The sequence below is a fragment of the Opisthocomus hoazin genome, chromosome 3 (assembly GCF_030867145.1).
Source record: "Opisthocomus hoazin isolate bOpiHoa1 chromosome 3, bOpiHoa1.hap1, whole genome shotgun sequence".
Taxonomy (NCBI): domain Eukaryota; kingdom Metazoa; phylum Chordata; class Aves; order Opisthocomiformes; family Opisthocomidae; genus Opisthocomus; species Opisthocomus hoazin.
This window is the reverse complement of record NC_134416.1, coordinates 80,577,955-80,722,133: the sequence shown is the minus strand read 5'-3', so window position 1 is coordinate 80,722,133 and position 144,179 is coordinate 80,577,955. Positions and strand designations below refer to the sequence as shown.

The 144,179-nt window shown below is 41.8% G+C and overlaps 1 protein-coding gene across 3 annotated transcripts; it reads left to right on the top strand.

Moving 5' to 3' along the window:
- Positions 1-77,293: 77,293 nt before the first annotated feature.
- On the top strand, positions 77,294-140,214 carry VWC2 (von Willebrand factor C domain containing 2). Of its 3 annotated transcripts, none has more exons than XM_075415295.1 (4): positions 77,294-77,379; positions 78,472-79,255; positions 85,952-86,081; positions 139,787-140,214. In XM_075415295.1, the coding sequence occupies exons 2-4, from the start codon at positions 78,542-78,544 to the stop codon at positions 139,936-139,938; spliced, it is 996 nt and encodes a 331-aa protein (XP_075271410.1). In that variant the 5' UTR covers positions 77,294-77,379; positions 78,472-78,541; the 3' UTR covers positions 139,939-140,214. The 3 variants fall into 3 exon arrangements, with proteins under 3 accessions (XP_075271410.1, XP_075271411.1, XP_075271412.1); XM_075415296.1 differs by lacking the exon at positions 77,294-77,379 and adding an exon at positions 77,651-77,699; XM_075415297.1 differs by lacking the exon at positions 77,294-77,379 and adding an exon at positions 78,227-78,267.
- Positions 140,215-144,179: the final 3,965 nt, after the last annotated feature.

Below are 144,179 nucleotides of genomic sequence, written 5' to 3'. Positions count from 1 at the left end.
CTGACACATCTTTGATGCTCTTGTTGTTCTCTGAGCAGTTCCTTGCCGACAGATATCCTTGTCATAACTGACATGCTGGACAGTATGTTTAACAGAGAGACAAAGGATTACAACAGCAGCACAGAGGCTGAACTTCTGCCCCTTTCTCTTCTATCCAACATATTCTGCAAGCACCAATTTCCACTTAAAGACCAAAATAAAGTGAAGTGGTCTTTCCAAGCCAATCCTTCCATTGTGGAAAGGACCCATTGATCAGGGCAGTAGAGAGCCCTGTGAGAGCAGTAGCCCACAGGGCTCCCTGGTGCTTACAGCATCAGCACTCTGCTGCCCCACGTCGCAAAGTCAGCCTCTCTTCTGCTGAGCACCAACACTGCGAGGGATTCATTGAACACAGTAGAAATAAAGGAAGAAGTCAGGGAAACTGAAAATAAGGAGGGAGGACAAGAGAAATGTCAGTATTCTCGGCACCATTCCCTAACAAAAGACTAAGAAGAATAACAATTAGCCATGAAAGTTAACCCACTCTGGAAGGAAATTAAAGATGTTGTGAACTACTGTTGCAAAATATCATATCTCTGATATAAAAATTATAAGTGTTATGAAGAAAAATGCTTTTAAAAAGACATGTTTCTGTAAACAGAAGAGCTTAAAAATCCCCCTCATGGGAAATGAAGATGATACAGTGATACTTGCATGTATTTATTAACTTTCTTTGCTAAATTGATCCTTTTTGTGTGTATTTTCTGTACAGATTTTTTATCTAAATTATAAATGCTTTCATTTATAGTATTGTAAGCCCTGGAAAATATTTTATGTGTTTCACCTAAAATATTCACAGTATGCTTACTTTGAAAAATTTGGTTTCCTGTGCCCATGTGTTCAATCACAAGATCCACATTTAAAAATGTTCTCAAGGGTATGAAAAATGTTGCTGGGTTGAAAGAAATGTTCTTCACAGAGTGTACAGAATTTGTTCAAACAAGCATTTGACAGAAAGCAAGACTATCTCTCAAGAGTTCTGTGATTTAGAAAACCAATAGAAAAAAATCAGGTAAAAGACATGCAGAATTGCAAAGTGATAAGCAACAGATTGAAAATATGAGTGAGATCTCAGAAAAAAACTAAACCTTAAGTAATCTGAACAAATATAGAACTACAGATGATGCAGAAATCTTAACCACACAGAGTAAATCTCTGGATTAATATTTTGTAAGAAATGTGTGTTATTAGAATTTTAAACCATCTCAAGGATGAAGTGCAGTTACAAGCTAAGAGTACTAGAAAAAAGTAGCCTGAGAGAGAATTTAAGTACTGAGAAAAAGTGAAATGTGAGTCATTACATCAGCAGAAAGCAAACTAAAACATTTCTTGAATTCATGCTGCGTTTACATGGGAAAGTATTTGAACTCAGTTACTTTATTTTCTAGGTTTTCTGAAAGACAGAATGAACAGTATGAGAGAGATACTATAAGGCATATAAGTGTGTAGATTGTTATAAATAGAAAACAGACATTGTTTGTAATAGTAAGCAGCCTTAGTTTTTTGCAGACAGTGGTCTAGAAGTTTAAGAGTCAGCAAGGTATCACTCACTGTGCAGGCTGAGAAGCAACACAGTTGTTCCTCTGTTAAAATTTTACATTAACCTGAGAAGCTGTAGTTCTGAGACAGAGGACTTACAAATACCTTTGGAGAAGACAAGCTACCATGGCCTCTGCAGTCATTGCAGATAGTGCTCATCATCAGTGCCCAAAGGCTGGATGGAGGAGGCTAATTACTGAAGCTGTCAAGATGATATGGGAGACACAGAAGTCACTAGAGCTGACCTGGAGAAGACCCTGAGCGCACAGTGGAACATAAAAACATCTGTCACCCCAACATCTCCAGGAAAGGAGTCATATCTAGAGTCCTCCACTCTCAGCTGAGGAAGGCCAAGCAAGCTTATATTGCTGAACACCAGGCAAAATATTTTTAATTTTAAAGTCTCCATTAGCTGGTCTTCCAGTCTAAGAAAAATTTTGAAAATCATCTCTCAGCTGTAGTGTTGAATATCTCCTAATGTGATAATGGCCTCTTCATGAAGCAACTTTTCACCAGTGCTGCATACTGTAAACTCTCTCTTAAATTGACACAATCCCCTATCAGTATCAGGGCACAGAAGTAAATTTTACTTTATTCGCGTGCAGAGGTGTATGCATGGAAGCTAGACCAAAATCCTAGAGAATGTATAATTATCTCCATTCAAGGAATGGGGCTGTACTATCTTACACTCTCTCACAATCATATTGATTATAGAAAACATTTGAAATGAAACTTGGCCATATGCTTTAGACCAACCACCTTTCTATCAGTCCATTGTATATTAATAATTTTGGCATCTTTAACATTTGATGAATTGTAATAACAAGGAGAAAATGCACTGATTTCTATTACTGCCTTTGTTACACATTTCATGCATGTTATGTCTATGAGTTATTTATACCTTCGTTTTCCACTAATTATTATGCATGTTGTGATCCTCTAAATATGATAATTTGTTTCTGCTCCTATTAGGGAGACAGAAATGTCTTAAACAAGAGCACAACAAATATTGAATGACAAATACCAGACAATGAAACACCCTTCTTCAACACCAGTTTTAATAGATGAACAATTATTTGCTCTATTATTCTTGAAACATGCTGGATTTAGCAAGGCAAATTCACTGCCTGTTGTTTGCAACATCTTCTAGAAGAGTTTTTTTAAAAACATTGAAAAGCTCTAATTTCAAATATAATGTCTTCTGTTGTAGAAGTTATATAAATCAATGTTGCTAACTGAGGGTATCAAAATGAGTGGAAGAACTTACGTGACTATTCAGATCTGGTAACCTCAAGGGTCATTTCATTTTAACCACATTTCATTCTTTAAAATTATTCAATTTTTTCACATCAAAGCATAAGCTGAATGAACTGCTTAACATGTCTATCCCTGTTCTTTAGTATAGGCATTGTAATTGCTTGGTCTCTATCTATAATTATATCATTTAATTGGTATTATAAGAAGTGGGTGTTTTGGTCTGTGTGTTGTCCCATTTGACTCTGGTTCCCCCAATGAGGAGAGAAGTGACAGGGATGCGACATGGATTTTAGTTTCTGCATATGCATAGGGCAGATCCTTGAATAGGGAAGCTCAGAAAGATCCAGTGGGAGGAAGCAGTAGGAGATGCACACGACTGCGGTATATCCCTACTGACATGTACTCCTAGAAGGACCCATTCTCTCGAGTTCAGAGAATCACAGATGAGGAAATTTGTTTCTTCTGTTCATGTCACGAATGTCAAAGAGTAAAAGGTTGGAAGGAATGCGCTTCGATAGAGCAATGCCTCTCCTAGACTCTCCTTTGACACTTGGTCACAACATAGTTTGGCAAATTCACTTGATTGGAAGGAGATTCTATTCATCACTTAAACTTCTGTAGACAAATAACACAGATTATATAACATAACCTTATGATATAAGGGAAAAAGAAGAGATTCATGGAGCTAAGATACTGAAAAAACAACACTCTCATCAGATGAAAATGATGGGACAGTTGCTCTCATGAGGGAACTTGCCTCAATAGTCTTAGCCAATATGTTAGTTTGTCCCTATGATAGCTGAACTTGCTGTATTGCCAGCTTCTTAACCTCTCAGAGTTGTCTGAATCTCAATGCTGATTGATACAGTTTGTAGAATGCTATGAGATCATTTGAGTTGAAGCATACTATATAAATATGATTTTTTAAAATAAATGTACTGTAAATTATGGGACAGCTTTGATTTACAACTATTTGAGGGGTTTTAAATGTTCCACTTCATACAGTCACTTTGACCATTTGGATGCTACAAGACTTAGCAGTCCCAGAGCAATACGAAGCCAGAGGAAGAGAAAATTAAAGGCCTATGATTTTTCTTTCTTTCTGTTTGAGGATAGGGTTCACAAAAACCCACACTTAAAACAAAATTAGTTTTTTATTGGTCAGTCATTTGAGGAAATAAAAGCAATTAAATGGCACATTGATTTTAAATTTCCTTCTTCCACACTTCATGTGTATGTCCTCTGGGAACTAACAATGAAATATTTTTATTTTACATCCACCTCTAGCTATGGCATAATACTTCACAAACCATGCTTGCACAGCTTTCTGCAAGACGGAGCCCTGCAAATTAATCTGACCTCATATTCTCCTTAAGCAAATAAAATAGTGAGGGGTGAGATATCATTTTAGGAACAACTATGTTTGGGTTATACTAGGGACAGGCAGTTCAGGTAGCTTACTTGTTGCATTGAAAAATTCACTGGAACAGATCTTCTAGGTGATGCTGAGCACTGGACTTCAGCTTTTCTCTCCTGTAGCAAGGGAAGTATCTATATGGACCCTGCCTGGATTAACCATAAGGCCAGAAAAACAGCTATATCCAGTCCAGTCAAAGATCGTTGTCGCCCAGCAGCCTGCCTCTGACAGCACTTAAGATCAGACACTTAGGCAAGAGTATAAGATTAGGTAAACTACACAGTAATATTCTGCCAGTCTCCAGCAGTTTGTAGCTCATATTTGAGCCAAAGGCATTACCTTTATATTTAATAGTCCTCAGTGGATTTTTTTCATTAATTTGACCATTCACTTTGAAACCACATAAATATTACCATCCACAGTATCCCGCAATAAGCAGATTAGGTAGCTATCTCATGCACTAAACCTTTGGGAAAAAAAAGCACTTTTAATGTGAATTATTACTTCATGCAAATAAAATTAAAGATCTTATAAAGAAGGTCAAGGATCATTAATAGGCAGAAAAGGTTCTTCAAAATATGATCCCTTTGACTGTGTTTTCTCAAATCAGTTTGGACCATAGGAAGAAGGTGGTAAACTGTGTATACATCACAAAGCAGCAATGTAATAGATTGTTCAGTGCTAATTAACAAATATCCCTTCGTTGTGAATCAAAGATATTATTCTCTTTTTGTTGTTTTATTGGGGGGATTGGGTTACAGTCAAAGAATACAAATGTTGAATTTTAGATGGACAATAACTATTAAAAAGTTATCAAATTCACATTTAATTATGTTGATGGCTTTAACTGTGAAACTCATTTTCCTTTAATGTGTTGTTTGGGGGGGGTTAAACAAATCGATCTAAAAATATTCTGTGTCTTTTGTTCTTTTTGTGATGAACAAAATCTTTCTTTAAATATAAGGGAACTATGATCTCCAGGTTATAGAAAACAGGTTCCAACTCTTTTGCTTCTTATGGGTGCACCCCTGAACTCAGTCTCTCTGCATTTTCAACTGTGAAGGCTGCTCTGTTATCAGGTATGATACCAGCTGCACTCTTGACTGCCTACTTTGGGGTATTCACTTCCACTGTAGGTAAACAACTCAGATGATTAAAGCAAAGCTACTCTGTGTGAGCTATCAGTAATAAAACTCTTCATATGCCCTTGGTAAATAAAAATGGATTGTTAATTTCAAAGGTAGATACGAGGAAATGAAAAAGGAGCAAAGAAATCCCCCGTCTTCACAGTCACAAATTCAAGTCTGGAATCGTGATTTTTTGTTTCCTCTCCCATAAGAGAGAGGGAAAACATTGTTATCATCAATAAACACAATAGTAAGTCCAAGGAATTATACAGCACTCTTCATCTCAAGCCCCTCAGCAGTTTATAATCACTAATTAATTAAGCCTTGCAGCATTTCTGGAAGGGATATGCAACTTGAATAATGTATTTCTCAGGGGACCCAAATTGTAGGCTCTTTTTATGACCCACAGGTTAACTGGAAAGTTCTGGATCCAACATATCTCAAGACCTAAGATGTTAATGTATTTTTAAACTCATTCAACTCCAGTGAAATAGTCCTGCTCTGAAGCCTGCCCCACAGAGGTGGAGGAAACAGAGCACAGACAGATGTGACGGTGAAGGAAAGTGGTGGGAATTTAGAGCTGATTGCACTTTACTCCACATGCTCAGAACTTCACTTAAGGTTTGCTTGTCAGGTGTGTTCTTCCAGAGAATTTCTTACCATGTAAAGCTGGCCTGTAAAAACATGTACAATGATTATACTCGTCCCACCTACATTAATGCCTTCCATAGATTTAAGGTATAACACAGCCACTTTATGCCTAAAGGGCACAAGAACTTTTACAGACAGCATTTGTTGTATCGAAACCCCAGTCTGCTGTAGAGTAATCTTGAATAACTTTGGTAAAGTTGTTAAGTGGGTTCAGATCAGCACTTACGAGGCCTAGTCTGAATGTAAACTGACAATATGAAATAATAATAGTCTCTAAGAGAGAGAGAGAGGCAAAAAAATTGTGACTATTGTGAGTGAAGGATTTCAGTAAAGCACTTTCTGATGCCCACGCAACAACTGGATTTTTTCCTTTCAGATACATCCAAAGCACAAACATGCCTCTAAGGTTCCTCCAGTCTTTCAATAAACCTAAATTCTGCAGCTGATTTCTAAAATACTTTCTTATAATTCAGAGTACTTAAAGGAATATAGAGCCAAAAGTGTACAGAGAGATTCTCTGAGCTGCTGTCACAGTAAAAGCTGACATCTCTTTTACTTAAAATACTAATTATCTCATCTATCATCAGAATATGAATTAAAGTGTTAAATGATATACTGATGATCAGTTTGCAATATTGATTTATAAAAACTTGAACCACCCTCTTAAAGGCTGACAGAAGGGAAGATTTATGTTAAAGTACTGCTGTTCCAGTAGAATGTGTACTAACCAGAAAGAAGAAGACAATACACATTTTAACAATAGTGCATTGATTAACACAGTACAGAAAACAAAAGGGAGAAAACAAGCAAACTGGTAAACTAAAGGAGTGATCTGGATTCTTCTCAATTTAGAAACATGACACTTGAATGGGATTTTTTCCAGGTTAGGAGAAGCAAACTATCCTGTGTTTTAGTATTTGGTCCCCACCAAAACTGATTAACCTAAAGAAAGCTCTCATATTCTGAAGAAGTGGTCAAAAGTTCCCAGGTAATTAAAAGTGAAAACCAACAAAAAAGCCAAAAACAGACAATTAAGGATGTTGACTCATTATTAGTTTATTATTTACAGTCCACCAGTACATAAGTAGGTGAGACAGATAATCAGTTTTGTTTGTTCTGTTCAATCTATCTCCATTTTGCATGAGTTCTACTATAATCTGCAGATCTCTTGGATTCATCCTGTGATAAACCTAATATTTGACTTTTTTTTTAATGCATGTGCTCGCTACATGCATGGCTACATGACTATGCTTTGTAGAAACATTTATTTGAACCTGTCCTAATGCTAGCATACTTTCATATTGAGTCATTGGTAAAGAATTACTGCATGCAGTCTAGTCAGTCTATCTGATAATCTAAACATCATTCTAATTTTATTATTCTCAAATCTGGATACCCTTTCTGCATACCCAGAATGACACCAGTCTCTTGGAAAGCGTTCAGTATCCTCCTGTCCCCCTCTCTTAGTTTTAAACTAAGATCGGAGAAAGAGAACCACACACATGTACTTCGAAAAGGTCAAGTTCTGCTCTCAGCGACAGCACAATACCTGAATATAGACTTCAGCCCTAATGGCTGCTTTCTGTCAGACTATCTGATGAATAAAAATGACAATAATTTCTCCCTTTCAGTAGTTACTGAGTTCTAAAAAATAACATCAGCACAAGAAAAGCGCTGCTGATGAGTGAAGTTTTGATTATAAGCACATAAATATGTTCTCATTGATCTAAATATGAAAGTAGTAGAAAAATAATCATAGTGAGTATATCAAAACAGATGATGGCTTCTGGCTTGTATAACATATCTTCTGCATGTGTATCCTATAGCACTATAGCATAAATAGAAACAAAACCATGTCATTGTAGCTCCAATTTAGTCTGAAGCAGACCACTTAAAGGCCACCACATCACATATGGCTGTGATTCACTGAAACCACCACCACCACAAACCGTTGTACACAATATTTAATCACTTGCTTTATGCAAATCTATTAATTGACTTGGTTACATAAGCTTTTTTGTTCTTGTTATTGTTGGTGATTTGCAAATTTCAATATGATTTATTCATTTACCTCTCCTTAGCTGGTTGTCATCTTGCAATATTGAGACAGATTTAGGTTTTCTTTATGTCTGTGTTCTGTAGAAGTTTCTGTTCTAAATCAGTACATTTCCATAGGCCTCAGAGCACCACTAAAATAAGACAGCCACACCCTCTGCTAAAAGGAAAGCATACAATTTGTCAGTGCTTTTTCAACTGAAGTCAAAATAAGTAAAAAACAAAACTTTGTGAATACTTTTTTATTTTCACTGGGTCTGGCAATTATGCATACAAACCTTACAAAGTGTCAGATAGAGAAAAACTGTTGTGAATACTCAAAAAAATCAACGTCTGTTTTCTTTTAATGTCAACTAAAATAATACGTGAAATGCATCTTCTGGAAGTGATTCACAACAGGTGAAAAATGAACTTTAAAATCAGTGAAAGGATTAGACAGGTAATCTGAAATTAAGGGGCTGCAAGATGAAGCCAAGTGGAAAGAGGGGATGCAAAGGTCAGATTCTTGGTGGGGCTAAATTAATGAAGTGCCTTAGCAGTACACCTATACCAAGGGAGAGCAATAAGGAATGTAATGACATGATGATATATAGGGTTTGCTATACAAGTTCTTTCTATGCAAGATTTTTCTATGGAATTTCTCTATCGCTATATATTCTTCTGTATTCTTGAAAAAAAAATATTTAAAAATATGATTATGGTACTATTTTATATTTATTATTTATATATTGTTTTATGTCATTATTTGTATTATGTATTACCAGAAAGATCCAGCTGAGTTGGGACATCATCGGTTTCAGGCACTCCAGGTTTCATAAATCTGAACTGACTCTTTTCATTTGCAAGAGTTGATAAGACAAGAACTGTGCTGGGTTTTGGGAAAGATATTTGAGGCATGAACAGAGTGAAAAATATGGTGTTCTGCAAGTCTAACTCAAATGTCATTGTACTTCATAGTTTTTTACTTTCAGCTGAGACCAGAGGGAAAAGGTCAATAACGAGTAAGTGGCTTCAGCTGAGGACAAGATCCCTTGAAGGAGAATATTGGAACAAGACTGTTGACAAAACAAAAACTATCCAGAGTAAAAACTGTGTCTTGGCAATAGAAAATGGATACTTCTCTGCTCATGCACACCTTTCCATTGCTACACAGTCTCTAGTCACTTGTCTCTAATATTCTGACTGGCAGCTTCTAGAAGTCTGTTCTGGGCATGCGATCACAGTATTTTTGAGGCAGGCTTTCTGGAAAAGCAGACTGCACAGTTTGAAAGGGGTTTCTTGGGTTTTATTTCTCATTCACAGAGAACAGTACCTGATATAGAAGTTGTAAATGAGGGTTTGTTTGGGATTAATGTTTTGTATTTACCTTCTGTTGATGCATCCATAGGTTTCCAAGTGCATTGCAGCCAGGATGCAGAAGTAGCTCAATCTGCTGGTAGCAGGAGCGAGCAGACCCAGTACAGCTGCCTGGGTGCTCCTGTGCCGCTGTGCGTCTACTCAGGATGCACACACGTGAGTGCATGGTACTTGCCTGTGTACTGTGGCAAGACCTAGAGAATTTGCTCCATAATGGGGATCATAAAATGCTTTCAAAAGGCTTTTCAAGGGCCTGAAAAAAGTAAAGAAAAGTCTCCCACTCATGAAGTCTTTATTTCCCGATTTTGACAGGATGTTGGTACAGAAAGCTCAGAGAAAGAGGATGAATCCTAATGCCTGAAAATGTACATGATTTGGGTATTACACTGTCAAGGAACAAAGGCAGTTGCAGCCTTAAGAGCTTGAGTGTGCATCCTGGCATGATCTTAGGTATTTCCAGTAAATCCACTGCTCTGTTCAGATTTTTCTATGTATTCACCAACAAGAATATTCTTTCGCTTCTTTTGTCATCAAACCTAGGTGAGATTCTATAAACATGTCCACAGACTCTGACTGACCACAGGGCTTCCTATGTTTCAAACTTTGGACTTTCTGCCTGATGGCTCCACCATATATTGGTGCTGGAAAATTAAGATTCATGTAGCCCAAATATTTAAATGGCTTGGTGTTGTGCACAGACTGGCTGCAAGTCAGGCAGGAATTGAAACACAGCCAGTATTTTAAAATTGAGGATTTATCCAGAAAAAAAGACTAATATTCCTGAAATTGCCAGAACTGCATTTTCTCACTCCTATTTTATCTCCAGGAGTTTTTGATTAAACTTTGCTGGGGTTGAAAACAACAGATAAAGACCAAAATTTAAAAATTAAATTTAAGCATGTATACTGTGATAAAGTTGCAAGCAAGTGAAAGAAGGGTAATAATGGAAAGTGTTTGCCTCTTAACATACCTGTTGCTATCAGCTTCAGACATACTCTAAAAAAGCCCTAGATAAAGCCTAGGTAAAGCCGCCCAGACAGCTTTGGTCTCCATCTGGGCTTCCTCCAAGTTCGCTGAGCTCTAATTGAGACAATGAAGAATTCTGTTAGTTTCTAACATGTCACTTATCTGAAGTCACAGAAACATTATCTTTACTCAGCAAAATGCACTTTGCTTTTGAAATTAAGTTCATTGAACCAGGTGACCTGCTGCTGGCAAAACTAGATGGAAAAGGATTTGATGTTCACAGTATCTAGTTCTTCAAAAATACACATAAGCTCGCTTATTTCTATTGCTTAAACAGATCCAAATATTTCCTATTCACAATAACATTTGAAATGTAGAACGTAAAACATAAAACATAAAGCTTCAGCTTTTGCCGGTTTTCATCATTTGATGTAAAACCCTGTATTGCTTTCCTCACTAAAAACAGAAAATAGTGAAATTATGTGCATTACAGCATCATGGATTTGTCAACAAGCCATAAAATCTTTCATTGACTTAAACAAAGGCAGATTATTTGGTATAAGTATTCTTTAGGCACAGTACTATTTGCTTAAAATTGCATAGAGCCTGAACAGCATTTCCACAGAAACATAAAGAAGGAAAGAATTTATAATTATAACTATGAAGCCATGCCTCAGAAGATGATCAGTCCTCAAAGTGAGTTGCACATTGGAAAAAGCAAATATGTGGAAGGTATGTTTGTTGATTATTTATTTATTTTAGATTGTATATCAAGTCTTACACAAAACTGTTCCATAAAGTGTATCTGACAGTAGGAGGTCAGAATTTTTGTGGGTTTTTACAAACTGTATTTGTGATAAAGGCTTCCCACAGCTGATAAGAAGGAACATTTATGGGACCTTAGCACCTAGACATAAATTCAGCCATGTTGTATGAAGTAGCATATTTCATGTGGGAGAAATAGTAATCTATTTTTAGTTCATCTGTGCTCCTAAGAAATGTACCGTTCCTCCCACAGTAAGAACTTACTGTACTTTCACACCTCAGTGGACAGTTAGTAAAACATTTCAAGCACAAAATCCACTGAGATTCAGTCAAGTGTGTTAAAGACTTGAAAGTCACTCACTGAGAATTGCAAATGCTCATTATGAGTTAGTTAAGTCCAGTTCCTCCCTGATTAGTACAAATACTTCAGCTCTTCCTTCTCATTCTTTGGTCAAATACCTCATGCACTATAAATCCATTTTCAGTTTGTTTGCTTGTGCTTTCTGTTATGATATTAAAAAAACCATTCATTCATTCCTTCAAATTCTGCTTATTTAGCAAGTTAAGTTTCCAGCAGCATTCTGTAGAAAATATAGAGCTCAGGCTAAGCTTTCAAAAGTCATAATATATTTGATGAGCTTTATACAGAAGTTTTTCCACTGTTAGGAATAATATTCTGTCCACAGAGTAAATTAGGCAGCTAGTCCTACCATTGAAAAAAAGCAGTAACATCAAATACTTTTCATCATATAACCTCTTTCTGAATTGCTTAAAATGCGCATAGTAACTATTTTAACTGAAAATTTGTCATAAAGGGTTTTTTTTTGGTTTTTTCTTTATTTTTTTTCAATTATTTTATCAAAAGTAGTTTGTCCATTGTGAAGTATACAACAACACAGTTCTGTCCAAATTTAACATTTCCTTAGCTGTTTCTTTGAAAAAGAGAAGTGATTCCATGCTTTGGAAGATGTGCTTTTGAAGATGGCACAAGCATAATCCTAGAGAGAGTGGTAAGATAATCAAACAAGATTTGGTCAGGCTGCACTTCAAGGAAAAACATTCATTTGCACAAGTTCAGCACTTGGCAGCATGTCCTTGCTACAGTTTTCTTCAGATTTACCCAAAGTTGGACAATCTGAATGATCTCACCGATACTAAAAATTGTAACATTATCAGACTGCATCTGAGAACCAGCATGCAATCAGCTGCGTCCTCTGATAAGACACACGCTCCCAAGCAATTCCTAGGAATGTGTCAGAGTTTAGTATAGGTCATGAGTGAGTCCCAGATGTGTAGAAAAGTTGATGCTACTCTGGCATACTTCCCTGGCCTAATTCCTCAGCTAAATCTGTTCACATGCATGTGCAATCCCAATCCACCCGCAGGAGTAGTGGAGATCCCCTCATTATTTTCCACGGACAAGCAGACAGGGAAGAGGTATGTTCAAAGGAGACCCTCTCTTCATCCTGGGGGCCCTCCACTGGGCTTGATCCAGGAAGTCACTGCCTGGCATGCACTGACTGGGGAGCCCAAACTGGAGGTGGCCCTCCCAGAAAGGTCATGCATGGGCCAAAGAGACAGGAGGAATCAACTCCTTTGAGTTGCTGGCTACACTCCAGAGTCACCCACTGTGTGAGCATCCTTCATTATCACAGAGGTGTGCTGTTAGCTTGTGGTCAGCTGCTTCATCACCAGGACCCAAACGTGTTTTTCTGCAAAGCTGATCCCCACCCAGTCTGCCCCCAGCCCACACTGCTGCATGGAGTTTCTCCATTCCAGGTGCAGGACCCCACTCGTGCCTTTGTTAAATTTTATGAGGTTTCTGTTAGCCCGGTTCTCCAGTTTGTAGAGGTTCTTTTGAATGGCATCTCTGCTCTCCGAAGTATTCACCTATGCTCATTTTGGTGTCACCCACAAGTTTTCTCAGGGTTGTTAGCGACAACACTATCCAGTACTGGTCCTAGTGTTGTCCCATGATGGCACCACTAGTAGCTACCTGTCAGTTTTGTACTGCTAATCACAGCTCTTGGTGCCTCGTGACCCAGCCAGCAATCAAGCCACTTGTAGTCTATTTCCTAAGTCCATGTCTCACCCATTTCTCTTGCTAAAGTCAAAGTAAACAACACTGTTTACTTTGCTTACCTTACCTTTTCTCTTGCCCACCAAGACAGTCTCTCAAGTGCCAAGCAGAGGGAGAAGAATCTCTTCCCTCAACCTGCTGACTGTCCTCTTCCACATGAAGGAGCACTGCTGATTCCTGCCCAGCTTGCTGTCCACCAGGACCGCCTGGTCTTATTCTGCAAAACTGCTTTCTAGGCAGCCAGCTCCCAGCTTGCATTTTGTTGCTTGGATCTATATCGGGAACCATTGCTCCTGTACAGGTTGGTATACTCTTTCGAGTTACTTAATTCTACTGGATGTCTGGCCGAAGGGACATCATCTAGTCATCCATGACCTGGGTTTTAAATTTAGTGGACCCCCTGACCTATGTCAGAACTGGGCCTCATTTGGCCTAGGACCATGGGAGGAAGTGAGGATGCCTGGGAGGATTGTACTCTTGGCCACCTCTGTTCATTACCATCACTTGATCACCTAGATCAGATAGATAGTGAAGGTTCAGGGTTCAGAGATGACGAGCAGGAGAGGTAAATCTGGATGTGGACTCTTCCATTACCCACCACTTGGATTCCCCTCCACACCCTTGCTTTCTGTGAATCATGGTGTTCGTGGTTATTTTCATGGTTTAACCCAGCAGCTGGTAACTAGGACCTGACAGCTGCTCGCTCACTCTTCCCCTTCCCCCGCAGTGGAACAGGGAGGAGAATAGGCAAAAATTAAAACTCACGGGCTGAGATAAAGACAGTTTAATAAGACAACAAAGGAAATAAAGGAAATACTACTACTAATAATACTGATGATAACAATGATAATAATGAATCTGCAAAACAAACTATATACAATAGAATCTTTCTCACCACTCTACAACTGATTCACAGCCAGACTCCGAGCAGCAATCGCAGAATCTGGAAACCATTAATTTCATGAAATTACAAAAAAAGTTCCAACTCCCAGACAAGAGAGGACTCAAACACAAGGAAATGAGAGAGAAAGAAAGATTCCTGCCCCTCAGCCAACTCCCATTCACAAACTGAGCATGACGTCTATGGTATGGAATATTTCCATTGGCCAGCTTGGGCTAGCTGCCTGCCTCTGCTCCCTCCCAGCTCCTGCACATCTGCTCAGTAGCTGAACACGAGAGACTGGAAAAAGCCCTTGATTTCTTAGCACCTGAAATCATCAGTGTTACCAAAATTCTTCTCCTACTAGATTTAAAACACAGCAGCTAGGGGGAAGAAAATTAACTCTATCCCAGACAAAACCAGGACAGTTATCTATAGAAGAATAGCCCTCTCAAAGACCCCAGTGGACATCTGAGAATAGCAGGAATTCAGAGGTACCCTGAGGTGTGTTGGCAGCAACAGCAAGCAGGTTTCTCAAAGGGTAGCTTCCTAAACCTTACAGGCAGGTTGATGTGCCATGAATGGGACAAACCAGAAAGGAATATATACCCTTGAGGTGTACAGAAAGTATGTGCCAAGGCCAATGACAACTAACAGAGCTGCGACAGGCCAGTTACTCCAGGGAGCAATGAGTTTAACTGCCTGGATTTGAGTTACCAGTTGTGCCATGCCAATTAGCCTCAAGAGCAAAGAATGGGTTTGGACATGTTTTATTTACTAGTGTAAACACAGGAAGGAAGTTCCCATCCTTGGCAACTTTTCATTCTGAAAACTTAGGTTCAGGGCATACAACAGCAAAAAACCACTTTGTTTTACAGTCATACTTGGTTGCAAGCCTTGAGGAAATCTGTTAGTCTCAACTTGTACAGTAACTGTTCTTTACTTTGTGCAATTAATTACTGTTTTCCTAGTGAGCAAGACTTCGTATCGCTAACTTATAAAACAAATAAGAATGTAAATTATATGTTAGAAAGAAGGTTGAAAATTAATAGGAAAGTAAGACAATCAATAGTTTGCGCAGAACTATACCCTCCAGCATAGAAAACCTAGATCTTACATAGCCTCAGTGCCTTTTGGGATGAATGGAGCACAGTTTGGAACTTGACTCTTTTCTCTACAGTAACCTAGTTTATTCCTTCAACAAAGGAAATATACCCGCTTTCCAGTGTTTCTCTGCTCTTTAGCCAGTACACAATTAGGAAAGTGGGGTGTGTCTCCCTCAACTGCTTAGTACTGGTTAAAGGTAATATTACACCTACTATGTGTTTGAAGGTGATCTGTGCTGTATTAGGGGCGTGTACTCCAGTCTGTTGAAAGAATGAATTGCGAAAATAAGGCAAAAGAGACTTCCAAGTTCAGTGAATCCAGCATCCTCCTATTCGTGTCAACCATGGTGAGAATTTGCCTAATTTGTTGTTGATAGCCATTAAATGAGTTGACGTTTTGTTAATTCTTGCTGTATTCTCAGTTTTGTAATTTCCTGTGGCACTAAGTTCCACAGTTTACAGTTAGTGAATGGAAATCTACTTGAATCAGTTTGTAACTGACAGTTTTTTAATGTCCTCATGTTTCTTCGCATTGGCATTATGAGACGAACAGAATTTTCAAATTTCTAATGTTTTTCTCATATAATGTACTTCTATCATGCCTCTTTCTTCTGTTTCTTTAGTGATCTGTCCTAACTGCTCAGTTTCTTTTCATATCCAAGCACTTCCAGTCCACAGGTCATAATTCTCAATATCCTAAGAACTGACCCAAGTTCTGCATCGGTCCACTGGTCATAATTCTCAATACCCTAAGAACTAACCTAAGTTCTGCAATGTCCCATTTAGGTCAGGTGATCAGCACTGTGCACTCCAAATGAGGTTCCATCATGAATTAAAAAAAGGCATTATATGCCAATGTTAATTACCCTATTAGTCTTCATGTAACCTACTTCTTGTTAGACTCCCAGCTACAGCTGCATATCAAGTAATCTATAGCAATTTCCAGGTCTGCTGTAGCAGTTGCTTCCATAAATTTAGAGCCCTCTGAGGTGTAGAAGTGTGAACTTCCCTTTTCTATGTGAAATGAAACATTTATTATGTTGATGAGTAAACTACTTGAATTAAGCCTCTCCAAAGTTTCTTTCAACCTCTAACCTTTCCTAACTGAAATGACTGAGTGATATCTGCAAACTTTAGTATGTAGAATCACCACTGTCCTACAGTCCTTTTGAAACTATTAATAGACATTAAACAACAAAAGTTTGAGTGCAGTAAAGTGCTTGCTATGTTTGGTTGGTTGTTTTGTTTTGATTTGGTTTTTACCTGGACATTTAATTGTGCTCTTTGGCCTTTTCTTCACGACAATGTTGCCACTCTTCTCAAGATTATTTTGTTTCATAGAATCATAGAATCTTAGAATATCTCAAGTTGGAGGGGACCCATAAGGATCATTGAGTCCAACACCCTTCTCCTTGCAGGACTACCTAAAACTAAACCATATGACTAAGAGTGTTGTGTGGACACTCCTTGAACCCTGGCAGGCTTGGTACCATGATCACTTCCCTGGGGAGCCTGTTCCAGTGACTGACCACCATGTCAGTGAAGAAACTTTTCCTAATGTCCAGTCTGAACTTCCCCTAATGTAGCTTCATTCCATTTCCTTACATCCTGTTGCCAGTCACCAGAGAGAGGAGACAAGTGCCTCTCCCTTTGCTGTCCTTCTTGAGGAAGGTGTACACTGCGATGAGGCCATCCCTCAGGCTTTTCTTGTCCAAGTTGAACAAGCCAAGCGACCTCAGCCACCCCTCGTAAGTCTTGCCCTTGAGGCCTTTCACAAGGTTCTCGCCCTCCTCTGGACACGCTCGACTAGTTTGAGGTCCTTCTTACACTGAGGCATCCAAAATTGCAAACAGTACTCGAGGTGGAGCCATACCACTGCATTGTCAATTGGGACAATCGCCTCCCTTGACCGTCTAGCTATGGCACCCCAAGACACAGTTGGCCCTTTTGGCTTGTTTTTTCTACAGAATCTTATTCAGGACCTTGTCAAAGGCTCTTCAGTAGTTTTATCAAATGATGTAAACCCATCTATCCCTTTATAGATACATTCAAAGAACTAAAAAAAACTAAAGGAAACTGGGAGGTGTGGTAGACACACTGGAAGGCTGTGCTGCCATTCAGCGTGACCTCGACAGGCTGGAAAGTTGGGCAGAGAGGAACCTGATGAGGTTCAACAAAGGCAAATGCAGGGTCCTCCACCTGGGGAGGAACAACCCCATGCGTCAGTACAGGCTTGGGGTGGACCTGCTGGAGAGCAGCTCTGTGGAGAGGGACCTGGGTGTCCTGGTGGACGACAGGTTAACCATGAGCCAGCAGTGTGCCCTGGCTGCCAAGAAAGCCAATGGGATCCTGGGGTGCATCAAGAAGACTGTGGCCAGCAGGTCGAGGGAGGTTCTCCTTCCCCTCTACACTGCCCTAGTGAGACCTCATCTGGAGTACTGTGTCCAGTTCTGGGCTCCCCAGTTCAAGAAAGATGAAGAGCTACTGGAGAGAGTCCAGCAGAGGGCTACAAGGATGGTGAGGGGACTGGAACATCTCTCCTACGAGGAGAGGCTGAGGGAGCTGGGCTTGTTTAGCCTGAAGAAGAGAAGGCTGAGAGGAGACCGAATATATGCTTACAAATATCTGAAGGGTGGGTGTCAGGAGGATGGGGCCAAAGTCTTTTCAGTAGTGCCCAGTGACAGGACAAGGGGCAACAGGCACAAACTGAAGCATAGGAAGTTCCGTCTGAACATGAGGAAGAACTTCTTCACTCTGAGGGTGACGGAGCACTGGAACAGGCTGCCCAGGGAGGTTGTGGATTCTCCTTCTCTGGAGATGTTCAAGACCCACCTGGACGCGGTCCTGTGCAGCCTGCTGTAGGTGACCCTGCTTCAGCAGGAGGGTTGGACTAGATGACCCACAGAGGTCCCTTCCAACCCCTACCATTCTGTGATTCTGATTCTGTGATTAAACAAGTTTTTCCTTTGCAGAAACTAGGCTGGCTTTATTCTACCTCATGATGTCCTAGACACTTTATTTTTCTCTGCTGGTAAGCATCATTTCAACTAATCTGCTAGGTACAGACTTAGGCCTCAATTCGCTAAATATCTTTAAGAACTTTTTAAAGAGTAGAATTCTTACTATGAACTGGATCAGGTGGTTAATCAAAGAATTCTGCTGAAAATAGCTCTACCACTATAACAAAATTTAGGTATTCCTAAGCGTAATGTTGATATTATGGTATTAATTCACAATAGAACAAGACTAATTAGCCTAGAGGGGGCACTGTGATAGTAAGTTCACTAACTCAGGTCTTATTCTCTCTGGCATTGCTTGGAATAGTCGTACCCTGAGATTTCCACTACTTAAAACACTGTTCTCTTTTTGTTTGAAGAAGAAATCAAGGACAAGCAAATAATTTTCTTGAAAACTGTTGATACTTTTTTCCTAATATAAGGATTGTTCACACCAAATGCCTGTTGAGCTGAACAGGTAAGAGCATGGTCAATAGGAGATATCCAAGATAAGTATAAGAACAGGAGAAGTAAGCAGTGATATTTCTTGAAAATACTCTGCAGCCTTCAGAAATTTGTACTTAGGGATCCCTTCAGCTAGACACCATAACTGTCTTTTAATAACCCTTAATGGAATTTTCTGTGATATTGTTCAATCACTATAAACTTCTATAGACTTTTAGCATCCACATCATCCTTGCTAGCTGGAGATTAGATGCGGAGCAAGATGGTCAACTCTGTACTTTTTAGTTCAACACTTCAGTAAATCTCAACAGAAGTGAATTAAGTTTTATTGTTTTATGGGGGGTGTTCAAACCACTTTGCTGAAGTTAGAAATGATTTAGTAAAAGAATTATAGCTTTTTCTCCAGCACAGAAACCACCATAGGATTTGGAGTGGAAGAAGAGTTATTTCTGCTGCTGTTAATGACTATTTTGCACTTGGCATTGGAGCTGAATCAGTCCATTAGGCAACAAGGCTTCTGCAGAATAAATGATATTATAAGATTCCATGATTTCACCATTAGTAGCAATGTATACACAGAGGTGCTTATACTCTTCTAAGCATCAATTTGCATGTATTCCTCTTGCCTGGTATAGTTCCAGGGGTAATTAGCCTTCAATACAGGCCCTGAGCAGCGATTTTAGCAAAGAAGGCAGAGAGCTCTAACACATTCACAAAACAATGCTTGCACAAATGGAGAAAGAGCGGAAGAGCTCAAAGTTGAACATTATATCGTAATAACCCCCTGTATAATTCCACTGCAAAGAAATTTTCCAGTTGTAGCATTATACTGCCCTCAATTCCTACGTGAAACTTTTGTTGGCACTTTCAGTGGTGTCAAGAATATCACCTTTGATGTATCAAGAAGCATTTTTCAGTGGTGCAATGACAGCTTTGCTTGGCATCAAAGTTTTGTTGACCAGAGCCTCTCCTGTCCTTGCCTCATAAGTAGAAAATCAAATCAACAGTTTTAGACTTTCTGAAACTAACTGAGATCCATGGACTTCTTCTGCCTGTTTGAGGACAAGAACATCAGGATAAAGAGAAGTCATACTTTTTCAAATGTTTCTATGATTTGTCCTGATTTTTGATGGAGGCAGTAACAAACAAAAGGAAACATTTAGTTTAAAATAAAAGATCTTGACATGCTCTAGAGATGTGCTGCCAACACAATGGCAGATCATTTCACTTCTTTTTCCTTCTTGTTTGAAATCTACAAATTGGCAAAGCTGTTGCTTAAGACATCTTTTCATGTAAATCACTTAATTTCAACTTGCTACATGTAAAGATTCACAGAAAGAATAGTAATTACCATTGCAAACAGCTCAAGCTGAAGAGAACCCTGCACTTCACAGCAGCAATTAAAGAAAGCAAACTTGGTCAGATGGATAATGAACAGGATATAAAGCACACAAGTATCGCATTGGAAATCAATGGAACACTCTCTTCAGACTCAGTCCTGAAAAGGATGAAGAAATAGAGAGCGTTCAGAAACAAACAATGAGAATTATTAGGTGCATGACGTACACAAAACTGTTTTGTAAAGATACATCATGAGATCAAGATTGAGTAATTTGGGATGATGATTCATACAAGTATGAAGTAAGTACCCACTTAAACATATGTCACAGAAAACCACAGAATACTTTCTGTTGAAGGGACCTTAGGAAATCGTCAGGCAAGTCCCCTGCTCAAGCAGGGTCAGCTAGAGCAGGTTTCCCAGGGCCATGTCCAGTAAGGTTTTGAGTATCTCCACAGATGGAAACTCCAGAACCTCTCCAGGTAACTTGCTCCAGTGTTCGACCACCCTCATTGTAAAAAAGCCAGGGGGGAAGGTGTATGTATATAGGGAGAGACAGACATAGGTGGACAGATATAATTACAGCTAGATAGATACATACACATGCATTCACTTTCATCCTGCAATCCCATGTGAATGGGAGTGGAATGTGTGTGCAGGTAAGACGAAAAGAAATTTATGTAAGAATTCCTACGCACTGAATCTCTGTTTCGGCAGGAGGGTTGGACTAGATGACCCACAGAGGTCCCTTCCAACCCCTACCATTCTGTGATTCTGTGATTCTGTGATTCTTCCTCCCATTTCATATGTGGTATCAGTCAAAGAGGTTACCAGAGGCTGTGGGTTTGCTAAGAATTTATTTTCAAGTTCCAGTACCTATAAAGAGATATGAATTTTCTGAGGTGTGTACTAACTATATGAAAATACAGTTGCTTGTTTTACTCATTCTCAAAAGATAACTGAGGTCAGAAACTTAGTAGGATATCAAGCAAAGTCGCTGCTGACATTATTCTCACTTTAAATGGGCATTTAAACTGATAAAAGAATATGTCTTTCAAAATCAGACTTAAAGTGTTATTCTTTAAAGTTTGAAGATATTTTGGAGACATACTTCCAAAGACAGAAAAATTTTAACCATAAAGCAGATTTCTCTGTAACTGATTACTGAGGGATTTCAGAATCTTCCTCTAAATATTTTGCTACACTTTAGTACCAGAGATTTGTTATTGGATTGTGAAAATGCTGTCTCTACTCTGTTGTAATCATTCCTGGGTAAACACAAACATAATTGAATTTTTCCAGAAAAATGTTTTGCAATATTTTACCATTTCTCTTTTTTTCTGTCTGTAATTTTAAAAATATAATTGTAAATTTTACACAACGTGAGAAATATCCCACGGCCACCTGCCAGCATATTGTCTCAGTAAATGACATAGAATGGTTTACCAAACAATATAATGAAAGAGTACTTTTTTCAGAATACTCAGAAAGCAAACTATACTAATCCTTTTCCCTTTTTGGTTTAGGTTTCTTATGCATCCAAATTTATCTGGCCCAAATTAACCTCTGCAGTCTCTCCTATTACTCCCACACTCTATTCTGATCCTACATGCGTGAACATTTCCTAAAAAACAAATGCCTTGTTTGCAGTGCAGAAAAATAAGAAAGCATCCTGAGGCATGTCTTGTTCATTAATTATAGCTCTGGTTGGTTTTCAGGAACAACTGTTTTAGAAACCTACATGTGGAAAGCGACACTGATGAAAAAATTTGTATGAAAATACTGCTTATTAAAAAAAAAACACCACAGATTACTTTCAGACAGAAAATAGAATAGTGGATGCAGGGATTTAGACATAAAAATCAGGAAGAAATAAGAAGGAAATAAGCAAGCTAAACACTTGAAATATCATTAGTGACATAGCAGGACATATATAGATACAAAATATGTATATATAGGCACACAGAAACGCACACACATGCATGCACACACACGTATCCTTCCACTTTGATTCTCTGGGTATTGCTTATTATCTTGTCAAACATCCTCTGCAAAGATAGTACAACACATTGCATGCTAACCTATCCTATGGCCCAGAACCGTGCCATGTGGCTTGGTTACATATTAAAATTTTTCCAGAGTAGCCTCCAATTGTTACATCTGTCTCAGACTTTCAGTGTGCTATTTAAGTCTGATTTCAAAAATCCTGAATATTCCTATCCATAGCTGGAGAAAACAAAAGCTGCAGAATCCTAGAGGTAGATGGGAGGTAGACTTCTGTCAGGCATCAAACACAGGCTGAGAAGCAAGGAACTTCTTACCCCACCGTATCATAGTACTTGTGGAGGGTGTGCAAAAAAAGAGTTATCAGTTGGTACCTGGGAGTTATGGATGACGTGGCATAGCTAGACAGGAGAAAGATTTAGCTCCACCACTCTCAAAAATTGCTAGTAAAAGATTGAATCAACTATTCTTCCTTAAGATAAACATCAGGGTTATTTTTTGATACCATATTGTTTATTAAAAGAGTAGTCCCCCTACTTGCAAGGTGATCTGTACAATTTGCAGTTTACAGTATAAAGATATCAGACCCATTTAAATTCTGTCTTAACTGTTGCATGGTCTTGTGCAAAAGCAAATGGCATGATATTGCCATGTCAAGGTCGATCTAAAAACATAGACATTGCCATAGAGTGCAATGCAAAGGGATTATTGACTGTGTGCCTTAGGCTTTTTCTGAAGATCTTGACCATTTTATGCTCCACTCCTGATTGTTCAGGACTGCTTTCTGTGATTCAGAATAACCATTAGCCTTCCTTTTCGGAAAAATTCCAAATTTTTCACAACCACTGTTTTAAGCATTGCTGGTGTAACGCCGTTCTTGTAAGATCTTCACTGAACAATCCATGAAACCTCTGGTGACAGAAGGAGAATGACTACAAGAATGGTAGCTTACCATAGTCAGCTCTGCTGCAGTAACATGACTGTATATTTCATGTTAATGCACCTAGCCTCTAGGTGCTTATTTTCGGTAACTCAGATTACAATGGAAATGCCAAGTTCCCAACAGTTCAGTTGCTTTTTGTCTAAATTGTTAAGAATGACATACTTTTAATCAACTTATACAAGTAAAAACTCATGGCACTCTTTTGCTCTGTTTTCACTTCCACCCTATGAAACAAAGAGTTCGTGTTTGCTTCTTTGAGGGGAGGATGAGAAGGCATTTTATTAATTAGTGTTTGCAAAGTTCTAAGAAAGAGAAGTTCTAAAGTTCAGTCACCGGGATCAAAATAAGAAGAAAAATTCCCTGTTCCAGAACTTCTGTAAATGTTTCCGAGTATACACAGCCCTTGATCAAATAATCAAGACAGTTCTGATGCCTTTACTCATGTGGAGCAGATTATTGCACAACATAAACAGTTCTGTAGAGATCCCACTGAAAGTACTTGTGGCTTGCAGCAGTATTTGGTGCAAACAAGAGTGTCTCCTACCAATTGATAATGAGTAAAGAGAGTCCGCTTCAATTTTAATTAAATCAATAGGAGTGTTTTCATTTGCTTCACTAGATAGGTGCTTTTCCTGTTTAACAAGCTTTCTAATAGTCCATTTTAAAACATGTTTCTCTCTAGTGAGATCAAAATGCATCCTGTAGTATTGTAAGAGAGCACATTTGCACTGCCGTTCTTCGGATCAAAAAGGATTTTCGATGTGGTTGCAGCCATTGTGCTACTGTGCAGTGTAACATTTACAATGCTTGGCGCTTCTTTGGTCATTTGTGTGCCACTGAAATAATGAGACAGACACACAGCATGACAAGCAAATAGTAAATGCTTTCCTAAACTACAGAACAGATAATAATATGCTCAGACCCTCTAAATAAAAAACATCACTGTTTTTAACCATGAAAGGATAGGAAGAAAAAGAAAGGAAGAAAAAAATCTTTGTTACATTGACTAAGTAACGTAAAGGCTGCAGCACCTCCTCTCCCTAGAGAGTTCTTAAAAACCAATAGGCCTTGTAGCTTGCCAAACCTTCAGACTATTTCAGCACATTGTGGTTTTTCTAACAACTGAAAAAGACCTTAGAACAGACTCATTAAAGTGCATGCCAATATTCAGACAGAACCTTCACCTAGTACAGCTTTCTCTTTTAAATGTAAATGGTTTGCTACTTATGAGGTTAGCAGTTTAGGAAAACAAAACCTTGAACATTTTTAATAAAGACCTACATAATAGGAAAATGACTGGGATGGACAGTGCTCAAAAGGAAAGAAATGGATGGCTTATGTGTATGCTAATACTCTTGCTTTTGTAGCTCATATGCATTCCTGCCAGCAACTGTTCACATTGTCTTTTCATATAATTGTGACAATCAAAATTGAAGAGGAATTCTTGTATTGTTTTTTAGGGTCACATTATGAAATAACACCTTGAATTCCACTAGGCCATCCGTGCAACTTCTCATCACTAGACAACCACCTGGCTAACATTTTTAAAAACGGCTGTATTTTCACAGCCAACAGTTTCTCCATTTAAGGTCAATTATTCTGACCCAGAATTTGAGCCTGCAATATATGAAATAGAAGGCTACTAGTAACCTGCTGAGGTTTGCTCACTTCTAATTTAAATAATGGACAGATATACTCTACCACAATTGCTGGAGTGAATCACTCTGCCCCAGTGTTACTGTGGACACACACATGTAAATGAGAAGACAATCTGGCCTGCCGTCTGGGCTTTGCAGTCTAAATCTACGTATGTCGATTTCCATGAATGGAAACCAGTACTGCTTTCCTTTTGTTTAGCAGGCAATGTACTATCATAGTTATTCATTTAACAGCCTCACACTACTGTCTGTAGCAAGCAAGTAGTTTCCATTGTCTTTAGAACAGATTCACACAGCAGCCAGGCTGCAGCTCTCGAGCATAAAACTTGAGGAAAAAACATGCACTTGATGAGTATATTTTCTGTATGATCTCTACAAGTAAGCAAAAATGTTGCAGGAAAGAAGGCTACAGTTGCTTGAAAGTTTCAGGAATTTTTTAGTATACGGCATGAATACCAATTCCAAGTCCTAAACCTGTCTGCCTATATTATTTTGGCAATCTAATTTAAGATTTTTTTTTATATTATATAAGACCGGATTCTACATAGAGACAGCCTTTAAAAATGTGAATGCACTGATTGAGCTCAATTGAATTAGATTACTGAGAACAGTAACTATAAAATCCTGCAGGAAATAAAAAAAAATATCTCCTTGATTTAGTTTGTTATAGATATGCTTTTTCATAACTGCAGCTAAAAGCAAAGTTCTGATTGTATGCTTCCCTTGAGCAGTCTAGCAATCCAGGTCAATATAGGTAATCCTTTAAACTGGACAGTGATAAATCACTTTATCTCAGGATATCACAGGTGATGTTTGCTGGGGCATCAACGTCAGCAATCCAGCGATGGCATGTAGGACTTTAGACCACCTATGAAATCCATTTCAAAAACCTGAGTAGACTCTCAGGTGAGTAATCTACACTCATCTCTGTTTTCTGCAAAAACACAGCTAAACAAGTTTAAAGTTAGTCTAGGTATATTTACATGAGCTGCAGGTGTGTAGTATAGAAATCTGGATCAAAAATATGTAAATATGTGTGCAACATTATTTTAAATTACATGAAGAGATCTGAAATAGATTATTGAAGCTTCTCTGATTAATTTCATGTAACTTGAGCTATGTCTTCTATGAGACAACAGACAAGCAGAATCCAAGATAAACAGATCTGGTAGTTTTTTGTGGTTATAGTATACCAAACTCTTTCCACAACCAGGTATCACAGGGCTTATAAAAAAGGACTCTCTTTCCTTTGACAGATTACCACTGACTCATTCTTTTCCACTTCTCCTTTTAGTTACATTTGCTAGGTCTTTAAACATGGAAGAGTCTGCCAGCTGCACCCCCCACGGAGCTATTACGTATTCCTGCAATTCAGTGGAGCCTGTGATTTTTTTTCTCTCTGTCCACTAATGTTTGGACTTCTGTTGTTGGTGGTGGTTCTTGTCTCCAGCTGCTGATAAGTACTTGTGCCTTGATGTGGCTGCTTGGATGTTTTGGAAAAGTATTAGTTTTTCCCTAGGGTGGTTTGAGGGCTTTGGTACTCTGACGTGTTTGGGGTGAGCTTGATGACGATCTTTTCCGTGAGTGTTCACTTTGCCTCTGTTACCCTGAAGATGGTACTGCAGGTAGCAGGGAATGTCCTCCTGACCTGTATGTGTATAGCTGCTCTTCTTGGAGGGGTGGATATTTGTTCTTTATTTTATTATGTGTATAATTTACCTTAGGTTAAAGCAAACTCCAGGTCAGCTCATGATCCTGCCTGTGGAGGCGGAAGCATTTCACTGCCCACAGGTCTGTGGAAGACCTTCTACAAATTTGAAATTAGGACATAAACTGTATCTGGTCTAAAAAAGTTACTATGCAGCAAACTCTGTAGAATTGTTTACAATTTTATGGATGAATGTTTATGACTGAACTCTGTTGGTGCTGTACAAGATTAAGAATAGGATTAAGTGAGATGTGTTTGGTACAATTCTTTCTTTCCTTTGACTGCACGTCCTTTGTATTTTCTCTTTCAGTTTAGTATAGTTTACCAGTTTGGCTTGGATCTAATTGCTGATTTTCATCTTGATTTGGCAGGTTGTCATTTATTGTCCTCACATAATTATGATAGTGTTTGGTTTTGTTACTTTACAAACGCCCTGCATCATATACAATATCTGCTGTCAGAAGGATGTAGAAAAAGAAAGCCAGCAACATGGGCAGTGTGTTTTGGCCTGGATAAATGCCAGGCACCCACCAAAACTGCTCTATCACTCTCCCTCCTCAGCTGGACAGGGGAGAGGAAATATGATGAAAGGGTCCAGGGTCGAGACAAGGACAGGGAGAGATCACTCACCAGTTACTGTCATGGACAAAACAGACTGAACTTGGGGAGAAAAGGGAGTTTAATTTATCACCAATCAAATCAGAGTAGGATAATGAGAAATAAAACTAAACCTTAAAAAACCTTCCCACCACCCCTCCCTTCTTCCTGGGCTCAGCTTCACTCCCGTTTCTCTCCCTCCTCCCCCAAAGCAGCGCAGGGGGATGGGGAATGGGGGTTGAGGTCAGTTCATCACACGTTGTCTTTGCTGCTCCTGACTCCTCAGGGGGAGGACTCCTCACATTCTTCCCCTACTCCAGCGTGAAGGTCCCTCTCGTGGGAGACAGTTCTCCACAAACTTCTCCAGTGTGAGTCCTCCAGTGAGAGGTGCATGGGCTGCACCTCTTCACAAACTGCCTCAGCGTGGGTCCTTTCCACGGAGTGCAATCCTTCAGGAACAGGCTGCTCCAGTGTGGGTCCCCCACGGGGTCACAAGCCCTGCCAGCAAACCTGCTCTGGCGTGGGCTCCTCTCTCCATGTGTCTACAGGTCCTGGCAGGAGCCTGCTCCAGCCCGGGGCTCCCCATGGGGTCACAGCTTCCTTCAGGCATCCACCTGCTCCGTCATGGGGTCCCTTCCATGGGCTACAGGTGGATATATGCTCCACTGTGGACCTCCATGTACTTTAGGGTGAAAGCCTGCTCACCATGGTCTTCATCACGAGCTGCAAGGGAAGGGTCTCTTCTCTGGTGTCTTGAGCACCTCCTCCTCCCCCTCCACCCCTCCTTCTTCACTGACCTTGGTGTCTGCAGAGTTGTTTCTTTCACATCGTCTCACTCCTCTCTCTGGACTGCCGTTTCACTGCAGTTTTTTTTCCCCTTTCTTAAATATATTATCACAGAGGTGCTACCACCGTCGCTGACTGGCTTGGCCTTGGCCAGTGGCGGGTCTGTCTTAGAGCCAGCTGGCACTGGCTTTATCAGACATGGGGGAAGCTTCTCGCAGCTTCTCACAGAAGTCACCCCTAGAGCCCCCCTGCTACCAAAACCTTGCCACACAAATCCGTAACAGGCAGTAACAGAATATGCATATACCCTGTATTTTTCCAGTGGTAAATGCACAGAAAAAGGCTGCTTTGTAAATCCTCTGGTAGCTGGCTCCATGATCAGGGGTGTTTTTTTCTGAAATTCAATGTAATTTTCCTTCTGAAATTCATAGATATCTTGATTTTCAAAACATATATAAATATGAATTTTAATTGGCAGAGTTCTACTTCCTAACCTATGACAAGCCTAGCTATAGTCTTTTTCCATTGAGGATTACGTATTTACTAAAACATTACAAATAATTAGAAAGTGTCTGAGGAATTTAGTTAAATTCTACGGTCAGTTTAATCTGCCTTATGTTTGTGCTGCTGCTGAAAAGGTCATTTCCACTCTTCTCTTTATGATGGAGCCCCAGCATGAACTGATTAAAATGGTGTAAGGTGACAAATATGGGAAGGAACGCTTTTCAGGATGAGCAGCGGTTCCCTGAAGAAGTTTGCTGTGTGGCTGCAGGAATGTCAGCCCTGGCACGTGGGAACACGGAGAAGGAGCTGCAGGACACGATGGCTGTGGCTGCTTCTTTGGGCACTAGCCTCTGCCAGATTTAAACCCAAAGCACCGAAAGACAGCATTTAACCCTCTGTTTCCACACCCTGTGCTGTGTTACCGCCTATTCCTCTGCCTCAGAAATGTGACTAAGCTTCTTTGTACTGACCCACTTAAGCACAAAAACAGCACCCAGCCAAGAAGCAGTTTCTCTTGCTGAAAAATAAACTGGAAATCTAGATGTAGCACACTATACTCCACAAACCCATAGGCTGATTTTGGTTGTCACCTAGCAGACAGCGCTCTACATAATTTTCATTCATTTAAGTGGTTTCTGACCCTGTCAGTTTTGTTTCCTGGTAAACTCTACATATGATTTAACAGTCACAATAAAGAGAGGGTCTGTAAAAGCACAACTAACATGACTGAACTTTCATGAAATAGTGAAGATCGTGTGTCCTAATCTGTTTGTGACTCTACTTTGAGATAACACTGTCTCTGCCCACTGTGTTTATTCTTCTCAAAATGAGCATAACTGAATTGTAGCTCTAAATCCTTCACAAATTACAGGCACCTTCCTTTGACAAATACTTTGGAGGTTTGTCGGGTTTGTTTGTTTAGTTTTTTTTTTTTACATTTAGGCTGAATTAATGTGTGTTCATTTTCTAAATCATAAGCCCATTTCTCTCTTCAATTTTTGGGTTGTTTTGGTCCCCTGACTTTACAAAAACATAATTTCAAAGACCCTGAAGAAGTAATATAAAAATGTACTGTTCCGTACATTAAGAAGCGCTCCCTTTATCTTCTACCTTGGTGATTTAGAAGAACAAAGAAAAACATCTGTTCGCTACACATGAAAATCTCTGGTGAGTTAAATTTTTCCAGTCGTAGTGCTGGTTTTAAGTGATTTATGGTCTATGATGTATGGGAGTCTATGATGCATGGGTGGAAATGCACATATATATATTTAATAGGCTTGTTCCAAAGCCTGAGCAACATAAGAGAGACTCAATATGGACTGCACGTACTATGTATTGTGGTCAGTATTTAATCTTATGTGTACCAACAGCCATTACCTTATGACAGCAGCTGATGTCAACACAACATGTTCTGATTCGCATAAGTAAATCTGTGGGTTTCTGTGCCCAGTATTCCAACCAGAGGTTTATTTTAAGTCTTGCAGGAAGAACATACTTCTGGCTGTGCTCACAGTGGAGGTGTTGTCAGTATGAACTTGTTTAAGCTGTATTTCGTGTATGGCGAGGAAGGGTGAAATGCACATAGTTTTTCTCTGTGCCAATGTCTCCCAGCTCACTCTTGTTGGCATTACAGCATCTAGTGATGGCTCTAACATAAAAATGCAGTTGTGTTCCAGCATGCTGTGTGTTGCTTTTGTTAGCTGTGAGACAGCCTTGTACTACTGTTTCTGCACAAACCAGTAATATCTTCAGTGTATTTTCACCATTTTTCTTCTTTATTTACAGCACTACAGTTGATCAAATATTTCTGATTGTCTCTACATACATATGTACATATGTACTTCCCTTTCTCATCGTTAGTTGTGACATAGTCCATGAAATTATAGCATGAAACTAATGATAGTAAATGCTTTTTCCACTTATCTTGTAGAACTGATGGCTACGGCTATATCTATGTTTGTAGTGTCAAAAGACATCATGTCATATTGTCTTTATTGCATTGCACATTCTTTCTTCTTGTGAATACAGCCATGCTGGAAAGAGGGACAGGTAGCACAGTAAATGTATACAGAACTGTTGCTACTTGAAAGGTGTGAGGCTGGGTCAAAACAAACAAGGAAATCTTAATTTATCAACCAGTTTTAATCAATGTTTATTCACACAAAAGCTTATATAGTAGCTTGAAAATAACAAACGACACATGGCTGCTGGATATTAGCGGGTTCTCCTAGACTACAGCAAAGTAAGATGTTCTGTGGTGCTGCCAGGCTGAAATCAGCGAGCACTTTTCAGTTCTCAAATTGGAGGTGCCATGCAAAAGCAATGCATGATCTTAGATGTTATACTTTCGATGTACCTTTTGACATCATTGATAATTTTGTGATCATCTCACCAGTGTAACAGTCTGTGTTGTTTGTTTCTACAGTTTGTTTCTAACTATGTCTGCACACAGACACCTTGGGTCCGGTAGAAGCAATCTCCTGAAATGTGGTCCTAGGAAACGCCTTAGAGCATGAATGAAGCTGGAGACACTTCGATCTCTTCTTCTTCTATCGACCATATGAACCGAACCTTTAGAAGTGTAGCTATTACAAGACAGTAATTGGTATTTCATTGATGATGCTATTGAGACAAGAGCTCAGAACAAAATGTACTTCCACGGACATGCTTCTTTTGAAACGCTGCTGGTGGGGAAATAGATTGAAGTGCCTATAGCTGAACCTTGATTTGGTCCGATACTGATTACATGTATCATTTGCTTTCTTTTTTTAAATACGGTTATCAAATTGCTCTGTATAGATGGGAGGGGTACAAGCATGGGAAAGAATTATCCACTTAATTCCAGCCTGTGAACATGATCTATATTAATTTAATGGAAAACCATGCTCTCATGTAAAAGTTCTCAGGGCTAAGGAATTTAATGCAGCCATATGAACATCCAGGATTCTGAATTGGGTTCCTTGCTTCAGGATTATAGCCAGTATACATGATCATAATTAAAATTTGTTTATTTCAACAATAAAAACATCCCTTCCCCCTCAGCATATTTGTGATAGATATTTCATTTTCAGAAAAACAAAGCTTTTTAAATGCATCTAGAGCAGATGCTGCTGTTAACGAAGTATCCCAAGGATACATGCATTATGAAACAATCACCTGGAAAGGATGTAAACTGAGCAAGGGAGTTTCACTGCAGAGTTGTAAATATCTCATTCTGCACAGAGTAACTGCTTGTTACTGCTGTCTATGTAAAACTATGGCTGTGACACAGAAAGAAAAACAAAAGTAAAACAAATTAGCCACAGGCATCTGGTCAATTAGAAGAATTGTTTTCAGGGCTAAAGCAAGTAACACAAAGCTGCAGGCAGGTCAAGAAAACTTCCAACAAGGCAGACCTGACAAGTGTCAGTCCTGAGACCTTGCAAACTCGCTACAAAGTACTGGCAACACTGCATTGCGGGGCTACCCAGTTGCACCTGTAAAGTTGTCATATTAATGGGTGAAATTTAACAGTGAGTCAGGAGAACATGCAAGGACCACTGACTCCTTAATAAATGAAATGAACAGATGAGTGTTTCAATACATAATTTTATTTCTTGTTAATCATATATATGAAGTGTTAAAACGATGCATGTAATTCTGACTCTATAGTTATTATTACAGTTTATTAACTCCTGAATACAAGTCACGATCTTTCGTAAGTCTGTCTGGATATGGTTGAATGATTTTGTGTTTTACATTAGTGCTGCTAAAACGTTTGAGGTGAAACAGAATACAATCCCCTCTGTATTTCAGGGAATATTGAAATAAATACATTGCACTTCTCTGCACTTGACCTTGTTTATAAGTTTATACCCTGCAAAGAGAGACCGGTCTTCCATGGGCTTTACAGAACCAGAGAACACTGACAAAGCAATAAAAAGACCAGTTTTAGTCAACAAAAAGGAAATCAAAAGAGGATCTGAATGGGAATGCTGATTTAATCTCATTAGCCTCTGTAAGCCCACGGGTCCTTCACAAGCTCGTACAACTTTCTCTTATTCTGTAAAAATGAGTGACATTTCTGTGAGGAAGCTCTGCCTCTGTACATTGCCTGCTTGTAAAAGGTAGTAGGGGAACTGACCTGGCATTCTTGTGGCTCACCTTGATGTGCAGTTGCAGGTTCACGCTCTACATGGCTGTCAACAAGAAGTAATACTACATAAAAGCTCTATGATGCCACTTGTTCTTTTACACCTTTCATTTTGCATTTCTTTCCTGTGTGTTCTTCACGGTCCAAGTTCATTAGCTGCTAATAGAAAACTCTCTTATTATAAATTCTGTTAAGACTGCAATGCAGTCAAATAGATGACAAATCGCCTCTTGCATTTTGGGCACATCTTAAGCTGCCAACAAAGTACTCTTGTTTTGGTGCTCTGTGGTCTGCTCAACTCTTCCACATGAATAATTCCAGATTTTACATGAATTTGCTTAATAAACATCTAGATCTTGGCCTCCATCTCTGACAGTCTACTTTCGGGACTTTTATTTAAAAGCTTTGTCCATCCCGTCCATTTGGATGTCAACTCTCTCCAAATACCTGCAACCTACTGCTATAGCAGTGGCTCCAATCCTTGAGCATCCTCTTTGCTAGGACTGTCTGTGAGCTAAAAGTCTAAGTTCAGTGTTTCAGCATTAATCTTGAACTCCAGAGTGCAACATGTTTTGTCTCGGGTTTTAAGCAGGAGACTCATTTTTCCGTCTGTTGTCTTGTGCTCCCCCACCCTGTGGCTTCTTGTGCATCATCTCTGCCCCTTTTGTTCTGGGTCTCCATAAGCTAGATGAAGGTCATCAGCAGATCTGTCAAGAACCAACTAAGTGAGGATGGTTCAAAGACCCTGAAGCAAAGCAGAGAAAGCTGAAAGAATATTTTAAAGGAAGACATACTCCCTAAAAGTAGCTTAACACTGTGAACCCAAGCCTAGATATGATACATAAACTCATATGCTACACAAAATCAGTCTTCGTGCAATAAGACATCCATGCCAAGAGTTGAAGCTCAAGTCTCACAGACTACCTACTCTTCCAATAGTTCAAGCAGCATTGACTTCTCTTCAGTCCTATAAAAAGAACTGTAGTACTTTAACTTCGTGAGAAATGTATAAGTACTTCTGCCATGCTTTGCGAGACTAACTTAATCTCTTTTGTCTGGGGTTAACTCATCTTTACTCCACAAGAAGCTATTGTGTTTGAAATAGGGAACTGCTTGCTGAACTCATGCAAAATAGAAGTACACGGAAGGTGGAAACCGGTGCAGGCTGCCCAGGAGCAATATAAGAAAATTGCCTGAGCATGCAGAGGAGGTGGCATGCACCTATGGGAGGTAGACAATGACATTACAAGGCTGCTGCCTATCACCCTTCAGAAGTCATGGCTTTCAAGGAAGTCCCCAACGAGTGAAAGGAAACAACTGCTATGGCCATCCCCAAGAAGAACAAAAAAGAAGATCCAGGTCAGCCTCACCTCAGTTCCTGGGAAGGCCATGGAAAAAACCCCTTCTCAGAGCCATTTTTAGCTACACAAAGGACAAGATTATCGTGGATGGCTAGCATGGATTCAGTGAGGGCATATCATGCCTGGCTAACCTTACTGCGTTCTGCAAAGAGATGAAGGTGCTCTGTGAATAAGGGAGACAGTAGATCTTGTGTACCTTGACTTCAGCAAGGCCATGGTCTTCCATAGCATCCCTGTAGCCAAAGTGGTGAATTTTTTTCTGGACAAGTGGACAATAATGTGAATGGAAAATTGGCTGAACCATCAGACTCAAAGGGTCTTCATGAGTGTCACAAAATTTAACTGGTGCCCTGTTATGAGTGGCATCCCTCAGGGATAAATACTGAGGCCAATGAAGTTTAATGTCTTTATTAATGACCTGTGTAATTTTGCAAGCCTGCTAATGACTCTAGAATGGGGGGGAGGAAGGGGAGGAGGACACTGTCCAATATGCTGAGGCAGGACTGTAATTTATAGGGTCCTCCAGAAGGACCTGTTTTGCTTAGTCAAAATACTCCAAGGTCTTTAGTTTTTAATTTGCTAAAACATTTTGGCTGGGTCATGATTTTCCAAAAGCAGCTCTTCAAGGAAGGGAAATGTGAGGATTTTATGGAGAACAGCAACATGGGAAAACAGCACAGCAGTTTGGCAAAAGCTGACTGTAAAATAAGCAGCAGAGAAGTTGATCCAGTTGTAATCCCCAAGGAGCTGTACCAGGATCAAAGAAACTATCCTCTTCCTTCTCTTCTTCTCTTGAACACATCTTTTACTATCTTTTCTCTACCTGATGATAAGCGGAAGGACAGAAGAAAGCAATAGTTGTCAAGACTCCTTAATCCTGATTGTCAGGGGAATTGCCTCTCCTTATTTTATCCCATTCCTTATTCTTTATCTTAGTCTCTGTTAAGAAGAATCTCTTTGACTTAAAAATAAAAAAATCTCAATTGAAAAACCCACAGAAAGACATGACCTACTATTAAGGACAAGAATACCCAGTGCTCCTGAGCTAAGTTGGAGGTGAGAAGACAATCTGTTTGGCTACATTTATAGTTTTATGTAGTATACCTGCTTTGTTTAGTTCCAGTTAAATTTAATTTGTTCCATGTGAATTTATTAATAATGCAGAAGAAACTTTAAAAAAAAAATCCTTTAAAATTTAAGCTTTTACCCAGAAGAAAACATACGTGCTTCGATCTGGGGACTGTGTATCCATCAGTGTGTAGAAGTATGCGTGATCCATTACAGGATGCTTATGTAGATATGAAATGGTACCATTTGCAGCACAGTTTTATTACATGAATTATTTTGAGTCAATTATTATTTACTCTTGGAATTTAATGCTCAGCTGAAGGCTCTGAAGGCAGCCTCTGGAGAACTGCTGCCTCTACTAGCTTCGTGCTTGCCTATGTTTTATATAATCGGCTTGTAGCATACACTATGGCAAAAACAGCACTAAAGGATTCATGACATGTAGTTGGGCAAAATTCCAGCTATGCTTAATGTCAGCAAAGTGATGTACTTGGGGATCAGCACAGTCCCTGAGTATAGACGACGAAGTCAGCAAGTGATTAGGAGGATAAGTGTGCAAGGTCTGTGAGGAAAACTTTCTAAGTAAGAAAAGAATACATCTGTGGGGGAAGGAAAGTTACAGAGACTCTCTCTGAACTGATGACAGTCTTTGATTTAGAGATGGAGATTATAATTTAAGAAATATCAACCAAAATCAGGATGTAAGCAAAACCCCAGAGGACAGCATGGGGTGAGTGCATCTCCTGGGCAGCAGATATAATTAGCATCACCCTGCTCACAGCCTGCAAGTAGGCAGATGCCTCTCAGGACTGTTTTGGCAGTGGGTGCAGCAGCACGATGCTTAGAGCAGCCAGATAGAGTGCAATGAACCTCTGGACCCACTTACAGATTTGGTTCTCATGAACCTGTACAAAATGGTACATAGCAAGAAATTATTTAACTCCTGGAGGTAGTAACTCTGGGGCTATGCAGCCGCTTTAATACAGTCTTCAGACTTGTGCCTACGTATTGCAATGAAGCCTTCAGTTCTGTGTGCATATGTACTTGGAGAATGTTAAACACTTTACATTTGCAGCAGCATTTGTCCTGTGTTGTACTTTTTCCTTTACACCAATTTTGCTGTCATGACATGGCAGTGATTGAGCAATTTGACTTGCTCTATCTTCACAACATAAACAGAAATTCAGTTACTCTTGTAAGTCAGGTTCTGTGTGGTGTGGGCACTTAAAGCCCTCATTTAATTCACTAGGAAAAAAAAATGCTCCTTATCTATCAGAATTTGGCCCTCTTATTGATTGCCTACCCTTCTGCATTTGATTTTCTAATATTTTTCTTACTGCATATTTGAACACTAAAGGAAATTTCGTTACCACTCTGAAACATAATTTATGGACTTAAAATTAAGATCCCTGCTTCATTGCACAAAACACACGCAGTGGTGAACCTGAAGTATTTGCTATTTTAGTATTTCTTTTCATTCCAGTGATACTTAGTCCAAATCACTTAGTCCAAATCACTAAAATCCTCCTCTTCGTTATTAGAAGCTTCAGTCCTGATAATTCCTCAAAACTGATAGAATCTATCAACATTCAACTGCATTTGTCTTAATTTAGCGAGTAGAATATTTATTTCCTTATGTGAACATGTTTTGTGGCAGAATATGCTCGTATTTCTGTGGTGACTGAGCTTGACAATTCTTTCAGGTCAGGTATTTTTGCACTTGTACCATCTTTTCTGAGACGTGCTCCATGCACCTTGCTCCTTTTCTAACAACCAGTGCTTACAGTGGCATGAAAAGTGGTGTCAGGGCTGGTGCCAAAGATGCCGTGGCTTGGAAGCTTCTACATCACACCTGCGTGTGGGTGCATGATGCTTCTTCTGCCTCAAAAACCTCCCCGAGAACCAGGAGCTGCTGCCACATCCCCAGCAGCACAGTTAACCCATGGGGAGTTAGTGCTGCAAGCAGCAATCCAGAGCAAGCATTTCCAGTAGAGCCAACTCATTCTGAAGACGATGAGATAATTCATCGTTTCACAGGACGAGATTCCCTCTCCAGTGCTATCTTCAGTTTAAGAAGTAGGAAGCTGACTGTGAAGCTGTAAGTGCCGAGCTGTGCCTGGGAGCACTTGCTACATCTGTGTTCAAAAAGGAATGAACCATTTTTTGGAGCGCTGCGCTGTTGTCCTGCCAAACAAATTGTGAGGAAGAGCAAAGAACCTGGAACAGACCCGATACGAATGAAGCCACAGCAGGCAGGGCACTGCAAAGACAGGTGGAGCAGTACGGACAATGGCAGGTCACTGGCAGTTAAAGAGCAGGGGGAGGAAGAAGAAGGAAAGGATGACCAAAAGCTGGTTAGACAGACAGAAAGTGTAAGTTAGCAGGGAATCTTCCCAGGAAATGCAAGCACCCTTGCATGAGAAACAAGAGAGCAGGGCTGACATGCAAAATGCATTAGTCACCATCCCATTTCCACAGATCTCTATTACGCTATTTTTTAAGGATTTGGCCAAACCTGCAAGGACATTAAGCAAACTGAGAACAGTTCTTAGGATAAACATTGAGCTCAGAGATTAGAAAAATCAGTATTGACAGTAGCTGTGCTTCTCACACTCTCCGATACACCATGTTATCTGTTATCCCTCCCACCCCCCAGGCTTTAAACTTGCTTCAACTCTATCATAAAGGTTTGCATTGTATCAGAACAAGAAATACAGTAAGATTTCAGGTTTTTGGGTTGTGAGGGTTTTTTGTGATCTTTCTTTAATAAGCCTTTCCTCATTGCTTGAAAATGTCATGCTAGCCAAAGATCTTCTATAATTAAAGAGCAAAACTGTTCAACTAATTAGAAGTTTTCTTTTGCCCTGAGCATAGCTCTGGGCATAGAAACGGGGAGTTTAAGGCAAACTGCATAGCAGTAGGAGTAATTAAATTATTTAAAATGAATGTCTACTTTCTAAACCACATTTGGTGGGAAACCGATAAACAGCAAGATCAGGAACAATGGAAAAAAGATAGGAGATTTTCTTTAGGAAAGCAATCAAAGGAAAAATTGCAAAAATCCTCTCTAAATTGCATTGAAACAGTGGGATTTTGTGAAAGCCACTGACTGTCAGGCCCCTAGGGCTTCTGGCCTTGATTATGCAATTGCTGCACAGGCAGGACTGGCTGCCAGCAGTGGCTTTATATAAATTTCCTAAAGAAAATAATACAATCAAATACACGTTTAGGTGCTTTTCATTCATAAGATTTCTTGCCTGCAGTAGAAATCCTTGGGTTCGTTCTCACTTTCCGATGATGGAGGGAGAGGAGAGACTTGTCTAATTAGGTACATCTCATCCAAGATTCCCTCTTGCAAATCTCCTATCCCTGATAATGAGGTGTTCCTGCTCCCTCTGCAGGGGCTAAGCAGGCTGCAGTCATAAAACAGCCAGCTTTTGCATGCCTGAGAACCAGGTGAAGGCATAACCCCGACCGCAATTGTCCTCTCATTAGCGCAGCGTTGAAAAATTTGCTCAGTTGAATGTCTGGGCAAATATTATTTGGTGTCTTTTATAACTGCCTTTCTCACTGTGTTTTGCAGTGTGGTAATGACAAAAACATACGTCGGTTTATGTTGTACTTGTGCTGATCGCATCTTCTGTTTCGCTAGGCTGGTTTTCAGGGTACAGGATGATATGGCATACTCAGGGACCAGCAAATTACCCTCTTTCACTGGTGGAGCAGCAGTGCTATCGAAGTTGCTCGGTAGGAAGGAGACAGTTTAATGTGACATAAGAAAAAAGAAGCTATATGGAAGCATGTCTGTGCTAGCTGCAGCAAAAGTTCCTTTTAGGAAACTTTGAACAAAACTCTGCTTAGTTTGCAGTCAAAGTCCTGGACTGCACCCATGCATTTCAATAGAGTTTCATTCCTTTAATGAAGCTGCACTTGTTTACCTTAAAATACCTATGTGGCTGTCACCCAAGTGTTTGAAACAGAGATAACAACTACTCCCCTTTCTTCTTCCTTGGAGACAGGAAAAATGGCTTGATTAATTTATTATAGGTTTTTGTTTGCTTTATATTTGTATGGATGACTGGGCACAATGTGCTGGAGACTAGGTGGGAATAAATTATCAAAGGAGAGCTGTAGCAGAGCTGAAAAAAGGGAGATCTGTGAATGTTCATTTCACCTGAGGGTGCTTTCCATAACCTGAAGTCCTTCTCCTACCGAGTTCTGTTACTAATAGGATGTATTGTTGCATTTGCTAACAATTTTGAATTTTCAGGCTGTCTGGATTCATGTCTATATTTTGTTTGCTACCATCAATTCTGGCACCCATCACACGTATTTTATTAGTTTATATTCTTCCTCATAGCGATCATCACGAATTTTTGTCCCTTGAATTCTTTGAGCTACCAATCACGTACATACTCTTAGACTTTGCATGAAAAAAGACTTACAATTAAACTCTTATTTTCCATGATGTGAATATAGCATTCTTAGAATAAAGGATAAAAAGTTATTCTTTCTTGTAACTCCTTAGCTGTGACAACCGGAAGAGGAAATTTATTGCTTACTCCCCTCTGTGGGAAGGAAGAGGAGGCTCCCATTAGAGAATGAAAAGATGCCCATCTCCTAAGGGAGCTTTTAGCTGGAAAACGGAGATTTGAAGCTGGTCTTTAAATGATGCTCCACAACTATTTGAGCCCAAAGAGGTGAAATTTTGTCAATAAATTCAGTGAAAACTTCAGCCTCGGCTTTGAAGACGGTCTCTTCATCCAAAGCTAATAAATCCCTTTCCAGTGGTGAACAGGCTGTAGTAGTGCCTCCAGGATGAAGAGTAAGCCGGCCAGGGAGGCCTTTCCTGATCACAGTGATGGGGAGCAGGGGGGAAGAACTACAACAAACGACTTGGCTCCAAGGGGGCCTTAACTGCACACAGAAAATGATGTGAAATCTTGTTCTTGGCATCCCTGATGCCTCTTTCAAGCTTCATATACACCTATAGTTCCCAGCCACCTGCACACCAGCAGCATGAGAGGCAAAACCCCTAATCTGGTACCAGGTAGAGCCTGGAAGCAACTCTGTTGAAAACACTGTTGAAATCTAATGCCTTTATCTTCTGGGGTTTTATAACACTTTAATGTCCAAAACTTTATTCACCTAAATGTCCACACACACATTTCACTGGTGCAAGATTTTAATTGGTTCAATATTCTCCTAAAAGCTGAGGCAGAGAAGAACTGCTAACTGCTCAGTGAACTCTCTTGCTTTCTAAGACGGCAAAGATGACTGATTAGTATGAAATGAAATTGTGCAACCACATTAAAACCTAGACATTTTGTAGACTGTCTTATCTTTGTATTACCCTTCAAATTAGCTTGTGGTTTCCTTTAGTTCTTTTCTGCACTGTCAATGGGTTTGTGTTTGCCCTTTCTGATTATTTTTTCAATCATTCTTGCCCCTGCTCCAGTAGAATACATAGTATAAACAAACACTGTAAAATTTAAAATTTTATAAGACTAAGTAAACAGGCAACCAATGAGTTAATTTAGAAGGAGGAGGCAGAAAACAGTACAAATTTAAAACAGGAAGGAAAGATAAATTAAAAACAGACTTCATTGCTAAATTTACATAAGTATAAAATAAATGGAAGTTTATTTCAAGGCAAACAAAACCTCAGACTATGGCCAAAAAAACCCCCATATTAATTTTACATGGACAACTGGAGATACCAGGTAAGGACAGAAGTTCTCAGAGACAAGTGGCTAGGACCTTCTGAAAGGTTAAAATTTGATATCTAGATACATACATACTAAATAGTTCTGAAAATTTCAGGCCATATTTGTATGATAGCGTATTATCATTGTCTATGGCCTATAATTGGACTGTGCAAAACTATTTTGGGACACATAAGATTCTCTGTTTTCCACAGTCAGCCTTTCGGATCTCAGAGACATACCCCAAAATTCAGGATGCTTGTTCAAACAGCCATGTAAATTTTCAGTTCATCTATCTCAAAGGACTGGAGGTCTGCATTAACCATGCATTTGAACCTCTTTGTGGAGAATCTAGGCACTGTATTTTTTATACATTTCTTCTTCCCTTTGAGGAGTCAAAAGAGATCTACAGATCTTTAGGGGAAATGGTTGGCTTTATAAATTATTGAGACATAACTGCAATAATTAGCTGGCTTTTGTCAGCTTCATACTCCATACATAGCAGAGTGCTAATCTCTTACTGTTTTTCAGTGCTTTTGTCTCCTTAGTAGATTATATCTGTATGACTGGTTTTGATCACTGTGTAATGAATATTGTATCACAGTGTGCTAAGTAGACTAGTATCAACATGTCACCAACTTCTTCAGGATTAAAACGTATGTGGGGAGTTTTAAAAGGTTTTTGCATTGACTGGAAAAATCCACTGTTTTCCAAACAATTAGATTCTGCAGATTACAACAGTCTTCGATTGTATGTGATATTCCTCTGATGTTACTGGGCATAGCAAGTCCACGTGAAGCTGTTTCAGTTCTAAATTGGCTCACAAAGACAATTCATCATTGTCTTCATCCTGAGGTGTATACATCCATCATGTGCTTCAGCGGATGGTAGCAAGTATTTTAAGCCTGCATCTCAGATAAAAAAACTCAGCAACGAGAGCTGAACAGGTTTATCAGATATCACAGCACAGGTTAAGTGAAGCAAGTCATGTAGCTATAGGATACTCTGATGTCCTAACCATTAGAAGTATGTGGCCTTCCTAGAAAAGTTGGATAAAGATGGATCTGCATTTTATTTAATTATCCAGACTCAGCTTTCAAGAACTTCTGGCTGAGAAATTAATCCAATTTATTTCAGTATGCGAACAGCTGCAAGTGTCTCACATGTAGCTCACTACATCCACCCTCCTGGCTTTTCTCCATTGCTCTCTGTGCTTACACAGTGTTAGTTTGGGTTGGCTTATAAAAACTCCTAGGACATGTAGAGTTTCTCTTCTGTGGCAGATGGTGGTAGGTTTGCAGATTGCAGGGCCAACGCTGCGAAGTGATGATCTTGCTGAGCATGGCCTCATAATGTTCCAGTGGTTTGCTTCTCCAGTCACCATGCCTCAATGGGCCATAGGAAACAGCTTTGGGCAACCTGTTGGACAGCCTACACACTCTGAAATGTGGTAGACGGCGGAGAGACAAATGTCAGATATGATGCCCTGTAGCCTTGACGCATCTGACAAGTAAAGATGAGGCCCATGAAACATCGGTCAGCGTGCGCTCAGCTGAGCCTACAACTTCTGTATCTGGTTTGGATGCTCTTCTAGAGTCGACCAGACATCGAATCCCAAATGACAGAGCCATGTGTCACCATCATCTGAACCATTCTTTCAACGCAGAAGGCCTGTGAAATGAATAAAATGCTGCACTCAGACTCTTGAAAGCATTTCACGCACAGAGCATTGCTCTGCTTAACACATTTTAAACTACAGTAACTACTAATAAGACAAAAAGCAGTGACAAATCAGAGAATATCGCCTCCAACAATCATGCGTGACTTACCACGGCAAACACATCCTCGCTGAGTAAGGAGAGTGCTCAGCGTCCGTTTCAGGCCTCCTGCTGCAGCCTTTTATGCTTTTTATTTTTAGCCCGTTTGTCAAAATAGCAGCCCTTTATCAGTGCTGATGGCAGAGATTTTGACTCCTTGCCTGCTGGGTTCCCCCTCTGCTCCATAGGAGTTTCCTAATTGAATATTTCCCCCGTGAATAGAAAAGCTTTGAATAAGAACATGAAAAAAATTATTAACATTCTTAAAACCTCCCCTGAATCTTCCACCCCAGTCCTGCACACAAGCTCCTTTTCTCTCCCCAAAGTGCAGAATATTCTTCTTTCAGTGAGCAGCCTCAGCTCTTTTTCTGAAGCTAATCACATTTATTATACCCTGAACGTTGTAAATGAATTGCAGTAAGAGCCTAACATGAGGAGGAGGGAAAGGAGAGAGAGATATTCATTAAAAGTAATTTATAAAAGGCGTCTGGTTTGGTTAGGATCACCGGTGTCTCGTTTCTCACATTTGTGAGTCAAAAGCAAGGAACAGTTTATTTCCTGCGTTGAGACCTGGCATTAACAATTTCTGCCTGTTCCTTAGTGGATGGCATAGGACTTTGAATTCATCGAAGGATGAACTGTAGACTCTTTTTTCTGGCACTATTATTCCCACTAAAGCACCAGCAGGGTGCATGCTGTGGTTCACTTGAGGAAGGACCAAAAACTTGCCCTTCAGATCTGGATGCATGTGGGAGCTGGCGCTTTGGATTGAGACAGAAGGAGGACCTTACCTGCCAAGTTCTTACCCTGACCATGATGGCTACTACAAATGCTCACATTTCCTCTTTTCTCATCAGAAGCCGCTGCTCAGATGCTCTCACTGCATCCCTCAGCAGAGGAGGCACAAAAAGCCTCAGCTTCAAAGCCAGCTATACAGAGTAGACCATGCTTGGCTTGCCCATGAAAAAAACAAATAAAAATTGTCAGTGAGGCTGTTGTGTACACCTGGCTTCTCCAAAGCAAGGCAGGCTTTTCTAGAAAAGGAAGGCTCTGCTGTATTGTTCCCTGGGATTTCTCAGCTAAGTGTTTCCTCAGTTTCAGACTGCTCCCTACTCCTCTGCTCACAAAATAAATAAATCAATAAATAGTAAAATGTATGGGAAGTATGCATGAAAAAGGAGGGAATCAGAGAGGATAGACACGCCTGGGAAGGACTTAAAAGGTCTGAAGGAAAATTCTTCTCTCTACTTCTCTGTTTCTTCAGCCTCTGCGCCATCATGGATTTATTTTTCCTTCTTTTTTTAAAGGGAGTTTTGTTCTTCAGATGCTTGTGGAAATAGTCTCATGCCGAGTTTCAGCATCCATGCAGGGACAGGAATGACTCTCACACATTGATACAATGCACAGTCGATTCCCCTTTATTGGTCTGCTTGCGTGGTTATATACATTCTTCATATCTGTACACGCGATCACGCTTATTCGGATAGGCTACAGACATAAATCACACACTGTTCACGTGCCCCACATTCCCTTATGATTGGTAAATATGCACTAATGCCAATAGCAACAGACCGCCTCCACGTCCTTGAACACATCTTGGTTTTGCTAACCCACATCATATACACTACCAGAACTTTCTCAATTGCTATTCTTAGCTGCTGTTTCCAGGGGCCTGTTCAGTTAAGCTAACCGTTTTGCTTAAGCGGCCTAGTCATGCTAACTCTCAAACTACATCGACCCCAACAGTCTCACAAAGTGATTCCTTGCAATCTTTCAACGGCATCAGTTCACAATAATGAGAAAACCTGAGGTTTTCCCACTCTCCAATTTAGGCCAGTTTTATCCCATCAAGGGAGAGCAATCTGCACATTCTGCTCCTGCTTTCCCACCTCCAGGGTTATATATTCTTTAGCACCTCTTCCTGTACCATTTCCCCACTATAAGAAGCAAGTAGGTGAATCCATTTATCTGTTACCCAGCTGCATGTGCTGCAAGAAGATTGCAGCTGGGAGTTATGTCTCCTAGTGAGAGTGAGCAAATGGGCACCCCTCACTACCTGACATCAAAAATCATCTGTTCTCCTATCAAGTGACCCACTGTTGAATTTCAGCTTTGAAGCAAAATGATCTTGAGAGGAATGCCTACTAGGGATACTTGACTGGACTCTAGTAGTCCCCATAGATCATCAACAAGAGGTTAATTACATTCTAATTCCTTGAACAAGCCAGCTGAAAGAAGTGGATTTCAGCAAGTTTCCCTGCGTGTGTACACTGGTCTGCAAGGCCAGCGCTGGCACGACAGAAGGGGAAGACCCAGAGAGACACGAGTCTGGTGCAGGTCAGGCTCAGGTGTTTTCAGGTGGGGATTCCGATTGCAGGAGAGATTCAGCCATCACCTGAGGAGGAGGATGGGCTGGGCGGAAGGACCAAGGTTGGGAGGGGGAAGGGGCCGTGTGGCAGCCAGCTGAAACTGCTCTGTACAGTCAGGTTTGGGGGAACTCCTGGGCAGCTGAGTCTGCTGGCTCTCCTGTCAGCATGAGGGTAGAAGAGAGGTTGCGATTGCTGCTGGGAAGCACTGGAGGGAGGCTGCGGTCTTATTGCCCAGCTCTGCTTCTGTCCATTATCTGAGCAAAGCAGCGGTGGCTCTGGCTTTGTAGGGTGCGTGAGCAATAGGGAGAACAAAGTCCTGGACATTTAGCTGCTCCTGAGATCTTGCTACCCATTCTGATTGTGCCTGGAAACAGATCTGGTTGCAGGCAAGAAAAAGTAAAAAATTCATTTGTAAATGAAGCGGTTTGATACAGCTAGGTACAGAGACTGAAGGCGGGAACAGAACTCCTACAGGTGCTGTCTAGAGTAGCGTGCCTCTTCTCATGAACCAGGTGTGTGGAAGAGCATAGCAAACACGCTTTGCACTGTGTAATCAAATCTATCGAGTAGCAGAGAAACGGTTAAAGGCTGTAGCAGAAGCAGCGTAGTGTAGTGCTACATCGCTGCAGTTCTTCTGGCTGTTCACAAGTTGCCCAGTAAGTGCAGCACAAGGGAGCGAGCTATTAATAGTTCTGCTCATCATGGCTGCACAGTGAAACAGCATAATCCTAGCATGAGGGAATATGTGAGCCATGAACTGTAAAGCAAAAACTTCAGGCACAGAAGACAGCCTCGAAACTATGTAATAATTAAGAGGAAAAGAGTATGTTTAATAAAGGCTATTCATGAAGCTACAGAAGAACACCTTTGCATTAAATAAAATTTTAATGAAGTCTTGCACCTGAGCAGGAGAGCAGAGCGTCCCAGCTCACTCTCACAATCTCTGAACAGATCGATTAAAGCGTTTGGCATACAGGTGCGTAATAAATACTGTATGTGCTGGAACATATTAATCTCATTTTGATCTACATGCGTGTCTTCATTAGTGTTCATGCGTGCTTCTACAGCTATGAACTACTTCTAGAAGTCGTGTGCTTTCAGAACTTGTTGGCGGAAGAGTACAGGCCTGAATTTCTATCAAAAGAAATGACAGAAAATACACATACATTCAGTTTGACAGTGTCCTCAGATAATAAGTAATTTCCAGTGAAGTCTGTGATAAAATAGTATGTTTTGATTATTTGTACATGCCAAAGACTTACATAAACACACATCTAATTTTACTGCATAAAGCATATTCACAGTTTCCTGAAATTACCAATGTTATGATTATGACTCTCAGGCAAGAAGAAGAAAATCCTATTAGTGCATTCCCACAGAGAAAAACAGAGTGTTTTCAATAACAGTAGCTACTGAAGGCCTTGAAGATAATATATGTAGGACATAATATTTGAGAAAATATCATAGCATTTGTATGTGAGTATTATGCAGTATATTTCTGAAGAAACCTTCTCTGTTAAATGATTATACTTTGATTAAATCCTGTAAAAAATGCTAAGTGTATTTCCAGGCATATTTCTATTACCACTTTCATAGAATCATAGAATCATAGAAAGTTTTGGGTCGGAAGGGACCCCTAGAGGTCATCTAGTCCAACCCCCCCGCAGCGAGCAGGGACACCACTAACTAGATCAGGTTGCTCAGAGCCCTGTCCAGCCTGGTCTTGAATGTTTCCAGGGATGGGGCCTCCACTGCCTCTCTGGCAACCCGTTCCAGTGTTTTACCACCCTCATTGTAAAGAATTTCTTCCTTATATCTAGCCTAAACCTACCCTGTTTTAGTTTAAAACCATTACCCCTCGTCCTGTCACTGTTGTCTCTACTAAAAAGATTGTCCCCATCTTTCCTATAGGCTCCCTTTAAGTACTGAAAGGCTGCAATCAGGTCTCCGCACTTTACACCATTTGGATCACTTGTATTCAGAAGGTATGCAAACAGCTCTAGCTGGGTCATCCTTTAGCTGGTATTTCTAACAAATATAACACCATGGGGCATTCCTCTTATCAGAACATATTGATGTCATTATCTAGATGATTATGGCCGTATTTTTTCTTCACATATTCTACCTTGATGATATGCTGAATTCTCAGATTTTCAACAAATGCTTACAATGTAGTTATTTTAAAAATACTATAGTCTTTTATTCTCAATTTTCACAGGCCTTTAAAATTGTTAAGTTTGTATCAAAATTATCAAAGTGAACAAACTGGTTATGGCCCTTCTACATAAGTGGAACTGTCATTGATATTGGGCCAAAATGTTGTCATAAATGTTAAAAACATGTACTATAAAGTGTACAAATGCTTACACACAGAGTTTCGAAAATACAGAGCTGTGGGCTACTTATTTCAATATTTCCATTGAATTAAAAAGAATTCCAATTTATAGGAAAGGTTATTGTTAAAGAATTTGTTTTAATTCAAGGTGTAGAAGAAAAAGCAATTTTTACTTTAAAAATAGGCAGCTGAATGTGAGCTCTCATCCTCTCAGATGTCTTATTAATCAAGCCCTAGTGCCATTTCTATTACCACTTTAACATGAACAGTCACTGGGAAAACAAAATAAGAAGGTATTTCAAATCATGTCCCCCACATCCTAGCTGACTGGGTTTTCAGCTGCTAGGCTAATAATTCATTTCTAATGTCTCTCATTTGTTTTGCATTCTCTCAGCTTTCTATTAAGGCTTTATCAAAATTGTTATTTTTATTTTTATTTTTTATTTTAATTCACTCTTTCTCCAAATGCATAAACATTAGACTTTGAAAAATAGCCTGGTTAGGAATGAAATATATCTGTAGTACAGAGTGCAAACTGTCTTGGGTAAGGTTTATCAGAGGAGAATGCACAGGATTATGAAAGAATAAAAATTAAAATGTACCAGAAGTGGGGTCTTTCTGAGTCACCATGCTGCTCTAGAAATAGCTTATTTGCAACAAACTGAAAAAGAGATGGAACATAAGTAAAGAATACCAAATTCACCTAAATCTTATGTCAACAACTTCTCTAATATCGTGATTAATATACTGTAACTTTTGTTCTGCTTCTAAAAATGACCATCAAATAATTAATTAATCCTTCTGTGATGAAGAATAGGCAGGATGAATCAAATCTGCCTGGACAAAAATCTGGGCAGCCTAACTCCAGGTGAGGTCCTGTCAGTAGAGCTGTTGTAGATGTCAGTATGGGAGCTGCCCTACTTGGGCATCAGACAACCTCTACTCTAATAGAGCCCTTGACCTTAAAACCAGATTAGGGTGGTTTTGGTCTCCTATCTGGCAAACATAGTATAGGCATATGCTTAAATGTTGTCATTTTATGACTATGTATTTTGTCAGTTTGCTACAGACAGTATGAAAATATTGGAAAAAGCAAAGTCTGCAATGGTATTAGAGCCAAATAGAAGTTTCAGAAATGGATCCTGAGAGTCTGACTCTCTATTTCCATCTAACCATGATTGCAAAGCATAAAGGCTATGCCAGTGGTACTACAAGAAGGCTACATTTCTAAGGAATCCAGCCTCTGGTCTCTGCTAGCCGTAAAACATTCCTATAGGCAATAAGAAATCTTTTGAATGTGCCCTGGGTTTTTTCCATATTATTAATATTGCAGGCCTTTAACTTCTTAAACACCTACTGCCGTTTGATTGAGTAGGAGCTCAGTGGAGGACAAATGAGGATGAGACAGCACCTCTGTGGGTTGGGGATGATGCTCACGCCCACCAGCATCTGGTTTTGTGCGGCTGCCACCCTTCCTGCGTGCCATGGCACTGTCTCATGGGCATGGCCCCCCAGGGACTGACAACAGGAGAGAGGCTGGTGCCATTTGGAGAGGAGCAGGTCATCTGGCAAGTACCTTCCATTTTCTTTCAATGGCATAGCTTGTTTTCCAGAAGAAAGCATTCTCCAGAGGAGTACACAAGCTCCACATATTCACCTGCTGGCAAAAAACTTTTCATTAATTGTATCAGTAGTGCAGATACATTAATCCCTGTAGCTTAGACAGGTGTCAGTCACAGAATCATAGAATCATAGAATGCTTTGGGTTGGAAGGGACCTTTAAAGGTCATCTAGCCCAACCCCCCTGCAGTGAGCAGGGACATCTCCAACTAGATCAGGTTGCTCAGATGCCCCATTTCCAGGGATGGGTCATCTACCACCTCTCTGGGAAACCTGTTCCTGTGTTTCACCACCCTCATTGTAAAACATTTCTTCCTTACATCGAGTCTAAATCTACCCTCTTTTAGTTTAAAACCATTATCCCTTGTCCTATTGCAACAGACCCTACCAAAAAGTTTGCCCCATCTTTCTCACAGGCCCCCTTCAGGTACTGAAAGGCTGCAAGTCCTTCCCACATTTTATATACTATCTTTGCTTATTAAGTAAAAAAAAAAAAAAAAAAAAAAAAACACGAAAGAAAAGAAAAGATGTAAACTAAAGTGATGTGCTATAGGGCTTGAGCCAATCCCTCTGAATGGGGCTTGTTGCTATGTAATGTCAGTCAACAAGGGAAGAACAACCACCAAGCTGCTTTAATTACTTGAACTATTCACTTAAAACTCCGGATAAACTGACTCTCCAAAGAGAAGGAAATCACTGGTCCATCTGCTACTGGAAATGGAAATGCTGAGCTCAAAAAAAAATTTTAAATAGCTTCATTTGCCTGAGGTTTCTACCCAGAATTCCTCCCATGACAGTTGGATAGGGGAAGTGAATATACAAGATGCACAAAACAGGGATCCCATTTTCGGCAGGAAAGGTGCTGCCAGCAGCACCTCCTGCACTCCGGCCTTGGTCTTCTATAAGTGAGGGAGAAATGACAGGAGGCTGGCATCTCTGTGTGATAACATGCAATACCACTGTCTTTCTGTCCCAACATTCAGGGACAGTCTTCCCTACTCGGCTGCTAAAGAAAGCTGAAATCATGAGAACTGGACTAGCCATTTCCCAAGGGGCTGGAGACCTTTTCACCTGAAGGCACTTGAGATTTGGAGAACAGACTGCTGTAGGCCTGGAGAACTGACAGGGGCCAGTGGGATGCACTGCTTAGTTGCTTAGAGGTAAGAAATCAGTCCAAAGGTCTCTGCTCTGCCTTTTATCAGTAACCTCCTGTGGACCTCTCTTTCTGCGCTTGAGTTCGTACCTTTCCTACCCACAGAAAGGTCATACTATGTTTTTGCAAATCCTTTATACTATTGCAGTAAACTTTGTAGAACAACTCTCCTTTTCTGAGCAGCTGTGCAGCAATTACTTGTGGATGGAGAGATGTCAGCAGACATCATCAGACAAGGCAAGAGAGAAATGATATGGCAAGGAGATATTTACTTACTGAAATTCAAACTGCAAAGTGGGAAGGAGTTAATTGCTGCTAAAGTTGCTTTTGGTAAGTGGTGTGCTTTATTTTTTATGTAACTAGTTACTGTGTTGCTGCAAGCTGAGGCTGCAACTTCCATAACAGATTGTTCCTGGATATTCTAGAAACTAATCAGGAATTAATTTCAAAGAAATAAGAAGATGCGGAGAGCTAAAGTCTATTGTCATTATGAAATCCTGTTTCTCTGCAGTATTAATCAACATAGCTCAGCCCTTGAGTACAAATTTTTCAATTTTCTTTTTCCATCAGAAGATGCCAGAAAGCACACATCCCATTTTGGAAATATTTAAAGTACAACACACAAGAAAGACAAAGTCAAAATCGAATCACCACAAATTCTGAAACTAGGGCTGAGGAGTTATGCAAGACAAACTACTGAAGCCTACGCAAGCCCCTTTGGCCCAAAGAGGCTGCCAGATAGTCTCCTAGGCTGTCAAAGACAGCCAGTAAGAAAGTTGTGTTGTTGACTTTTCAAGGTGATTGCTGTGAGAATGGAGGTAATTTTCTTGCACTTGACAAAACAGACACAAAAGAGAAAGAGACAGTGTACCAAAAAGTAGAGAAGCATGCTTTTGTGTATGTGTTCTCCGGGTATATGGTAGCTGGTCAATTACAGATGGATGCTCTGGGCTGGCAGGTTGGCCATGACAGCTGTTGCTTTAAACCTTGGCTTGCTTCCCTGGTCCGCAGCATCATCAGGGTGGGTTGAATAAATCTCTTTCCTTCCCTCATTCCTGAAGGCTAGGCCCAAGTGAAGGGGTCACTCTGTGCTATGGTGTTGGTGCGGTGCAATGCAGCTCTCTTCCAGGTCAGGAGGAATGACAAGAGAGAGGACGGGACAAGGTAGAGGTCACTGAAGAAGGACATAGAGCCGTGGGATGATGGAGCAAGAGCTCATGCAGCTCAGAGCATCTGAGCTGGATATCCCAACAGCTGAGGCTTGTGCAAAAAGATCAGAGTTATCCAGCCCCATCAGGCTTACGCCAGTGCACCTTGCAGCAACTCATCACCTCCTCATTTTGGTCCATAGTGTTGTGTTTCTCTTTGTGTGAGTATGTACAAAGCTCCTCAGACTCTAAACTGATTACTGATATAAAGTATGATACATTGGGGTCACCAATTAGATCTAATTTTTCTCCTTCATGTAAAGATCTTCATAATATCACAGCCTTTGAAAATTAATAGTTTATTGTGTTTGTGTTATCCTATATACGTCTCTTCATTGTATTCCTTCTGTCATTAGTGACTATCTAATGGCCACTGACTGCTGCCATAGGTAATGACATATAACATATGATGAATTTTCACCGGTTTCCTACAGGCGAGCTAGCATTTTGGTGGCCTCGATTAATACCAGTATGCTTTTCTATTACACACGATTGCTACTCAGAATCAACCATTTGTTCGTAAGATTGCATTCACAAAAGGAAGAAATAAGAAAAATATAACTGATAGCTCTGTGTTCCTTGTCCCAGATCGTCCCAGAGACAGTCACCTACCAAACCTCTACAAATGTTCCTTTCCTCTCCATCTTTTAAATGCTTGCAACCATTGACCCAGAAATTGCTGTCCTGATGTCACCAGGCAGGACTGACTAAATGATCAGAGTTTTTAAGTTTCAGTTTAGGCCATTCTAAGCCCTCAGCCCCATGGTACACACCTTTGCAGCAAGGCGTGCTACAGTGAGGGATGTCTGATGTGAAGCCATTACTAAAAACATCAACTATCTGTGCTTCCTGGGTAGGAAGCCCCATGAGGAGAAACTTCCTCCCTCTGATGCAAAGCTGGAACTTCTTTATTGCTTCAGGACCACAAAAGCAGCTGTGAGAAGCTGTGGCAGGGAAGGGGAGATGTAAGGCAGGGACAGTTAACCAAGCCCTGTGCTCAAGGTATAAGACGTGAAGTCTCCTGCGTCAAACACTGCTGAAGAGAGTGGGGAAATATTTGTGTACTCAGAGGTCACAGCTGCCAACACAGAAATGTTTTATTTGTTATTTCTAGCAAAGTTTGAGAGCACATGCTGAAGAACCAGAGGAACTCCACTGCCTCCAGAAAATTCCAAAAAAAGTTTTGGATTTTGGTGAAATCACGACCAGGAAGTCCTGAAAGTACCAGCGGACAAACATAACTGTAGTGCTCTTACTTTCTCCACCTAAAATATCATCTGTCCCACTGTTCTGGTAGTAATTGTTGGGGTATAGGTACAATCACAGTAAATGTTTTCTAAAACAGATTACACAGATGTCAATCTACATACATAAATAGTGGTACAGCATGGCTAGTATTGAATAAAATAACATACACTTTCTCATGGTGGCTCAGAATTGGATCATATTTATTAATTTGTATTATTTAAAACTTTTTTTTTTACATGAGTGCACTCATTAAAAAAAGAACGTTCTGTATGGCTGAAGAAATAAAATTTCTTCAACAATTTATCTTAAAAATGGGACATATATATCTGTAATGCAGGCATGCATGCATAATATTTGTATATGTATATAACTCTATTCTATGTGTAGATTTTTAATATGTAAATTCAGGAACGACACAGTGTTTTCAGGTCAAATAGCCTGAGCATACTAACTTTGAAAGCACAAACAAGAGCAAAATACAGCATTTGGTCTTCCAAACCTGAGAGGATGTTCCAGTTAAGAGGAAATGGGGGCCAAAGCATTTCACCACTTGGAGAATGCAAATTGTCACACAGGCAGTTTACCCCGGGCAAACAATTAACCCCTGCATTTCCTGGAGGACATTTCCTGGAGGGCAGGACTTCTCTCTAGACTAAAATACACACATATTAGATCAATTTCACATTTACAAGAAGGAAAAGGTAAAATTGTTTACAAAATCTTTTTTTTTCTTCCATTGTAACAAAAAGGCAAAAAAAAGTGCTTCTCATGGTGCTCTTTGCTTCCTGAACACAGGGATTTTCCCTTGTGCAGAAAAGGCTATCTTTCGCTGTCATTACGCATGCTTTTTGCTGTGCTGAGAGTCAGGAGCTTTTGTCTGCTCCTCCAGCCCCAGTCCCCAAGACACACGAGGAAATTCTTGGCACCCTTCAGCTCCTCGGGCGCCACTGCAGAGACGCTAGCCAGCCCTCTTGGTTTTGTAGCCTGTCACAGATAGAATAAAAATATGATGACTAACTGGGATTCCTGGAAGAGCAAATCTGATAACCTGGCCGCGATGGTAGCAGAGGAGAGATTTGTGCCTCTGCCACATGCTGCAACCGGGCTGCCCTGCAAGTGCGGGAAGAGGGAGAAGCGCTCTGTACCAAAGCCTGTGTGAACTACACCACGGAGCAGCCCTGAAGAGAGCATTGCAGCTTCTTCTCTGCCCTACAGAGCAAAAAGAGGGAAAAACAGCTTCTCCCTCAGTGACTTCACAGCCCTGTTGAAAAGGAAAATAGGCTGTCAGTGCCTCAGTTTAACAGACCTTTGGCTAGACATCAAGAGAAGGATGTTTCCCACAAAGCAAGGCCTCCTTTGCCCTGTTTCTGCAGGTTTTGTGTAGCAAATTTGGGGTTTTTGATGCAGAAGTAAATCCACATCAACTTTTCTGTAGAGAACAAGATTACATAGGGTTAATTTCTATTTCAGAGAGGAAGATGAACTGAAAAATGCTGAAAGTGAATACACGTGTAAGAATTTCTCCAGGGTATATATTCCTCTACAGCAGATTGTGCAGCCAGGCTGTATGTAAGACTTTGCCTGCTGAGGCTGTGCTTTCTTTTTTCAGTATTATTTTAAGTAGCATCCATAGCAATCTTGCCAAGCAAGACTCTGGTGCCAACTCATACACTGCATATGGCCTGAAGTGCTGGGCTGTTTGGGGTTTTCTCTGGGCACGGGGGGAGAATAACTTTGTTTTCCTTCACACACACGATCCCCAAGTCCTCCCTTTTCACTGCGTTTTCAGGAAATGAACATATGGCTTCGGCAAATCCAGCTCTTCGTCTTGGGCTGTGTCAGCTGTAATGAGGAGAGGAGCAGCACAAAACACAGGCAAGTCACTCACACATATGTGTCTAGTACAGGAAGAATACCTTCAAAGAAAGCTGAAGGACTTGGATATTGCATTTGGGAAGACAGCACTTGGATTTGGGTACTAAACACTCTCATCATCTTTTTGGAAGTCATAGCCATATGCTTTCAAAACATGCTGCAGAAAGGGCTGTATTGATCTGTTATGCATTGTTAGCCAGCAATTCTCACAATCTCTTAATTCTCAAGTCAAAATAACGGTCTTCAGCACAAAAAGAAATGTTCACATTTATGACGGTTGGGCTTCAAGCCACAATTTTTTTGTGACGCTGCTCAAAAAACGTCCACAATTTATTTCTGTAACTTAAGGAAATACTTTCTCTTCCACCTCTCTCCCACCAATGACTGAAACTGTGATATTTTCAGACTTGAGAATGCAAAACCTAGAGATAAACAATTGAAACTCTAGGGTTTTTCAGCTTGATAGCTGAAGATAATTTATTGCCTCTGTGCAACACAGAAGTGAAGAGGAGCTTTGCTCTCTGCTGAGATAGGTACAGATCAGGCTATCCACTAAATACCACTAGCCCTGCTGTCGCATGCTGTATTAAGAGACTGAAAGTCTGCAAACAATAAGAGAGGATCAAATTCTGGTCTACTTAGTTTAACTTCAGTAACTATTTCATTTCTGCTTTTCTTCTGAACTTCCTGACTGAGGACTCATATCACAAATGTGAAGAAAATGAGTGATTCCCCCAGAATTTCTAAGGCTATCGGAAACAGGAAGCACTATACTGTAAAATCCATTGTCATTGTACTAAAGCTCAATAACTGACAAACCCCACTATTATGCAAATTTGTGGTTCCACTATTGGAGGAAAATAGTCAGTACTTTGCTAGTCTGCTTCAAGCCTTGCCAGTTCAACGCACGGCTAAAACTCGTCGCTTGATGCACGGTATCTTCACAATTTCTATGCAGTGAACTTAAAGGGTGAACACTTGAAATAAAAACGTAAATGAATTAAGTCAAGTTTCCAGCACCCGCTAAGCAGTAAAAGACAGCTGTAGTTCTGAGGACTACAAACCAAGATCGATGACTTTTCCAAAGTACCCTGAAATTGTTTACTGCTATTAAAGCACAAATGCGTTTGAATGGGTGTGAAACTTGAGTATTAGATGTCTGCTCTTGTTCCAATGTCTCTTAAATGAACAAGCATTAAATACATTGCTTTTTATATGCTGCACTTCTGTTTCCTTTTATGTAATGGCTTACTCAGAGCACTTTCTTTGGGATAGAGTTTGTCAGTCAGATGGAAGTTATTTGATTTCACAAACACATTCACATACCAAGATGTGTGCCTTTTACACCAAACATTAATGCAAATACATGCACTCTACCTAATTCCAGGAGACGCTGTTCTGTTAGAGCTCCCATGCTAATCTGCAGCTTTTCTCTGGCCCCTTTACGCAAAATCAAAGTTAAGAAAAGGTACAAAGATGTTCAGAAATCCTTAGCAATAGCAACAGGGGAACTCCTCTGACCGTGCACAGCAGAAATCAGCCATGAAATTGCCTTTTGAGTACTTCTTGCAAGTTTAAACATGGAAATGATAAGTGTAGGATCTGACAGTCGGGTATCAAAGATTATACAGTTTTAGGGTGCGTCTGTGTTACATGGGACAACCCCAGGGAGATGACTGGAATTCAGACATTCCCAGAGCTGCCTAAGTTACGTGGGCTCCAGGCCAAACTGAAATGGGCAAGTATTTATGCCCTGTTTTAATGACCTGAACTCAATTTCAGAGCCCTGTTTTTCTGCCTACCTGTGGACAGCAAGATGAAGCTTACTGCGATTTTTATATTTTTTTTCCCATGGGGATTTTCTGGCCAGGAAGAGTTAAAAATCAAACCTGCTGCAGTGTGTTATGTAACAACTTCTTTTTTTTCTCTCCAGATGAAAAAGTGTTGATCCTTTGCTTTTTCACAGGCTGACTTCCCAGCTGCTGGCTTCCTCACTTTTATTACAAAGCTCTACTGCTTTAATCTGATCCTTTCTCTGTGCTACATCATTCTTTTACTTTAGCTTGTGAAGTTTCTTCCAGGTGGAATTCATTTCATTTTAAACGAATTGACTGCTTTCAACTTTAACCAGATTGAAGTTGTGATTGTGTGTTGTTTACCTATAGTACAAAGGGGAAAAACTCTTTTTGCTTGGGAGAGATCAGAGGAGATCATTTAGCCTGAACTGTCTCCACTCCCAGGACTGAGACTTCCTTAGGTAAGCTTGCTGACATGTGGAACATCACTTTCTTTACTCATCTGCATTGTTTCCTCTGTCATCTTAATATTACACCCCCTCTTCCTCAACTATCTGTCATGGTTATACACAGCTATCCTGAGGTGTGGCTTTGCTGCTGTAAACTGTTAAAGATTCTGTAGCATCCTATATTCTTTCTTTATTCATTACAGACACAAGGTGGTATATTTTCAAACAGTTTCACTGCTTTTTAGCTGAGCGATTTCCATCAACACAGCTGCTTTCTATGCAGCTACAAACATTTGAAAACCTAAGGCTTATGCACAGCAGCCAGAGCCACTTGTAAGAGGGGCTTTATGGCCCATTAACAAAGCTGTCATATATGGTTTGCCTTTAATTAAATATTGATAGGGATTTAGTCTTGGTGCAAGATTTCAGACTAACATGGAAAAATCCTTTTAATCTGCATAACAGATCAACGTGCCACTACACTGCTCACCCCTGTACTTCTGGCTGGATGAAGCTGACACACAAAATGAGAAGGTTGTTCAGCTTTTGGTGCCAGCTGAATCCCCACTGTCTTTACTAGTACTATAATTAAGGATGCCAGTTAGTGTCAGCAATGATTTATGTGAATGGTGGTTTATACACTGTGGGATTTTAATTCCCATGAGGGGAATCACCAACCTGTTTCACAACAGTTTATCAATAGGGTCTTTGCCTGGGTTTGAATCCAGTCTTGAAAAATTCAGAGGTCTGTAAAAGTTTCACAGTTCAGTATCAGCCTTACGCAATTCAATAAATAAATAGTTTTCCAACTAAGTGGTTCTCGCCCTGAGAAAAATCTCATTACACGTTGCAGACTCCCTTGAGCATGGCAGGTACTGCTGAAGATCGCACATCTCTCTGGAATACTTGCCTATCTGTTAGTTGTCTTTCTGTGCAACTGTCATAGCTGCTAAAGGGTCTCGTGACTTAGACGGTCAATATTGTAGTGCACAGAACAGAGAGGTAACTCCTTTTTTTTAAAGCAGTAGCCTGTGTGTTTGGAGATTCTTTGACTTTTAGGTCTGCCTTTTTTCATTAGCTATTTAATAAGTACTTGTAACTAGTGAGCTTAAACATTTTTTTTATTGCTAAAGAAAATAAAAAAAATGTGCTGTCAATTTGGGTCCAGTACTTAAGACTTCTTTTCAGTTTTTTAAGAACACTTTTCAGGCTCAGAAAACATTCCACAGAATCAGCAAATTCTGACAAGAATGAATGATTCACACTGTATTTTTCTGTTGTGTGGTGCTCATTTCTTCTGATGCCCAATTTTACAGGCAAAATTGTCTTTGAAGAGTACAAATGAGCTACTACCTGGATGTACAACACATTTTGTATTGCAACTTCACATGAATGGATTAGTCTACTTCTAACATGAATTTCTTCTAAATTTAGTTTTCTTCACTATATTCAATCTCACTTAAATATTTTCCTTACTGAACTGATACAGCATTTAATGAAAGAAAAACATTAACAAGCTTTCTTCTATCACTTCAAGCATTTTATTCTCTTCATGTCTTATCCACAGGAATGGCATTCTTTTCTCACCCCTGAGCTTATATACATCAACCATCGCAGTATTGTACAACATAAGTATAAAGAAAATGCATCTCTAGCAACATTTAACTTTACGAACAAACAATTTCAAGTAAGTTCTTTGTTGGAGTCTGGTCCGTACAATCCCATCCTGGCATTTTGCTCTGAAACTGTTTCAGGCCAGTGGTGCTTGATAGACTTCCTGTTTGCTGATGTATTTCCAAGTGCTGTTATTACTAGACCGTGTAGTTCTACACCTGTTTGCATCCAGTGAGGAAACGAGTCTTTTTAAAGGAGCAATCTCTAACGCCATGGTCAATGGATTCTATTTCTTCATGCACTTACCATGTGGGTTTGAGTTGTACCGAATAAGCAAATCCTATAGCATTAGGTCTTCTTTCAGGATCTAAGCACTGGCTGGAGGTAAATCCAGCTCTGCAGATATTTTCTTTTGGCAGGGCTCATATTGGCAAAAACAGCACTTTGTTTATTTGGAATGCTTCTTCCAGCACTCAGTTCTGAGTTGTTCGTTTGTGGAAGCCTGTTCTGAGATATAAAAGGTCCTTATTTTATTGCCAAATCCCTGAGCAATTGGTAGTATTTATAACTGTTTCAAAACCCCTTCACATCTGTGTTCTTTTGGCCTGTTCCCCATGTGGATGTATCTGCATGACCCTACACTAAGGAAGAAAAAAATACAAGACAAAACTGAAATTAAACTAAAAAAAACCAAAACAACAACACAAACATAAAATTTAAAAAACCCCAAGATGCTCCAAGAGGTAAAGAAAGCAGAGAAAACAAATAAATGCCAGTTAAGGATTACTTTGTATTAGGGAGTCACAGAAATGTTAGGCAAACAGGCACAACATGAGTGTATCTAATAATTCTGCAAGGCATAATGGTAATGTTCATCTATTTAGCAGATATTACAGACCAAGAAAGCTGAAGGAAACTCATAGAAAGCAAAATAAGTGGTAGCAAATTCTTTTCAAGAGAGTTTAAGAATCCTCCCTATTCTGTAAAAACAAATTTTATTCAGTGATGCTGAATAGCACCTGTAAACTACAAGACTTTTCAGCAAGAGAGGATGAATATCACAGCTTCAAGAATGTATTGATTACCGCAGCGACAAGAGAGGTTGTGCCAGTGAAACTGTGATTTGTTCATTGTTCTGAATCCAGATAATGGGATCGTGTGTTGCTCCTCTGCAAGAGGTATTTGAGAACCTGTAACATTCACTAATGGGTCTTTATCATCCTCAAGCATGTATGGCACAGATAAACAGCTTCCCTATTCTGTACACGTAGAATTGAAGGGTAGACCAGATTAAAAGTCTTGCCAAAGGGCATAGAGGAAGACTGAATCCAACCATTGCTCTTGTCAACTGGCGCACCATTTATCAGGTTGCTGATTAAGCAGAGGGTGCTACATTCTACTATTGGTGATGCTGATCTGACAAAAAGGATGCATTTGTCCTGGTAAGGTGGCATACAAATGAACCATGTTAATTTAAGCACCATTAGAAACACCAGACAGAAGGAAGAAAATCAATGCTTTGTTTTATAGTAAAGAAAAAATCAATAAGGAAAGAAATGGTATTTTCTAGGATCTCAGAAAATGCGTTGGACAATGGGGAATAGTTAGAGGGAATTAAAACTATTTAATATAAGTTGCTGGTGTCCTTTTAGAGAATGATGGTCTAGAGCTATCATCCTGTAATAAAAACCTGATTAAAATCCAAAAGTACAAGGATGTGAGAAGGAAATAATATCAAGTAGAGGCCAGTGGTTGTTTTGTTTTTTTTTAAATTAAACTGGCAGCCAGTTGCAGTGAATCTGTGAAAACTTCAGAAAAGATGGTAACAAATAAAATTTAAAAATAAACATGTACACCAAATAAGAGGCTATAAGTAATCCCAAAAAATCACAAGGCAGGTTTATATGAGAAAATATAAATGGCCAGAAGTCCATTATATAAATATAAATGGCCAGAGGTCCATTTCTAATCTTGTTTTTTGGTGTCTTACAGTAGCCCATAGCAGATGGCTAAGGAAAAAATGTAAAAACAGGCCAAAAATAGAAGAAAGCTTTCATGGTGTTGACTCCTGCTCTTGGCAGCCTGTAGTTTAGAGATATCCTGAACCAGAGGTTGTGTCTGGACCATCCTATTTAATAGTCTTAGACATTACTTTCATAATTTTTTAACTGCTCTTTAAAGACAATATTCTATCAAAACAAATTCCAACACTGTTTAAGTATGTATTACACTAAAAATCAGTGGGTTTTGTTTGCACTAAACTTGTTTACTTATCATTGGGTACCCTTACTTCCTATAGCACAAAAAATGCTAAAAACTGCTCCCTTAATTCCTTCCTCATACAGTTTAAAAGTTTTCCAAGAGATTTCTGTTTCCCCTTGCTCCCTGTTCCTAAAAGTCATTTCTTTGTTAAACTGTTTGATATTTATTTCCTCTGAAATATAAATAATTCAATACATCTAAAAATAATTTCACCCTTCTGTTTATCTTCATAGATACCTTTGGTACCATATATAACATTTGCGATATGCATATGTGCAGTGTCATAATGATGGTCTCCTATTTGTTTTCTCTTTCTTCCTAATAATTCCTAATATTTTTTTGTTATTTTTGACTGCCAGTGAGTATTGCATAGCAGATTTTGAATACCTACTCGCAGTGCCTCAGGACTCCTTCAAAGTGATAATATCTGTGATGTTGAGTCCACCAGCTGTTTGCCCTTTGTTTCAATGTTGATTGTCACATTGTATGAAATTTTGTCACTTCTTTTTTCACCCCTTCTCCAGATCGCTCTTATTATGGTGAAAAAAAAAAGAGCTGGCCCTGGGGAATTCTGCCACTCCTGCCTGTCCTTGTTACTTCCTGACTTTTAGCTAGTTTTGTGTACACGAGCACATCTTCTTTCTGTAACATATTAGTCTAATTTTTAGCACCTTTTGGTGAAGGACTTTGCCTAAAGTTGTATGGAAAACTGCAGTTTAGTCCATTTCACTAGTTGGATCATTCTTTGCCATGTTTCCATGGACTTCTTTTCGGAGAATTTCAAGAAATTTGTGAGGCACGATTTATTCCTTATAACACATTTGCCATCTGTTTATACATTCATGTATGTATTATGGCCTCACATAATTTGCATGTCAGAAGACTCAAAATTGCTGATTCATAAGTACTTTTGGATGCCTTTTAAAAAAAGTGGAGCTAGTATTACAAAAATATTTTCTATTTCTCTGACAGCAAGGCCAATATAAGTGGTATACTGAACACAGTACTTAACTGTTACCAAATTCATATTTAAATTCCTTTAGAATTCCTGGAATTTCATCAGAAATATTAGAACTCTGCTCCAGTGCTTTATTAAGAATTTTATTCATTTATTACAAAGTCTCTTTTGCTCATACTTCAGTGTTGGCCATGGTTGCATAAATTAGCATGCTGTAAAGAAGGAGCCGGACACAGAAATCTACCTAAGATTGTCTGTTTTATGGCAATAAAATAAGATTACTTTGACTTTTTGCCCTATAGTCTTATGCGCCCTGACTACTCCTCTTGTATCTCATTTTCTATTAGGCATTTTACTAGTTTTCTCTTTTCTTGTGTTTTAGAAAAGTTCTTAACAGATTTGGTATGTTTTTCCAAGTGTTCCTCAAAAATCCTTTTTTTGGTCTGTCTTGTTCTGCGTTTACATTTAAGTTGCCCTTTTTATATTTTTATATTTTATAACATCTCTGTGTATGTATATAATATAAATACATTATGTTAATATAACACTATATTACATTCTGTATTGCATACAATATATTTTATACTTCAGTGAAGTTCTACATGTATACCACCAGTTTCATATTTCCTTCACTTGAACATGATTTCCAACTTTGAAGTAGTCTACTAATTCTGTTACCTTCCTCTACTTTGCTATTAAAACTATGCCATCTTTTTCTTGGTGTTCTAATAATTTCTTCTTGTTAGGCAGTCTTGGTTTAGTTTGGGCCATCAACACTGTGTGTCTAAACAGTCTTCCTGATATCTGAAAGACTTTTACTCCTTCCAATCCTTCTTTCAGTTCTTTTTCATAGCTTATTATGTAATGCCATTTTTTGAACCTAAATGATACGTAGTGGATATTTTGGCTTTCTAACTATTGTGACAGAGTGGATCATTGTCAGATACACATTTACCAGGTTCTGTATTGCTTGGGACAAAATTTTCGTTTTGTGAATTCTTCTTGCTCCAAGAAAGACTCTAACACAATATGCAAATCCTTTATAATGTCTAAAAATTAAGTCTCTGCATCACTTCTTCTTGTGAAATTTATCTAAATGCTTACCACCAGGGTGAGTTCTATTATGGAGTTTTCTATACTTACAGTATATATATAAGTTTTCAGCATTATGCGATCTTTACCACTGTCCTGGCTGGGTGGTCAATTAAGCCTTATTTAACATATTTAACAGATACAGATTGCATTTAGGTACAGAATTTTAATACGTAATCATTCCGTATGGTCAAAGTCTCCCAATTCTTTTACATTTTATCTGAACCTTTCGCTCCATTCCACCTTGTTCTATTTCTCTTTCCTATATTTAGGAAAAACAGTCCTAAAAGGCATATCATTGGCAATCTATCATAATCTGTCTCCAAATTTAGATAGGTCAAAGTTGGTCACAAGCACTAAACTAATTTTAAAAAATCATTAGAAAAAATACACATTACTATGTGGCCCAACACTGTAAGCATTTCTGAGACAATCCTAACATCATAAAACACGTGAAATATGAAAAGACAGTACCTTATAGAAAACTGGAGGTGAAGTACTGCATTGTGCCAGAAGTTGCATTGAAACTGTAAGCCTCTCACTGCTCTGAACACAGCATTAACTTTAGAGGAACTAGACACTGCTAGGAAAGAAGTTCAGAACATGCAGAATAATTTCTGAAATAGCACTTCGCTGGCCTGCTAGAGGGGATGGAAGATACATAACTTCTTGCTAGTGCAGTAAAAGACATAAAACCAGCTGTTATGTGCTAGACTAAAACTCCAAAGTTGGGCATCTTCCTTCTGATAGGGGACAGCAGTAAATGGCAAATGGAGAGCTGAGTCAGCATTCTGTTTAGTTGTATATCTACATCTAAGGGAGTTTGTTTCCTGAACCCGTTTCCATCCACAACTGGCAATCAATTTCACAGCTCATTATGGAAGGTGTGGTCAAAATATGCCTTCATTATCTTTCTTCTAATTATGATATTATGAAAAAGACTGAATCATGATTCTCTATTCAACTTCATGTCACTCCTGACTATCAAGTTTTCATAGAGCCATCTCCTTTACAGGTTGAGGAGTCTTGGTATATGCAATCTTTCCTTGTTGGTTGAGTTCTTTGTGCTTGTCACATTTTTCTGTTTCTTTCCTCAGTCAACTGTATTCATTAGGAGATAATGGGAATCAAAACTGCATGTATGCCAGGTCTCCATATTTCTCAAAATAATGCCTAAAATCCTAGTCCCTTTTTGATTAGCATCAAGCTGATATTTTCTTAGAGCTATCTATTATACCAAAATCTCTTATCTGAGTGGTGGTAGCTACTTTACAATTCATCATTATGGAATAGCTGGAATTCTTTTTTTTTTTTTCCTCATGCTTTCTTTTGCTTTACTAATGCAGAATTTCATCTTCCATTTTATTGCTGATTTTTTTTTTGGTATAAGACATCTGCAATGGCTCTCAGTCAGCTTCTGTTTTTGCTCCTCAGACTACATTCTTCCTATCCAATCTCTTTTTCTAGATCATTTATAAATACAGTAGATTGAATAGTCCCCAGCACAGATGCCTATTTCTTTCCGTTGTGAAAACTAATGCTTCTTTCCTGTCCTTTTTTCCTATGCTTTAGTCCATTATTAGTTCATGAGACTCCCTTCTCTTTTACCCATCCTAGCTAAAGTGTTTTGGGAAAGACTTTTAAAAGCTTTCTCCCCTCCAGATTAATGTGATCAGCTGGATCACATTCGTCTACATCCTTCTCGGTTTCCTCAAAGAATGAAAAGAGGTTTGAGTGGCGTAAATATCCTGCTTGACTCTCCCATAGTGTATTATTTTGCTTATATGCCTACTATTTTATTCTTCAGAACTGTTTTAGCCAGTACATAAGTCAGATTTTCTTCTACTGATTTTCGCTTTATGTCAGGCTTTTGTGGTGAGTGTTATCTCTGGAACCCCATGAAAACCCTAAAGAAGTTCACATTACATCCTTCTGATACCAAGGTTGATGTGATAAATTGCACAGTGCTGCCACAGTTCATTAGGCTGAATCCTGAGAAATAGTTGACATACTTTATATCAACTTTGTTCTGAAACCTACAGTTTGAGATACCACCTTTGATGCACCCCTGTAAAGAAAGATTCTCCCACAGTGAACTGATATGAAAAACTCATTTATCTTCTCTGTTATGGCCTTGTTTCCTCCAACAGCTCCTGATGTAGTTTGTTTCAAAGAGATGTCCAGGTTTTTATTTAATTTGCAAAAATAAATTATTTTATTCTTCAGCGAGAGGAATCAAGGAATAGAATATGCTGGGTCATGCTGTTACAGTCAGTGCCAAGAACATACATGCACTGACACGTTGTTGCACTCTTGGCATGTACCTACGTTTTGGATACTGTGGAGGAGAAGGGTGTATGGCATAACAGGGGGACGATGGGAAGGTTCATTCTATTCTCATTTTACTTTACGTGCATACAGGAGTAAATCTGTTGAATCAGATGAATAAAACCTATAATGTAAATAAGCCCAGGCACTCAAAAAAGAACAATGCAGGAGAAAAGGTCTAGTAGGTCTATCTTGAGCTAGAAGTGAAAGCCAGAAACAGAAGTGATTCTTTTCTCCCGCAAACGAACGCTTTACAATAGAGCTCTGCTGGAAGACTGTGCTGGAAGAAGACTTTGTAATGCGAAGTTTCTGTTAAATAGTCCTGACCGATTGAGTCAGACTGAATGCAGCCATGGAAGTGTAGCTGCTTCACTGGGATTTTCATCAGGAGATATTTGGATGGCAGTCGAATAACTGTTACTTGGTGATTGGGGCAATTGCATAGTATGCAGGAAATCTTCATGTTTACGCTTTACCGCCTTTACAAGTTGCTAGTGAGTCAGTCCCATTGGGTGACCTTTGATGCATGTATTTCTTTCTCCACACTTATGTAAATAATCCTTGATTTGGAGAGAGATGTTGAGGTCTATAAATCGTAGATGCGGGTCTGGACAATATGAAGATGCAGCAGTGAGAGTGTTAATAAAGTAACTGTGGCTTTTGAGAATGAAAATTAGATATTCTGGGATGTCATTCAGCCTTTCAACACCAAATACAATTTAATATTAATTACTTAATTTGATAACAATCCAACTTTCTTCTTCTCAAAAAGAATGGGAAGTCACTTTACTTATACGTCAGTGATCCAGAAACACTGCAGAAGTCTCCCTCGGACGTATTCTCCCTCCTGAACACATCTGTCATATTCTGCCTTTCATGGTGTGATGATCTCAAGCAAAACTAAATAGAGACAGTAAACCGGAAGACTGGACTACTTCAGTAAACTTTCTAACCATGCTTTTCTATGAATGCACATACCTGTCAAAAATCAAAGGTTTTTGCAAACACAGTGTGATGATGCTGAAGTTCCAGCCCAGTCCTCTCCGTGAAACCTGTCTGCTGGCCCTCCACCTTCCTCTTGCTTCCCTGCGTTTCTCCCAGGCAGGCTGCTTGCTGCATTGCCAGAGCATTTCTACAGGCAAAGTTGAGACATGTTTTATTTTTCATTCCAGTGAGGTTCTAACGTGTGGGGGAGGGAAAAGATTGGAAGAAGGAAGAGGATTTTTTGGTTTGGCTTTTGTGGGGTTTGCAGGGTTTTGGTTTTTGTTTAATGTTTGAAATACGCAATTCTGGGATGACATTTTCAGGTCTATTCTCCAAATATTTCTTACACGACTAGAGCTAAAATAATTCATTATTTCTTTATGCTAGTTCCGTTCTGAGTACGAAAAATCCAAGTTGTGATGTCCCAGCAAGTTGGACAAAGCGCTCCAGCTTTGCCTGTATTACTACTTCTTCCTCTCCCTGATGCAGCATAAATGCAGCTGACAAAGTATTGCATATATCTGTGCTGAGAGATTTGACCTGAGGCTTGTCATCAAGCTCCTACAGCCTTGATAGAACTGACTGTTCGGCTTTGACAGCCTTTTTCAGCGATTGTATCAATTAACCCAGGGGACTGAGGGCTCCTCACACCAGCACAACACTAAATTTCTCTCCTCCAGACAAGAACTTAATGGATCATCTAAAGCAGGTTTCTTCCTGAATCACCTACTGAAACCTCTGTTTAAGATGAAGAAGAATTGTGAGACCCGTTTGCCATAACTCAACAACAAAATAATAAAACATTTCTAATAATTCAAGAGCCCTTGATTGTCCAGCTGCCAACTGGCAAGTAAAAAGAGTAACATATCTATCCACGCAGCTTCTTTTATCCAGTGGTGTGTTTGGCAATCTTCAGTTGCTAAGAGCAAGGGCAAAATGTCATTCTTTAATTTGAACCCAACTTCCTGGCAAATTAATCTCTGTCAGGTACACATCAAGACAGAGTAGCTTTCTCTTGTGCATTGTGAGTACTGCAGCATAAAAGAGCACAGAAATTAAATTACAGCTGTGATCTGTACAATGCAGACTCTAAAAAGCAAGGTATAACACCAAACCTGGAAACCAAACATATGAACTAAGGCAGCAAAAGAATTTGTGAACATATTCTCATTAAATCTCGCTTCTATCAAAAGCCTGAGTCCACCTATCAAAGAAATCCCATTAGTACCAAAGCAAGAGCCTAGATACAGACCCGGTGAACTACTACTGGATTTTTGCCTCTGCTTCAGGGACTTTTTTTCCATCTGCAATTCACCATAGATTTGTTTAACAGCAGGAACTGTTTGTTTAAAACCTCAGGTGTGCTTGATATTTTCTTTTTCCAAAAGCAGTTATAACCTAAAGAAAAAATCATCCCAACTAAAAAAAAGCACTGGAGAACGAAGGATTGTTTGGCTTTTTTCCCCTCTATCTCATTCAATTCTGTTTAACTGAAAAAGTAGAAAAGTCCTGAGACGCTGTTTTTACATGTTTACTCCTTACTTAAGGCTTCATTAGGAAAAATTTTTTAAAAAGTGTTTTAAAATAAACTCCAGGCAAAAACCTTCAAGAAGGAGACTTGGGAATTTGCATCATAATCAACCATCTCACTTCTGTGAAAAGCACAAAAGTGTTTTTCACCAGGCTTTTAGCTAGACAGCTAGCTCACATTAATAACATATTCGTACTCTGGGAGAAATCCAGCCTAGGGGTCTGAGCTACAGAGGCACTGGTCACCTGCAGCTCTGATCAACTTCAATGCGAAGTAGATGTCTCTGTAGATCAGAATTTACTGGAACAGAAATTCAGCCTCAGGATAAAATGAGACTTTTTAAAGAAATTTAATTTACAGAGAGAAATGCAACTGCTTGGGGTGGTTGCAAGCTGCTATGTAAGGATCTCTCCAAAGGCCCCAGCCAGTGTTTGATGGACTAGTGGCAAGGGCATCTACTATTGTGGCTACAACTCATGTCATTAGTCTCCTTAATTAAAAAAAAAAAAAAAAGGCAAAACAAAACCCAAACCCACAATTGGAAGTGATTGATTTCCAACAGATAAAGGAGGAAAATGAAATTCCAGCAGAATGTCAGGCATAAAAGTGTGAATGGTACGATAGCTTTAGCACTAGAGAATAAATTAGGTTCCCGATTCTTTGAATGATCCTTATGTAGAAATCACTGGTGTAAACCAAAAACTTAATTTATTGAATAAAAGTTCTACAGTTCATCCCAATAGTCCATGAAAATTGTAAATGTGCAAATAAACACCTGTTCCTGAATCTGTCAGGAAAAAGAAATTTAAGTGGAGCCTTGTAATAAAAGTAAAGCAAAGGATGACATGAGGAAAAAAGAATTGTAATTGCCTAAGTTTCAGAGATCAAACAGCTAGTGAAACAAAGCTCATTTCAATGTCAACACCTAGATTGCTTTCTCAGCTGACAGTTATTCTGGAGAAAATAGTGATAGGGGCTGAACTGTGGTTAGGAACCAAATAAAAGAACTGGGCAGTGTTTTTAGAATGTGCTAAGGGCTAAATTTTCAGAAGTCCTGGATGTTCGTTTGTTTCTGCTGTGATACTAATTGCCACACTTTTCAGAGCAGTTCAGTGCCCTGGAGGCTGAGGTCCTTTGACAAACTGGCTCCTTGTTTATCGTAGTTACTTGTTTGGCTATCTAGGACTGGGGAAAGGCTTCCTGAGTCTTGAAGGTACCAGGTGCATTGACCTTCCTTTTCTTCTTCTCTACTGCTGCTGCTGTTCTTAAGCAGAAGCTGAGGTACAGCTCTCTATGGAATTACCACACTGGTTCAGAGGCCTGAATTTGCTTTAGGAGTCAGTAATTGTGTTAAAGCTGCATTAATTTTAATAATGGGGAAAGGAAAGATGTATTTTGAAAACCTATGAAGGCAAGAGTTTAACACTCTGTGAGGATTCCCAAGTTAGGGCTGATTGGTTCAGGCAAACCAATTTATGGCTGATTCTGTTTAATATCCTTACATGTCTCCAACAACCGTTTTACCCCTAGAGCAAGATGAAACTTTTATTTTTTTTAGCTGGAGTTTTTGGCAATTCTTTGTCTATGACCTCTACTCTAAAAACAAGTTGAACAGGCTTTGTAGAAGCAGGGACTGATACCACAGAGCAAAAGGCCTTGTTCACATGAAAATCTATATGGGTTATGTTTATGGAATATTTTCTGGTTAGGGATAGATTTCACAGAAATATTAGAAGAAAACGCATCTCAAATCCAATCTTTTTCTAGGCTCTGAGCAGAGCTGTAGACCAGCATTAGATGAGGGTTGCTTATGTTTTCCTGATGGAATTGTTCTGCCTTGACAGTGGTGATGACTGAGTCCTAGACTCTTCTCCAACAGAATGTTTCATATGTAGAAGGCAGAACAGCATTAAGTGAGAAATTAATTGCCAGTAGCCTGGTGGTTAGGGAAGGTAGGACTAAGGGGTTAAATGTCCTCAGGCACGGGAGGGAGAAAACTTGTAGCTCTGCACGGTGGTTGGTCCATGATTTATTGGTCACTAGTGTCACAGGGGAGATTTTGTGAGCATCTAACCTGTCACTTTCTTCACGGATCTTGCAAGCACCAAATCCGAAAAGTCCATTATTTACCAGGTCCTGCCTGTAATAACTCCGAAGCAGTGCTAGTGGGTAGTCAGGGACATTGTGTTGTTTCCCGTTATCTTCTTCCAACAAATGGTAAACTCAGGGAGCGTGACCAGCTTGCAATCATTATCACAATTACAGAACACCTCTATTTCTTTCACATCAAACCTTGCATCACGGTGTTTGAACACCCTGCTTGCTGCAGTGGTCCTAAGGACATCAGTGTGCCAAGGCCTGGTGATAAGAACCGAACCAGGCATGAAGTTTTTTGCACATAGGAGCACCTATATTTTTGTACATATATAAAGGATGTAGTATACCAGCTATTCAGCTGTACACTCAACATCTTACCAGGGAATAAAGTCAACATGGACTAGTAAATGGTACACTGAAAAGGGAAGATGAGAGAGAATCAGGAGCTTTAAATTAGCTCAGTTACTGAGTTGCTGTATGACTTCCGGCCATGCGTTTCTGCTCTCCTTTCCCTTTGTTCCTGGTCACTGAGGATGTACAGTTCTAGGGATACCAGCCAATTCGTTACGCATTTCCGCACTGCCTACATATGGGGGACCCAGTTGCATCTGGGGTATCTAGGTCCTGTGTGTAAACACAGAAAATTCTGTTTGTCTGTTTCCCAATTCAAGTTCTAGCCCAAAGATTGTTTATTCTGACTTTTTTTGCTTTGCTCTGACAGCTTGTAACCTATACCATGATTTCTGAGCCATGTAACTTTTTCATTAGAGAAAAGACTGCATCTCTACAGTATCTCTGCAATTGCAGAAGGTCCTGAATGTAATCACCTCCAGTAATCAGATCTAAAGACAGAACACTTGGCAATCTGCCATTCATGAAAGTTTCAATATGTAACAAATCATAATTTGCCCAGTTTTAAAAATGATGACATTATCAAATGGATACAAATTAATTTAAAGGCCTCATTGGGCATTTCATTTCAAGAGAGCAACAAAATAATCCATTGCTTACCTGGTGCTGTATCAGAGGTACTTGCTAAGGGACACAGGGACTTCTACAATAATGTAGGGAAGGGTAATGACAGGAAAGCAAAAGGATTTGAACACCAGAATTAGCAGTGTAGCCTGGGCATTTATAAGGGTACTGTCTCCTGTGGAGTCGCTGGTGTGTAACAAGGCATGAGGTCACAGCACATCTTCAGCAACAACCAGGGCAAGGCTGCTCTTCTCTACCAACCCACCTCTTCTTGTGAAGCTTTAAAAATTCATTTCCTTCATAAAGTTTGACTGGACTTAGCCAGCAGGTCCAAAAATTAAGGAGGGTAGCAGGGTAAGATACCTATGCAATTATGCGTGAAGTGTCAATGCAAAAGCTTCCACTTTTACAAACTGGATAGTAACAAGGAGAGAAAAGGAGGGCAAAGAACAGGAAAAGTTTGAAGATGTGTTCTGGAAAGCGTATCACTGAAGGCTTCGTATCTCAGGGTTTACGCTCAGTAAGATTTGCAGAATATCCCCTAAGAGGCGTGATGGTACTCTCAGTCTGCGAATAGATCAGATGCCTGACAGCGATACTCTGTCATCTGTGGGAAGAATGCAGGCTTTTTCACAAGTACTGTGAATTCCTTAACTTTTGAATTCTTGACCCGGCAAACTTAATTTCAACATACTTCCTCTTCTCCAACAAAAATGGAAAAATGAAAATAAACCACGTTTGATGATCAAAAACTGAAGAAGACATTCTAAAAGTTAAAGCGCTTGTCTCTGTGGGACACAAGAGTTTATAATTACCAACCATACAATAAATGTTATTACACTAATACAGTCAACACAAGTATTTGAATAAGAACCATGTCTTTTAAAACGTTTTTATTTCATACATATACATCTAGGTACATTGTTCAGAAAACAATCCATGTTGTTTCCCAAATAACTTAAAGAAAAACAAATACCAAACAGTACAATTCCTGCTATGGAAGTTTTAAAGAAAGTTAGAAAATGGAACTAAATATTGGTGTGAGTTACAGTGCTAAATCAGTTTTGACAATAATAGCTTCTCTTTTCTTCTATTTTCCTGTAGGGTACAGAAGAATTTTTTTGTTCAATTCCATTACTCATTATGTTTAGTTCAATGTTTAATACCATAACAGCAAAGAAATCCTGTGAGAATTGAGAGAGACGAATGCTGGGGATTTCTCGGGGGGGGGGGGGGGAGGGGTTGTTTGGTTTTCCTCCAGTAATATTAAAGAGCAGTGAAAGGATGAGATTTATTAACTTAAAATGTGGAACAACACAAAAACTTTTTTTTTTTCATAAACCTTATGATAGTTGGTGTTGCCTTTGTTGAAGAAATTTACGGTAGACACATCTAAAGAAACTTATAAATAAAACAATAATATAACTATAACCAATAAAGGCAAAAGTTAATACTGATCTGTATTTCAGATTACATATGAATAGAGCTAAACATAAGCTTATGAAATACTTTGTTCAGTTTTCCAACACAATGTCAATGTAAAAAATAAAAATGTTAGTTGTGGGTCCTTTGGCTTTGCAAAAGGGAAGAACAAGGTATAGTATCAAGACTGTTTATAGGAAAGATTATGTATTTCAATGTTTTGTGTTATTCTGTGCATGTTCATGTGTATACACAAGCAAAAAACTTTGTTACCTCTTTTTGAGCAAAAAGGCATAAATATCAAATACTATGGTGAGCCATGATTAACATCCAATTTTCCCAGGCTACTGAAATTGTGGTGAAAATAGGTGCATAAAAATCCATTTATAGTCACTATTGTGTCCTGTAATTACAAGCACAAAACACTGCACTTTGAATAGACAACTATTTTCTCCTCAGAATGAGCCCATATGCACAGGTCCTGAATTGTATCCTCCTCACTCTCCATAGGTTTCACTATGCAATTTTTAATATTATTTATCTATCATGCTTAAGATGGTAACACCACTTCTCTGAAGTTTATATTGGCAAATCCCCCATTACAGATGCAACAGGCATGCAAGAATAGAAAAGTGATTTTAAGCGGTAGAATTGTAGACATCTCGTACATAAAAAGGCAGCATGTATTTCCCTCTCTCTTTCATGGACCTAGCAGGGAACTGTTACTGAGGTGGAATACATGCATTGCAGTCTCCTCAGAGCTTACACAGCAAAGACATTGATCTTGTCACGGAAAGAGCGCTTTACTGAGTTCTTTTATTTAAAAACAGTCTTCTTCCCACATTTTAGAACAAGCCTCATTATGAATACTTTTAATTAGGATATTTTAAATTTTAAAAAGTATTTTATTTCTATTATACTTACATTTTGCTTAATAATGACAGAAATTATAAGCTAAAGGGGGAGTTCTTAGAACATCAACCAGTAGCAGCAAAAATCTCCTTTAAAAGATGTTTCATAAACTTGTGACTTCTAAGGTTTAAATCTCCCACTGGTCCACAGAGATTATTTCTTCTTTAATACAAGCAATAAGCAAAATTTAAAATTAAAAAAAAAATTATTTCTTTCCCAGCATGCAGATTGCGCTTTTCAGAAGTGTAAAGACTCCTTGCAGTGAAGAGCCTAAACTGTAAACAGCAGGTATTTAAAGTTTTGTTGTCACACACGTAAAGCAGAAAAAAAGAACGTTGTAACATATCATTATCTGTGATAAACTAAATAATTTAAACACAATTAATGAAGACACAGCTGTAACTACATCTTGTGTAATACTTCTTCAATAACTACTTATCAGTCAACTAAAGAGACACCAGACTAGCGAAAAAAAAAGAACTGGAGTAGCACACGTTCAGCATCCTTTGACAAGTGGCACAAAGAAAATAGAAAAAAATAAAAATGAAAAGATGAAAGCTAACCTAGTTTAAAAATAGATATGGAAGCTTGCTTTTGTGTTGTATTTTTTTTTGTTTTTTTTTAAAGAGTTGTTTAAATTGTTTATTTATAATCCAGCCTTTCAAATACACATGATTTGTTAGAGTAGTATGTACCCTGGCTTTGTCTCTCTCTTTCCGTCTTCAGACTGACTGCTATTTGCAGGCCTTATTTCATGCAGCTGGACTAATACTATTGCACAAATTGCTACCTTTCGAAGGCTGTGATGTGAACCTGCCTGAACAACTGCCACTTTAGCACCACCATAAAAAATACCTTTCATATAACAACTCTCTGCCTTTCAGGGGGAATAATGAAGCACGGCAAAATAAAAAGGAACGACTATATGTTTTCCCAGCGGAGTCACGCTTTGGGGATGCTTTCTCCCCTCCCAACCCGTGGAGTTTCAGAGCCACTGAGCCAGGCTGGATGCTACCCAGCCCAAGCATGCCCAGTGCTCACCTAGGGCTCAGCAGACACCCCGACACCGAAGCCCATCTCGCTGCTGTGTGGGGTTTTCGAAACATCCCCCCAACTTCCCAATTGCACTGGGGGTCCCCTTCTGGCCCCCACCTGCCCCGCCCTGCCCAGCTCCTCAGGCTTTCATGGAGCTTCCTCCTCTTCTCCCTCCTCGTCTTCTCACGGAAGACAGGGGGCACTGAAGGATACAGCTTTTATTAAAATAGGGAAGATGGGGCACACTCCCCGCATCAGATCCTGTGAAGGGACACGTGCGTGTTCGGTGGTCCCCTGGTGTGCAGAGCCTGCGTGCCTACACTGGGGTATGGCCATATCCTCACTTTATTCATCTACTAGGCTAAGTGGTCGCCTCAGTGCTCTTCAGATGTCCAGATGAAGTGTTGACGTAGCTGTGACGTTTTGGGTTTATATTGTTATTGACCAGGCAGATAACTGATTTTAACTTGGTAAAAGATACATCCCATATTTGGGTTCCCATCATTCATGCCAGGGCTACTCTTCAAAAATATTTTTCAAAATTTCAGCCCCCAAAATCTCATGGAGTAGATGTTTAATTAAGTTTTTCTCACTAACAGCCAGCTATCTTCAGCATCGATGTTCATTCTGTCTTGAGCCTGGTCTGAGCTCTTTTCAGTGGTGCTCAGTGACAGGACAAGGGGCAATGGGCACAAACTGAGGCACAGGAAGTTCCGTCTGAACATGAGGAAGAATTTCTTCCCTTTGAGGGTGACGGAGCACTGGAACAGGCTGCCCAGGGAGGTTGTGGAGTCTCCTTCTCTGGAGACCTTCAAGACCCACCTGGACAGGGTCTTGTGCAGCCTGCTGTAGGTGACCCTGCTTCGGCAGGAGGGTTGGACTAGATGACCCACAGAGGTCCCTTCCAACCCCTACCATTCTGTGATTCTGTGATTCTGTGATGGAGATGGTCATCACACCAGTTTAACTTCAGTCATCCCTTGCCAGCACCACTTTTTTTTCAGCTACTGAGTTCCTTCTGGTTTTACATTCAACTGCTTCCTAGTAAAATTAAGCCAATTCCTAATAAGACAAAGCTAAAACCTATGTAGACCATTTTGTGCACGTGACAGCTCTGATTTAGCTAGCACGAAGTTCTCATCACACAGACAGGACCCAGGAGAAGGGAAAGCGTTTTGAACAGAGATGCAGAATTTGATTCTCATCCAGAGACATGGCTGTCCTTGCTACTGTTGCCTAGGGGGAGAGCAGAAGGGGGGAACCTGGACCCGTGTCTTTTATGCTGGATCTACTCTGAGAATAAATAGAACAACTTCAGTCTCCAGGACTTTCTATATTATACCAGGAGTACAAAACTCACATTAAAGAAATTGTTAAGAGCGGCCCTGAAATAACAGATTCTCAAACTTCCCTCTTCTTCTAGTTCAGAATTCACACTGAAGAAAATACCAAACATTTCTTACAGATCTGCTGTTTCACCACTTGGATTATAATATATTGCAAGTTGATAGCATGACACTTCATGAAGCAGCCAGGATGTTAGCAGTCCTAACACAGGTACCATTCATCACTTAATATATCTTGAATATGACTGAAGTCCAGGAAGAAATCTTTTAGAAAAAGAAACGAGGGTACTTTACCTCGTATTTTGCCAAGAAGGCTAGGGGGAGCTGCAGGTTGTTGCTACGAAAAGCGCTTTGAGGCTTTGCCCTTCTCGTTACACCGCAGTTTCTTGAACCTTCAGCCCCGGCTGATCCCTGTGCCGTGTGATCAGATCCGGGAGAGGCAGGGCTCCAACAAACAGAGTCCTGGGTGCCAGAGATCTCAGATTTTCTACCACAGTTTCACCTGGGCGCACACGAAAGTGTCAGAACCGTAAACTGGCTTTCTCCTCTTTATGGCAGAAGCAGCGTCGCCTTCCTGGGTCCCCTATTGCCTTCTGCCACGCTCCAGCCACAGCAAGCCGCTGCTCGACAGCAAAGCTGCGCGCTCGTAAACACAAAGTAAGGACGATCGTTCCAGCTGATCTCGTAGAATCAGCGATGTGGGGCACTGGCTGCTCACCCCACGTCAGGGTTTAAGCTACATCAGGCATAAAATTAGTGGTTTTAGAAAAGGCGAAGACTTAATTCTTTATTCAGAGATAATGAGATGATAATTTGAAGACAAATGCTTCTTGATGACTGTTAGTCAGGTAATGAGAAAGGTCTAGCTTGACTCTGTAAGATTTAGTATAGAAACCCCACAGTAACCTGGAATTTCATTTTACTAGTGTAACCTATGGAAACATTTGATTTCTTCATATCCTTCAAAAATTTAGTCTGGCATTTTAGAGTTTGAGAAGATTAAGCCATTGTTTGGCTGGTGAATATCTGACTGAGAGACATGAGATGGTGTCAAGAGAATTAATTTTGCAAACTGGACAGGACTCATAGCTGATTACAGTGAGAACCCAGCAGCCAAGCGAGTTTGGCACCTGCATCCTCCTGTGGAGTAGTTGAAGCGTCTCTGTTTTCACAGGCAACCGGCGCTCATGAAGGCACTTAACAACGAAACGTTAGCATCCAGCAGATTTTCATTGCTCTCTTCAGTGCCGCTATTGCACTCCTACCATTTTAATGAAAAAAAAAAAAAATTGAAATCTGAGCATTTTACCCAGCCCAAGAAGTTCAGTCAGGGTGCCAAGCGCCCCGGGGAACCCAGCCGCAGCCACGCGTGGGGCGCAGCCGGCTGCCGAAGAGCTGCGGCAGCAGAAGGGTCGCAGGGCCAGCGCAGCTGGGACTGCCCTGCAACACCCGCGAAGCGCAACTTGCAGAAGACGACGATGCCACCTAACGCGGCTTAAAAATAAACAAAACACGCCAATAAACAACCTTTTGGGTTCCGAGCCCTCGCTCAGCCCCAGAACGCAAGCGACGCGCTCAGAGATCGCTCCCCAGCCCTTCCCATCGCATTTCTGCGCCAGCAGCCCGCTCACCCGCCACCTTCACGAGGGACCGCACCACAAAGAGTAACGGGGACAGGCGCGGTGCCGCCGAGGCCTCGGCGGGGATTTCAGCCCGCACACCGCATCCCGCCGCACCGCGAGGTCAGGCAGGCCGGACCGCCTTCCAGCGCGGCCGTCCGGCCCCCGCAGCGCGGCCAGGGACGGCCGCTGCCTCCCCGCCTCGCTTAAACGCTGCCGCGGTACTGCGGGCTGGCGGCGGGGCCCCGCGGGCGTGCGGGCCTTGGGCCGGCCGGGCCCCCGCTCCCCGCCTCAGCCCGGACCGCTGTGCGCGGGACGCAACGCGCGCAGGGCGCGCGCCTGGCGCGGCCACGAGGCTCGCGGCTCAAAAAAAAAAAAAAAGTTTCAGCCGTCGGCGCGGGACCGGCCCCGCTCGCGCTCCCGCCGCGAGGCCCTGCGGGACGAGGGGGGTCCCCCGGGGGTCCCCCGTCCCCCCCCCGCACCGCCGGCGGCGAGGGGCGGACAGGGGCGCAGCGGGGGCGCGCCACGCGCTGCCGGCGGGCGGCCCGTCGCCTCCCGCGCCGCGCCCCTCAGGCAAGGGGGGAGCGAGGGGCGGAGGGCGGGCGCCCCGCGCCGTCCCCGGCCGCCATGTGAGAGGAGCGGTGTCCGCGGCGGAGCCCGCCCCCCGGGCGGCGGGGCCGGGTCGACTGGCCGCCGCGCCGCGCTGCGGGCTCTGCAGGTCCGCGGAGGCGGCGGGCCGGCGGGCAGCAAGGAGCCGACGCCGGCCGCCCGCCCGCGGCCCCATGGCGGGGCGCCAGCCGCCGCCGGCGCTGAGCCCGCCTCCAGCGCAGGTAGGGAGGCGCCGGGCCGTGCCCCGCGGGAGGCTGCCGGGCTGGGGAAGGGGCCGGCCCCGGCTCCCCACCGGCGCTGCCCGGCCCGCCGGAAAGTTTGGGCAGCGGCGCGGCGGCCTGGCTCCCCCGCGGCGGGCGGAGCGCGCTGCCCCGCGGTGCCGGTGCAGCCACCGGTGAAGGCCGGGGGAGGCGAGCGGGCGGGCGGGGAGGGCGGGAGGGAGGGAGGGAGGCTTTTAAATGGCTTGTAGGAGCGGTGCCTCGGAGGTGGGGCCGTGCCGGGAAGCTGGGGCGCCTGTGCTGGCGGCGGCCGGAGGAGCGGTGTACGTACCGGCGGTCGGGTGTTTGCGGTGCAGTGTGCGGGGCGTTAAGGGGGGGGGGGGGGCCGGGGGCGTCGCTGAGCTCCCGGGGGACGCGGGTTAAAGGCGCGATCCTCTGCGGAAACTCCCGGCGCGCCGCTTTGCCGTGAAAACGCGGGGGGAAGGGGGCGGCGCGGGCTTGTCTGGGTACTTCGGGAGAGGGGCAGCGTGGCTCCGCTCGCTGTAACGGGCTTGGGTTTAGTTGTCTCACTGATAGGTATTTAATAAACCCAAAACAACAAGTAAATCGAAACAACCGCACACTTCAGACTGGATAAGAATGAAATTAAATGGAAATCGTCGCGTATGCAGGCAGCGAGTAGGGCTCAGAGGGCTGATTTCTGTTCCCGGACTCTGCTGTGTTTTGGGGGAGCTCCACTGAATTCGGCATGCGTCCATCCCTTTCACGTCTTGTCGTTTGGCAGGGGAGAAATAACCCCCGAACGCTCTGGTTTTTTGCATGTACCTGCCCTGTGCAAATCCGAACTCACCGGAGTTCTGCCCGGTGCTCTCGTGGAGCCGAAGACGCCAGGTCCGTGTCCAGAGCCCTGCTATTTATAAGGCTTGGCAGAGCCGGGGAGGAGGAGGAGGAATGCAGCACCAAGCTGTTGTTTTGCATTTTGAATAAACTACCAAGACAGGTTACATATTGTGTGAGGTGTTGCATCGGTGGAGGCGGGGGGAGTGGGGGGGAGAAGTGCAGAAGCTGAAGTGTTCCTAATCCTTCTCTTCCTAGGGGCTGTGGATCCGATCGAAGCGCTTCCCTCCGATGTGAATGCAGTGTCCCCTGTGGGATGCCGTAGGTGATGCCCAGCTCTACTGCAATGGCAACTGGAGCTCTCTCTAGTTCTCTCCTCGTAACCTGCTGCCTCATGGTTGCCCTCTGTAGCTCCACCATACCTGTACAAAAACTGGCCAAGGCTCAAGACAAGCAGGAGATAAAGGCGAGCCAGGAAAAGAGGGATCACACATCTGCAAGGGACAGCCAGACAGGCCCGGGGAGAATGAATGAGATCGGCAGGAGCGGGAGGGAGGAGGGTGGCAGGGACTGGAAGAGCAAGGGAAGCAGGAACTACTCGAACAAGGAGTCTTGGACTAAGCAAAAGCAGGCTTGGAACAGCCAGGGGACGAGTGGTAAATCTGGGAGCGTGCAGGTGCAGGAGCAGAGGGACGCTGCTCCCGAGGAGCCTCGGGTGGCTGAAGATTCGTCTCTCCCAGCAGCTGTTGCGAGCATCACTCCCGAGCCTCCAGAGGAGTACGCCTATCCGGACTACCGCGGGAAGGGCTGCGTGGACGAGAGCGGCTTCGTCTACGCCATCGGGGAGAAGTTTGCACCGGGCCCGTCGGCCTGCCCATGCCTGTGCACGGAGGAGGGCCCGCTGTGCCTGCAGCCCGAGTGCCCCCGGCTCCACCCGCGCTGCCTCCAGGTAGACACCACGCAGTGCTGCCCGCAGTGCAAGGAGAGGAAGAACTACTGCGAGTTCCGAGGGAAGACCTACCAGACCCTGGAGGAGTTCATGGTAAGGGCTGAAGCCAGAAGTCGGTTTGTGGGTCCTGCACTCATTTGAAGGGGTATCGTGTTCTCCAGGTGCTTTCTTGGGGGGTGTTTTGGGTCTCCCCCCTCCCCTTCTCAGTTCCATGTCCATACTACTTCAGCAGTGCTGTAAGATACTCCCCTTAAATGTGACCTATCTTGCCCTGTCATACAGTAACATTTTTAAACCGGGGGGGCTAATGTTTGTTAATTCCTTTGGTGTTTACGGTAAAAAATGCGACTTGAAAGGATGCTACTCGGTGGTGATGTGGATTTTGTTAGAATTTCCAGCATTACATTTGTTTCCTTTTTTAACTATTAACTGTGGAACCTCTGCCTTGCAGGGATCGATCAGGGTTTTGCAGGCTGACATCTCTTCAGTCTATGATGATACCTTTTTCCTAACAGTCATTTCTCTTTTCCTTTTTAACCTTTTAAACTGTGCTGCCAAGGTTATGTAATGTTTGCTTAGAGAGTGACTATGGGCCTTCTTTTTAATAGGAGCATGGTTTGCAGTCTGGGTTACAGTGATACCTAAACAATGGACTTGAAAAGCTTTAGGGAAATCATTTCAGAATAGGGCCTTTTTAGCACCACTGTGTGAGGTTATTATCATTGAAAATGCAACGTATTACAGAGCACTGAAAAGTTTTGGAGTTGGGGCTGATTCCCTGGCTGCTTACCTTGTGCTTTTCGCTGTAGTAGTTCATTGTGGCTGAGATCTGTGAGCAGGCTCAAAGAATTTCCTTGCGAATGACTGTTAGGTACAGGGCTGATTCAAAACCCATTTCTGAATACACCAGAGATGTTTGAGCTGAATATGTGGAGGGGAGTATGAAATCCAGTTCAGGGTTTTGGCAGCTTGAGCCCCTCTCAAGGTGGCAGGAAAGAAAATGTGTTTGTGAAGGCTGTAATTAAATTGCCACCTATGCTCTCTGTAGTATTTGTGTGTTCTTGGAAACTTAACTTCGATTCATAATGTCTTTCCATGTTCTTCAATTTCTTGAAAAATAAACAAATAAATAAAGGAGCAGAATTGTTGTTTCCAGAATAAATCAGTGTTTCCCCTTGTTCTCTTTAGGCAGTAACATGTAGATCATCAGTGATTTTTCAAAGCATGGCAGAAAGCATCATATCATCCTCCCGTTTTCCATGTCACCCTCAAGGATTGCATTCAGCTTCAGGGTGGCAGTTTTCTGCTTTAAGAAGGAGAAGATACTTTGAACAGCTGCTAGGTAGTGTGACCTGTTTGGAGAGGGATTGTGAGATCCTTCCTTTTACAGAGAAGTTAATGCTGAGGGGTAGCCAAAACCAGTGATGCTTCTGCACATGTTCTCTGTATGTCTCCCTAGCAAAGTTTTAAAGGCTTCTGCCCCATGCTCTTCTAATGAGTTGCATTTCTTTGTGTTTATGTAGTGGTGTCGTATTAATGGCTGTGAAGCAAGCCTAAAATACCTTATTGTATTAAGCGTGTAGTGAGGGGATAAAACTGTAGGGCTCCCTGTTACAGTCGAACGTGGCCAGCAGCCTTGGTAAAATGGGAATGCTGAACGGTGACATTTACAGAAATGTTCTGACGAGGCTTTGGCCTTCAGTTTTTTTTTTCACCCCGTGCAGCCTTTAGCCCTGGTGCTGATACCTTCCTGTAATGAAATGTCGGTTCCCTTCCTGCTTTGTGTTAGCCAGCACTGGAAACAGGCGTGAGAAGGTCGCCTGCTTGGGATGCGCAGTTAGGCTGTTTGTTTTGATGTGTGAGGACCTTGGTTTTTAGTTGAGCTTCAGTGTTGGTTCCAATATTGTGAGCACAAAACTGTAAATGCAGCTGTTTGCCCATGCCACTGCAGTCGGTGGAGGTACGGTACAGATGTAGTCAGATTGCTGCTGCTCAGTGGAAGCAATTGCAAATGCAAGTAACTGCGCACGATTTCAAAGGTCATTTTACAAGTTTAAAGATGATGGTCATAGAGCGGTTACTAATGCGCTATCTCTTGATGAAGGTCAGGGAAGGAGTTACAGGTGGATAGCAACCTGATTTGTCTCTGTGTCTGCATCTGCTATTTGTGGCAAAGAGTACCAAAGATCACTGAAGGAAGAAAAAGGTGACCTCCTAACATTTAAGTGATGTTATCTGCACAACCATTTATGTATAGATGTGTATAGATGCATGCAAGTTTGGGAGTTTGCTTACATAAAATTCATATATGGCTTGGCATGGCAAAAAATAGCCCTGACCAGAGGCAGTGCTAACTTGGAAGCTGAGTGTGCTAGGGAGTGGGAGGTTTGATGTGTTTCTTCCATGGTTTTCAGTCCTTCCTGCGGGCTTTGCTTGTGTGTCTGTATGCACGTGTTTTGGTTTTCAGAAGGGACGTGGATGTCGACACAAAGCACAGCACAGGTGTGGGGGAAGGACGAGGTTTCATAAAGCTGTTTCCATCAGCACCGCTCTACTCTCCTGTGGGTGTCATGAGACGGGATGGCAGAGGGATCACAGCATCCATACGAGTGGAGCTGGGAGCAGAAATCTTAGTTGGTGAAATGCAATGAGGATGAAATTCTGCACTGGAGCTGGCTGAGCACGTGCTTCACTAGATGTTTCTCAATCTTACAGTAAGATTTGAAAATGCAGGCTGACCTATAAAGTACTAGGCTTACAAAGACCATAGATTCTCTTCAGAAGTGTAATATGGTTTGGGAAAGACCTACATTTTTCGAAAGTTGTTGCTTTGGGTGTTTTGTTTAGAATTTCTCTGCTACTAAAATTTGTATTTATTTGTAAATAACTTGGAAATCTGGAAGTCGACAAGCCCAGATCGATTTTGAAACTTCTGTGATATTTTGAAGACATAGAGAAGTAAAAGCAAGGCTGTTAGGTTTGTTCCTGTCAGCCTAACTCCATTCATGTTCTCCAGAGTTGTGAAAGTGGCAAGGAAATACTAATACAAAGTTGTCATGATAGCAAATCAGTTTGGTATTATGGTTGGTTGGGTTTTTTTAAACATAGATGTTTTCAAGGCTCAAGGAACCAAATGTAGTTTATATATATATTTTTAATTCAGATTTTTTGTTTGGTTGGTTTTGGTTTGTTTTGGGTTTTAATTAAAATTTGGCATGTGGAAAAGGGGGAAGAGAAAGCTCAAATTGCTTTGGACCAGAACTTCAGCAAGTGCAAATGATTTGTCACTTCTTAATTATGACAATTTACACTGAGTTGCTGGATAAACCTACTATCCCTGCTAAGCTACAGTTTTCTTCATGCCCCGCTAGTAGGACATCTACCCACATTTACACAATGGTGTGTTTGCTTTTTTACAACATCTGCAACTCCATTTATACATCTGCTCATAAACTTACGTTTAAACAATTCAAAAGAAGGGGGCTTTTTTTTTACCATCTGTACTCTTATTTTCTACGGGTTTTATGGCTGCCTGGTGAATACTTAAGACTTCTGTGCCTCTCGTCATCTTCCCATAGTTTTTGCATAGGCAGAACTACTGCTGCTGTAGAGTTGGTAGCTTCATTTGTAGCCCACAGAGACATGGTATCATTAGTCTTCAGAGAGAGATTGATAGGTCGTGTTATTTCCAGTCCAGCCTGGTTATGTCAGATGTGCTAAGCGCGAGTGCTGCTGGGCTGGTCGTTTCCCAGATGAACAAGTGGGATGCCTGTTCCCTTGGCTGCCACTAGGAACTGTCCTGCGGGGAATGTGCTTACGTTATAGGAGTAGAGGAGAGGAAGTGAAGGACAAAATGAGGCTTTCCATTCTGGTATACTTAGCTGTTGTTATGTATGTGCACGGTGTTATTGTCTGTCTCTCTCTCTAGTGATGATTATGTCTCCAAGTATAAAGCTGCAGAAAGATTAAGATGCAGAAAGAAGTGGGGATTTTCTACAGTTCCTGCTACATCCTGATATATGAAAAGCAATACACTACCATTTAGTCCAAAGATGAACAGATAAAGATTGACAATAACACCGTTTTAGCAGCCGTTGTGGTTCACTTACATGCCTGAAAAGAGCTTTGTAGAAATAGGGACATGGAGACCTTCCTTAACTCTGCTACCATTACTCATATTGGTGGGTTGTACAGATAGCAGTACTTATTAAAGGTGTACTATATGTATTGCCCTGAAATCCCATGTCCTGTTACACAGAAAGGGTGTTCATGACTGCAGTATCACATTAACAGTGCACTCTTTTCATGAAAGATGTAGTCTTCAAGTGTATGTGCTGTATAGGACGGAAATGCATTATTCAGAATCATCATCATTAGATAAAGATTAGATCATTTTTGTTTCTCATTCAGTAGTATTTTCAGTGCTTCATTAAATGTCTTCTTGTTCTAAGAATTTTAGGCTTCTGTCAAATTTGGAATCCTAGTAAACAACCTACTTAATTAGAATATGTTTAAATTTTACAGATGAGAGGTTTTAGGAATAACATCTGTGTGCTGCCTTGTTTCCTGATTATCATCAGATACGCTAGTTTTTACATCACTTCTAATAGTGAGTGGCACAGCTACTAAGCGGTGTGCTGGGAGAGGGAATATCTGTCGTTGTAGTTCCCGGTCTCATTGAACTGTGATGACTGGCAAATTTGCAGCTTTTATCAAGTCATGTCAAAAAGTGTTAAAACCGATTGAAACCTATAGGTTTGCCTTGTTGAGCCTGATCTTTGGAATTCAGTTCTGGTACTTTGATCAAGTAGGATTCCTTAAAAATAATTAAAAAAAAAAAAATCAGTCCTCCTTAAAAAAAGCGTGTTTTCATAATTTACTAAGTATTGTTTCTGTTTATGACTCCATAGGGAAGGATTCTTACTACTGACTTGCAGGCAGTTAGGCGCTCAAGTTTGCTGACATTCAAAATTTCACGTGTGGTTCAAGTGATTAGCTGAAATGCGCAAGCCTCTTGGCTCTAAATACTGGATCTGAAACCTCCTCATCCGCTGACACTCCAGCTCTGCAAGTGAATGTGGCAGTTTATAAACAATTACAGGACAAAGTTCTTGTCCCAAAGCCTGCAATAAAAATCTGCAGTGCTGGGCTGTCAGCCTCCGTGTAGCATTTTATAAATGTAAGGTGTAGTGTTATCCTTGGTCAAGTGTAAAGCAAAGAGAAATCTGGAAGTGAGTAGCTAGCAAAGGAAGCCTGAAATAAATAATAGTAATAAAAGCGGAAAGCAACACAGCAAGAGACCCTGTTTAGGCTTTCTAAGCAGAGGGGACGGCGTGGAAGATATCCGAGTGCATAAGCAAATAACAGCCCTGGCAGGTGGGAAGAGAAGTGGCAAAGCATGGGTGAGCATTTAGTTGAAGATGATGCTGTGCAAGCATCAGCATGTTTGAGCTTTGGAAGTGAGAAGGATGTGAAGGAGGCAAGCAAGCAGAGAAGGGATTTGAGGAAAAATGTGATGGGCTGCCTAAGAAATAGGTGGACGAAACCAGAAAGTCTGCAAGTTAGATGACTGGATGATTCTCCACAAAAAATAATTTGTTTTAGAGTTGAGATTACTCTGCTTTTAGTGGAGAAATGCAGCAGGTGGTTGATCATGCCAGCTGGAGTCTGGAATGAAAAAGGGTCTGTAAAAAATGACGTCATCCTGAAGTAAGCCTAGAATCTGCATAGATTGTGGATATAGAGGATCACTGGTAATAAAGTTCAGCTACATTTTCATCCTGAGCGTGGATGACAGTGTGGTTTTTTGGAGCGCAGCAATGAGATTTGAAGTATACCATTTATTGCTCTTTAGCACCCTTGCTTCCCTCCACCTCCCGCTCTTTGTGTGGTATGAGGACATGAGCGATGCAATGTGCAGCGCCTGGTCGGGAACACTGGAGAGGACAGCTGGAATTGTACATGTGGCACATGCAGACATTTGAAAGTCCATTTTTTGCTAAGTAGGGCCTTGATGCTGTTCTGTTTGGAATTAATTTCATTGAAGTAGATAATTCCAGTAATTATCTGATGGTACTCCTATTCTGTAGAGTCATTTAAAACCAGTAACATTTCAGTAGGTAAAAAGGATGACCTGTATTTTGCTTCACCCCTTTCTTTGAATTGCAAATTTTTTTCAGAAAGTTACAATGATTATAGGAATGGTCCAAATACAGTTAACCTATGGGAAATACCTGAATTCAAAGGATTTTTTTTCCTGACTTCTCTTTGAAAATGACAGTTTTCAATAAAATGCAACTTCTTCCTACCAAAAAGCTTTCAAACCTGGAAAAACTGCAGTAAGGGTTTCCATTGAAAGAAGTTCCGTATTTTTCTTCTTTAAATACAATATCGTTTGCTAAATTACTTTTTGAAACTTTAATAGAATTAAACTGGATTTCACCTAAATTATGAAATTCATTTGCTGGAAGTTCATTAGAAAAGTGGTAGGGAAATTTTTGCAGTGTTTGTGTTAAAAGTCTGAAGTGTTCTTGTTTCCAAGATCCCTTGGACTTTACTGTTTGGGGCACAGGTTCAAAGCAGAACCTGTGTGTTTTTCTGCTGCGGTTCTGTAATTTTGCAGGGGCCCAGCCTTGCTCTCTGCATTATTCAGACCACAAAAAGCATGTGTTTTAAAGTGAGGAGGAAAAAGAGGAGAAGGAAGGAACAACGCAGATGGGAAGGTGGGCGTTGCACACTTCAGGAGGGCATTAAGTGACAGAGTACAAGGTGACTGGATTTCTGTTTCAGGTTTCTCCGTGTGAGAAGTGTCGCTGTGAAGCCAATGGTGAAGTGCTGTGCTCTGTCTCAGCTTGTCCCCAGACCGAGTGCGTGGATCCGGTGTACGAGCCTGACCAGTGCTGTCCTATCTGCAAAAATGGTAAGTGATGGCCGCAGAACTAGAAGGGGGCTTCTGTCAGAGAGATCCATGTTGCTCTGTTCTGGTTTTGAAAAATAATTCCAATGTTTTCTTTTTTCACCAAACGGAGATGGAGAAGAGTTGCCTGTGGATGGTGTCTTCCTGGTGTGAGGAGTCAGATCTTCCCTTGACTGGGATGGACTCGATTATGACCTACAGGGACTTTTGTCACCCAGGAGACAATTAGAGTGTTAATACCATATATTCATGTGGCTTCTGGATATAAATTTTGCATGAGCTCATTGTGGATGTGTTTTATATAGGCACACAAAACGGAACTTGGGCTCTTCATGTTATCCACCTTTCAACGTGAGCAGAAAAAAGTTGCTTTTGTTCTCCCTTCTTATTTGTTCCTCTTTCAGAGATTCTTTTAATTTTTTTTTTTCCCGAGGCAAATCAAATGTACCTTATTGAGCTCATTTAATTTTCATAACTAAATGAATTAAACTCCCAAGTTTAATTGAATATTTTTCATAACTAAATTAGACAGAAAGTCTCTCTACTTCCAGCAAGGGCTTGCATTAGATCAAAGTCTTGGTCTATTTAGAGGAAAAAATTACATGACACACTAGCTCATCACTTATAAAGAAGAAATGATAATTTATTAATAGAAATGAAAGCTGCAAAATCTCAAATGAAATTATATTTAAAAGGAAAAAAAGACATTTAAAAATATTCAGATAATCTGCAGCCATGTATTATTTCTCTAGAATAGGTAGGTTCCATTACATTAGCTAAAACAAACTGATTAAAATTGTGGAAAAGCTAGGGGAGGAGAGAGTGTACAGCATATGCTTTCCATGAATTCAACAGTAGATGATAAGGGATAGTTAATTGCATTGGAGGAGTTTCATTTGTGTGGGTATAAAAGTAATTGCTTCACATCCCTTAACTGGTTGTTACAGTCCTGAAGGAATTTGTTCGCTGCTGTACAGCTTAAGGGCACTCTGCTTTTGGAGATGAGAACAGGTGTTTTTTTGAGGCATTTAGGGACAGTTCCTGAGAAAGGGTGTATTTGGGAGCTGATGGTGTGATTACTAGCCGATCTGTAGGATCCTTTAGCACTTGCTTAATAGCAAAAGCCTTCCTGACATGCTTACAGGCTTTTTGTGTGCACCACACTCTGTAGCAGTTCCCCAGGTCAGGGTGACTCTTGGCAGGTAAAAGTTCTCTTTTCAGTATCAGAGATGGAGTTACAAGCATAATGAATTGATTCTGTGTAGTATTTCCCACTGAATTTCTCCAGCAGTCTTAACAGTGTTTGGAGCTGGATGGACCATTGGTGCACGTTCTCCCACAAGCATCAACGTAATGCACTGCAGTGGGCATCTCCCGGTGGTGGCTTGCCTTTGGGTTGAGGTGGTACAGCAGTGCGGGGCTTGGCTTGGCTGTTCGCGTAGATCCCCTCATGCATTGCCCAGAACTGAGACCTTCTTAAAAAACTGTGCGTAAAACGTGCCTTAGTTGTGAGGAGGATGGCTTCTGTCATAGCACTAAAGCTGAATTACCCAGGTTCTGCCCGCAAGATAAGCGTGATCTTGTCCTCAGTGTCTGAATCCCCAGCATTACTCGCATACTCCTTGAGTATAACCACAAGTTGGCATCCCTGACCCAGTTTCAGACCAAGGTGACCAGAGCTGCCTGTTTCCATTGAGCTGTACTGTCACTTATCTGCATGTCAGAGAACCAAGAGTGGCTTTTCTTGTTAATTTCAGACAAGAAAAAAAGCCATTAACTGTAACAACAAAACCAAGATAGTTCAGAAGCAGCTCAACTTTTCTGGTTCAGCAGCTTCTGTATAGTATCACAAAGAAATTTCTGAGGAATCCTCTCCAGCTGGGGAGTGCATTTAAAAAAAAATACCAGGCTGTTTGCTTTCAGAGCTTATTTTAAAGCATGGGAGACGTGCGATTTACAAGGAACTTCAGTGCATTGCTGAATGTTCTTAATTAGACTGGAGCAAAAACCTACTGAACAGGAAAACCTAGCCTGCCTCATCCCCTGATTTTCAAGCCTACTGGAACAAATGCGCTGTGAGTGTGAGTCGGGGAAACAATCATCGCGTTGTGCTTCAGGGTTGATCGTTGCAGCGATGACATCAACGACATCATGTTAGTGACTGAAAAGAGCTTGGGTGATGTACAGGGAGCTCAGCCACATAACCTGAGTGGTGGGAAAGGTGGAGCCGTGGAAAGCGTACGAGTGAGGTGACTGCTGCCGTGATCTGCATCATGGCCTTGGTAGAGTAAGAAAGGCTGGAAGGTGAAGTTTGGGCTCTCTACGTTTACTAACATTTCTGTCTTAAAAATGCACACAATCAAACTCTGATTTCCCTCCCTTTTCTGGCTGGAGGTTTATATTGGATATTAGGAAAAATTTCTTCACTGAAAGGGTTGTCAAGTGGTGGAACAGGCTGCCCCAGGAAGTAGTTGAGTCACTATCCATGGAGGTATTTAAAAAACGTGTAGATATGGCACTTAGGGACATGGTTTAGTGTTAGGTTAGCAGTTGGACTCGATGATCTTATGGGTCTTTTCCAACCTAAATGATTTTATGATTGATGGTGTTATAATTTCCCAACTTGCCTGGCCTGCGGATGGCTTGCAGTGAACCAGCAGAGTGAGGGCTAAGCAGCTACATCTGTCACTGGTGAGTCCAGATACAAATGCCTGAAGAGGAATTATGGAGGAGATCTAGTGAAAGTCTACCATTGTTGGAAAAAAATGAATTCAATCTCTTGGCAGGTGTGGGACACTGCGTTATCCCCTGTGGGAAGGAGGGCGTGTAGTTGACTTCCCCAACCTAATTCCACAAAAGTGCTGTCAACCTTTCAGATGAGGGATGGATAGGTAACTGCATGTCAGGCTTACACAACTGTGCTAGTAGGTACAGACTTACTTTGAATGCAAGAAGTAGGGAATGGAAGACTTGCAGAGCGAAGAACAGTCTTAGTGTAGGATTTAATCATCCTCTATATCAAATCCCGACTTTCAAGAAGGAGCCTAGATACTTCCATAGCTGAAAATGCTATTTGGCTCTTTATGGGCAGGGACAGGGAATACTTCAAAGAAGTATCTGGTCTGAAAAGTACTCTATAGAAGGGATAAAAGGTGACATCTCACTGAGAAAATCTTGGGGTGAGGGGTATTTTCCTGCTTTTTATGTCTCAAGTCACTACAGCTAAGGGAGCTGGTTTGTGTTTATCTTATATACATGCGTGCAAGGAAGCAGGGTAGAGGCAGAGGGGAACAGAGGAGATGCTTTCTTGTTTTGTGGGTTGACGTGTTGAGCCTCATGCTTTCGGTAACCAACAGCAGGAGCAACAAGAAGAAAATACGTCCAGAAAGTTAAATCTGACTTCAAAGAGTCTCGTTAAGTAACAGGTGCCCAATTCAGATCTCCATCCTGCTTTCTAGTACAAGCAGCGTAGTTATTTCTGTGGAAGCCATCCCTGTTCACAGTGGTATCAATAAGCTCAGAATCAAATACAGACATTTCTACAGTTCGTATGGAGTGAAGAGTGAAGATAATAGGCATACAATTCCCTTTTCATTAGGAAGAGGCTGGGCACTTGTCACTGATTCATCTGGGGCAGTGGGAGGGGGTGGGAGGTAATACTGAAAGTGAATTATCTTGCTAGATTAAATCACCTTGGTTGTCTGTTCCACTTCTATTTCCAGTGTTAGAGCCCTAGTAGGCGTACACAGCTGAATGCTGCTTTGCCTGAAGCTTGCAGCCACAGAGCAGTCGATGGAGTTAAGGGTGGCCCGGCTCCTGGCGGTGTCTTTGCAGGAGCATGATTAAACCCGCAGCCCACGTGGAGCCTGGAGATGAAGGCGTGGTTGCTAGACCAAAAAACATTTTGTTCTGAGGTCCCCAAGAGATTGTTATTTTGTTATATGGCTGAAAGATTGCCCCAGATAAGATGAAGCCAATCCTGGTGCCTTCCTAACATTTCTCGGTCTGTGCGTCAGTGTTGTTTCTCTGTCTGCAGCAGGGAGAGCCGAGCTTCTCCTGTGAGTGAAGGCTCGTAGCTGCACAGTTGCAGATACAAGCACTGATGCGCAGGGGGTGACGCATGTTCTCAGGGCTGTAACGTCCACGGGAGATGTCTTGTCTGCTCTCACTGGCCATGCAATAGGGAGGCTTTACTCTGGGTGCAGTCATCTCAGGTGCCTTAGGTGGAATGAATCAGGTCCTCATTTTGTATTTGAGTGCACAGTTATGATTGAAATATATGTGTTGTGGTTGAAATGGTTGCCGCTGGTAAGGTGCGGGTCTAACATCACGTGGCCAGAGAGGGTAAATGGCCATGGGTTTGTATACCCAGACTGTGAGGTAGACTCACTGAAACTTGCTTTCATATCTTTATGTACAGTTACAATGTTTAAGCATGAGGTGACTTGAGAGTGCCTCTGAATGGCAAATAAACACCTCTGTCTGTGTGAAGGAGCTCTAAAGAGGGGCAAAAACCTGATAAAGGCTGGCAGAGCTGCTGTCCCCTTTTGCGACTGTTTGTACAATGGGACTTTGTCTCACTGTGGGACTCAACTCTATTAAAAAATGGTGCTGGTCGAGGCAGTACCGTGGGCTGTTGTCCCCCTAAAATCCAGGTGGAGAGAGGGTGTGTTTGGCTGAGGGACCTGTCCAGCCATAACAAGGCTGAAGATGTTTATTGTGGGCAGGTAAAAAGAAGCTGCACCTTGGCAGCTCTCACATGAGCTGGCTGTTTGCTTTTCCCTGCAGCCCTGGCTTTTCTCAAGCACCATGGAAAATCTGACCTGTAAAATTGAATGTCCTTCTGCAGTGTGTTTAAATAAAATATGATATGCCCTCGACCACATATGCCTTGATCTCAGCAATGAAGAAAGTATCATAATGCTGTGCAGTTAAGAGGTCAAGGCAGGACTACTGCAAACATCAGGAATTTAGTTGCTGTGACATTTACATAAACAGTGCCTTTGATTGTCCTCTCTTCCTCGTTCTGTTTTCGTATTAAATACCTTTTTCAGTCACGCTTTGGCAGGTAATTTATATACAGCAAAGAAGACTCAGAAGTTTTAAAGCCTGAGAGTGATTCTTCAGTCTACATTAAGGAAGGGATCAAATCAGGTGGTCATGGTGGTCTTTTCTAGATGTAAAAAATAGGAATCATAAAATCATTGTGAAGTCTAGTTTATAAGAATGAAACAGTATTTCATTTATAAAAAAATGGAATTTACATTAAAAAATAATGATCTAATGAACAAGAAATGATTTCAAACTAATCCCAGTTCCACCCTTGTTCCATGTGTTTAGTTCAGGTATTTGAATGCCTGTGTTTGCAAGGTGGTATTTGTTCTGTGTTTCTTTGTGCATGAGTCACTTACCAAGAACTGCTGCATAAACTTCCCGCTGTAATAGGCTGTATTTCACAAAATTATTAATAATATGGAACTATTAACCGGGGGGGGGGGTGTTATATATATATGTGTGTGTGTCTATGTATATATATATATAAAAATAGATAATGTTTCAGGGAGAACACCATTAAAGTTGCATGAACAGCTGTATGTGATTAAAATTGCCTAGTGAATAGGCAGATAGGTTGACAAACTTTAGCACGTATTTTGGCAGCTAATTATTGAAAGCAAAGAAATACCAGACTTGCTGCTTTTGGGCTGCATTGGGCATTTAGAGTGGCTTCCAAATCTGTTTGGTGAAGTTGGTAAACTAGTTGCAGTAGCTTTTGTTGTTGGTTTCTGCTGTTGGTGAAGTTAAAAGGAAGTTTGGTCTGTGTCCTCTTAATTCGAGGAATTCCTTTAACCCCGTTTTATCTCTCTGCTCACATCTCTGATTTGCTCTCTCTACTCTGGGAATGTTGGTGGCTGCCATTTTTTTCCACTTAGATCAGAACCTGTCTAAGTGTGCATGGATTACCACTGCAGACTGGGCTGAGCAAAAACTTGTGCCAAAGTTGCATAGGCCTTGTAGTGTCCAACTCACAAAACGTGCATGCATGCACACGCGTATGGGATCCAGTGTTGGCTCGGTATTTTCATCTTGAGCTGGCTAAGTAGTGGTATTGTTATTTCCTCTAAGGGTATTGTGCTAGTTTTGGCTGGGATAGAGTTAATTTTCCTCCTAGTAGCTGCTGTGTTTTGCATTTAGTATGAGAAGAATGTTGGTAACACTGATGTCTTTAGCTGTTGCTGTGAAATCAAGGACTGTTTCCGGTTTCTTGTATTCAGCGAGTGGGTGTGCGGGAGCTGGGAGGGAGCACAGCCAGACAGACAGCCAAGCTGGCCAGGGGAAATACTCCATATCATGGACATGAGGCTCAGTTTATGAATGGGGGTTGGCCAGGGGCCAAGAGGCTCTCTGCTCTTCTTGTTTCCGTGGGTTTGAATCATCTGTTGTCTGGTAGTGCGAACTTTTCTGGTAGTTCGATCTTTTTCCGGAATTTTGCAAAGTCTAAGAGTTTTGGGTTCCGCGATCGCTGCTTGGGGACTGGCTGTGAGTTGCTCATCGGGTGGTGAGAAAATTGTATATAGCTTGTTTTGCATATTCACTATTATTAATTATTGATATTATTTTTTATATTAGTATTTATTGTCTTATTAAACTGTCTTTATCTTAACCCACAAGTTTTCCCTTTTTTCCATTTCTTCTTCCCATCCCACGGGGGGGAGGGAAGCAATGAGCACGTGGCTGTCTGGTGCTTAGTTGCTGGCTGCAAGGTTAAACCACAGTAGGTATTTGTTTAGTGTACAACTTATGTTGATTTCCAGGGTATGTGATTTTTTTTCTTAGTGATAGAAAGCTGTCAGAGGATGAGAAGGATCTGTCTAAAGACATGACAAAAGTATTCAGTTATGCTGAGCCTAGATAGGTTACCGGGACAAATCTATTTATATAGTGTATATCTATTTATTGCATATACATATTGTGTGTGTATTTTTTTTTTATTTTTTTCACCAAGAAGCCATAATGCTTTCAGTTGGGAGTTCTGCTATCAAAAGGCAGCAGTTAAGTGTCCCTCAGCGTGTAGCATCCTGTCATTTTGCTCAGACACGAGGACAATCAGAAGTTATACTAGTGTTTGGTATTTAAAGGAGTACTTTATACTTATGTAGGAGCATGTAGAAGAGCCTATTAAAATATAAAAGCAGTGTATCCTATAAGCTTTCTAGAACTCACTTTGCCATATTTTCTCATTACAGGCTATTACAGTAAGCCTGAGAAGCATTTCTTTGGCAGTCAGTTTTTCTCCTCTTACCTGATGCTGCAGGCTTAACTCATATATGACAGCTAAATTCTGCTGTGTCAGTCACTATCATGGCAACTGCTTGCAGGGGGTGTCACTTTACTGTGGCTTGAAAGAAAAGTCGACGGTGAGTGCCCCAAAGAGTTGTTTAGCAGTGACGGTCCCAGGTCAGTGTGGGAAACAAGCTGACAGATCCTCGTGGTGGAGTCAGAGCTTCAGTGTGTCACGGCTCCTGCGTTCTTAAAAGAACTGCTCCAGGATCAGAAGAATGAAAATGTGCTCTGTGCTGACAGAAAAATAGAAACACTGAAATCCTTGGGTAGGGGGAGAAGAGTAGCTTTTCTGGAAACTGTCATGGTGGGGTTTTTTTTTGTTGTTGTTGTTTTTTTAAAAAAAGAGGGAAATCTGATGCACCTGAGGCTGATTGCCATGGCACTTTCATGTATCTGCCATCCTGTGTAGTTCTGGATGCTGGTTCTGGTTCAGACAGGGAAGTGCCTTCATGCTAATATCCACCAGGGTATTGGAGTAAACAGTGTGCTATTGCTTGATCTGCCTTCCCTGACAGCTTCTCTTTTACATAGAGATGCATTTGGGGATTTGCTTGTTTTCTAGTGAAACGGCTAACCCATGGTCCTCAAAATGAAGTCATCGGTTGCTTTGGGTTTTTCTTTCTTTGTTTATTTTGGGTTTTGAGTTCTTCATAGGAGAATTTTCTGAGTTTGTATTGCAGTTTTATTTACACACATATATGATGATAGGTAAGACATTTTAAAAAAAAAAAATCCTGGGCCTCACGTTGTGCCCCCTTTCTCCTTCACACACTACTCCCAGTGTTCGGTCTTTGCTGTTTGAAGAAAGTTCAGGGAACTAACATTTAAGGAGTCGAAGTTTTTCCTACGTCCAGTCTTGTTCTTTATGCTGTTCATTAGAGAAATTATTCCCAGTGTAATTTTGCTCCCCCATTCTGCTATTGGATGTCAATTTCAATTTTGTATATGTCACTAATTGAAATTGTAGCAATCATTTGGGGGGCATGTACGATTCCAAGGTCTGAAATACTTGTGTGCAACTCACTGTATGCTACATCTTTAGAATAACATTCCCTATCAGCAGAACACTATACTATTTGATTAAATTATGGCCTCTTAGAATCTGAAACCCTGTCTTGCTCCAGATTGTTACCGTAGGTTAATGCATTACCCGATGTTAGCTGAGCCACTGTCACTGTCCACACGAGCTCTTGGTTGGATTCTCTGCAGATAATCCTGTTTGTAAATAGAAACTATTTACTAGCTAGATGCTACAGCGATACAGTAATAGGACTACACGGCTGATTAGTATTTTTCAGTGTGATTAAAAGGAGCAATGAAGAAAGATATATACGTTGTGTGTTTTGCTTTCTATTCTTTCAGATTTTTTCATTGCTATTTCATTATGTTAAATGAGGCATCCAAGAGTTTGCTTGGCTTTGAGGGGAGGTGGAGGCTTATATTAAAGTGTTATGGTATGTCAGTATATTGGCAGTGCATTCCTCTGATGATAAATGATACGTTTAAAATCTCGTTTTACTTCTAAGTGCAGTGTAATTTTCTCTGCTTATTTTTCACAGGAAGTTAAGGTTTAGGCATTAAGGAAGATGTGAATTGATCCAGGTGACCTGCTGATTGATGGAAGCAGGGAATTGTCTGATTTCGTTAAAGTTCATTTCTTAACCCTTTGCTCTTCTGTGGTTTGTGCTTTGCAACCACAGTGGCCTTTCCACGCAGTGCAAGACTGCTAACGCGAGGTCTGCCTTAACTCCTTGTAGCTCCTCTTTGTTTGGGATATGTCTTAGCTCTTACATGAGCACGGCAGCAATCTCAGAAGTTTTCTTCCAGTCCTGCTTGAACCGTATTTGTAAATGAAGTACAGATCTCATGAAGAACAGGAAAACCTGTTTCCTTTCCTGACATCACTTTGATCAGGGGTTGACTTGTACGCCCCTGCCGGTGTTTGGAAAAGGGTTCTGAAGGAAGCAGAGCAATGGTTTTTTAGGGGAGAGGCTAAAAGCCTCTGGTATTTTTCATTAATATTTATAAAATTGCAGTGCTTGTTTTTCTTGTTGCTCTAAGTAGCGTTTTACTGTTTCAGACTACTGCACTGGGAAGCTCCCTACACTGCGATGTGAGAGTCCTAAATTAAGTCCCTGATGGTTACCTTTGCCCAGCAGGTCAGACATCTTTATCAGCTGGAGACTCAAGTGCTTTCCTAATTTAAAAACTTGATCTTTAAGTTGGAAGCAGCTTTTACTTTGTGAACCTTTGGGTTGCTTCCATGGGGGTAATTAACCACACAGTTTTGCCTCCTTAAGCATAATCAGCTATACAGCAGTGATAAAAAAAAAAAAAAGAAAATAACGGGTTTTAAGTAATTCCTTACCTCCACTAGCACAGTTACCATAATGATTAGCTTTCCAAAGCTGACAGGCAATCAAAAACTTTGATTGCTATTTTCATTTAGGAGAACCTTCTAATGTTTGGGGTTTTTTGCTGCCTACACTGGTGCTAGTTAAATTTTCATTAGAGGAGTGACTTCCCACTGGAAAACATCACTTTCTTCTAAATGCACCATTCTTTTGCTGAATTTTCAGCTCTGTTTGCTTGTTTCTGTGCCAGTAGCCCTTGGATGGGGGGCCTATTAAAAAACTGCATGCATAAATCCAACTTACCTTACAGTCTTGTAGATGATGAGTGTTCTTCTCCTGCATCATTTCTCCTCGCTTTGCAACACGTTGCTATTGCACACTGGTTACTGACCACCTTTCTTTGAAGTGTTTACAAGCAGCAAGTTACACACCGTTTATGAACCGCAGAGAAGATAAAAGTATCTTCACTGTATGCTCACCCAACATGTGATTTAATTTTTTTCCAATGGAATTGATTAGATAGAGCAGTGGCGAGAGGAAAAGAACAAACAGTGCATTGTAACAGGACTCAAAATGCTGTTTGGTGAATAGCATTGCACAAAGAAGATCTATATCCAAGTGGTTGGTTTTGGGCCTCTTGTATTTGAAATACTTGCTCGCAGTGTTATCTCCTTTCTCAAAGGTAGTTCCTCAAGAGTGTGGTGTTAATTGCTTTTCCCAGAAAAATTAAAGCTATTACTTCTTATGCTCCAAAATAGTTCCTATTCCTTTCTGATAGTATGATCTCAAACCCTCTCAAACATTTTGAGCTCAAAAGGGAAGTCACTGGTTAAGCTGGGCCATTTTGAGGGAGATACACAGTTCGTGAGTCCTATTAAAGACAGAAGAGAAGGAAGGAGTGGTGAATGCTAATGATATTTTATGAAGCCAGGTAACAAGACAGCACAATGGTAAACGAAATTTAGCAAAATCATATGTCAGGTACTGAAAGAAATTGCTTGGGTATTTTGATGACCTCTTGTTAAGATTTCTGCCAAGTGGGTTTAGTGAAATACCAGTGTGGAATGCTGACATCTGTCAGGCTTCATTAGGAAAGGCTTGCGTTTACTGGAAGTATGCTATTGAATAAAGACTGGTTCCTCCCACTTTATTTGTGTAGTCTTCGCTGAGCACTCATCAAGAAGAGGTTGCAGAAGTACAGAGAAGAGCAGCAAAAAAGCTGAGTACTCCCCTGTGAGAATAGATGAGGTCTCTAGTAGTGATAGCACATGAATTAAAAATCACGTTATAAATTGTGGTGCTAGGGGAGAGGGATGGTACCAATGAAATCTTCCCTGTGCTCACAAAGTCAAGAGAAGTTAAGAAAATCAAAAGGCATTGTACATAATAAGGTCTTTAATGCACCACGTAATTAACCCACGAACACACTGCAGAAGATAGCGCTGGTACAGTTTCCTAGAATTGAAATAAAGATCATATCTTTGATAGAAGGAATAAAATACCTTAACCTAGCTACGGTGAAACTGCTTGGGGTGACATGCTGTACAGCCTACTAGAAACCTGTTTATAGGAGTTCAATTTCACATGAGTGGCAATGTAGCGTTATTGTTTCCCGCTGTCCACATCTCAGAATTTCCTTTTTGAACTGCCTCTTTTTAAAGCACTTTGCAGAAAAATGGTTAGGTTATTCTGACTTTAGCCCAGCCAAACCTATCCTGGAAGTACGTGTACCTTCTTGCTAAGGCAAGAAGACAGACCTAATTAAGAGATCTTTGAAACAGCAGCAATCCTTTTCCCACACAGCCATGGCACGGTCGTTGTAGTGTGTGCTGGAACACAATAGTATGTTACTCAGTACATGCAGGTGATGGAGACGAGACCTAATGAGGATGCCTTTTGGCGTGGTCTGCTTGCAGCTATTCTATCAAGCTTTATTTAAATATCCTAGAGATAGGTCACCTATAAATTACTTGTTTAATAGCTCTCCATACTGTCTAAGGCTTCTGAGATAATTGGTCAAAGGACTCTCTGTAGTTCTGTGTGTTTAATACAATCTACTAAAGAGCTAATTGAGAAAACAAAAAAGCTCAGAAGCAAATAAATTATAGCAGTTTATGGAGTTATTTGTTATGTCAATGCGATAGAGAATGTGCCACCCCACAATGGAAAGCTAATTACTTTCCTGCCATGGCCGCTAGCTAACCTGATGTATTGCTAATGAACGGATTAGATGGAGGTTTGGCAGCCACTAACATGAGCAAATGATTGTTTTTAAGACCAGTTCATGGTGATGCTGAGATCCAAGCCAGGTAATCATTATGACAACTTAGAGGCAATTCTGCATCCATTATTTAATGTATATCTCTTTCTCTCTTTTTCCATAGATATTTCAATCTAATTATACGTGTACATCCCCAAGCACTCATACATACAGCTGGAATACATGAGGGAGTCTCACTATGTAGTTTGTAGCCTAAACATTAAATCTGCAGGTTGGTCGTTGATTTCATTGTGTTTAAATAAGGTATGATTTCCTTCTGCTGTGTCTGTCGTGTTTTGCTGTGATTAGGTAAGCTGCTAAAACATGGAGGAATCATCAAGTCCAAGTGCTGGGGGAAGTGACGTCCAGGTGTGTTGCCAAAGGCTGCCTGGCCTGCTGGCAGCAGGCGTTCGTCGAGTGTACTGTTTATATGCCTGTGGTTCTGAAAAATAACCATTTCCTTGGTTTTTCTTGCTGGCAGCTCATTCAGCAGAGAAGTTTTATCCATTGTGCAGTTTTCATTATGAGCAGGTGATGTATTTGTCAGTATGAGAGGACTTTTAATTTCACATCAGTCGAGTGTTTAAGCTTCAGTCAGCTTAGTTAAGTTTGTTCTGACAGCTCATTCTTTCCAGTCAAAATGACAGGAGAGTCAAGTCAATTATCTTGAAATACATGGGTCTGTATGTGTGCCTAGGTATGACGGATTAGGCTTTGGCTCTGAGGTCCGTTGCGGTGCAGGCTCCCTCAGCGCTCTGGTGCTCTCCCCCAGCTGTGCTGCTGTCGGTGCAGTCACCTGGCTACGGCTGTGCACCAGAAGATGCTTCCACGAAACTCTCTCTGGAAACAGCTGCAGTCCTTGAAGCAAGTTTTGGGGAGGGCAGGAGAATTTTTCTGGGCTCTAGTTTTGAGGACTGCTACCAGAGACAAATATTCAGGATGGATAGTTGACAGAAAGTGAAAATCTCCTCTGACAATAGTTGTGTTAGTGTAAATGAAATACACGGATTACAGCATCTGGACAATGCGAAAGGGAACTTTATAGTTTCAGATGACATAAAACCCACTCATATTTACCCCCAGCTGGGATCACCTCCAAAGGTGGTTCTCACCCTTTGAGATCCAGGTGGCAGATTTCTAGCCTCCTGACTAAGAAAGTTAATTTCATGTGTGTGTGTGTACACATATGTATCTGTACATATTCTGCAAGGGTCATCAGACACCATGCTTAGTGAAAGCACTTCCCGCTTTTGAAACTCCATCTCACAGTGCTTGCCTGCAGTGCGCCATGGCCATTACCCTCTTACTTCACCTCCCAGACATTAGGGACAAACTTTTAGTAGGGCCTGTTGCAATAGGACAAGGGGTAATGGTTTTAAACTAGAAGAGGGTAGATTTAGACTGGATATAAGGAAGAAATTTTGTACAATGAGGGTGGTAAAACACACAAACAGGTTGCCCAGAGAGCTGGTAGATGTCCCATCCCTGGAAACATTCAAGGCCAAGTTGGATGGAGCTCTGAGCAGCCTGATCTAGTTGAAGATGCCCCTGCTCACTGCAGGGGCATTGGACTAAATGACCTTCAAAGGTCCCTTCCAGCCCAAACTATTCTATGATTCTACATGCGAAGACAGTAAGGTGGGCTGTGTACTGGAGTGGCAGCTGTAGCTTCCTCACTGCTTTCTTGAGACAAGGTGGTTGGCAACTTGCAGTAACATGCTCATCCTTCCATCTAGACTACATTGCAGTGGATGCATGGGAGAAATACCTGCTCCCTTGGGATGCAGATGGATGGGAGGCCATTGCACCCTCGTTTTGCAGAGGAAGCTGCAGGAGCATTGTACGAAGAGTTGCAAGGCTACTGTTGCTAGAGCATTAGAGGGGAAGAGGTTGCCATGGTATTACAGTCCCAGAGATGAAAGATGACATTTTGGTTGGCTGCCTGAAGATGTGGAGAGTTGTCATGTTATTAGTTTTGCCTAGTTTGTGCTGTAATTCATTTGTTACAGTTACAAGGCTCAAAATCTAGTGTTTGTGTTTCCTTTTTGATGCCTTTTCCTCTTTTTCAGAAGAAAACAGGGGTTTGGATTTAATCATAAAATTTCTACAGACCGTGGTGCATCGCCCATAATTCAGCTGTGACTGTAACTAATACACACGAGTTAGAGGTCCCTCCTTGGCTGCGTGCTCCTTGCCGTGGGCGTGGCTGTGGATTGGAGGTGCGAGAGCAAGCTTCATAATTCGAGAGGCCCGAAGAGGCATTCCCAACAGGGCAGCCCCATAAAAAGGTACATTCCCACCTATTGTCACTAGAGGTCAGTGTTAAAGTAATTTTAAGGTCAAATCTCTTCTTCCCATGTAGTGGATTGTCTGTAGATTCAAGCTGTGGGTGGTTGTGGCACAGGTGGGACTTGCATGAAATGAGTAAAATACTGAGCTTAAATAGTTGGGTTGAGTCATTTCATACGTTCTTGTAACCCCTCTTGTTTTGATGGAGTGACTGCTGATTTACTTCCAGATAAATGACAAGATGATTTGATCTAATATCTTTTGTTTTCCCTCCCTGCAGAAGTTAGATACACAGATACTGTTATGACTCAGTTGTGATTCGCTTTTTTTTGCACATCAGCAGCTGGATATATAGGAGGTGGTGTCTATGTGAGGGATTGAATCTTGGGTGGAGTCAGAGATGTAAAACTTCCTCACCGAAGTCTTGCCTCTAACATTGGTTGAGATCCCTTCAATCACCTTTGAATATCCCAGCCAAAGAAGAACTTTATGTAAAATGTACATCTTGCTGCAAACTGACTTTGAGTATTTAATTATGTTGATTTTTGGAATATGTATGTTTTGTTAAAATAAGGACTAGCTTTTGATGCCCAGTTTTTGCTTGTGGAAGTAATGTATAAGGATGGAAGTCTCAAATAGCAAGATTGATCCTTTGCATGTCTCTGTTGGGGTATGTAATGTGTTTTTAGGCTGTGTTCGTAGAAAGCTTCTGGATAAACTTTAGTTTTTTGATGCTTGAGAGTGCCAGGCAACCGGTGTAGATATAAAAACAATGCCAGTCACTGCAGCTCAGTGAGCCAGCCCTGATCTCCATGGGAATGATGGGACTCTTGAGGAGTTTCTCCTGTCTTCTGCCTGTGAACTTCCGGAGTTGCTTGTCTTAGGGGTTGTGGTGTGTGCTTTGTTCATAGCAGATTGTGCTTAGCAGTAATTGGCAGTGTCTAATCCTTTATGATGTAGGGCATATTGGCATGGAAAAGAATTATATGACATGACAATGCCTGGAAAATAACAGAGTAGCCTTGTGTGAATGTGATTATTCATCAGTATGGGCTTGAACATTGTGGGACACATCAAGGAAGGAAAAATAGACTTGATGGGGAAAGGAGGGAAATCTCTGAATTTCAGGGGAACGCAGTGTTTCATGTGGCCTTTGTAACTCTAAAGTAATGAACTTATTTTCAAACATAAGATTATTTAATTATATTTACCTTTATAATTCCAGATGAAATAGTGTTATTTGAATGGGTGTCATGCCTTCCATTTATGGAAGATGAAATGGCATTTGCATTTTGTGCTGTCTCAAAGCCTTGACTTCCCCAAAATTGTTTTAGTGTGACAAACCAGCCTCAGTGATAATTAAAGAGAGAATAGCTTAGCATAAATGCATATATATGTGCTTGCATTATTTTCATAGAAAGACAGCTGAGTAGTTCCCAGCAGTGAACTCTCAGTGCCTGTTTTCCATAAAGAAAATTCAAGAAATACTTAAGACCCCGATGATTTCAGCCCCCACAAGATGCACCCACAGGAACACCAAGCTGCTGGATGAGTCAGTGTAGATGGGTTTCCATGGGTTGTTTGGGAGTTTGATAACATGACACAGATTTATTCAGTCAGCCTCCATTTCTGGATTATTTTTATTAGGAAGGTCAGTGATCTGTCTGAGCCTAATTATCCCATCTGGTGAGCGCGCTTGAGGCACGCAAGTTTCCTGCAGTTCATGTACACAAAGAAATGATGTGGTCAGCATGTTATTTATTGAGCTCTGACTCCTTAGTTGAATGGAAAGGTGTCTCCTGGCAGCTGCATTGCCCAGGGTAGCCTTAGATGTGGCTCTGGGAAAGGATTCAAGTTTGCATCTCCAGCTTTATGGGGAGAGCTTCCTCTTCTACTCTGCTCTTGGGACTCTTGTTGTCACACTAGTTTTTTTTAACTCATTCTTTTAATGGTCTCAGAGGACAATTAAAAGCTGTGTGTTGATTCAGAACTTTTTTTCAGTTTTTCAGAGGTTTCTTTCATTCTTCTGGTACCGCTGAAATGCAGGTGGACTTTTCAGAAAGACTTCCAGGTCTTCAAGCTGCAGCATCATACAGCTAGCATTGTCTATTTTAAGTCCTTATACAGACCTCCACGAGCACAGTATGTAGTCAGCCCAGCCATCTCCAATGCAGTTCAGCCACATGGTGCCTCTGTAACACGTAGAATTGGTGTTGGCGAAGAATGCCGGTGGAGCAAGGACCATGTTCGTGGTCACGCGCACACAAGACATGGATGGAAAAAGAAATGAACATGTTAACTCTTGGGTTATATATTAGCATACAAACTGTTGAAACCCTCCATTCTTTCCTAGGGCACCCATTCAAAATGCCAGCCAAAATTAATGTGGATTACAGACAGTCAGTGTATTTAAACTTTCACCTAGACTATGTGCAATACCAAAAGCTTCAGAGACATCATTATTAACGAAGCCGCTCAGTCATATGCAATAATATAGATAGATATTTTAAGTCATCCATTTCCATGCTTTGTAATCCTATTTCAGCTCTGAAAAGAATGTAATATAATTCTTGATGAAAAAATGTTTTAGATAAATCTACGAATTCAGTCAAACTGTATGTCCTTTAGCTGCTGCTAAGTTCTTTCATTAGTGGCTCTTGACAAAACAGTGGTACGTAAAAGGTGACAGTCAAACTCATAAAAATCCAATTTTCTTTGTTTAACCAGAAACAGGTGTGCAGTCTATGTATTTTCTTTATGAGCACTGAGACCGCTGACGGGATTGAGATAGGTCTGTAGCTATCAGGTTTGCAGCTTGAATTCTGTCACTGGCCAGTTTCCCACTAGTATGAACTATACCTTTAGCAGAGGCACAGAGCACAGCCGTGCCAAACTGCCGTAAAGATTATGTGTGCTAGAATTATAAAAGAAAACCAAATATTATTGTATCACAGGAATGTGCTGATACATAGAGGTAATAAGGGAGGGAAAACTCAAAGGGTAAGCATGCTTTTTTTACTTTTTCACACCTCTGTCTAGAATAATTTCATAAATGAGTAAAACAGAGTGTGCTAGCCCTTGTTATGTCTGTGTTTGTAAACACACAGACTTGTAGAGAGAGTAAATCCATCTCTTCTGGTGCGGCAGCGAAAATGTGGGTGCTTTTTCTAGTATAATTGTTGAAATGTCAAACGTTTCGACAAAAAGCTTATCATTCCTTTGCTTAGAAGGCAAGTCAGAAAAAGTCTGGGATACCTTGGCTATATGGAACAAAGTAACATTGTTTCCTTTCCTGATAAATTTGGTTTGTACACTGGTCCAGGAAGCAGTTACAATTGCTTGAAACAACTATAGATGCAGATACTTTTTGATCGTCTGATCTTTAATTCTGCCAACATCTTAGTTCAAATATTGGTTAAATGATTTAAGGGAAGGAGATGGAAGGTATGGGAATGAGGAAAAAGTGAGAAAGAAGAGTGAAGGGGAAGAAAGGGTGGAGAAGGGGTCAAGGAGGATGGAAGAGAGGGAATTAGACTATGGCATGCTGGAAAAAAAGGTGGTGTCCTCTTAGTGAGACAGGCAAGAGGCGCTCGTACTTGCAGTCTGGTGTATGTTCTTGTTACCTGTGTTTAGGGGAGAAGGATATACCCGGCCGCAGGGTCAAGTCCAAATGTTTGCAAGCAAAGAATTAGGGAGTGTGTGGCATGGAGAGCAGAGCTGTGGTGGCCATATATTCTGCACAGACCCTGCATTTGCTTGGCTGCAAGACATTTGCTTGGCTGGCTACAGTCCTGCAAGGCAAACAGGAGCAAGCTGCATGGTGCATGCATCTCTTGTCTTCCCTGAATCCATCCTGCACTCCTGTGAGCACCGGATTTATTTCATTGTTTTAATCATCTTCAACAAAGTCATCCATCAGCATCTGAAAACTTTCCTCCTAGGATAGGAGCTAAGCAGCCATTTTATTGATGAGCTTATTGAGATTTTATATGCATCTGACAGTGGCTTTCATCACAGCATGGTTCTGTTGCTTTGGCAGGAGAATTTTATCTAAAATGTATAACACAAAGGGGGACTTGGCATAGCTAAATGTTTATTAAAAAAAGAGAGGAATGGTGGTGGTAGAGATCTGTAGTCTGTAGGCACACTGGGGTATTCAAGAAGTAGAACTGTTAGCTGAAAATTCATAGGGTTTTTTTGGTTTGTTTTTTTTGTTAATTAGTTATGCCTTTAGCTATAGTAGATTTTTCATGACCTTGTAACTAATTGTGAGAAGCAGAGGAACTTAAGGAAAGATTGAATGATTTCCCTTCTAAGTTGTTTTTCCTGGGTAAACAGACATGTTATTTTTCGTTGTTGGCAAAAGGTTTCAGTGCTGCAGGTTGTAAAGATACCATTTCATCCTTTGCAAGCACAAAAATCACAGGGAAATCAGCTTGTTTTTTTTAGGAGAGTGGAGGAAAGAGGAGAAGCTGTAAGATGCAGCCCTATGAGTAAAGTATTCTCTAAGTTCAACACCATACACAAATTCTCGATGTTGTACTTTATGGACTCCCAGATTTTCAGTGTCTAGCGCAAGCATCCTGAGCTTAAGAAGCCCAGGGAGCGGGGACCCAAGGGCGTATCATCCAGTGTGAGTCCATGACGTCCCTGTGCTCTGTTGTTTGAGGGAAGACCATGATGCCCAGTTCTGTTTGTCACCATCAAATCTGTTGTCAGCTGAAAAAAAAATATTTGAGGTTTGGGGAATTATTTGTTTTTCATTTTAATGAGATGACATCCATTTCAAACCAGAAAGGCTGAAACGAGCATTTCTGATCTGTCTGGTGACACCTGTAGCTCACGTGAAGTTTTTGTCAGTGATAATGGACTCATCGCTTGGATAAAATGACTCCCTCCCAGCTGCCTTTGCGTGGTTTTATGTTTGCTTGTGTCAGTAACTCAAAAAGTATTTGTAGCATAGATTTCTGGACCAGATCAAGCAACCCATCATGGCATCTCAATGCCTCCTTCCTCAAACCAGATGGTCAGAAAAGTTTCTTGCTTAGAGAGACTTCCAGTCTTGGGGCAGCTTTCACTGCCTCTGCGATTGGCTTGTTCATGTTGGCAGTATCACTAAAGACTCTGAATCCATGAACTAGGACTGGAGTAAGTAGTTAAGTATTATGCGAATGACAAATGAAAAGTAAATCCCTGCTTTAACAAGTTTACAGTCTAAATGCATATTTGTTGTGAGGAGTATGTTGTTATTTTCATAAATACAATTCTTAATGCCACAGTCCCCAAACTGTCAATTCTGAAACTATCAATTGCCTGTTCTGTACACACAGTGGTTTTTCTCGCCCTGAAACATCACCTTTTATAGCCACAAAACATAGGGGATTTGGCTGGCGCTGAAGGGTGTGTATCAAGTATGGAGGGAAAAAATCTGATCATTATTACTATTCATGAATGGGATAATTCAGTACAGTATATTGTTAATCCTGTGCCAACATGAAGTTTGAAAATACTGAAAAAATAGAAAATAGCATCAATCATTAGTCTGAAAGCTTGGCCAGTGAATGAAGCAGGGAATCTTCAGGACACCTTTAAAAGTAATTATTATTCATTAACATGCTTATTCCAGTTTAATAAGCTTGCTTATTTGACCCTGACTTCAGTTTCTTTAATTGCTTTCATTAAGCCACAAAGAAGGTGTAAATGTTAAAGTAAATGAGGAACTTGCCACTTATTTGACCAATCTGTTTATAAAGGATATGTGTACTCAGGCATTTACTAATGGCATCAATATTGCTTTGCTGCCTGGTTTATATGGGGAAAAAAAAAAGTAGAAGAGGTGTTCTTAGATAAGGATTTACATCCAAATGAAGGTGAAGTGTCTCTCCGATTGTTTTCTTGTTTAGTATAAGTTTAATTGCCAACCTTCTGACTCACTAGTTTGGACTGTAGCCAAGTTAGATTTGGGTCATTGCCTATTTATAGTGTTTTCAAAATAGACAGTGCAGGTGTTGAGTTGTGTGTATGCTTATAAATGCTTCCTGTGGGCTTCTGCTGTGTGCGGTTGTGCAGAATGGGAGAATTCAGATTGCTATTGTAACAATTTTACAGATTTATTTAACATGACTGCAAGGAAGAAGTTCCTTGTCCTGTATGTAGACGTGTAGATGCAATGATAAAGCTTTGTGTTACCAAGTCTGATTTGGCTGTGTTGCACGGCTTGTGGTCGTGTGGTCCTAAGAGACTGAAATTAGGATAGACTGTTTTCTAAACTTATCTGTGGAGAAAAAGGAAAAAAACCAAACAAACAAAACAGAAAGCCGAAAAAGAAAACACCAAGACAGGACACCAGCATTGCAGCAGGATCCTTATCTAGGCCATTGTCTTCTGTTGCTACCTGTAATAAGCATTGACAGTTGCATTTCACCACACAAGAAAAAGTGAAATTACCCACATCACTGTATTACATCCACTTTACAGTAAAGAAAGAGTTGTGTTATTTTATTTTGTGCTTATTAATAACAGAAAGGCAGCTATGAGGTAAGAAAGCAGACAGTCCCTGATCTGAACAGCTCACATCTTAAATAAATAATTGTGCAAGCATAAGGAGAACGGGAGAAGGCAGAGGGTGACACTGAGTTTGTGCACATGCTGTCCTGATGTGTGTGAAGGTGCTTGGTAACTCAGGAATTCTTAGCACTGAAGGTGTTCAAGGTATTCAGCTATTCGGAAGGTCTCTTTTTCATCTCTGCAACCTGTGAGTTTAACTCGCTACTGAGCTGCTGTCCTATGTGTCAGGAGCTGACGGGGAGTGTGTCCCACCACAGAAGATGGCAGCCTCCTTCTGTGTCTCCCAAGCTGAGACGTGGACGGCTGGGGAAGGTTTGGCTGGGGAGAGGTCCCTGCACCCTTCCCTCGAGCAAGGCTTCAGGTTCCCTGCAGAGCCGCCTGGTCTTCTCAAAGGGGTTCAGGCCTCTTTGTTCCCTATCTTTGACCTTCAGTTTTCTGCACTTTGCAAGCTCCTGCTCACCCATGAAGGTGCAGTGGATCTGGGGACAGCAATCCCTTTCCCTTCAGCTCTTCACCTGTGGATTGCTGCTCCCTGCCTTTCTGGTTTCCAGGTGTCTCGGCTAGCGAAACAGGGTAGCCCTTAGTCCCAGCAGCTCGTGTAGCATGAAGCAACTGGCAGTGGAGAAACGAACACCCGAGAGAAACCTAACAGGAGTGTGGCGTGCATTTGCACGTATGGCTGGAGCTGAAGGGGTGAGCTGCTCTCGTGTGGGGCAGGGAAGGAGCAAATCGTCTACAAACCACCTTGCAGTTTGAAGGAGATATATATATATCTATATATGTATATCAGTATGCAGCAGTGTGGTAATCGGGTGCTGTTGGACCGGTCGGTGAGAACTTCATTACACTCCAGTGGAAATCGGGACAAATCCGGCAGCGGAGAGTTGGTGCACCAGAGTCATCATTAGTTTCTCTGGAAGTCACCTTTGGATTACTGATAATTAGAGGATACGTTGACTCATTTTCCTGTGCTTTGAAACTAACAATTGCTTGAAGAGGAAATAAAGTGACCTCTGAGCGAGGAGGTGCTGGCTGCTCTGAACAGGGGGTTGCAGCTGCGGGAATCATGCACCCAGCCATAGGTTTAGGATTGCACATCTGTCTTTGCTGCAGGTTTAATGTAATTTAAAATAAATGGGAACATTGAAGGGTGTGGGACAAAGAGGAAAGTGCAGTGGAAAACTGGATGTCATTAAACTGAAAAACCCTCTGTGAGGAAGCGTGCAGTCTTTGATGTCTTGGTTGTTTAGGTCACGTAGCGTTAAAAATGGGATTAAAAGCGTGTTCATTTTATACATCATCTCTCCACCATTGCAAGCACTTTCAAGTTGCAGTCAGTTAAGGAGCTTTTAATGATAATGACTGAATTATTTTTAAGACTTAGTAGTAAACATATCATGTCAATATTTTAAGGGTTTAAATTAATGATTCAAGTTTTACAACTAGGTAAAAGCTACTGTAAGAAATAAGCATGCCGTATAAAATTCCATTGGTCAGGCAGCCTTTAATTATACCCTATTCTTGTAACAGGAAGCATTAATTAAAACTGGAAGCCCGTGAGTAATTATTTCTTTCCTGGCACTTTCTTTTGACTGGCATTATTATGTTCAAATCCTGCATGAAGCTCGTGGTTAAGGTGGTTTAAACATCAGTGAATAGTTTTCAGTCTTTCAGAGGTGAGGAACAACAAACTGGTGTTTTCCTATACTGGATGCTGTCACAGAATCACGGAATCACAGAATGGTAGGGGTTGGAAGAGACCTCTGTGGGTCATCTAGTCCAACCTTCCTGCCGAAGCAGGGTCACCTACAGTAGGCTGCACAGGACCTTGTCCAGGCGGGTCTTGAATATCTCCAGAGAAGGAGACTCCACAACCTCCCTGGGCAGCCTGTTCCACTGCTCCGTCACCCTCAGAGGGAAGAAATTCTTCCTCATGTTCAGACGGAACTTCCTGTGCCTCAGTTTGTGCCGGTTGCCTCTTGTCCTGTCACTGGGCACCACTGAAAAGAGCTTGGCCCCATCCTCCTGACACCCACCCTTCAGATATTTGTAAGTATATATTAGGTCCCCTCTCAGCCTTCTCTTCTTCAGGCTGAACAAGCCCAGCTCCCTCAGCCTCTCCTCGTAGGAGAGATGTTCCAGTCCCTTCACCATCCTTGTAGCCCTCTGCTGTACTCTCTCCAGTAGCTCTTCATCTTTCTTGAACTGGGGAGCCCAGAACTGGACAGAGTACTCCAGATGAGGCCTCACTAGGGCAGTGTAGAGGGGAAGGAGAACCTCCCTTGACCTGCTGGCCACGCTCCTCCTAATGCACCCCAGGATCCCATTGGCCTTCTTGGCAGCCAGGGCACACTGCTGGCTCATGGTTAACCTGTTGTCCACCAGCACTCCCAGGTCCCTCTCAACAGAGCTGCTCTCCAGCAGGTCCACCCCAAGCCTGTACTGATGCATGGGGTTTTTCCTGCCCAGGTGCAGGACCCTGTATTTGCCTTTGTTGAACCTCATCAGGTTCCTCTCTGCCCAACTTTCCAGCCTATCCAGGTCACGCTGAATGGCAGCACAGCCTTCTGGTGTATCTACCACACCTCCCAGTTTGGTGTCATCAGCAAACTTGCTGAGGGTACACTCTAACTCTTCATCCAGGTCGTTGATGAAGAAGTTAAACAAGGCTGGGCCCAGTACTGACCCCTGAGGGACACCACTAGTTACCAGCCTCCAACTAGAGTCAGCGCCCCTGACGACAACCCTCTGAGTTCTGCCATTCAGCCAGTTCTCAATCCACTTCACCGACCACTCATCCAGCCCATACTTCCTGAGCTTCTCTAGGAGGATATTATGGGAGACTGTGTCGAAAGCCTTGCTGAAGTCAAGGTGGACAACATCCACGGCTCTCCCTTCATCTACCCAGCCAGTCATGTCATCGTAGAAAGCTATTAGATTGGTCAGGCATGATTTCCCCTTGGTGAATCCATGCTGACTATTCCTGATAACCTTCTTTTCCTCCACTTGCTTGTTGACTGCCTCCAGGATAAGCTGCTCCATCAGCTTTCCCGGGATGGAGGTGAGGCTGACCGGCCTGTAGTTCCCTGGGTCCTCCTTCTTGCCCTTTTTGAAGATTGGAGTGACATTGGCCTTTATTCCGTCCTTGGGCACGTCTCCTGTCCTCCAGGACCTCTCAAAGATGATGGAGAGTGGCTCAGCAGTGACGTCCGCCAGCTCCCTCAGCACTTGTGGGTGCATTCCATCGGGGCCCATGGATTTGTGGGCGTCCAGATCGCTTAAGTGATCCCTCACACAGTCCTCCTTGTCCAAGGGAAAGTCGTCCTCTCTGTGGGCTTCCTCTCTTACTTCTGGGGCCTGGGATTCCTGAGGGCCTGCCTTGGCACTGAAGACTGTAGCAAAGAAGGCATTCAGTAGCTCTGCCTTCTCTGCGTCCTCCATCATCAGGACACCCGCCTCATTCAGCAGCAGCCCCACATTGTCCCTAGCCTTCCTTTTGCTGCTGATGTAGTTGAAGAAGCCCTTCTTGTTGTTTTTGACATCCCTTGCCAGCTTCAATTCCAGGTGGGCTTTGGCCTTCCTCGTCCCATCCCTGCATGCTCTGACCACGTTCCTGTACTCTTCCCAAGTGGCCTGCCCCTCTTTCCACATTCCATGGACCTTTCTCTTCCACCAGATCTCCACTAGAAGCTCCTTGTTTAACCATGCAGTCTCCTGCTTCCTTTGCTCGATTTCTTTCTCCAGGGGATGCATTGCTCCTGAGCATGGAGGAAGTGACGTTTAAACAGCGACCAGCACTCTTGGACCCCCCTGCCTTCAAGAGCCCTGGCCCACGGGATTCCTCCCAGTAGCTCCTTGAAGAGGCCAAAGTTAGCCCTCCTGAGGTCAAGGTTTTGATCCTGCTTACCGCCCTGCTTCCTCCACGCAGGATCCTGAACTCGACCATTTCATGGTCACTGCAGTTCCACTATTCTTTATTTTCTTTAATTTGATTATTAGAGTTTCTGATTACCTCCTTAAAAGAGGAGGAGGGAATTAAAATGGATATTTTATAATCAGTGTAAGATGACCACAGGCTCTTCTAATAGTCTTTTGGGGATGATAGTGATTCTGGATAGGTGATATTCAGATATCATCTCTTCTGTAATTATTGCCCAGAAGCATGTGCCCCATAGTGATAATACTCTGAAGTAGTTTATCGCTTTTTTTGCGTTTGAGGAGCAAGCTGCTCTATTTGTTGCAGAGATCAGACTCCACTGTTGCTCCTGGCTGCCTCGCACAGCAGCCCGAGGAACTCCTGAGCCTCAGTCAGACCTGTGAGATATTCTCTTGAAGCAGGTGGACTTGCTGCTCCTTAGAACAGCTGCAGTTTCTCTTTTAGGCAAAGGTTCAAGAGAAGGGGCTAAAGAAATAAAGAACGATTTCATCTAAATCGCCCTCCTGTTCTCTTGTGTGCAGTTGGCTTTGCTGCAGTACAGCACTGTCGAAACAGAGGTACCCAGCACGGTGTGCGTGAGAGGGGGCTGTGCGAGCTGCGTGGCAAAAGGAGTCTGCGCTTGTGTGCTCGTTTGTTTTATTTTGGAAGGGAGGCTGAGCTCTTGTTTGGTGTTTTCTGGATAGCGTAGTGTTTTCTGAAAAATAAACCAAACAAAAAACCTCAATGAGTCATGTTTAAGCCTGTAACTCTAAATTTCATCTTGCAGAACAAAGACTTTGTCAATCATTTTCTGCTTTCCTTTGCTCTGAGTTTTCATGCCAGATGAAGCAAGGCTGTTTACTCCTGGGATGAAGTATTCAGCTTGCACCATGGACAGGTGAATGCTGACAGAGCTGAGCTCTCTTCCAATAACGACTTTAAAGCAAACCATGCAGAGCCGGTGGCCTGAACACCCTTCCTGCGGAGTCTGGTGTTCTGCTTCTCAGGCTGGTTAGTGGACAGCTGGAGCATGTGTATATCCCTGCAACTTGTGTACTGCTTTCGTGTTAGAAAAAATTCCAGTTGTTTCTAAAAAAGCACAGTACTGCAAACCTAGATCTTGGCAAGTATGTAAAAGAAGAAATTATTGTCATTGACAGTCTTCTGTTTGCTACTATATTTTAGTATTTTAACCATATACATGATTTTTTTCCTCTGATTTAGAATATTAAGTAGAATATTATCTTTCTCTTTTATACTTTCTACAAGGTAGACAAACTGTAATAAATAATATGTACAATACATTCTATAATAATGTACTCTATAGTACACACAACATACAGTTGTGTGTGTATGTGTCTATATATATATACACATGTATATGTGTGCACACATATGTTCTTAATTTTAAAAACCCTGCTCCTGTGGTGAGTTTTGGTGTAATTTCAATACCTCATTGACAAGGACAGGGTATAAGTTGTGTATAAAATCATCTACTTATACCAACCTAATGGCAGGATCACAGTTTTAGTCCCATTAGTAATGTCCCCTGGTACGTATTCTGTAATTGCTTTAATTGCTCTATCTCCTAGCTTTGCTGAGCAGAAAATGCCACTGAAAGGCTCCCATAATACATGGTAAATATATTTCAGTCCATGCTTCTAAACAGGTAGGCATCCTCCACCAGTCTGTTTTAGTCATTGAGCTGTAATCAGAGATTTCAGCTTGTTACAGCCTGAGGTGACAAGTTTTTGGGTTGCCTTTTGGGTTGTGCCTGTTTGTAGGTTCTGGTTTGGCTTTGATGACCACCTCTAGGTGGTAGCCTAGGAGTGATAAATAGATTCTTATTGATGGCACCCACATATATATATATATATATATACACACACACACACACACACACATGTATATGTACGCACATATATATATATGTATGCTAGAGACATTTTTATTTAAATTTACAAAAAAAAGAAAATTTAATAGAAGTATCCATGGATGACAACTTTGAAATACCAGAGGGGAACTAAATAATTTTGTGACTGATTTGGCAAGAAAGGATGCAAACTCGTTTCGAAAGCTCTGGACTACTTTGGGATCCACTGAATTTCCAGTCTTCATTTTAGTATTGGTTATCCATCCATAACTTGTTGGTCCTGGCAGGAGGCGTTTGCATTGCAGGAGCTGTCTCCAACTGATAATTGCCTTCTCCTATATGCTGGATGAGTACAGAGTGAATCAGGTTTTGTTTTGGCAAGGGAGAGTTTGTGGCAGTGTTAATTGATAACAGTCATTGTGCTTTTAGGGATGTGGAGGCGGCATATGAATTCTGAAGTTTCCGCAAGAGAACAGTGAAAGCAGTGTGTGCATTCACACACACAGAAAGGAGTATATTCCCCAACAAATATTTGTCCAAATGTGTTGATTTCCCAGTTTTCTTTGCCTGCAAGTGCACTTATTGATTATCACACCTAAACAGCATTTTCATCTGTCAGTGGTTTGCAGATTTTGAGCCCATATATTAACAACATGATTAATCTTTGGTTAGTTTGTGTTGCATGTTCTAAATTTCTGGTATACTGAACACTTTACATCATTGCAGAGCCCAAGCAGAATGCCATGTGTGTACGCATGTAGCACTAATACTAGGAGCGACTTGGGTCTGTTGCATGTAGGAGGAAGCACAAAGTCGTTTGTGGTATAGAGGTGACTTGAGAAGAGGAATTTTCTTGCAGGGATCTATGGTTAGCTGGAAGAACAACTCATCAAAGACATGAAGAAACTTGTTCTGCGGCTTCTTGCTATTGTTAGGTACTTTGGGCTAGCTTTCATTGACTCGCGGGTTCATGAAAAAAGCCTGCAGCTTTTTTCTCCAAATGAATGTTTTTACTCCATCCTGTATTTTATGTTAGAACATTTTAGGAAATCTCCTTTTAACATAAAGCATGATATGATGTAAGTTCAAAGATCTTTTGTACCTTGATGTAGAGCTGATCGTTGGGCACGTTCCAGAAACTTCATAGATGTTTTGTTAAAACCATTAATTCTTTGGATCATGTTCAATTTCTCAATAATTTAGATAGATGGCCTTGGAAGGTCCTCAGTAGGACTTGTGCTATACTGTTCTTCTAAATAAAATTGCCCGTATTGTTTTGTAGAGTCCCATCTACTGTTAGCAGCGTGGTAGGAAAGGGGCCAAGGCAAGTATGTCAGAGACTTTCTTCTGTCCAACTCTTTCTGTTTTGAGTGTTATAAACAGGTCTGAATTAATTTCTTGAGATCTTTGCAGACCTCTTTCTGCAAAGCTCTGAAAATGTATTTTCTATTGGGACATCTGACTAGGACACTGAAACGAAGAGAAATGGCTTTCAAGGTGATTCTTAGTGAAGTTAGTAAATACTTGCTTTTCCACGTTGTGTAGTTAGTGTGTCACCATCAATGTCTGGTACAGTTAGCTGATGCATCAACAGATGAACAGGACCTGCTCAAGCAGCCTTTGTTGGATTTTTTCCAAAGTGCTTAAGAACTGCAAGAAAAAGGCCTCAATATCTGAAGGATCTTTTCGGGTACGAAATACCTGCCCAACTTGCATCTGTCCTTTGGGATTGTTCAGTTACAGCATGTCCCTCAGCAGTCTTCAGCAAATGCTTTGACAGCCAAAACACTGTGGTGTATCTGTGTAAATTCCCAAGGCGATAACAGCAGCCATATTCACTAGTATTTCAACTTAATTCAAGGTTTTGCCAGGAGCTGGAATTGCACTTTGCACGCAGATCTGGGCAGCTTATAGAAGAATATTCCATGAAAATATGTCCTGTGGTCACACCAGCTGAAACTTGCATCTTCTGCAGCATGCCTCAAATATTTGTTGAGAATGTAGCTGCAGAACAAATACATGCTGCACTTCAAACAGGTCTTTTATTTTGTTTTAAATGACAAAAGCTTTCCAACACCCTATGGACTGGCAGTAACTGAAGTACAAATAAAGTTGACACTGCAAGCATTCAACTTTCATCTTGGCGACCATCTTGATAAGGTACCCTTCTGGCAAGTGAATCCTGTATAGAAAGAAAATTCTTCTGTGCAACTGAAGCTTGCCTGATTTAGATTTTCCAGCTCAGATCATAACAGTTCCTCTCTCCTCCATGACTGAGAGGTGGGACATGGAATAAGTGTGTGGCTGTCACACTGAGTTAGTGCTACTCAGTGGGAGAAAAAATACGGTTTTTATCATACTGCGCAAATGGTTTGTGGTGGATTTCTATACTCCAGTTACTACATTTTAAATACTTTTGCCACTGTGACTGTGAGTTGGTCATAGCTCCCAATGATTTTGGTGGTTTGGAACCAAAACTTATCTTTTATTGCTGTCTTTTTTTAACTTGTTTTGGAATTCACTCCTACTACTGAATTCAGAATTGCCCCATAATGAATGAACTAGTAATATCTGCTTTTGCAAAGGTAAGACATCCATGTTAGAGTGATCTGTTCTCCAGTAAATAAGAGAATGGGGTATCTAACTGAAGGACTGCATTCTCACATCAGATCTCTTGTATGCTTTTGTTACAAGAGTCTGTTGCTGTCTGAAAATCTGTTCAATAAGAAGAGTCTTTGCCCCAGCCACAGGCAGATTCTTCCTTTCTCTGGTTTCACGTCAGCCTGTGCAGTGGTAGCAGGACCAAGTACATAAGTATCAGTAGAAGGTTGTGAGGCTGAGGGATGCCGGCTTTCAGTACAAGTTTGCAAGAACTTTGCTGTGTGTATTTCTGTTGTGAGAGCATGATCCAGCAAACAGCGACGATTCGGGAAGTTACAGGCTGGCCCATAGAGGAGGGGACCCGCGAGTACCAGCTGGGCTCGAGGAGCAGACTGATCGCTGGTTGTGTTTTCCTGAAAGTGCTCGGACAAGTTCCATGTTTTGAGCAAGACAGACAAAACTCATGTGGCCAAGAGCAGTCCTTGAGGTGCTGTTTAAGTGTGCTCTCCAGCCGTGTGTAATTACACCTCTAGCTGGGTAAAGCTTTCCCTAAGTTTTAAGAGTTCCTGGCCCATACCTGGACTCATGCAGCTTAAGGAGTGTGACGCTATTTCAGACTTGCTACTGTTTGTCTTCTAATTCTTCAACGAATCTTCCTCTTTTAATCCTTCAAAGAAACATATTTTCAAAAGACTTTTCTTGTTTATAGTCAGCTGCTTGAACAGTTTGGCATCTGTGCCTATTTGCATCACCTATCGAGACAGCAGTAACCAAGAAACAAATGCAAGTCTAGTCCAGCACGTCCGGAGGTAAGGTCCTGAGTGATTACTACTTTTCCTCTGAACTCCTGTTCGTCGTTGTAGAAGCTAGTGCTAATTAAGGTAATTTCCACAGGCAGTGTAAAGCTCTGATGGGGAGAGGGGAGTGATTTTTTTAGGGAGGTTCTTTTTAAGAAAAAAAGTACGTGTTTTTTCAGAAAATCATTCTAGTAGTAAAACTAGGGCCTCAGAGGTTCACTACCTTGAAATATATAGGTATTGGTGAGACAAATATCCCGGATAGATATATGATAAAGATTGTGAGCAGCAGATGCTAGACAAACTCTTTGCAAATCCTGTCTGCAGCTGCTGTGGGAAGAGCTGAGGTTCGTCAGCCTGCAAGACACTCTGGTTTCTGCAGATGGTTCAAAGTGTCTGAAAGATTCACCCTGAGAGTAGGATGGCTTTGCAGGCTACTGGTACCCAGTGTTTGTCCTGTGCTGTTCTTCTGGGCTGTGCAGAAAGAGGAGAGAGATGCAGAAGCTGGTCTGTGTGTAGTCTCTGTCATCAGCTCCCCCTTTGCCCCGGAGAAGCTCTCTGGGCCTCTGCACATTTCCATTTTTTAGTTCAGATTCCTCCAGCTGGGCCTTACAAGGTGCCTGCCATGAGCCCCATTCTGGCTCTTCCCTTCCAGGGGCACTGGTCACTGGGAAGGGCTGGAGGACGTCCTTAGTGCACGTGGGTCCTCGAGGAGCTTGCAGCTGGATCTGGCGCAGACTCACATTTGAGTCCGGTTCAGAAGATGTTCCAGAAGTGTTTTTAACCATAGGCATGGCCACCGTGTGTCTCACCCTGATGCATTTCAAAGCCTGATCTGGTTGTTCTCCCCAAATTATCTCGTAACACAAAACAAATATCCCTGCATCAGACATTTCCCACTGTGCCAGGCTGTCTGTCTGTGACTGTTCAGAAATGCACACCTCCTGTACCCTTTAGGCATCACTGCACCCAGCAGGTTTATCTCCCTCAGACTGGACACAGTTAGCTTTACTCATTTTCCATTTCTAAAGGTGCTGGTTATATGCTGAAAGTTTAAGTTTGCCTTCAGAAAATACTGAAATTCTTGCCGTTGTTCATAATCATACAGTTCACAACTAAGCAGTAAAATAGCATTGGTCTGCATTCTCAGCAGGGCTTTATTAACGCAAGTCATTTGAGCTCATACTTGAAAGTTAGTGGAGATAATCCGGTGTGTAACAGCCATGGATCTGGCTCATTTTTCACATGCTATGAACATTGCGAAACATATTCGTACAAACCTCTGCTTTGCTGCAGACTTTACTTGTGACCTTGAAAAAAAGAGATTTTAGAACTTCCTTGTGTTTAAAATGATGGGAATGGAAATCTCTCCTCCCTCATCTGTTTTTTTCTTGCTTGACAGTGAATTATGGCAGAAGAAGTTTTGTTGTACAGTAGTACATTGTATCATGATTGGTTTCACTGATAGAGTATTAAATGTTACTATTCTATACTACTATGTTAAGCAACCGTTCTTGCTTTTCGGTTGCTTTCCATGCTGGTCTTCTGTCCGTATATAGGTGTGCATAGGTGCTTCATTTCGTGTTGCACAGATAGGTAGTTTTAAATTTTGTGATAATTTGAGCTTATATGTCTGTGTGCATAACACCTTAACATAGAAATGACAATATGTTATATGTATTACAGAAGACTAATCTATTTATTGAACAGAAGTTGGGGGGGGAGGTGATCTCTCTGCTGAGTGGCGCATTTGAATGTGACTCCAGTACATTCTCAGCAATGCAAAGCCTAAGTAGAATTTTATTGATTTGGTAAGTTCATTGCAAATGCAAGTTTCAAATACATATAGAAATTACTATATCAAGCAGCAGCATATGTTCGTATTTGCAATTGATCAGTTTTTGAGTTATCATAGCCATATATAAGATATTAGTGAAGTATAAAAGCTTTGACGGTGTGAGTTTTGGAAGCCAGGTTATTCAGAGTACCCTGTTCTCCGCTTCTTCCCAGCCTCATTAAAAAACCCCTTCCCTCCATTTGTCCTGTGTGACTGAATGTGTAGATGCACCGCAAGTCTGGCATCTCGCTTGGTCCTGTGGATCGTCAGCACTGCCCGTATCGTGCCATGGTCAGCAAGAGGACAGGCTGCTTCTGCCACGTGGTCTTGTCAGGAGAAGCCCGGTGTCCGGGGTTCATGGGGAGGGACAGATGCCCCTGGGCATGGTGATGGGGTCCGTGGCACACGGCGCGTGTGAGGCTGTGCTGGGTGGGTAGGGAACGGGGTCGTTGGGACACAGCATGCTGCACAGCAGTGCCATAAGCTACAGCTACCTAAAATGGCTCCCAGAGCAAAAGGTTTCATCCTTCATACTGTTAACGCAGCTAAGTAAAACCCTACACAGAAAATAGCATGTCTTTTGAGGGATCGCTGGAAGTTTACAGTGCCAGGGAGTTCGTACTTGACGTGACATAATGGTTTTCCAACCTGTCAGCACCTTGTGGTTAAACATACATGAAATCACTGCAACTCCTGTCAAAGTGACCTTTTTCATGGCCCTTTGTCATTTTACAGTATAAAGCCATTCCATGTAAGAACTTCAGAAGGTCTTGCATGGCAGCCAGAGTTGCCATGCTGACTCACCTCAGAGGCATGAGGATAATGTGAGGTAACAAAGATACTGGTTCTGCAGTGGGATCGCTCTCATCGAACAAGCTCGCTGGAGAGGGATTTAGGAAGTGTTTGGGTGGCCGTGGGCCCTGTCTTTGTGAAGGTGTGCATGCATGGTAACACCTGGTGTGTCCATCCCCATTCGCTGGCCAAATTCCATCTGGAGCAGTTTTTGTTCCGAAAGTATTGGTATAGTTTTGCTGATGTCATTGTATCTGCCTTGCCCTACCCTAGAGGCACCTGTATTTCAATATCGGATGAAATAACCTTCATTGGCTTGTATTTACAGGCTCATATGTAAGTAACTGGACTGTTAGGTCTGTGGAAGACGCTTTGTAAATTTGTGAATATTAAGTAGGAAAGTAGCATATGTCCACGGTTGGTGGGTTTTGTTTGGTTTGTTTTTTTTCACAAATCTTTCTCATATAATACTTGTTTTATGCCAAATGGGTTTTCTTTACTTTTTGAGATTTAAAAGTTTTGCTGCTAAAACTACTTTCTATTTCTTTTTTGCCCTTCTCACAGTTAACCACCCGTTCAGTAAAAGCCAAGAGGAAGTAGTTAAAAAGAAGTACAGGGAGGGAGGAAGACCTTAATTTTCAAGCCCAAAAAAGCTTAAATTCTCTACAAGTTTTTCAAAAATGTTTTTTTAATTTGGAGGGCTGCTTAGAAGAAAACAAGCATGAAACATTTTTTCTGTCATATTTCATGTAGAAACAGAATAATTTTCTAGGATATTTTCAACATATTTTTAATCATCCCTAGTAGAAAATTTCTTCCATGTATCAGATCCTGTCTGAAGTTGATATTTTAAAATACCATTTCTGGTCTTGTACTCACAATTATAGTCTGAAGTTGTTTAAATGTTACAAAGTCCTGCTAGTGACATTACAACAAGAATATTGTGTATAGGCTGGCATATGATAACAGCGTTACGATGGTTTATGCCGTTAAGTATGTTACAGGTTGAGAAGGTTACGTGTGTTTTCATAGCAGCTGTAGGTTCTTTCTGTCAAATACCTGCCTGTAGAGGTTAGGATAGTTTGTGGCTTTGAATATGTAACCGGTTCCATTTTGTGCTCACGTTGGCTTCTGGTGGTTTGAAATACAGGGTAACCTGTGGCTGTGTTCATTCATTTTATGTGTTTTTGGCAAGAAGAAAATGGAAATATTATTCTGACAATGGAAATGTTTTATTGCAAATGAAAGATGAACGTTTTCATAAAGAATTAATGCTTGGGTGAAATTGGTTTAGACTCCATGATGAGTAAAATTTTCACCTTTTCACTTTTTTTTTTCCTTCCCTTTCGTGGTTCAGTGAATCTACTTCCCCTCTCTGCTGTGACCTCATGGTGGAGTGTTTAATAGACAATAAAACCCCCTACAGAGTTCAGATTTTGTGAGAGAAAATGGTGAGATGTTTGGGCTGCAACTTTGGAGAAACAGTTGATACTGACTATTTACTCCAAGAAGGAACTGATTGTGAAGTCTCATTTCAAGCCCATATCTAAAAATAACAGTCCTGGTGCCACTGCCTCACTTTCAGACACCAAAGCAGGCTTATCCACAGTCATCTGGTACCTGCTAAAAGTTATGGACCCACTCAATGAAAATCACCTGCAGCCCCCAGAGCTGCTTGCTGCGGGCAGCTGCAGAGCCCCGCGTTCTGTGGGTGCCTGGTCCACCTCCCAGGCTGGGTCTGCTCCATCCCACCCACAGCAGTCGGTCCTCTTGTGCAGGCTTGAGGCATAAAGCTGATGTCCCTGGTCCAGCTTATGGGCCATAAAAGCCCATGGGGAGGGGAATGAATCCATTCTGCTCGCACACCTTGTTCTGTTTGCACATTATTGCTTTTTACAGTAAAAGCAAAAGTTGGAAGGAACAAACCTTCCTTCTTTAAATCTCTGAAATGGAAGTAGCCTGAAACCCTGTCTTTTTTTGAATCCTTCAACAGCTCAGTAAAGCTTTTACAAACCAAATTAGGAAAATATCCAGGACAGATTCTTCCCAGAGCGAAGAACTTGCATGTTCTGAAGTTTTTCTGTGCCAGGGAGCAATGCTTATCACACTTTAGATAGTTCTGTAACAGTTCTGTAATACCTTTGTGGTATGTGGCAGTTTGGGATATAAGAAAAGGGAGCTGATTCTGTTATCAGAAGAATTAAACTTCCCATCCCCTGGTTAAACTGGAGGGAAAGAGTAAGCCCCAGCTGTGTCCTATAGTTCCATTTAGGAGAGGTCCTTCAGACAGAAACATGGTTCCCCATCCAGATTTAGATGGGTAAGCTTAGTTCTTACTTGAGTTCATCCTCTAGCGTTCTTTGTGCTCTGACAGATCCAACAGTCTCCTTATGTGCATTAAATCCATGCCAAAAGAAACTTGAAATATTTGTATTAAAAGATTACAGGTATCTGTTTGTCTTCTCCTTCAGGAGGAGTTCACAGGCTGCATTTAATGCAAAACTGCTCTGAAAGCTGCTTTCAGTCTGCTTGGTCTATGACTTGTGCGAGTACCATAACTCTATAAGCATGAATTAGGGAACATCCAAATAAATATGATATACTAAAATAGATTAGCAATGCCCAAAATCCTGTAATGATGCACTGTGGTTCCTCACTTCGTTCTTTCAGGGAGAGGAGATTTGAGCCCGCCTCAGTTGGCTGAACTTCTGTGGAGTTAATATTTTAGTGTATACGAATGTGTGCACAGGTGCATGAATACAGCAGTTTTCAGCAATGGGACGTCAATGTTTTCCTTTGGAAGTCGCGTGTGCAGTTTTAACAAGCCTGTGGGGAATCTTTAGGCTTTGGATGGCTTAGAAAAGTCTATCCAAAGACAGCAAAAACATGAGCAAAAAGGTGGATGGTCACCAGATATTTAGTGCCAAATTAGCATCTCGCTCTCAAAAACTGTAATAGCCGTAGGGCAGAAAGCAAAGAGCAGGAGACACCCGCAGCTGTGAAGTGACACAGCATATTGGATGCGAACAAAGGAAAAAAATAAACTTTTTTTAGGTATTCAATATGCTGCATATTTGGTAAGCCTTTAGAAGAAAATGTTAATGATCAAAAAGAAATGATATGAAGAAACTCTGTGTGATCGCAGTGCTATCAAATGAAGCCAATGTCTAGCCCAAATTAGAAACATGGAAATTTCAAGAACCCAAAGCTTTCCTGAAACAATAGACAATATATACAGTATTGATGCCGTGAAAAGCCAGAATTGAAGACTCAATAGTCAGCAGATTATTAAGCGGGTATTCTTTATTGCGGCACCGGGCACATGGGGAATCTCTCCTCCAAACGTGTGCACCGAAGAGACACAGTTACTAGGTATTTATGCTATGTTAACATACATATCAATTACATTTGCAAGAAATGCTTATCATAGTAATGGTTTTTCTGAGAACTCATTAATATATGGTAATGTCCGTCGCACATGTTTGTTTGGCGTCTCTCGGCAGGGGTCTTCAGATTATCTTGCAGCCTCTTTATCTCTGTAGTTTGCATACCTGTTCTCCCAAGGCCCAGGCGCCTAAAGGGATTATTCAGGAGTCCCTTGTCTTGCAACCGTCCCAATATTCACAAAGAACCAAGACTTGTTTCTGACCACCTGAAGTGATAACATCCCCTACATGTTACATTTGTTACATTTACAGTTATCAGTATTTTTTTCTAGATTTACATTAGAATGTTAATATGACTCTTTGGTTTGTGCTGGAGGAAAAAAGACCAAAAAAAAAAAAATCCCCTATATGAGAAGCACGCTTACACATTGCTGTTGGAAAACACCAAGGTGGCAGCGGTGTTTTTATCTGCCTTGAACATACCTGGGTATGTTAGGGACAACCAAGATGTCAGGAGCTTCATCACTGTTCCGCAGGAGTTCAGGGGACCTGCAAGTAAATTCATTGAACATGCACTCCTTTAATGAAAATATACAGCATCCACAATGAGAAAGCAAATCCCTCACCAGGATGTGGTATTCCTAACATTGCTGTGACGCTTGGCGGTGCCTGCCTGCGAGGCAGTGATACGGTGCACCTTTCTGGCCAGGTCTGCTGTCTGCACTGGGACAGGCAGCGTGAAGCCGTGCTGCTGCACAGGGGATGGGTCCTGCAGCTGTCTCGGGAATCAGGAGGGGTTACAGGCGAGAAAGAAAAGGAGGTGAATCTGACTGGAGTAGGAGGAGACACAAAGACTAGATGTGAAGACCGAAAGATAAATGGAAGAAGAACTTGGAGCTCTTTGTTTACAGTAATTTAATTTTACTAAATGCAGGTATTAAAAGGTGGGAAAATGGCACACAAGATGTTACTTCTTATATGTATGGGGAAGGTGGGGAATTTAAGTAGTAAGAAAAATAATGTGCCTGAGGTGCCGTGGGGGACCACAGTGCAGACAGACTTGGCGGCACAGCAGATTTGAGACAACTCGTTGTGATGTGAGGTGCTCCTGCCCTGATAGCTGGAGGAAGGAAGAGTGCTCTTAAGTGTGATTTATATTGCATGAGCTCTTTTGAAATATTTCTAATGCCTTGGGCCTGGTTTCCTGAACGTGCAGGCTTGCACATTTCTGTGTAAGAACCTTGCTTCTTTGTTTGTTTGTTTTTCTCACTCTCTTATTTTTCCACAACTTCTTTTCCCATCCCCGTTCCCCCTCTGTGCCCAAGGTGCTCTGTTCTCCAACATCTATGGGTCTGAATGCCCCACACAATCTTCCTGCAACCTTTTCACAGAGCTCGCATTTGAAAACTGAACACAGGGCAGAGGAGCATCTTAAGGGGAAAAATTAAACGTGGCGGGGGTGGAAGCTCTTCCTAAAATCTTTCTTTTGATAGAAAGCAAACAAGTAAGAAACTAAGTCATAGGAATTCTGTCCATAATGGGAGTTGAATGTGGTCAAACATGGCTAGGCAGGCTAGCCCTCTCTTCGGCACATTTTTTCTCACTTTTTAACAGCCTGGAAGTGGAATCTGGCTTTTAACCAGAAACCTGTGTTAGAAATGGTCTTTTAAAAGCAATGTCATGTGCGGGAAGAACTTGCAATAGATTAGTTATTGGGGAAAAATAAGTGACTGAGTGCAGCTTTTAAAAGCGCCACTTTGAAAAGAAGTGAAGTCAAAGGAGAGGAAGTGCCAAAGGGATAAAAAGCAAAGTTTTTCTTGCTGCCTTCTGTTATATGTGACATTTTTATACTGTTTTAAGAGTTTGCCTCTTTCTGGCTTGTCAGTATCTGTGTTCAATCATTACTTGTCAACGGTTTTATTTTATATGAATAAATATGCCATAATTAGCTAAAATTTGAGACTCATAATTACAGGTGTAGAGTTGTTTTATTCACTAAGACTTTGTGCCCAGGGAAAATGACACAACATGCAAGAAGGCTTAAAATCTGAAATCTAAATTTATCAATCTGATTATTTAACCATGATTAGGGTATTTTGACTTAGTCCCAGTATCCTTTGACACTTCTGGTGTTTGCAGCACTAGCCAAAGATGGAGATGCTTTTAACTGGGGGGTTTTTGCAGGCATTTTGAAGAGCCGTTGCTTCTGTTTGTATACAATTCCCTCAGAGAATCTTATATTTGCAACTGGATTATTTTGCTTTGCTGCTGGTATGTTTTTACCTGGAGCAGTATTCCTAATACACTAGATATCAACTGACACTCATGCTTGAGGGAAGAGACTCCTTGATGTATTTTATTCCTTGATGTAATTTGCCTGGGATGATACAAATTCTATAGAAAAGTTTCCATTCCAAACTGCTCTAGTCTATTTTAAAGCATTTAAGTGATCTTATTCACAGCATTATACTCAAGACTTCCCTTAAAAATTATTCTGCGGCTTTTGTGATTGCAATTTAGAAATAAAATGATCCCTTGTTAGCCTGTAAAATAATAATACTGGAAACACTATTTCTGCGTGCACTTTAGATAGCAAGAATATATTTAATGGTTCTTAGAAATTCATTAGTGTCTCTGTACTGCAATTTTAAGAAAAACTGTCACTTTCATCTAAAGAATTTAGGTGATTTTCCCTTTTTTAAAATACAAGGGGAAAAAATGTATTAAAAATCATTGCTATGCTTGTGCTTCAGTAAGTGAGCAGATCCTCAAAATATAAATTCGTAGACCTCTGGCTAATCTTACAGCACGTAAGTCCTAAGATATGATTTGAAATCCGTGGCTGGAAGGCATTGTAAAGGAGAAAATCCTTATTATCGAGAACTTCAGCTTTTCATCCTCTGCTGTCTCTCACATTACAAGAACTAGTCTAGCTCAATGAAGTTATTAGGTGAAGGCTCAAAGCAAGCAAAGGGACATAGGTGCTTTTTCATACGTGGCAGAGTGCGATTCTGGAAGCTATTGCCATGGTTTCCGCTGGCTGTCAAGAGTTTGTATGAATTTGAAAAATGGTTAGTTACATTCATGGAAAGAAAGTCCGATAAAGCAAAATGCAAGGAGCATGGTGGCCAAGGCGTTCTTGTGTTTATTCCGGAGGGAATTGACACCTTCATCAGTGAACTGGTAACAGGGAGCGTGCAGTTGATTGCCACGATTCTGGATGGTACGAAGCTCTCTTGGATAGTCGGGTGCTGTGCCAGTGGCAAAGATCTCCAAAAGTAGCTTACAAAATGGAGCAGGCAGACAGGTGGCAGGCAAGGTTCAGCGTACGGTGATGCCCATAAGGTAAATAAACTGGGCAGTGCCTCTGTGCTAGACTGGGAAGTGGAGGTTGCAGCTCAGGAGTGGTCACTGAGGGGTCTACTGAAATCACCAGCTCAACGTGCGTTGCAGGCAACAAAACAAATAAAGTATTGCCCATAGTCAGAAATACCGGCCATAATCCAGAGGATAATGAGAATTAGACAGAGGGTGCCATTCTTCCCCACCGATGCGCCCACGTGTGAGCACCATGTACGGTCCTGGTCTCTGCACCTGAGGAAGGTGAACGTAGAGACGGTGCAGAGACACGCAGCTCACACACTGGAGGGGATGGGGCTGGGTGACGAGAAGAGACTTGACAAGGCTGCCACTCTTCCTTTTGGAGAGGAGACAGAGGAGGGGACATATGAAGGAGGTTTACAGAGTCATGGAGTCTGTGGAGAAGCTGAAATATTTGCCAGCTCCTACAGCACTATAACAAGCGGCTTTTTAATATTTGGTGGATGGGGATACGTACACAACTCAGTGACTGCAGAACCACCTTGTTAATTTTTGAGTGTTACCATGTGTGGGTGTGTTTGTTGTTAATGTTAGTGCCCTGAAGGCTCTTCTCACTGTGGTCATTCTTTGTTTCCTTCATCTCTAACACACCTGTGAGATAATTCATTTATGTTTTAATTTTTCTTCAATGTTCAATGAGATTTATTACTTCCTAGTACAGTAGTGATCTCAAATAACTAACAGTACTTGGACTGTCAGGCAAGCCCTAAATGGTCCTGTAGAAAGAAGAATGTTGATCATAATTATTGTAATTAATTTCCAAATTCGGATCGGGGCTCTAACTTGCAAGGTCCTTTTGCAAAAAAAAAATTTGCAAGAAACAGCTTCAGCCCTGAAGAGTTTACAATGGAATAGGCAAGAAAAGGTACAAACAAAAAGGGAAGGAAATTGGTGTAGATACCATATGACTCTTAAGCATTTTGCTGTTTGTGGACTGGATCTTCTGTCTTCCACTCTTCATGCATGCTCTAGTGGAAATGAGACCCCTTAAAACTCCTCTCCTGACCACTCCTCCATCCTCTCCTGAAAACCTGTCCAAAGCTTTCGTTCGACAAAGATTCCTTACAGAACTTCTTTTTTATGCATGTTAATACACAGATTTCAGTGGCACATGCATAAATTACACACATACTTGGAGTAAAGTATGAGAAAAGAAATTACTAATCCATTAATGGTTGCAGACTTTACAAGTACGTATTGTACTACTAAAGCTTCTGATATCAAGTGCAAAGGGAATATTTGCAAGTTAAGCTCCTGAGCAAGACAGGAATAAACCACACCTTGCAAAAGGGAATGACTCAGAGGAGCTGGTGCTTTCTTCCTCTTGGGCCGATATTCCCACTTCACTAGGACATCGATTCTTCTCCAGAAAACATTCCCTTTCCAGATCTCTGAATCCCACATATTTTACAATACTTTGATCCGCTCTGTAATTAAGAGCTCCTCCGTTTAATTTAGTTTTGTCTTCTAGGAGGTTTCTGTAAACTAATAACTTATATTCCGCACCAGCTTCCCAGGTCTTCCTTATGCTGTGTATGCAGCAGGTGAGCAGTGATCATTTTTATTACCGCAGAGTAGAAGAATACCTCAAAGACAAACGGAGTAGCTAACATTGTAATCGTAAATCAAGCGCTTAATTGTTGTTTGTAGGACATTTTGGAGTAATAACTTCATTAGAAAAGTAAAATGTAATTTTTAGTTTTACTGCTTTCATTTTATTTCCTACTCTTTCTAATGCACTAATCTGAGTCTTAGGAAAATCAGTTCAAAGAGCCTTGGGAATCATTTACAATTTCCTAAGGCTCTGGTTTTGCCTAGGAGAAAACAAACATAGCTTTCAGATAAACATAAAAGCACCAGCTGTTTTTCCCCCAGCATTTTTATTTGCATAATACTTGCCTTTGGAGATAATTTCACAAGAAGAACCATATAATATGTGTAAATACTTAAGAATAAGTTTACAATAAGTCTATTACTGTAAATACAAAGACTAGCCTTCATGCCTCAGTGACTGCTCCAGAGGTCTGATGTGTTGGGAAAAAAAAGAGAAGAGATATCTATGATGCTGCCCAACCTCCTAACACCAGCTTGGCCATCATGGGGGCCATTGCCTGGAAGCCAATTTGGTTTTTTGCCAGGACAGAGTTTTCTAGACTGTTACTTTAATAAAAGGCCTGATCTGATTTCTTAATTTTCTCAGAGCATCTTTGCTGGAGCTTGATGGTTACTCCTGTGTGCAGTAGCTTGAGTAATGTTGGCAATGCCTGCATCCTCACGTGCTTTTGGCTTAGTGGTAGGACATTTAAGTAGTTCAGCCACTCACTGGGCATGTCTTGTGTCTTCCTTCTTAGAGGAGCAGACATCATTACAACCTCCATTACATGAATTTCAGGGGCTTAGATTGTGAGCTTGCGCTGAGTAGAAACAGTGGGCTCTTAATAAGCCCGGATTTCTTTTGAAATTATTTTGTGTGTCTATTCTGCTGTCTTAACTGGGACAAACTGTTGCCTCTTCCTAGCCAAAATAGCCTCCCCTCTGCTGTTACAGTTCATGGATAAATACTCAAACCAGATCCATTTATATCTCTTAAAAAGCTGTAGTGGGAATGTCGAAGGAAACATTCAGCTCATCATCATCAGCTTATGTTTCCTTCATTAGACCCCGACCCAGCTGATAGACATTCATGTGCGTACCAGTCTGGCTGCTCTAAGGGGATTGACTCCTTTGCTGTGCTCTTTCCAATGCCTGTGTAATGGAAAGGAAGAGTGTGCGCTAAGAGCATCACGGGAGAAGAGCATTGCGATATTAAATGGTGGTCTTAACTTTGCAGCACGTGGGAAAATAAGTGCTGAATTCAGAGATCAGAAATGAAGAAGTTGAGCAATATTACGTGGAAGATTTCTTTTGGGTAGTGCATATCCTTTTATGTCTGCCCCTGTGAGTGACATGCAATTTCTGTGCTGCTGCACTTCTCCGAGATGAAAGGATTTGTATAACTCACAGACACAATCTTTGCGTTTAACAAAACCGGTTCCCATATCTTTTATAATTCATGTCTCTCACTTCAAATCACCTGTCTTTCCATCTCCACAGAGAGATGATCCCTTAAAATCACTTTGCCAGTCACCCTGCCTGCTTTCCTGCCTTTTTCCTTCCTGTGTGCAATCCCGCTAATTTGGACTGTTTTGCCTTTATAATGAATCACCCTTCCATCTTCTGATTTCCCACTCTTCCTGCCCCAAAGCATCTCTGTTAACCAGTTGTTGATTCATAAGTTGTATAAGGGTGGTGCAAATGGAAACGAGAGGGATTTAACTTCTGCTAGTGATGGATTTCCATGCTGCAACTTAATATATTTAGATTTGCTTAGTACCTGGTTGCACTTCTGGACAGCTGTCTTTAGACATGGTCCTAAGCTGAGTATATGAGGTCTCGCCAGGAACGGGGTCTTAAATTTGCAGCTCTGACTTGTTGACAGTTTCTGATCACCAGAATAACAACTATTATATGGTGCGCCCTTTCCTATCCAGAGTTTTTCTGTGGTTCAAATTGCTATGCTGTTTTAGCATCTCAGTCTTTGTGCAAGACCTCAATAAGGTAAGAAAGTAGTACGAGCCCATGTCAGAAATTGGACTGAAAGATGCGGAGGGCATCTGTGTGCTGGTGAAGGGGGCAACTTGTGGACCAGGCTTGTGACCCGTCGTGGCAGCACCAGTCCGACGGAGGTGCGAGGGCGTGTCCCCTGGAGCTGCTTCGTGCTTTCCCTCCCTGCACAGGGCTGCAGACGGCTGCCTTGGGACAGATCCCTCAGGTTTAGGCAGCAAAGTTGGGCACCAAGTGCCTTACCCCCAGGGCTGTGGCTGCCTGGGAGAAATATATTTGTCTGTGCTTTAACCCCAGGAGTGTGGCTGCCTGGGAGAAACATGTTTATTTGTGCCTTACCCCCAGGGCTGTAGCTGCCTGGGAGGAGCACACTGCAGTAGGGACCAGCGCCAGGCTTTCCCCTGGTCACATCCAGGCTGGCTGCGGGAGCAGAGCTGCGCAGGGCACCAGGGGCTGGAGGGGTGTGCTCTCACAGCAACATGTCTCTGATATTTTCTCTTCAGCTTCCCAAACAGGTAACAAATACAGTCTTTCCAAGGCAAGCTGTCTTGGTGCTGTGTTTCGTAACCACCAGGGGATAATCATTAAAGGGGAAGAAAAGGCAGAATTATCGATTCAGGAGCATGGAGAGCAAAGCATAACCTCTCTTTTGCTCATAAAAATACTGTGATTTTTCTGAGTTGCAGAGTAACTGGAGTGCATCCTAAAGTTGATAAAGAATTTTTTCTTAGGAGAACTTAACATCTCTGTTCCTTACGGGTATATTCACGTAATATTAGTTAAAACAACCAGCAACTGCAACTGTATATTTTGTAAATTTTCACACCTAAAGATAGTAATAATTCATTAGGACTGGTGAGTAAACAGATTCTTCAGTGTCCATTCTGATTCCCACGACTACACCTGTTTTTTAGAAATATGGCTTTTTATTTCAGTAAATAAAACTAACAATGCACGGCAAAGGATGTTGTTAGAATTAATTATATTTTAGAGTGATGTATGATGTGCTGGTAATTATAATTCATCTTTCGGCACAGATCCCTGTCGCTTCTACCTGTGTAATAAAGGGTACTATTTATCTGGTTTTGGGAGGCATATTTTTGGAAACATCCTAAATAAAAAAAGGTAGAAGGAGGAAGAGAAGGTGGTCAGTCTTCGGTATATATTAAATAAAGTCCTTTGTGTAACTGCTTGGTTATGTTTTAAATAACAGTTGTGCTGGGATCGGTCTCAGCTGGGTTCTCACCTTTTGTCATGTAACTCAAAGGAAATTGATCAAATGAGCATTAACATCACAGATACAGTCCAGAAACTGCCACAGGACACATCTCTGGATATGGAGCTGAGAAGTTCTGATGCGCCAGATCCGCCACTTAGTTCTGTCATTGCACGGGCTTTGTTCCCTCTAACAGTCTCAACTTCTGTCCTCTTTTTCTGCAGCTGGCAACACTGCTCACAGCTTGTCTGTATGAGAGAGTTAAGTGGGGATCTGAGACCTCAAACCGCTGCTCCTCTTGTGGAGATGCCTTTTTCTAGGTTAGCATGCGTCACATCAGCAGCAGGTTACTTAGAGAGAGCCCTCTCGGGTACATCTGTACGAGTGCAGCTGGAGCAGGCCAGCTCTAGTGAATTTGGGTGAGGGGCTAGAAATCTGTGTAGGTAAGTCCCTAAGGCCGTACCTAAAACAACAAATCCCAGAGCATCAGTTATGATAACAAAACCCAAAATAACAACAAAAAAGCCAAACCAAGCCCTTACAATGCACCTAATTTTGCAAGTGGACTGTTTAATCAGGAGAGTTGTCACTGTCTGCTGTGACAGTCTTTCTGGAACTGAATGACTCTGCATTCAGTATTTTGATATCAATTGTTCTCAGTAAGAAAGATAACCCTTGATTTAACAGTATTCAGTGTATTTATTCCAAAATGGGGAGAAAAAATGGCTGATGCTTGACTGATAATGTGTTGTTGGTTTGATTGAGCAATTCCTTGTGGCAGTAAGTAGCCACTGGCCATCTGTGCGTACCGTATTATTGCTAGCCAGTGTTTTATAGCGACTGGAAAAATAGACTGATTTAGATTCCACTTCATTGCCAAAGCATCATTATACTGTACGTTGGTACTCTTTAGCTTTCAATTTAGTTGAAGTCTTCAGGGATTTTTCCATATGAATTCTCAGAATCTCTTCCATCATTAGCATCCTGCATTTAGTATGTGTTTCAGTACACGTGCAGCCCTGTGCACTACTGCCGGAGTTGCCGTACACTCCTCAGCGACCTAAAGAACCTGCCCGATAGACGCTAGAGCCCACCAGCGCTGCGGTGTTTTGGCTAATTAAAATGTGCTTTTACTTCCAGTTTAGTTTAGTTTGCAGAAGGTCTCTGATGCGTTAAATTACCAGCCTGCAGCACATGCTTTTGGAAGTACAGAGTCTATTTAAATTTGCAGAAGAGTTTTTAGGATAACTTGTTGAGGATCTTTCAACAAAGGCATTTCACACAGCTTGCTTCGTCTGAAGAGTAAGGCGATGTTTCCCAGGGCGAGGAAGATGACTTGGTGTTGAGCAGGTCTTTCACCAGGCCCCCAGCAACCCCACCGAGCCCGGCAGGGTTGCTGGGATGAACAAACAGATGAAGAAAGGGAAGGATTAGCCCCGGTAGCCTCAGAAGCAGAGCTTTTATGCCCCCGTCCAACGCGTGCTGGGGCAGGCAGCAGCTCACCCTGCTGCAGCCCGCACGATGTCCCACCACCATCGTCGGTCCGTCTGTCCCTGCGGTGCATGGCAATGCTTCTGCAGTTTCTGTCACTGAGGGAGAATCTAGCGATGCATCAGTTTGTTTTCTTAGACGTGACCGCCCTCTCCAGGCTTCAGAAGCAGTTTCCGAGCAAGCAGCCGGTGCTTTCGCTGCGTACCCCCACTCCTGCGCAGCAGCCGGACCCCGCTCCGCCGCCGGTATCTCTGCAGGGTGCAGCGCTTCAGGGGACTGAAGCCACCCACCCCGCATCCAGACAGCGCTGGCCCCGGGCCGGGGCGGGGGAGCAGGGGACTGCGGGGAGAGCAGCGGCAGCGGCTTTCTGCGAGCGTCGCATCGGTGAAAAGCTGGTCCCCGCTGGCAGGGCCGGCGGCGAGCAGCGGCAGCCCTCGAGTCTCTCCACTGTCTGAGGCATCTGACGTGAGTTTTGCCGGCGTGTTCAAGCCCGATGTCTCTGATTGCCTAACCGTCTGGGTAGTGACTGCGCTGCAAGAAAGCAGAGCGCAAAATTGATGCACGGCTTGCTGGCTTCTAAGTGTTTATATAATTTTCTGTAAGATACACACAATGTTCAGCTCATGTCTAATTGGTGCCACTTCTGGGTGGAATACAATATCCCTTCACAAGCCACGGGACTTTTGAAAATCATTTTAAGTAGAGTATTCAAGTCCTTCTGTATTTGTTCTGATAAAGGAAGTTGTTTGATGTAGTTTATTTTTATAGCACTAGAGCCTCCTATTTAATTGGGCCCTTTTATGCTCCAAGGCTTTCTGTTCGGCTCATGCGGTATTGGATTGTGTAGTGTTCGATGTTCCTTTGCTTCTTTTTGTTCGGTACACAAAAAGCAGATATCTGAAATTCTGCTCTCTGAATACCCATGAAAATCCAAGGGGACAGCAGCGGCATCAGGATTATGGACCGTTCCCTTCCTGCAAGCAGTTTCTGTCTGTGCAAAAGCAACTGTGCGGCCCCTGGTTTTGGTGGCATCTGGCATTGTCGTTCCAGGGATGCTCACACCACCACAAAGGGCAAGGTGGTGGAGCGTCAGAGTTGGGAAGAAGCAGTGGTGGAAGGGATCAGTCCAGTGGCTGTAGTGGCTTTGTTTTGTGTTCTGTGGGATTTTTGGACACTCCTCCAAGTTCTAGGGCTGGAGCCGGAACAAAACATTAATCAATAGTGCTATCACATCTGATAAATGAAAAAGTAGAACAACAGAACTTAATCATAAACAGGGCTGGTGAGTCTCATAAGCAGAGTATTAAACCCCAACTCTAAGTAAGATTATAGCTCATTTTATCTGCCAGATTAAAGCACAGCCACACACACACACAGAGACACACTTAGACTGCAGCAAGTGTTGATACCCACTTCATCACAGCAGTGCCGCTGAGGACGTAATCACCCCATTTAGTTACAGGAGAGTTTCACTGAACTTTCTTCTGTCTGTCCACTCACAGCAGATGCTGCTATGCACATCCTTCTGAATTAGGTGGCAAAATGTTATTTTTAATTGTTTTGCCCTTGGCAGATTTTCTTCCAATCTGGCAGTTCCCTGTGCATCTAACAAAACATGACCCTAGCAGAGGGAGAGGTTTTACTATTCTTAAAAGCACTGAGGCTCTGTCTAGCATGAACAAAGCACTGCTTTCATGAGAAGTGGCACACTGCACACACTGCCTCTTTGTTACTTTCCATAGCAGCTAGGTAAAATTGCAAAATGGATGAATACCTTTATTTTTCCTCTCCCTGTCACATATATATACACGTTTACTAGAAGTCTGTTAGCCTATTTGCCATGGTTCTCTGGCTGCCAGTATCTTAAGGCATTGATAAACCACAGAAATAGTACATGGTTCTTCAGGGTCCCAAATTGCTCTTAAAATTGGGTCTACCTGAATCCTTTTTCTGTAATTGAAAACTCTCTTTTGGACTTGGTTCAGTAGCATCCAGAGGTACTGAGGCGAGTAAAAGGTTGCACTGGATTGGAAGCAGGCAGCACAGTGACAGCAGTAGGGGTGATGAACTTATTTTTGTGAGAGAATGAGAGTCTGCTGTACTCCCAGTCACAGACTGCTTTCATGAGCTGCTTTTTGTGCTTTATCTTCTGAGCTGACGTTTCGCAGGAGATAGACGTATTTTATATATATCCGCATGAGAGGGAAACAAAATCAAGTCAGGCAGATACGGACCCTTGAGAAGAGATTAGAGATTGGAAGGGCACAAAGTCAGTAGCGATACCATCTCTGGAGGATGTGATTAGATTTGAGAGGGGCGAGGGACGTAATGCCTGCATCTCGAAATCTTGCCACTGCAGTGCTGCGTGGCAGAGCAGCGTGGTTTCGCCTTGGCGTGCAGTGCTGGCACGTGTCGAAACCCATCTCAGGTATCTCTGCGGGTGTGTAGGGGACTTTGTTCCAGATCACGGGGAGGCAGATGCAGCCACCACTTACTTGTGGTGTTGCTGTCCTGGCTCTCAGGTGTCGATTCCAGCTGGGGTGCAGAAGAGTCCTTGGTTCTCTGCTGTGGCATCCCCGGTCATCTGCAGTGGCAGACAGCTTGAAGTGCAGGCGAGGAGCTTGTCTACATCTCTTTCTTCAGCTTGGCATTTCATTAATCTCTCTGGCATCTGCAGTAGATCCTGGAGGAAATCTCAAAACGTCAGAAAGAAGAAAGATCTGAAAGATGGGAGGGAAGGCTTCACTTTCCCTCCCGTGTTCTTGAAATTACTGAACAACAGCAACACTCTTGCTGTACATCGAGACTGTCAAGTAGCATTGCTGGAAAGTGAAACTTTTCTGTAATGCAGAAGGGCCGCAGCAGAATTTGACTGGAGTGTAATGAAATGTTTGTTTCTGGAAGATTTCTATTTGGTAAAAAATTCATAGTGTTGTGAAAACGTCATCTCAACTTTTTCATCAGTGGTCACAACAGAAAGGCAAATGTCAGGAGGTAGGAGGGAGAGGGGAAACAGAACAGGGAGTATCACAGCTTGTGCGTGGTGCACAGTTCTGGTTCTCACAGCCCAGAAAGGGGCTGCAGAACCGGGAGAGGTCTGGGGAGGTCTGCAGGGACGGTGGGGCTGCAGACTCGGCCGCCTCAGGCTGCAAGCAAGGTGATGGGAGGGAAGGGAAGCATGATACAGGTTTATAAGCTCATGAATGGCATGGGGAAGTGGGCAGTGGTTGTTCCTGCCTCTTCCACTACGAGGATTTGGAGGTACCAAATTTAGGTAGCAGGTGGAAAGCGTCAGAATATGACAAAAAACTACCTTCTACCCTGTGCGCAAGAGCTGTGGACCTCCTTGCCACCAAGCGCTGTTTATACAGCTTCAGCAGGATGTTGGAGAGGTTTACTGTAAAGAAATCTGTTAACTCCATCCGTTAACTCAGCACACAGGAGCCATTTATGCAATCTCTGATTCACAAAGTGCTGGAAGCTGGGTGTGTGTTTTAAGAACTTGCTTGCTCCCTTCCCATGCGCTTCCCCATGCATCTCCTTTTGGCTGCTGCAGGACCTCTGACCTCACCCAGCACGGCTGCTTCGTTTGATGTCATGGTTCTCAAGACCTCCGGGATGAAGTGTAGGATCTGGCTTTTTGTGTCTTTACCGTTGGAAATCCCTCCATGAGGTTTAAAAAAAACACTAAAAAATAGGGACGAAATTAAATGTTGAGGTTATGTCATTTATGAAGAAGTGCTCTAATACCACAGTGATGAATGCCATATAACTGTCAGGGTAGGTAGGTCTGCTACCAGCAACCTTGCAAGTGACCTGTTTGACTGCTGCAAGGAGCCATTAAAAGGGCAGCTATTAGCGAGCTTAGTAAAAACCAGAGCCCAAAGCACTCTCACATCAAAGTGTTATATTACAGAGGCTATTACTGTAGTTCTAATTGGCGAAAATTTGCTGTGACTTACTCTCCAGTCAAGCGCATTAACTTGCAGTTGGACAGATTTCTTTGTCCGTAATTTGGTTTAACACATGATGAAACCAGTTGATGGAAACACGGTTTACCAGATGCTGTATCGTATATTTTTGAACTGATGGGAATACGTGCCCGTGCAAAAGCCAGGGCAGGCTGCAGAGGAAACAGGCACAACTCTGTGGCGTACAGCTGTGGGTTTGTGGAAGGAGAGGAGGAGGAGAAGCTGCGGAGAGCCTCTTGTGAGGTTGCCAAGGTTACAGGTGCTATTGCTTCTATAGGTGAGTGGCTTGGGCATTCTCTGCTGACAATTGGTATCGGCTGGTTTTGTCTCAGATAACGGAATTTGCATTTTAATTAGATGGTTGCATTTGTCAACACTGAAGCATAAAATATAAGGCATTAGAAGCTTTTCACAGGACCAGCATAAGGACTTTGAAAAAAATTACAATAGCAGCATTTACCCCAATAGTTTATTTTTTTTTAATGCATTCAAGAGACACGAATCCTGTTACAAAATCTCAATGGATTAGCCACAAAACTTCCTAGCTGTTTAGATCCTGGTATAAACCTTGCTTTTAGAAGCTAGGATTCCCCGTTTCAGGCATGGGGAAGCCAAGAGCTGCACGCCAATCTGGTGCTCAGTGGGAGAACTGAGGATTCACGCTGAACTCGCTGCTTCGAGACATTGCTGAGACAGCAGCAACTGTGCCTGAGCCCTGGGAAAGAAATCTCTGCAGATAGCAGCGTGGTATGGCTCGGGCGGAGTCTGACAGCATCAGTATATACTTTCAGAAAACAAATGGATGTCGTGGTAGATCTCAAGCTGCGCTCGGAATTGGTACAATATATCATACTGAATTTTCTGACGGGTTTAAGAGTGATACGGCAAGATCTTCATCTGCTGTGAAGACGTGCAGCACAGCTGACTTCCTCAGGGCTACAGAAGTGTGTGCAGTCAGCAGCGAGGCCCGGGAGGTTTGTGCCGTAGGTCAGACCAGCTCAGACGAGCCACTGCTGCAGCGAACGAGTCCCAGGTGCTGAAGCCGGGCAGGGCGGTGGTGTGGCCAGGCAGGAGCTCGGCAGGCGGTGAGCCTGCGTTGTGGGCCGAGGAGGAGAGACTCGCTGCTCCGGCTACAGCAACACCTGGTCCGAGAGCCCGCTGCCACCTTGGGGTTGGAGCAGCCCCGATTTACTGGGAGGTGCTTCTCACGTGCCAAGGCAGGTGATTTTGCAAACTTTTTTACAGCTCACAATATGTTTCGCCCTTTGTGATGGGCAGCTGCAGATCTTGCTACATCAATATAAACTGCCCAATGTTAAGTAAAGCAGTAGTTTCAGCAAATGCCATGCCTTCGGGGCAGCTTAAACACCCTGAATGTGGAGGAGACACGTACGTGCTTCTGCCTCCCTCTGCTAAGGGAGAGCGAGAAAACAGCACTCGGGAGCAACAGCAGCCTTTGTGTGCCCGCTCTGCCTCCTTGCCCCACCTTCTGCTGAACATCTGCAGTTCCTCAGCTCCCCTGCTGTCCTTTTAGGCAGACGGAGAACCGTTAGCTGCTTCGTCAGCACCAACCGGCCAGCCGGCTGACTGACGGGGAAGGGCTGGCGACAACCCGAGGGTCCCACTGTTGCTCCCCCGTGGATCCCCCCCATCGCTGCCAGCTGGTCTCCTCTGGCCAGCCAGCCCTGTGCGCCTGGTCTCTGTGACGGCTCCTCGGAGGAAGAGGAGCGGGATGAGCGTCGCCTGCCTGGTGGGAAGGGAGCCACGGAACACCAGGAGCCGGGACTAGGTCCTACAGCTTCAAAATTGAATGAGGTCTGGGGTGATGCTCAGGGCTTTTTTCCCTAGAAGTCTGAGGATTTGGAGGAATGATAAAAGGAGAGCTGTGGAATTATTTTCCCGTGTTTGGACACTATATTGTACTGACATTTATGTGAATGGTCTTGCAGTGATACCATCAGTTCTGCCTTTTCATTGATGACCTTTTCTGTAACATTAACCACAATATTGTGCGCACGCAATATTGCAAAGAAAAAGGTGAGGCAGTGATGCCAGTGGAGTATTGCCAGTCTAAGTACTAGATAGGATTTGCAATTACAGTAGCGATGAGTGTGAACGCAGAACCAGAAAATAGGCAATTTTCTGTAGAAAAGTTTCATGATACTAAAAAAATACCTAGCTTGCTCAGTAACATAGTTTGTTGCTGTCATTTAGTTTTGTAGGGTCGCTTTCTCATGTAGATGGTTATTGCTCTTCTGTGGACTTACCAAAGCAATGATGTTCTCCCATATTAAATTGTTTAACAATTCAGGGCTGACTTGTTGTATCTTTACGTTTAATAACTTTCTGATGTAAGAAGGACTCATCACGCACGGTGTTAAGGTGCTGCTGATTGTGAATGGAGGCATTTGCAGTCTGAATCCTAGTGAATTGTATTACGTGAGCTGTACTGTTTTTACTTCATTCCCTGGTTGGATTTTATAACCTAGCATAGCCTGCAACATTTACTTTCCCAGAATGAAATAAATCCTGCACAGGGGATTGACATCACTTTTTTTCCTCTTGTGCCTTTTACATAGTGTTTGAATTTCAAGTGGTTTTGTAGGTTTCATACAAATTCTCCATGGAAAGTAGATTCTGATTTTAATATTTTAACTCTTTGTATCCTATAGCTTTGTGAATCATGGGGCTGTTACAGGCCAGCATGCAGAACACTCAGGTTTCTTTACCTAATGTGCGGGTGAACCCGTCTTGGGATGGATGCTTGTTAGGTGCAAGGAGAATACTGTATTTGACTGAAACAGAATTGCGCAGATTAGAGTTAACATCTTTTAAAGTTTCACCAAGGAGAGCACAGTTAATAACACTACTTTGTCTCAGCCGAAAGCTAGGGCACCTCCGGGGGTGCAGTGGGGCCCAGGAGCTTGTCTTCCACCCTGAGGTCCTCCGTCCCATGTTGTCCAGCCCAGAAGCACTTTGCCTGGGCAGACTGAGGGGGCTGTGATCGGAAGCATACCACAGTAACACGAAGTTAGTAAAGCAGGTAACTTTACATGAGATATTTTGCTATCCATTCTGCGTGCAAAGCCATGAATGGGCCAGAAGCCACCCAAAACTAGGGAAGAAGCCACATGTTAGAGATCTTCGTCAACAGTCAGTCTTAAAACAAAATGCTGCCTAAATGTTCCAAGGGTTAATGGGTATGATGTGGTGAAGCAAATTTCTGCAAGTCTTGCAGGTCTTTTCACTGAGGAAAGGCCTTTGTTCTTGTCAGTTTGGCAACTCATTCTCAGGCTGCAGTCTCAGTACACAAGCACATAACCTGATCCAAGGAGATAACTGTTAAAATTGATTTGTGAACTGTTTGCTTTGTGCTTTAAAATGCGCCGTGTGCACCTACTTTTGGTTTTCAGAGGAAGCACTTCAAAAAAATAAACACGTTGCCTTAGAAGAAGCAGCCACACTGTTGGCCTCGGTAGACTTACTGACTACGTAAGACGGAATATTTCATTTTATACACAAAAAGCATCTTTATTCAGAAGAGGCCGGAGCTGTTCCATTCTACTGGAAAAGGACTATTTTTGCATGAAATGGACAATAAACTAATCTGATATGTTGATTACTACACAAAAGACCATGCATGTTTCCCATGGAGAACAAGTAATAGCATTTCTAATCAGCTCTCTAGTAGCTTAGAGTTGCACTGTTGTATTATTGCTGGCTTTTTCTCTCGCTTAGATCTGTATTTGTCTGCGTTGTTGGTTTGTACCCAGGTCTCTGTCACGGCTCCGTGTTTCGCAGAAACCCCGTGGAGGACAGGACAGCCCATGCTGAAAACGCCCGGCCGTGGCGGAGGGCAGGGCCCTGCTCCCTGTGCTGCTGGCGTGCCCTGGGCACGAGGCTCATGTTTGCGCACCGTGCCCAGCGTTGCTCATTTTGTGTTAGGTTTTACGTCCTCGAGACTGAAGCTGAACGGTGCTGGATTGCAGTGTGCTGTGGGTACCGCATCATGAGCTCTTTCTTTTTTTTTCAGGCCCAAACTGCTTTGCAGAAACGACCGTCATTCCAGCAGGCCGGGAGGTGAAAACCGATGAATGCACTATATGTCACTGCACTTACGAGGAAGGCACTTGGCGAATTGAACGGCAAGCGATGTGCACTAGACATGAATGCAAACAGATATAGGACATCTACAAACCTAAGTACTTTTCGTGGTTTTTATAAAATAACTCACAGCAGTGAGTACCCTAGATGACCCAGGGAAATCTGAATGAGAAGATTCTGGTGAGGAGCAAAGAATAAAACCTTGATATTTCGGTTTTCAAAGTAACATAATACTGCAAGGCGAAGAAGTGCATATATTTAAAACGTTTGGACATAAGAATACCTGTCTTAATAAATGTGTTATTTTCACAGTCAGTACACTAAAATACACTCTATAAAATATTCTATGTATTTCTATAATACCATTATAGAGCTTAAAAATAAATGTTTTATATAGACAAAACAGATTAAAGTACTGTATCGTTGCCTGTCCTGTTGTACACCATGGCTAAAACATTACATTTCTGTTCTAGTTTCATCATATGAGGGTTCTCTTGGGAGTTTTTTGGTTTGGTTTTCGTTGGGGTTTTTTTACTTCAGTTTAGTGGGCCAGGAAAGAGCCAGCATATGACAAAATTTTGAAGTTCTTGCTTTTGAAAAAAAATGGAGTAGAATATGCTTTCAGAGAACATGCGCTCATTTATGAATATTGCTGCAGTATAGAAGTGGGTCATCTCCGTCTCTCAGTTCCACTGGTGCATATCTACTGGTCCACCGCTGATAGAACTTGGAGCAGTGGGTAACACGAAACTGGTCTCTCATAGCTGTTGTTACAAAAATTTAATCAAACGAAACCAATTCCTAGTATTCCGCTCAGACATAACACATTACAGCAGGACAAATTTCTCTGTGATGTAAACAGTATCGCGTCGCCCAGCTGGTGGAAGTGATGGTAAGTAACCGCACGGCATCGTTAACGTATCGCGTCTCGGACGGGCTGGAGCAGCCAGAGTGAGCCGCTGACATGGCTCCGTGTTGCGAATCCTTGGGCGGGAGAGCTGGTGAGCAGCCGCGCTGGCCCCTGGCCCTGCTCTTGTCACCTTGCTGGTGTGGGTTCAATTTTTTGGTTCTTTCTGGCAGCCCGTGCGGGGTCTGTGACGCGGTGTGTTGAGGAGCAAGGTTTTGAGCCAACTCTTTGAATCTGTCAGAGGATGGCAGCACAGAAGCTGACCCTGACTACAGATGAGATGAGTCCCATCTCCCTGCTTCAGCTATCAGCAGCCTTTGCTTAGATTCGTGTTGGTTTTACTTTAGTTTTTGCTTAGATTCATGTTGGTTTTAGTTTAGTGTATCACCAAATCCAACTTTACATCTGCTTTGAATACCTGTTAGGGCAGCAGCTCAAGAAAACACTTAAACATGGGCTTACCTGTGAATTTTTGCTAGAGGGAAGACTTAATGAATCAACACCTAAAACCAGAAGACAATTGCTTTAAATTCCCACCTACCCTTTCCTACTTTCTGCCATGTGTAACCTGGCTATCAGGTTTGTGTCTGCACACCATATGTTTCCTGGTGCTTCTGAAGACCGTGGGACGTTTGCAAGTGCCTTCAGTGGATCCCAGTTACCACCTCACGTCTGTGTTTTGAGCGTGTGTGTGTCTGTCGCTGGCATCATTTCCCCCAGTGATGGTATGGGAGAGGAAGAGGAGGGACAGCATTGGAAATCAAGGGACAGTCTCTTGCACAGACAGTCCTGTGGCAAAGTCGGGCATGGTATTGGTCTAGTCACAAGAATGGGGGAGGGGAAGACAGATTATTGGGTTTGGATAGTTTTAAATCACACAAAAATCAAGTTAAATAATAACTTTCCCTGAAGTGGATGTGCACGTATGTAAAGGTTGTAGTGGAAACACTTTTCTCCAGTAGCTGCAATTCCTCGCAGGGGTAGAGGAAATGTTATACCTGGGTTGTCACTCGGTCTGCTGGTTGCAGTGAGGGGTGACACAGAGTGCAGAGTATTTTTTGTCTTGGAAGATGGACAGAAGTGTTGCATCTCTCATTTGTATGTAGACCATAAGTACACTTCCAGATACAAACAAATACCTGATTTAGCCATTTTTGTAAAAAGAGTACCTCATTCATTGTATGCTTCTCATTAAAACAGTGAGACGCAGCTAATTTGGGAGTAAAGGCAGTAAGATTTTGCTAAAAATTGTAATTAAGTATACCTACCCTTTTCATAAGATTCAGCAGTGATAGGACAGAGAGCTAGCTCCGGAATCAGTAAGATCCATACGTCGTGGCTGTGTAGGCTTCTGCTTACTGAAATCAAGTGTCTGTGCAGCTCTGAGAACGTGCCATGAGTGCCAGTGCTCTTCCATGCACATCTCCTCAAGACGAGCAGAAGTATCCGCTAGGAAGCGGCTGTGCGACACGAGTAAGAGCAGAGAAGGTGGACTTGCAGCTCGGTGTGGGATTGCCTTACCAAATAGGCTGGTTACTGTCTCTTAAAGAGACATGCACGTTTTCAGTGAAATTGTGAGAGACGCAGAATTTGTGCCTGTCAATGTGTGGCCATAATGTTTCCGTTTTAGGAAATCTCACCTCAGACTAGTCACCCGTTGCTTCTCCTTCACTGGAGGTTCAGCCTTATTCTCTTTCCCAGGGCTTGAATTTCTGTTCTTTTGGGAAGTTCTGTCTCTACTGAAGTACTGGGCACAAAGTTAAAGGATATTTTAGTTTGTGTTTCTAGTGTAGGTTTTATAAATATTTTCTATTGCACATTTTTTCCAAAATACTTTTCCATCTTTCAGTCCTGGTGCAAACACATTAATGTCATCTTTACTGTAAGAATGGTTGGTCCTTTCCCATTTCATAGGGAATTTCCTGGGCAAGTTCACCTTGACACCCAGCTCTGTGGGTAGTTTCTTAAAAATATTACATTTTGAGATGTAATTATTTTTCTTCTTGAGAAATAAACTTCCAGTCTTTTGGGATCTTTTCCATATGTCGTGAGGTAGAAGTCATAATGAGCTTTGGACCTTGTTTTTGCTGAGACCAGTGGCCACATCTGGCTTTGGCCTGCAGTGTTACCACGGGAGAGCTCTTTGGTTCTCCCTGCGGTGGGGGAATGGGCTGAGTGACTCTTCTCGGGCAGACCTTGCCAGCCTGGCCCGACGGTGGAACCGCAGCTGGCGAGCAGCGCGTTGTGCGTTGGCTTGGGTAGGTAGTGGGACAGGGGACAAGACAGGGAGAGTAAAAGCGAGAAAACTCGTGGATATAGTTTGATAAGTGGAGAAGCAGAAGAAAAAACCGAAAGCAGTGATGCAATAGCAATGGCTCACCACGTCCCGTAGGCAGAGCGGCTGATGGCCAGTTCCCAAGCAAAAGGCAGCTGGCCTTGCCCGAGCCTCGCTCCTCCCCGTTTCCACGCTGAGCAGGGCGTTACACGGCGTGGGATGCCCCTGGGGCTAGTGTGGGTCACCTGCCTGGTTGTGTCCCCCCCGAGCTCCTGTGTGTCCCCACCCTTCTCGCTGGGGGTGAGGGAGGAAGAGAGAAGACCTCAGCGCTGTGCACACCCTGCTCAGCCATAGCCAAAATGCTGGTGTGTGGTCACAAACCTACAACGCAGCACCTACCGCGAAGAACAACCCCATCCCTGGCAGAGCCACTACGCAGTAATGCCGTCGCAGCCCCAGCGCAGAGGCCAACGCACCGAAGGAACCCGAGAGCCGAGTGCCGGCCGGTGACCGCAGCGAGCAGCGCCTGGCCCTTGTCGGGGCGCCTGGGGAGCCAAGGTCTGCAGCCTGCTGCGCAGGCGCACGGGGGCTTGAAGCAGAAACCTTCCTTTCTCGGAGTGGAAAGTGTGGGAATTGAAAGGTTTAAAGGTGAAAATTGGCCATTGTGGAACACAGTTGGAAAGCATTAACTTTTAAACTAATTTAACATCTAAGCAAAAAAACAGAACTGCTGTGGTGGCCACATGTGCTTACCTAAATGTTATGGTTTGGTCATGCAATATACCTGTTCGTATTTAATCTTAAAAAGTAGGAGAAAAGCAGTCTGCATCATTTCCAGTGAACCAAACTCCAGAGAATACCGGCTTCCCTGCTGAAGCTGGTTTTTGCTTCAGTGCAAACAGTCGTGTGCTTCCTGCGTATGAGGAGGTCTGCAGCTTTGCAGGTGGGTTGTGTCTGCAAAAGCTGTGTTTCTGGACACACAGGTAGCTCATGAATGATTTTGTATTTGAAGGTCTGTTGCTTGGGTAATGAATGTTCTGTGATGTTCTTATGCAGCTGCATTGGCAGGACTATGAGGTTTCTGCCTCTACTTCACTTGTTTCTGCTTATTTCCCAGTTGAAATCAAGACAAATTAATTA

Bases quoted from the DNA above. Each gene is read 5' to 3' on its own strand.
- VWC2 (XM_075415295.1), top strand. From the start codon at position 78,542: ATGCCCAGCTCTACTGCAATGGCAACTGGAGCTCTCTCTAGTTCTCTC. The intron at 79,256-85,951 runs GTAAGGGCTGAA...TTTCTGTTTCAG, and splicing joins AGACCCTGGAGGAGTTCATG to GTTTCTCCGTGTGAGAAGTG. The intron at 86,082-139,786 runs GTAAGTGATGGC...TTTTTTTTTCAG, and splicing joins CTGTCCTATCTGCAAAAATG to GCCCAAACTGCTTTGCAGAA.